Below are 144,179 nucleotides of genomic sequence, written 5' to 3'. Positions count from 1 at the left end.
GCAGGGGGAATAGTATTACATTCTGGGGGGTAGAGCAGGTGGAATAGTATTACATTCTGGGGAGAGCAGGTGGAATGGTATTACATTCTGGGTAGAGCAGGTGGAATAGTATTACATTCTGGGTAGAGCAGGTGGAATAGTATTACATTCTGGGGGTAGAGCAGGGTGAATAGTATTACATTCTGGGGGTAGAGCAGGGGGAATAGTATTGCATTCTGGGGGGAGAGCAGGGGGAATAGTATTATATTCTGGGGGGAGAGCAGGGGGAATAGTATTACATTCTGGGGGGAGAGCAGGTGGAATAGTATTACATTCTGGGGGGAGAGCAGGGGGAATAGTATTACATTCTGGGTAGAGCAGGTGGAATAGTATTACATTCTGGGGGTAGAGCAGGGGGAATAGTATTGCATTCTGGGTAGAGCAGGTGGAATAGTATTACATTCTGGGGGAAGAGCAGGTGGAATAGTATTACATTCTGGGGGTAGAGCAGGGGGAATAGTATTGCATTCTGGGTAGAGCAGGTGGAATAGTATTACATTCTGGGGGGAGAGCAGGTGGAATAGTATTACATTCTGGGGGGAGAGCAGGTGGAATAGTATTACATTCTGGGGGGAGAGCAGGGGGAATAGTATTACATTCTGGGTAGAGCAGGTGGAATAGTATTACATTCTGGGTAGAGCAGGTGGAATAGTATTACATTCTGGGGGTAGAGCAGGGGGAATAGTATTACATTCTGGGTAGAGCAGGTGGAATAGTATTACATTCTGGGTAGAGCAGGTGGAATAGTATTACATTCTGGGGGTAGAGCAGGGGGAATAGTATTACATTCTGGGGGTAGAGCAGGGGGAATAGTATTACATTCTGGGTAGAGCAGGGGGAATAGTATTACATTCTGGGTAGAGCAGGTGGAATAGTATTACATTCTGGGGGTAGAGCAGGGGGAATAGTATTACATTCTGGGGGGAGAGCAGGGGGAATAGTATTACATTCTGGGGGGAGAGCAGGGGGAATAGTATTACATTCTGGGGGTAGAGCAGGGGGAATAGTATTACATTCTGGGGGTAGAGCAGGGGGAATAGTATTACATTCTGGGTAGAGCAGGTGGAATAGTATTACATTCTGGGTAGAGCAGGTGGAATAGTATTACATTCTGGGGGTAGAGCAGGGGGAATAGTATTACATTCTGGGGGTAGAGCAGGGGGAATAGTATTACATTCTGGGTAGAGCAGGTGGAATAGTATTACATTCTGGGGGTAGAGCAGGGGGAATAGTATTACATTCTGGGGGGAGAGCAGGGGGAATAGTATTACATTCTGGGGGGAGAGCAGGGGGAATAGTATTACATTCTGGGGGGAGAGCAGGGGGAATAGTATTACATTCTGGGGGGAGAGCAGGGGGAATAGTATTACATTCTGGGGAGAGCAGGGGGAATAGTATTACATTCTGGGTAGAGCAGGTGGAATAGTATTACATTCTGGGGGTAGAGCAGGGGGAATAGTATCACATTCTGGGGGGAGAGCAGGGGGAATAGTATTACATTCTGGGGGGAGAGCAGGGGGAATAGTATTACATTCTGGGGGTAGAGCAGGTGGAATAGTATTACATTCTGGTGGTAGAGCAGGGGGAATAGTATTACATTCTGGGGGTAGAGCAGGGGGAATAGTATTACATTCTGGGTAGAGCAGGTGGAATAGTATTGCATTCTGGGGGGAGAGCAGGGGGAATAGTATTGCATTCTGGGGGGAGAGCAGGTGGAATAGTATTACATTCTGGGGGTAGAGCAGGTGGAATAGTATTACATTCTGGGTAGAGCAGGTGGAATAGTATTACATTCTGGGGGGAGAGCAGGGGGAATAGTATTACATTCTGGGGGTAGAGCAGGGGGAATAGTATTACATTCTGGGTAGAGCAGGTGGAATAGAATTACATTCTGGGGGTAGAGCAGGTGGAATAGTATTACATTCTGGGTAGAGCAGGTGGAATAGTATTACATTCTGGGGGTAGAGCAGGGGGAATAGTATTACATTCTGGGTAGAGCAGGTGGAATAGTATTACATTCAGGGTAGAGCAGGTGGAATAGTATTACATTCTGGGGGTAGAGCAGGTGGAATAGTATTACATTCTGGGGGTAGAGCAGGGGGAATAGTATTACATTCTGGGGGTAGAGCAGGGGGAATAGTATTACATTCTGGGGGTAGAGCAGGTGGAATAGTATTACATTCTGGGTAGAGCAGGTGGAATAGTATTACATTCTGGGGGGAGAGCAGGTGGAATAGTATTGCATTCTGGGGGGAGAGCAGGGGGAATAGTATTGCATTCTGGGGGGAGAGCAGGGGAATAGTATTGCATTCTGGGGGGAGAGCAGGTGGAATAGTATTACATTCTGGGGGGAGAGCAGGGGGAATAGTATTGCATTCTGGGGGGAGAGCAGGTGGAATAGTATTACATTCTGGGGGGAGAGCAGGGGGAATAGTATTACATTCTGGGGGTAGAGCAGGGGGAATAGTATTACATTCTGGGTAGAGCAGGTGGAATAGAATTACATTCTGGGGGTAGAGCAGGTGGAATAGTATTACATTCTGGGTAGAGAAGGTGGAATAGTATTACATTCTGGGGGTAGAGCAGGGGGAATAGTATTACATTCTGGGTAGAGCAGGTGGAATAGTATTACATTCTGGGTAGAGCAGGTGGAATAGTATTACATTCTGGGGGTAGAGCAGGGGGAATAGTATTACATTCTGGGTAGAGCAGGTGGAATAGTATTACATTCTGGGGGTAGAGCAGGTGGAATAGTATTACATTCTGGGGGGAGAGCAGGTGGAATAGTATTACATTCTGGGTAGAGCAGGTGGAATAGTATTACATTCTGGGGGTAGAGCAGGTGGAATAGTATTGCATTCTGGGGGTAGAGCAGGTGGAATAGTATTACATTCTGGGGAGAGCAGGCGGAATAGTATTACATTCTGGGGGTAGAGCAGGTGGAATAGTATTACATTCTGGGGGAGAGCAGGTGGAATAGTATTACATTCTGGGTGTAGAGCAGGGGGAATAGTATTACATTCTGGGGGGAGAGCAGGGGGAATAGTATTACATTCTGGGGGGAGAGCAGGGGGAATAGTATTACATTCTGGGGGGAGAGCAGGTGGAATAGTATTACATTCTGGGGGGAGAGCAGGTGGAATAGTATTACATTCTGGGGGGAGAGCAGGTGGAATAGTATTACATTCTGGGGGTAGAGCAGGTGGAATAGTATTACATTCTGGGGGTAGAGCAGGTGGAATAGTATTACATTCTGGGGGTAGAGCAGGGGGAATAGTATTACATTCTGGGTAGAGCAGGGGGAATAGTATTACATTCTGGGGGGAGAGCAGGGGGAATAGTATTGCATTCTGGGGGTAGAGCAGGGGGAATAGTATTGCATTCTGGGGGTAGAGCAGGTGGAATAGTATTACATTCTGGGTAGAGCAGGTGGAATAGTATTACATTCTGGGTAGAGCAGGTGGAATAGTATTACATTCTGGGTAGAGCAGGTGGAATAGTATTACATTCTGGGTAGAGCAGGGGGAATAGTATTGCATTCTGGGGGGAGCAGGGGGAATAGTATTACATTCTGGGGGGAGAGCAGGTGGAATAGTATTACATTCTGGGTAGAGCAGGGGGAATAGTATTGCATTCTGGGGGGAGAGCAGGTGGAATAGTATTACATTCTGGGGGGAGAGCAGGTGGAATAGTATTACATTCTGGGTAGAGCAGGTTTAAACCAATTTAGATGTTATGTTCCTACACTGTTGTAGGTGATAAAACGGAGATCTGTCTATATTTACGAGATGCTCATGCCTCTGCTCTACCAATGGGACTCGTTGTTACAAAGGCGACAAGCTTAGGTCCAATATAAGCCAATAGAAACTTACTGGGCTTTTTTTTTTTTGATAGATTTTGTGAAGAGTTTGTTTGTTCTGTTTGTTCCTCTCTGGATAAAATCAATGACCTTTCCATCCGCTGGATCAGCCAATCTGTGCGTGGCAGTAATAAGTGGTTTCATTGGAGGTGCAGAAAAGGTGGATTTGATGCTTTATTTTGACATTATTAAGTTGGACAAGCTGTTAAATGGCTGCTTCTTGGACTTAAAATAGAATCACTGTATTCAACGTTTCCTGTAAGCCCAGATTGTTGTTCAGTTTAGATTGTTGACAACATGTAAACTATATTTCATCTGTTTTTTGAAAATATATTAAAGGTCGACCAATTATGATTTTTCAACGCCGATACCGATTATTGGAGGACCAAAAAAGCCAATACCGATTAATCGGCCGATTTTCATACCGAATTTTTTTTAAATTTTTTTATTTATTTTTTAATGTATTTGTAATAATGACAATTACAACAATACTGAATTAACACTTATTTTAACCTAATAAAATAAAAATCAATTTTGCCTCAAGTAAATAATGAAACATGTTCAATTTGGTTTAAATAATGCAAAAACAAAGTGTCGGAGAAGAAAGTAAAAGTGCAATATGTGCCATGTAAGAAAGCTAACGTTTCAGTTCCTTGCTCAGAACATGAGAACATATGAAAGCTGGTGGTTCCTTTTAACATGAGTCTTCAATATTCCCAGGTAAGAAGTTTTAGGTTGTAGTTATTATAGGAATTATAGGACTGTTTCCCTCTATACCATTTGTATTTCATTAACCTTTGACTATTGGATGTTCTTATAGGCACTTTAGTATTGCCAGTGTAACAGTATAGCTTCCGTCCCTCTCCTCGCTCCTCCCTGGGCTCGAACCAGCAACACAACGACAACAGCCGCCACATCAGCAGCGTTACATATGCAGAGCAAGGGGAACAACCAACCACCCCAAGGCTCAGAGCGAGTGAAGTTTGAAACGCTATTAGCGCGCGCTAACTAGCCAGCCATTTCACTTCGGTCACACCAGCCTCATCTCGGGAGTTGATAGGCTTGAAGTCATAAACAGCGCCATGCTTGAAGCACAATGAAGAGCTGCTGGCAAAAAGCACAAAAGTGCTGTTTGAATGAATGTTTACGTGCCTGCTTCTGCCTACCACCGCTCAGTCAGATACTTGTATGCTTGTATGCTCAGTCAGATTATATGCAACACAGGACACGCTAGATAATGTCTAGTAATATCATCAACAATGTGTAGTTATCTAGTGATTATGATTGATTGTTTTTTATAAGATAAGTTTAATGCTAGCTAGCAACTTACCTTGGCTTACTGCATTTGCGTAACAGGCAGTCTCCTTGTGGAGTGCAACGAGAGAGAGGCAGGTCGTTATTGCGTTGGACTAGTTAACTGTACGGTTGCAAGATTGGATCCCCCGAGCTGACAAGGTGAAAACCTGTCTTTCTGCCCCTGAACGAGGCAGTTAACCCACCGTTCCTAGGCCGTCATTGAAAATAATGTGTTCTTAACTGACTTGCCTAGTTAAATTTAAGATTAAATAAAGAAATCGGCGCACAAAAATATCGATTTCCGATTGTTATGAAAACTTGAAATCGGCCCTAATTAATCGGCCATTCCGATTTAATCGGTCTACCTCTAAAATATGTACATCTGCACAATGAGCACTTGTTGTGTCAAATACATGATTACCGTTGTTGGCAAGGTAGCGTGCACATTTTAGCCATATTAGCATAGACCAGGCATCAGTCAAAACAAGACATGGTATGAAGAACGAGCTGAAACGAGCCACCTACGATTCCCTACGTGCCAGCTTCTTGTCATTGTTGCTAGCTATCTGACCATCCAGAATCACCAAACAGACTTCTGCCCCATTTGAGCGCTCGCGTCATTTTGTTTTTGTGACTGTTTTTGTCAGCTAACCCGTCTATAGAAGTTATTTTTTATTTTTTGGGGGTGACGTTAAAAAAAAAAAAAAAATTTTTTTTTTTTTAAATTACGCATTCCTGCGCCTGTCTCCCGATCCTTTATACTGACATCAGCAAACCCGTCTATAGAAGTAAAAAAAATTTTTAGGACATATTTGACCGATGTTTGCTGCTTCTCTTTCCTCTTGTCTTTCAGCGAGCTATGGCCAGCCTGTCCAACTACGCCGTACGTATGGCGCGTCTCAGTGCACGTATCTTTGGGGATGTGGCGCGTCCTACGGACAACAAGTCCATGAAGGTGGTCCAGCTGTTCAAGGAGCCGCCCATGGCCCAGAAAAAGGAGGTGTACGACTGGTACCCTCAACACAAGATCTACTATGCCCTTACGCAGAAGCTACGATACATGGGACTCTTCAGGTAGTACATGACGTGGTGATGGGCTTAATAGATCCATAGGCCTATTCATGAGAAAGGGATCTGGGTTGTTTTGGCATGTCTGTGTTTGGCAGTGTGCAGTAATGTATACAGCCCTACTCTAGCCAGAACCACTGCTAGAGGCTTTAGAAGGTTCTTCTGGCTAACCACAGACAGGGAAATTAGTGTTCTAGACCCTGTTTGTCTCTGTGTTCTAACCAGACAGTATTCTAGACCCTGTTTGTCTCTGTGTTCTAACCAGACAGTGTTCTAGACCCTTTTTGTCTCTGTGTTCTAACCAGACAGTATTCTAGACCCTGTTTGTCTCTGTGTTCTAACCAGACAGTGTTCTAGACCCTGTTTGTCTCTGTGTTCTAACCAGACAGTATTCTAGACCCTGTTTGTCTCTGTGTTCTAGACCCTGTTTGTCTCTGTGTTCTAGACCCTGTTTGTCTCTGTGTTCTAGACCCTGTTTGTCTCTGTTCTTCTGTACACCTCCTTCAGTGTAGTATTAATTTAGCTCACATCAGTAATACCATTTCCTCCCTGTTTCCCCACCAGAGATGAACACGAGGACTTCAAGGAGGAGATGCGTCGGCTGAGGAAACTGAGAGGCAAGGGGAAACCCAAGAAGGGTGAGGGAAAGAGAGCCACCAAGAAGAAATGAGCTCTTCCTTTCCCTGTCATATAGGACCTGTGGATAAACCCAGCCTTGCCCTGTCATATAGGACCTGTGGATAAACCCAGCCTTGCCCTGTCATATAGGACCTGTGGATAAACACAGCCTTGCCCTGTCATATAGGACCTGTGGATAAACCCAGCCTTGCCCTGTCATATAGGACCTATGGGGGAATCACAACAGTCCTCGTTTGCTTTGGGACACCAGAGGAATGGCCTCCCTAACTGTATTCACAACGGTAACATGTGACCCCACTCAGGATGTTCATAATGAATGGATCCTTGGAACAGCTGATGATGTGTGTTGAGAGGATCCTTTCATGACCCCATCACAGGAGATCCTGTCTGACAAGTGACCAGTCTTTGACCGCTGTGTGTTTGGTACATAAAGCCTTTCTGTTCATTGCTTGACGAGAGGTTTCACTTGTGTCCACGTTGTTATCAGCTTTCTGTTCTCATAGTCTCTGTACAGTGAACGGGTGAAGGAGATCTGGAGGGCATCAGTACATAGAACTGTGATGCTGGTATGTTCCTATTGACTGAGACAAAGTCATGAATAAAATCCTGAAAACAAATCTGCTGAAATGTGACTCTCCAGTTTGTGACTGGTTTATTGCCATGCAAATACTGTGTTACACCATGTTGTTACTAGGGACTTGGTGTAACTACAGGAAACCCGTTAAAAACCTGATCTGTTCTCTTTATGAATTGATGGCCAGTTTTTCAAAAGTGATCTGTATTTCTCCTATCGGATAAACTGGATAGATGCCGGTTCTATTCATTATATTTATAATCATTTATTCTGTTTATCTGACAGGAGATATGAATGGAGAGTCCGGTTCTATTCATTATATTTCTAATCATTTAGTCTGTTTATCTGACAGGAGATATGAATGGAGAGTCCGGTTCTATTCATTATATTTATAATCATTTAGTCTGTTTATCTGACAGGAGATATGAATGGAGAGTCCGGTTCTATTCATTATATTTCTAATCATTTAGTCTGTTTATCTGACAGGAGATATGAATGGAGAGTCCGGTTCTATTCATTATATTTCTAATCATTTAGTCTGTTTATCTGACAGGAGATATGAATGGAGAGTCCGGTTCTATTCGTTATATTTATAATCATTTAGTCTGTTTATCTGACAGGAGATATGAATGGAGAGTCCGGTTCTATTCATTATATTTATAATCATTTAGTCTGTTTATCTGACAGGAGATATGAATGGAGAGTCCGGTTCTATTCATTATATTTATAATCATTTAGTCTGTTTATCTGACAGGAGATATGAATGGAGAGTCCGGTTCTATTCATTATATTTATAATCATTTAGTCTGTTTATCTGACAGGAGATATGAATATGAATGAGATACACATGGGTACTGGTGTTGTACAGAGACTGACTGGGTACGTCCACCCTATTCCCTATGTAGTGCACTACTTTAGACCAGAGCCCTATTCCCTATATAGTGCACTACTATAGACCAGTGCCCTATTCCCTATATAGTGCACTACTTTAGACCAGAGCCCTATTCCCTATATAGTACACTACTTTAGACCAGAGCCCTATTCCCTATATAGTGCACTACTATAGACCAGAGTCCTATTCCCTATATAGTGCACTACTATAGACCAGAGCCCTATTCCCTATGTAGTGCACTACTATAGACCAGAGCCCTATTCCCTATGTAGTGTGCTACTTTAGACCAGAGCCCTATTCCCTATATAGTACACTACTTTAGACCAGAGCCCTATTCCCTATATAGTGCACTACTTTAGACCGGAGCCATATTCCCTATATAGTGCACTACTTTAGATCAGAGCCCTATTCCCTATATAGTGCACTACTTTAGACCAGAGCCCTATTCCCTATATAGTGCACTACTATAGACCAGAGCCCTATTCCCTATATAGTGCACTACTATAGACCCTATTCCCTATGTAGTGCACCTTTCTATAAAAGGAACAGATATATTACTGGGCTCCTCTCTCTCTCTCTCTCTTGCTGCCTCTCTCTCTCGCGCTCTCTCTCGCTGTCTCTCTCTCTCTCGCTGTCTCTCTCGCTGCCTCTCTCTCTCTCTCTGCCTCTCTCTCTCTCTCTCTCTCTCTCTCTCGCTGCCTCTCTCTCTCTCTCTCTCGCTGCCTCTCTCTCTCTCTCTCTCGCTGCCTCTCTCTCTCTCACTGCCTCTCTCTCTCTCTCTCTCCCTGCCTCTCTCTCTCTCTCTCTCTCTCGCTGCCTCGCTCTCTCGCTGCCTCTCTCGCTGCCTCGCTCTCTCGCTGCCTCTCTCGCTGCCTCTCTCTCTCGCTGCCTCTCTCTCTCGCTGCCTCGCTCTCTCGCTGCCTCTCCCTCGCTGTCTCTCTCTCGCTGTCTCTTTCTCTCTCTCGCTGTCTCTTTCTCTCTCTCGCTGCCTCTCTCTCGCTGCCTCTCTCTCTCTCTCGCTGCCTCTCTCTCTCTCTCTCTCTCTGCCTCTCTCTCTCTCTCTCTCTCTCGCTGCCTCTCTCTCTCTCTCTCTCTCTCTCTCGCTGCCTCTCTCTCTCGCTGCCTCTCTCTCTCGCTGCCTCTCTCGCTGCCTCTCTCTCTCTCTCTCGCTGCCTCGCTCTCTCGCTGCCTCTCTCTCTCGCTGCCTCTCTCTCCCTCGCTGCCTCTCTCTCTCTCTCGCTGTCTCTCTCTCTGTGTAATATCCTCTGTCCCAGAGAGCTGGTCCTTTCTCGTTGCTCATCATGAGACCAGAACACTCATTCAACTCCATGGCAGTTAAACCATCATAATCTGGTTGCTCATCATGAGACCAGAACACTCATTCAACTCCATGGCAGTTAAACCATCATAATCTGGTTGCTCATCATGAGACCAGAACACTCATTCAACTCCATGGCAGTTAAACCATCATAATCTGGTTGCTCATCATGAGACCAGAACACTCATTCAACTCCATGGCAGTTAAACCATCATAATCTGGTTGCTCATCATGAGACCAGAACACTCATTCAACTCCATGGCAGTTAAACCATCATAATCTGGAGTAATTTGTTCAGCTGCCCTATTATTACGTCCACGATAATACATTTAACATAATGATAACCCCAATGATAGGTTTCAGTACGTGAAGGTAGGATTTGTAAGATGTGTTTTTCACTCTGCCCCCCCCCCCCCCCCCCCCCCCCCCAGTGTGCACTCAGAATGGTGTGTTCCAGGGTCAAAGGAGGGATGAGGAGATGCAGCCCTTCTACACTGAACAAAAATATAAACACAATATGTAATGTTTTGGTTCCATGAGCTGAAATAAAAGATCCCAGAAATGTTCCAGACGCACAAAAAGCTGATTTCTTTCCAATGTTAGACTCAAATGTGTTTACATCCCTGTTAGTGAGCAGTTCTCCTTTACTGAGAACACATCCACCTGACAGGAGTGGCATATCAAGAAGCTGATTAAACAGAATGATCGTTACACAGGTGCACCTTGTGCTGGGGACAATTAAAGGTCACTCTAAAATGTGCAGTTTTTTTACACAACACATTGCCACAGATGTCTCATGTTTTGAGGGAGCGTGCAATTGGCATGTTGACTGCAGGAATGTCCACCAGAGCTGTTGCCAGAGAATTTAATGTCTATTTCTCTACCATAAGCCACCTCCAATGTCGTTTTAGAGAATTTGGCAGTACATCCAACTGGCCTCGCTACCTCACAACCACGTGTATGGTGTTGTATGTGCAAGCGGTTTGCTGATGTCATTGTTGTGAACAAAGTGCCTCAAGGTGGTGGTTGGGTTATGGTATGGGTAGGCATAATCTACGGACAATTTAAAAAATGGCATTTTATCGAAGGCAATTTAAACGAACAGAGATTCCGTGACAAGATCCTGAGGCCAATTGTCGTGCTATTCGTCCTCCATTACCTCATGTTTCAGCATGATAATGCACAGCCCCATGTCGCTAGGATCTGTACACAATTCCTGGAACCTGAAAATGTCCCAGTTCTTCCATGGCCTGCAGACTCACCAGACATGTCACCCCATTGAGCATGTTTGGGATGCTCTGGATGGACGTGTACGACAGCGTGTTCCAGTTCCCGCCAATATCCAGCAACTTCGCAACAGCCGTTGAAGAGGAGTGGGACAACATTCCACAGGCCACAATCAACGGCCTGATCAATTCTATGTGAAGGAGATGTGTCACGCTGCATGAGGCAAATGGAGGTCACACCAGATACTGACCGGTTTTCTGATCCACACCCCTCCTACCTTTTATTTACGGTTTCTGTGACCAACAGATGCATGTCTTTATTCCTAGTCATGAAATTGATAGATTAGTGCCTAATTTATTTATTTAAATTGACTGATTTCCTTACATAAACTGCAACTCGGTAAAATCATTTAAATTGTTTCATGTTGTGTTTATATTTTTGTTCAGTATGATTGGCAGGGTTGACTTGCCTACAGATTAAACCTGCAGTTTGATTTACCCAGAGATTCAGATAAAATGAAGAGATGCCTACTGGATGTCTCCACCCTGACAATGGAAACTGTTGTCCATAGAGCGGTGGAAGACTGCCTGTCACGCTCCCTCCTCTCTTCGGATTGGTGGATACATCTAGTTTATTTGAATATTTTGTTGAATATTCGATGAGGGGTTCCTGACGTCACCTGTCTGTAATTACGTGGAGAGTGAGACGCCTCATGAACAGGACTGTCAAGAACCGGGATAAACTGATATGAAGTGTTTTTTTTTCTCAAAGTTGCCGGGATGTCACGTGTTCTACTTATATCAGCGCGCTCGTAACAACCTAAACATGACAAATGTTCTATTCAATCAAATAAGCCTCACGAAGCAAATGAGCCATTACACTTTTTTGTTGACCAAAAGTCGACACTCATTCTCATTATTTTACGTTAGGTTACTCAAATCAAATTCAAATCCAAGCTGCTTTATTGGCATGAAAAACATTGCGTCAATATTGCCCAGGCAACAATGTATACAATATAAATTGTAATAAAATAATGCAGAATAATAATATCAAATGGTAATAAATAATACAAATAATTAAATGGTAACAGTTAATAGTAGAAAAATAATAAAAAATAGTAATGAAAAAAAGCTAAAAATGGAAAATGAAACTATAACGAACTCACCATTACATCAGTACTACCACTAGCATCACCACGACTAATACAATACTATACCACCACTACCACTAGCATCACCATGACTAATACAATACTATACCACCACTACCACTAGCATCACCATGACTAATACAATACTATACCAACCCTACCACTAGCATCACCATGACTAATACAATACTATACCACCACTACCACTAGCATCACCATGACTAATACAATACTATACCACCACTACCACTAGCATCACCATGACTAATACAATACTATACCACCACTACCACTAGCATCACCATGACTAATACAATACTATACCACCACTACCACTAGCATCACCATGACTAATACAATACTATACCACCACTACCACTAGCATCACCATGACTAATACAATACTATACCACCACTACCACTAGCATCACCATGACTAATACAATACTATACCACCACTACCACTAGCATCACCATGACTAATACAATACTATACCACCACTACCACTAGCATCCCCATGACTAATACAATACTATACCACCACTACCACTAGCATCACCATGACTAATACAATACTATACCACCACTACCACTAGCATCACCATGACTAATACAATACTATACCACCACTACCACTAGCATCACCATGACTAATACAATACTATACCACCACTACCACTAGCATCACCATGACTAATACAATACTATACCACCACTACCACTAGCATCACCATGACTAATACAATACTATACCACCACTACCACTAGCATCACCATGACTACTACAATACTATACCACCACTACCACTAGCATCACCATGACTAATACAATACTATACCACCACTACCACTAGCATCACCATGACTAATACAATACTATACCACCACTACCACTAGCATCACCATGACTAATACAATACTATACCACCACTACCACTAGCATCACCATGACTAATACAATACTATACCACAACTACCACTAGCATCACCATGACTAATACAATACTATACCACCACTACCACTAGCATCACCATGACTAATACAATACTATACCACCACTACCACTAGCATCACCATGACTAATACAATACTATACCACCACTACCACTAGCATCACCATGACTAATACAATACTATACCACCACTACCACTAGCATCACCATGACTAATACAATACTATACCACCACTACCACTAGCATCACCATGACTAATACAATACTATACCACCACTACCACTAGCATCACCATGACTAATACAATACTATACCACCACTACCACTAGCATCACCATGACTAATACAATACTATACCACCACTACCACTAGCATCACCATGACTAATACAATACTATACCACCACTGCCACTAGCATCACCATGACTAATACAATACTATACCAACCCTACCACTAGCATCACCATGACTAATACAATACTATACCACCACTACCACTAGCATCACCATGACTAATACAATACTATACCACCACTACCACTAGCATCACCATGACTAATACAATACTATACCACCACTACCACTAGCATCCCCATGACTAATACAATACTATACCACCACTACCACTAGCATCACCATGACTAATACAATACTATACCACCACTACCACTAGCATCACCATGACTAATACAATACTATACCACCACTACCACTAGCATCACCATGACTAATACAATACTATACCACCACTACCACTAGCATCACCATGACTAATACAATACTATACCACCACTACCACTAGCATCACCATGACTAATACAATACTATACCACCACTACCACTAGCATCACCATGACTACTACAATACTATACCACCACTACCACTAGCATCACCATGACTAATACAATACTATACCACCACTACCACTAGCATCACCATGACTAATACAATACTATACCACCACTACCACTAGCATCACCATGACTAATACAATACTATACCACCACTACCACTAGCATCACCATGACTAATACAATACTATACCACAACTACCACTAGCATCACCATGACTAATACAATACTATACCACCACTACCACTAGCATCACCATGACTAATACAATACTATACCACCACTACCACTAGCATCACCATGACTAATACAATACTATACCACCACTACCACTAGCATCACCATGACTAATACAATACTATACCACCACTACCACTAGCATCACCATGACTAATACAATACTATACCACCACTACCACTAGCATCACCATGACTAATACAATACTATACCACCACTACCACTAGCATCACCATGACTAATACAATACTATACCACCACCACCACTACCACAACCATCATTAATTATCAACAATACTATACCACCACTACCACTAGCATCACCATGACTAATACAATACTATACCACCACTACCACTAGCATCACCATGACTAATACAATACTAAACCACCACTACCACTAGCATCACCATGACTAATACAATACTATACCACCACTACCACTAGCATCACCATGACTAATACAATACTATACCACCACTACCACTAGCATCACCATGACTAATACAATACTATACCACCACTGCCACTAGCATCACCATGACTAATACAATACTATACCAACCCTACCACTAGCATCACCATGACTAATACAATACTATACCACCACTACCACTAGCATCACCATGACTAATACAATACTATACCACCACTACCACTAGCATCACCATGACTAATACAATACTATACCACCACTACCACTAGCATCCCCATGACTAATACAATACTATACCACCACTACCACTAGCATCACCATGACTAATACAATACTATACCACCACTACCACTAGCATCACCATGACTAATACAATACTATACCACCACTACCACTAGCATCACCATGACTAATACAATACTATACCACCACTACCACTAGCATCACCATGACTAATACAATACTATACCACCACTACCACTAGCATCACCATGACTAATACAATACTATACCACCACTACCACTAGCATCACCATGACTACTACAATACTATACCACCACTACCACTAGCATCACCATGACTAATACAATACTATACCACCACTACCACTAGCATCACCATGACTAATACAATACTATACCACCACTACCACTAGCATCACCATGACTAATACAATACTATACCACCACTACCACTAGCATCACCATGACTAATACAATACTATACCACAACTACCACTAGCATCACCATGACTAATACAATACTATACCACCACTACCACTAGCATCACCATGACTAATACAATACTATACCACCACTACCACTAGCATCACCATGACTAATACAATACTATACCACCACTACCACTAGCATCACCATGACTAATACAATACTATACCACCACTACCACTAGCATCACCATGACTAATACAATACTATACCACCACTACCACTAGCATCACCATGACTAATACAATACTATACCACCACTACCACTAGCATCACCATGACTAATACAATACTATACCACCACTACCACTAGCATCACCATGACTAATACAATACTATACCACCACTACCACTAGCATCACCATGACTAATACAATACTATACCACCACTACCACTAGCATCACCATGACTAATACAATACTATACCACCACTACCACTAGCATCACCATGACTAATACAATACTATACCACCACTACCACTAGCATCACCATGACTAATACAATACTATACCACCACTACCACTAGCATCACCATGACTAATACAATACTATACCACCACTACCACTAGCATCACCATGACTAATACAATACTATACCACCACTACCACTAGCATCACCATGACTAATACAATACTATACCACCACTACCACTAGCATCACCATGACTAATACAATACTATACCACCACCACCACTACCACAACCATCATTAATTATCAACAATACTATACCACCACTACCACTAGCATCACCATGACTAATACAATACTATACCACCACTACCACTAGCATCACCATGACTAATACAATACTATACCACCACTACCACTAGCATCACCATGACTAATACAATACTATACCACCACTACCACTAGCATCACCATGACTAATACAATACTATACCACCACCACCACTACCACAACCATCATTAATTATCAACAATACTATACCACCACTACCACTAGCATCACCATGACTAATACAATACTATACCACCACTACCACTAGCATCACCATGACTAATACAATACTATACCACCACTACCACTAGCATCACCATGACTAATACAATACTATACCACCACTACCACTAGCATCACCATGACTAATACAATACTATACCACCACTACCACTAGCATCACCATGACTAATACAATACTATACCACCACCACCACTACCACAACCATCATTAATTATCAACAATACTATACCACCACTACCACTAGCATCACCATGACTAATACAATACTATACCACCACTACCACTAGCATCACCATGACTAATACAATACTAAACCACCACTACCACTAGCATCACCATGACTAATACAATACTATACCACCACTACCACTAGCATCACCATGACTAATACAATACTATACCACCACTACCACTAGCATCACCATGACTAATACAATACTATACCACCACTGCCACTAGCATCACCATGACTAATACAATACTATACCAACCCTACCACTAGCATCACCATGACTAATACAATACTATACCACCACTACCACTAGCATCACCATGACTAATACAATACTATACCACCACTACCACTAGCATCACCATGACTAATACAATACTATACCACCACTACCACAACCATCATTAATTATCAACAATATTATACCACCACTACCACTAGCATCACCATGACTAATACAATACTATACCACCACTACCACTAGCATCACCATGACTAATACAATACTATACCACCACTACCACTAGCATCACCATGACTAATACAATACTATACCACCACTACCACTAGCATCACCATGACTAATACAATACTATACCACCACTACCACTAGCATCACCATGACTAATACAATACTATACCACCACCACCACTAGCATCACCATGACTAATACAATACTATACCACCACTACCACTAGCATCACCATGACTAATACAATACTATACCACCACTACCACTAGCATCACCATGACTAATACAATACTATACCACCACTACCACTAGCATCACCATGACTAATACAATACTATACCACCACTACCACTAGCATCACCATGACTAATACAATACTATACCACCACTACCACTAGCATCACCATGACTAATACAATACTATACCACCATTACCACTAGCATCACCATGACTAATACAATACTATACCACCACTACCACTAGCATCACCATGACTAATACAATACTATACCACCACTACCATCACCATGACTGATACAATACTATACCACCACTACCACTAGCATCACCATGACTAATACAATACTATACCACCACTACCACTAGCATCACCATGACTAATACAATACTACACCACCACTACCACTAGCATCACCATGACTAATACAATACTATACCACCACTACCACTAGCATCACCATGACTAATACAATACTATACCACCACTACCACTAGCATCACCATGACTAATACAATACTATACCACCACTACCACTAGCATCACCATGACTAATACAATACTATACCACCACTACCACTAGCATCACCATGACTAATACAATACTATACCACCACTACCACTAGCATCACCATGACTAATACAATACTATACCACCACTACCACTAGCATCACCATGACTAATACAATACTATACCACCACTACCACTAGCATCACCATGACTAATACAATACTATACCACCACTACCACTAGCATCACCATGACTAATACAATACTATACCACCACTACCACTAGCATCATTAATTATCAACAATACTATACCACCACCACCACTACCACAACCATCATTCATTATCAACAATACTATACCACCACTACCACAACCATCATTCATTATCAACAATACTATACCACCACTACCACAACCATCATTAATTATCAACAATACTATACCACCACCACCACTACCACAACCATCATTAATTATCAACAATACTATACCACCACCACCACTATCACAACCATCATTAATTATCAACAATACTATACCACCGCTACCACAACCATCATTAATTATCAACAATACTATTGTCACACCCTGGTCGAAGTATTTTGTGTTTATCTTTATTTATTTGGTCAGGCCAGGGTGTGGCATGGGTTTTTGTATGTGGTGTGCATGTATGGGGATTGTAGCTAGTAGGGTGTTCTAGCTAAGTCTATGGCTGTCTGAAGTGGTTCTCAATCAGAGGCAGGTGTTTATCGTTGTCTCTGATTGGGAACCAGATTTAGGCAGCCATATTCTTTGAGTTTGTCGTGGGTGATTGTCCTTAGTGTTAGTTTGCACCAGTTTAGGCTGTTTCGGTTTTCATTACGTTTATTATTTTGTAGTGTTTGTATTTTGATTCGTGTTTTACGTTTGTTTAATAAACATGGATCGCAATCTACACGCCGCATTTTGGTCCGACTCTCCTTCTCATACAGAATACCGTTACAGAATCACCCACCACAAAGGGACCAAGCAGCGTGTCAACAGGCAGGAACAGCCCAAAGTGGAGTACAGTATGGACTATACTTCTTGGGAGGAGATAGACAGGTGGGCGGTCGACCCAGGGAGAGTGCCGGAGCCCGCCTGGGATTCGATGGAGCAGTGCGCGGAAGGATATAGGAGAATGGAGTTTGCGAAGCAAGCAAGGCGGCGCGGACGGAGGCCCCAGAGTCAGCCCCAAAAATTTCTTGGGGGGGGGCTCAGGGAGAGTGTGGCAGAGTCAGGAGCCAGACCTGAGCCAACTCTCCCTGTTTATCGTGAGGAGCCAAGGAGGAGACCAGAACCAGAGCCGGTGTTGGACGTGAGCGAAACAGAGACTGTGAAGGAGTTAATGGGGAAATTGGAGGAGAGAGAAATGAGGGAGTTGCTGTGTTGGTGTTTTAAACATGGAATTCGCCCGACGGAGCGTGTCGGGGATTTGATGGCACCTGGGTCAGCGCTCCATACTCGTCCTGAGGTGCGTGTTAGTCGGCTGGTGAAGATGGTGCCAGTCTCACGTACCAGGCCTCCTGTGCACCTCCCTAGCCTTGCACGTCCTGTGCCAGCACCGCTCTCAAGATCTCCAGTACGCCTTCACGGTCTAACCCATCCTGTGCCACCTCCACACCCCAGCCCTCCGGTAGCAGCTCCCCGCACCAGGCTTCCCGTGCGTGTCCTCGGCCCAGTACCACCAGTGCCAGCACCACGCATCAGGCCTACAGTGCGCCTCGCCTGTCCAGCGCTGTCGGAGCCCTCCTCCTCTCCAGCGCTGTCGGAGTCTCCCGCCTGTTTAGCGCTGTTAGAGCCTTCCTTCTCTACAGCGCTGCCGGAGTCTCCCGCCTGTTCAGAACTGCCAGTTTGCAAGGAGCTGCCAGTTAGCATAGAGCTGCCAGTTAGCATAGAGCTGCCAGTCTGCATAGAGCTGCCAGTCTGCAAGGAGCTGCCAGTCTGCAAGGAGCTGCCAGTCTGCAAGGAGCTGCCAGTCTGCAAGGAGCTGCCAGTCTGCATAGAGCTGCCAGTCTGCAAGGAGCTGCCAGTCTGCAAGGAACCGCCAGAGCTGCCTGTCTGCAGGATGCCGCCAAAGCTGCCAGTCTGCAAGGAGCCGCCAGAGCTGCCAGTCTGCAAGGAGCCGCCAGAGCTGCCAGTCTGCAAGGAGCCGCCAGAGCTGCCAGTCTGCAAGGAGCCGCCAGAGCTGCCAGTCTGCATGGAGCAGCCAGGGCCGCCAGTCAGCATGGAGCAGCCAGGGCCGCCAGTCAGCATGGAGCAGTCAGGGCCGCCAGTCAGCATGGAGCAGCCAGGGCCGCCAGTCAGCATGGAGCAGCCAGGGCCGCCAGTCAGCATGGAGCAGCCAGTCAGCATGGAGCAGCCAGTCAGCATGGAGCAGCCAGAGCAGCCAGTCAGCATGGAGCAGCCAGAGCTGCCAGTCAGCATGGAGCAGCCAGTCAGCATGGAGCAGCCAGAGCTGCCAGTCAGCATGGAGCAGCCAGTCAGCATGGAGCAGCCAGAGCTGCCAGTCAGCATGGAGCAGCCAGTCAGCATGGAGCAGCCAGAGCTGCCAGTCATCATGGAGCAGCCAGTCAGCATGGAGCAGCCAGAGCTGCCAGCCGACCAGACTCTCCCAGATCTGCCAGTCGACCAGACTCTCCCAGATCTGCCAGTCGACCAGACTCTCCCAGATCTGCCAGTCGACCAGACTCTCCCAGATCTGCCAGTCGACCAGACTCTCCCAGATCTGCCAGTCGACCAGACTCTTCCAGATATGCCAGTCGACCAGACTCTTCCAGATCTGCCAGTCGACCAGACTCTTCCAGATCTGCCAGTCGACCAGACTCTTCCAGATCTGCCAGTCGACCAGACTCTTCCAGATCTGCCAGTCAGCCAGGATCTGCCAGTCAGCCAGGATCTGCCAGCCAGCCAGGATCTGGTAGATTCATCAACCTGCCTGAGCTTCCTCTCACTCCTGAGCTTCCTCTCACTCCTGAGCTTCCCCTCAGTCCCGAGCTGCCTCAGTCCCGAGCTGCCCCTCAGTCCCGAGCTGCTCCTCAGTCCAGTGGGGTTCTGGGTGAGGACTACTAGGCCATGGTCGGCGGCGAGGGTGGACTATCCAGGGACGCGAGGAGAGGGGACTAAGACATTGATTGAGTGGAGTCCACGTCCCGCGCCGGAGCCGCCACCATGGACAGACGCCCACCCGGACCCTCCCTATTGTTTTGAGGTGCGTTCGGGAGTCCGCACCTTAGGGGGGGGGTTCTGTCACACCCTGGTCGAAGTATTTTGTGTTTATCTTTATTTATTTGGTCAGGCCAGGGTGTGGCATGGGTTTTTGTATGTGGTGTGCATGTATGGGGATTGTAGCTAGTAGGGTGTTCTAGCTAAGTCTATGGCTGTCTGAAGTGGTTCTCAATCAGAGGCAGGTGTTTATCGTTGTCTCTGATTGGGAACCATATTTAGGCAGCCATATTCTTTGAGTTTGTCGTGGGTGATTGTCCTTAGTGTTAGTTTGCACCAGTTTAGGCTGTTTCGGTTTTCATTACGTTTATTATTTTGTAGTGTTTGTATTTTGATTCGTGTTTTACGTTTGTTTAATAAACATGGATCGCAATCTACACGCCGCATTTTGGTCCGACTCTCCTTCTCATACAGAATACCGTTACAACTATACCACCACTACCACAACCATCATTAATTATCAACAATACTATACCACCACCACCACTACCACAACCATCATTCATTATCAACAATACTATACCACCACTACCACAACCATCATTAATTATCAACAATACTATACCACCACTACCACAACCATCATTAATTATCAACAATACTATACCACCACCACCACTACCACAACCATCATTCATTATCAACAATACTATACCACCACCACCACAACCATCATTAATTATCAACAATACTATACCACCACTACCACAACCATCATTAATTATCAACAATACTATACCACCACTACCACAACCATCATTCATTATCAACAATACTATACCACCACTACCACAACCATCATTCATTATCAACAATACTATACCACCACCACCACTACCACAACCATCATTCATTATCAACAATACTATACCACCACTACCACAACCATCATTAATTATCAACAATACTATACCACCACCACCACTACCACAACCATCATTAATTATCAACAATACTATACCACCACTACCACAACCATCATTCATTATCAACAATACTATACCACCACTACCACAACCATCATTAATTATCAACAATACTATACCACCACCACCACTACCACAACCATCATTCATTATCAACAATACTATACCACCACCACCACAACCATCATTAATTATCAACAATACTATACCACCACTACCACAACCATCATTAATTATCAACAATACTATACCACCACTACCACAACCATCATTAATTATCAACAATACTATACCACCACCACCACTACCACAACCATCATTAATTATCAACAATACTATACCACCACTACCACAACCATCATTAATTATCAACAATACTATACCACCACTACCACAACCATCATTAATTATCAACAATACTATACCACCACTACCACAACCATCATTAATTATCAACAATACTATACCACCACCACCACTACCACAACCATCATTCATTATCAACAATACTATACCACCACCACCACAACCATCATTAATTATCAACAATACTATACCACCACCACCACTACCACAACCATCATTCATTATCAACAATACTATACCACCACTACCACAACCATCATTAATTATCAACAATACTATACCACCACCACCACTACCACAACCATCATTAATTATCAACAATACTATACCACCACTACCACAACCATCATTCATTATCAACAATACTATACCACCACTACCACAACCATCATTAATTATCAACAATACTATACCACCACCACCACTACCACAACCATCATTCATTATCAACAATACTATACCACCACCACCACAACCATCATTAATTATCAACAATACTATACCACCACTATCACAACCATCATTAATTATCAACAATACTATACCACCACTACCACAACCATCATTAATTATCAACAATACTATACCACCACCACCACTACCACAACCATCATTAATTATCAACAATACTATACCACCACTACCACAACCATCATTAATTATCAACAATACTATACCACCACTACCACAACCATCATTAATTATCAACAATACTATACCACCACTACCACAACCATCATTAATTATCAACAATACTATACCACCACCACCACCACCACAACCATCATTCATTATCAACAATACTATACCACCACCACCACAACCATCATTAATTATCAACAATACTATACCACCACCACCACTACCACAACCATCATTCATTATCAACAATACTATACCACCACTACCACAACCATCATTAATTATCAACAATACTATACCACCACTACCACAACCATCATTAATTATCAACAATACTATACCACCACTACCACAACCATCATTCATTATCAACAATACTATACCACCACCACCACAACCATCATTAATTATCAACAATACTATACCACCACTACCACAACCATCATTCATTATCAACAATACTATACCACCACCACCACTACCACAACCATCATTCATTATCAACAATACTATACCACCACTACCACAACCATCATTAATTATCAACAATACTATACCACCACCACCACTACCACAACCATCATTCATTATCAACAATACTATACCACCACCACCACTACCACAACCATCATTAATTATCAACAATACTATACCACCACTACCACAACCATCATTAATTATCAACAATACTATACCACCACTACCACAACCATCATTAATTATCAACAATACTATACCACCACTACCACAACCATCATTAATTATCAACAATACTATACCACCACCACCACCACCACAACCATCATTCATTATCAACAATACTATACCACCACCACCACAACCATCATTAATTATCAACAATACTATACCACCACCACCACTACCACAACCATCATTCATTATCAACAATACTATACCACCACTACCACAACCATCATTAATTATCAACAATACTATACCACCACTACCACAACCATCATTAATTATCAACAATACTATACCACCACTACCACAACCATCATTCATTATCAACAATACTATACCACCACCACCACAACCATCATTAATTATCAACAATACTATACCACCACTACCACAACCATCATTCATTATCAACAATACTATACCACCACCACCACTACCACAACCATCATTCATTATCAACAATACTATACCACCACTACCACAACCATCATTAATTATCAACAATACTATACCACCACCACCACTACCACAACCATCATTCATTATCAACAATACTATACCACCACCACCACTACCACAACCATCATTAATTATCAACAATACTATACCACCACTACCACAACCATCATTAATTATCAACAATACTATACCACCACCACCACTACCACAACCATCATTCATTATCAACAATACTATACCACCACCACCACAACCATCATTAATTATCAACAATACTATACCACCACTACCACAACCATCATTAATTATCAACAATACTATACCACCACTACCACAACCATCATCAATTATCAACAATACTATACCACCACTACCACAACCACAACCATCATTCATTATCAACAATACTATACCACCACTACCACAACCATCATTCATTATCAACAATACTATACCACCACCACCACTACCACAACCATCATTCATTATCAACAATACTATACCACCACTACCACAACCATCATTAATTATCAACAATACTATACCACCACTACCACAACCATCATTAATTATCAACAATACTATACCACCACTACCACAACCATCATTAATTATCAACAATACTATACCACCACTACCACAACCACCATTCATTATCAACAATACTATACCACCACCACCACTACCACAACCATCATTCATTATCAACAATACTATACCACCACCACCACTACCACAACCATCATTAATTATCAACAATACTATACCACCACCACCACTACCACAACCATCATTCATTATCAACAATACTATACCACCACTACCACAACCATCATTAATTATCAACAATACTATACCACCACCACCACAACCATCATTAATTATCAACAATACTATACCACCACTACCACAACCATCATTAATTATCAACAATACTATACCACCACTACCACAACCATCATTAATTATCAACAATACTATACCACAACTACCACAACCATCATTCATTATCAACAATACTATACCACCACTACCACAGCCATCATTAATTATCAACAATACTATACCACCACCACCACAACCATCAATAATTATCAACAATACTATACCACCACTACCACAACCATCATTAATTAAACTGATATCATTACCATCACCCCTACTACTCGTACCACTACTATTAGGAATAATAATCACAACCGTAATAATAATTAAGTTAATTATTCAATGTCTCCCAGGCTTTGGGAGGCAAATACATATTTGTCTGCAAGAGGAGTCGTTGCTCCTTCACCTATGAGTATTTGTTGTTTTTCCTTTTAATAAGATCAAATGTGGAATAAAGGTAGTAATTTCTACGAATAATGAATCTCTTGGCGAGGATTATATTTCTCACAATAAAGGAGAAAGTGCATCTCTGTTTCTACCTCCCCTGTCGTGCAGTGACCACATACACGCTCGTCTTTGGGTAGCCATGTCTTTACATCTCTGTTTCTACCTCCCCTGTCGTGCAGTGACCACATACACGCTCCTCTTTGGGTCGCCATGTCTTTTAATGTCTGCCCAGATTCTATGTCAATCGGAGGTCACTCAGCCTGTACTTGTTAAGGATCTGTCTCTGCTTCGTATCTCTGACAGAGTAGAGATAATCAATTTCAATTTAAGGAGCTTTATTGGCATGGGAAACATGTGTTTACATTGCCAAAGCAAGTGAAGTAGATAATAAACAAAAGTGAAATAAACAATAAAAATGAACAGTAAACATTACACTCACAACAGTTCCAAACTAATAAATACATTTCAAATGTCATATTATGAATATATATACGGTGTTGTAACGATGTATAAAAGTACAAAAATGGACAATAAATCAACATAAATATGGGTTGTATTTACAATGGTGTTTGTTCTTCACTGGTTCCCCTTTTCTTGTGGCTACGTTGATCTCCATTATAAATACTCCTCGCCTGGCGGACGAAACAATTTTGGGCCAAATTACCCCTCTCTGTTCGCCTTTTTACCTCTCTGGTCTAGCTGAGATTTTAACTACTGGAGTTAAAATCTCAGCTCGAGTTTGGTTTGCCTGTCAGTGTATGGTGGTAGACCTACAAAGGTTGGTGCTATATGCTTTTCATTTTGCAGGTGCACTTGATGCAGTTGTAATTGGACCAGCTACTAATCAGTAAGCAAAATCAAATGCGGTCACTGAAACAAATTAAATACTCGTTATTGACATAATAAAACAATAGAAATAGTCACTGACACAGAAAGGAGGAAAGTGGTACCCTGATTTCCTCCTGTACCCCAAAACCATCACATCCCGGTGCTTTACTAGGCAGCTACATTTCTTGAATCTGTCTCCCCCTCCTGTCTCTTCTCCTCGATTATTTTCCACTCAGCTGATCGCAGTTTAAAATGGCGGCGTTGAGTAACGCCGAGTCCCCACCGCCCGTCTTCAACGGTGACACGATGGACCGAGACCCGGAGCGGGAGCGGGGACTGGAGGAGCTGGGAGCCTGCCTGGACCCCGCCTGTTCGGTGGGGATCCCGGAATGTCCGCAGGACGAGGAGGTATGGACCGGGGAGACGGGGGTGAAGCTGGGCATGGCGAGACGGGGGTACCGAGTGGAGGTTGCTGGATGGGGATCTTTAGGAAACACCGGCTGTAATATGGATCGTGGGGATGCATTGCAGGGGGCGAGATGATGCACTAAAATGGAAATGATTTCCATCACTAACGTGTCCTTCGTCCTCTTTGTATTTGCCGTTATTCCTTAAGGTACATTTTGCGTTAGACTACATCGATCACGTTAGATTTGTGTAATAGTACGCTGACGGCAGTGTTTATTTCAGGCCTGCCTATATTTCATTTGGTTTTCGAGTTTTTTTTTTCTCTCTCCAGCAGGTCTCTCTCTCTCTCTCTCTCTCTCTCTCTCTGCGGCGGCTGCATCCCAGCTCTCTGTTCGCTACCTGGCACCGTTTGACTTCAACGATCTACCGCGTACGGCTTGATAATACATCGTTTTATATCGATATAGCTAACGGACAAACTTGTATTGATATTTATGAACAATTCATCAGGGATTTTCGTAAATTCGATGCAGAGAACCCCATCGTGGGCTGTCGACGGGAGCTGATATGTCTGTGCAAAGATCGGCTTTGTTTTGGTTGATAAAATGTACATTATTTTACATTATAGATCCAATGTTACGGAGGTTCATGCAGAATTATTAGCGCACGAATATTAATAGCTATACACTAAGCTAGGCCTCTTCCATCATCATGGCTCAAATGATATGCTCCTAGCTAACGTTACATTTATGTAAAGTTAAACCATATTTTTCAACAGCTATTTAAAAACATATTTTTGCTTTCAATGCAAGAAGGCCTGTATCGAAGACATGACATTAAAATAAAGAACCTGATGCAACAGTCAAAAGGTATTTTGTTAGTGACATATCAAGCTTATCCAATTGACCGTAATATAACATAATGCCAAAATCACAATTGCATCATTAGTCAAATAGAAAAAGCTGTAAGTTGTGCAATGAGCCAAACCAAAATCCTCAATCAATTCCCTGTCAGCTTAACTTTGGGACCTTGAGTAACCTGCTGTTGATACTAGTGGTTTCTCTGGTTACAGTAGAACTCATAAACCAATTCACCTGGGATCCAGGTAATTACATCAATTAGTAGGCCAAATTAGTCAGATTTTTTTTAAAGGTATACTCAGGTAGCTAAACTTTCTCCTTCCCAAAAGTGCTTGACTGATGTTATTGTATGCCTTCTCAATAAATACAATATCTTTATTGTCTGTTGAAATTTTGTCCGCGCGGGATATCTGCAAATATTCAGGATATCTTCCAAGCTTAGTGAATAACATTGGCCCCCATTCAGCAGTCAACAGAATCCAAATAGAATCAAACAGAACTCAAATAGAATGCACATAGAATCAAACAGAATTCAAATAGAATGCACATAGAATCAAACAGAATTCAAATAGAATGCACATAGAATCAAACAGAATTCAAATAGAATGCACATAGAATCAAACAGAATTCAAATAGAACAGTTAGACAGGCTCCAGAACTTTGGCTACTAGTAAGTCTTTTTGAAACCTCCAGCTTTGGGCAGGATGTGTCAATGTGTAGTTCATACATGCATAATCTATGCGCAAGAATTAGTCTTACCTCAATTAGCCACGGAATCCCGAGTTTGAAAGGAACAGTATTTCTGGACGCTGTGCTGCTCCACCCCCCCCCCCCCCCCCCCCTCCACCCCTCCTCCCACATGGGCTAGCCCCCTAGCAATTTCATTTCTAGCCAATGAGCTTCAGCCCCTCGCCATTTTGAGTGACAACGAATCAAGATGCAGAGTGGAGAGAGTAATGACATATCTGTTCCGATGTGACGTAGTCCGCCATTTTATCGAGAACCACTATTGGCTAGTGAGCGTTTACCTTCAGAACTACTGGCTAAAAAGTACAGGAGAATCTCTTTTAATGGTCAGAGAATCAGAGAATGTCATTGAATTTGAATTCTATAATTTTTGATCACAAGTCATATTGCCCCAAAACAGTAAAACATGGTCCAGACTGAGGCCAATTAGAGTCCAGAGGTGTCACAGCCACCTGCCCCAGATATGCACATGATGTGCGCATTTGGAGTAATTTTCATGAAACGGTACTCGCCGGCCTCACGTTTCTATCCACAGTTTTTATGCAAGTAGTCATACCGTATTAAAAGTGGGACTTTCTCCCATTCCTCTCTGCAGATCCTCTCTGTCAGGTTGGATGGGGAGCGTCGCTGCACAGCTGTTTTCAGGTCTCTCCAGAGATGTTTGATCGGGTTCAAGTCTGGGCTCCGGCTGGGCCACTCAAGGACATTCAGAGACTTGTCCCGAAGCCACTCCTGCGTTGTCTTATCTGTGTGCTTAGGGTCGTTGTCCTGTTGGAAGGTGAACCTTCGCCCTAGTCTGAGCGTCCTGAGCACTCTGGAGCAGGTTTTCATCAAGGATCTCTCTGTACTTTGCTCCGTTCATCTTTCCCTCAATCTTGACTAGTCTCCCAGTCCCTGCCGCTGAAAAACATCCCCACAGCATGATGCTGCCACCACCATGCTTCACCGTAGGGATGGTGCCAGGTTTCCACCAGACGTTACGCTTGGCCTTCAGACCAAACAGTTCAATCTTGCTTTCATCAGACCAGAGAATCTTGTTTCTCATGGTCTGAGAATCTTTAGGTGCCTTTTGGCAAACTCCAAACGGGCTGTCATGTGCCTTTTTACTGAGGAGTGGCTTCCGTCTGGCCACTCTACCATAAAGGCCTGATTGGTGGAGTGCGGCAGAGATAGGAGAAACTTTCAGAAGGACAACTATCTCCACAGAGGAACTCTGGAGCTCTGTCAGAGTGACCATCGGGTTCTTGGTCACCTCCCAGACCAAGGCCCTTCTACCCTGATTGCTCAGTTTGGCGGGGTTGCCAGCTCTATGAAGAGTCTTGGTGGTTCCAAACTTCTTCCATTTTAAGAATGATGGGAGGGCACTTGGGGACCTTCAGTGCTGCTGACATTTTTTGCTACCCTTCCCCAGACCTGTGCCTCAACACAATCCTGTCTCGGAGGTTTACGGACAATTTCATCGACCTCATGGCTTGGTTTTTGCTCTGACATGCCCTGGCAACTGTGGGTCCTTTTTTTATAGACAGTTATGTGCCTTTCCACATCATGTCCAATCAATTGAATTTACCACAGCTGGACTCCAAGTTGTAGAAACATCTCAAGGATGATCCATGGAAACAGGATGCACCTGAGCTAATTTTCGAGCCTCATAGCAAAGGCCCTGAATACTTAAGTTAATAAGCTATTTCTGTTTTGTTTTTAATACATTTCTAAAAACTTGTTTTGGCTTTGTCATTATGGGGTATTGTGATGTCATTATGGGGTATTGTGATGTCATTATGGGGTATTGTGATGTCATTATGGGGTATTGTGATGTCATTATGGGGTGTTGTGTGTAGATTGCGGAGTATTTAAAAAAATTTTTTAATCAATTTTAGAATAAGGCTGTAACGTAACAAAATGTGGAGAAAGTCAAGGGGTCTGAATACTTTCCGAAGTCACTTTACATATATTTATAAATTAATTTGTGCTCATAAAGAATGTGTACGGTACTCAAACCACTCAAGATTGATCAGAATATCAAACTCTTATGTAGCTTACGATCATTTCAATGAGACCCCTAAAATGCTAGAAACGATTTGGTTGGGCTTTTCAAGACAGCCCTATTATCAAATCATGTTCTGAGTATCTGAGGGCAACAGGGGGGCGGGGTTTGTCTTAGTTCTAGGCCTACTCTCTGGATGTACAGACGCTTCCATGCATTTAACCAGTGACGGGGAAGGTTTGTGTGACTGGTTATTTTAGGATCCATGGCCCACGGTAGAAACACTGGTGTATCAAGCATTTTGTCACATAGAACATGTTCTTTCTAACTGAAGCCCCTGAAGAGGAATTGGTTTGTTATGGTGGGATACTGTCTATACATAGACGAGTGATGCAGGGTTATGGTGGGATACTGTCTATACATAGACGAGTGATGCAGGGTTATGGTGGGATACTGTCTATACATAGACGAGTGATGCATGGTTATGGTGGGATACTGTCTATACATAGACGAGTGATGCATGGTTATGGTGGGATACTGTCTATACATAGACGAGTGATGCATGGTTATGGTGGGATACTGTCTATACATAGACGAGTGATGCAGGGTTATGGTGGGATACTGTCTATACATAGACGAGCGATGCATGGTTATGGTGGGATACTGTCTATACATAGACGAGTGATGCATGGTTATGGTGGGATACTGTCTACATAGACGAGTGATGCAGGGTTATGGTGGTATACTGTCTATACATAGACGAGTGATGCAGGGTTATGGTGGGATACTGTCTATACATAGACGAGCGATGCATGGTTATGGTGGGATACTGTCTATACATAGACGAGTGATGCATGGTTATGGTGGGATACTGTCTATACATAGACGAGTGATGCATGGTTATGGTGGGATACTGTCTATACATAGACGAGTGATGCATGGTTATGGTGGGATACTGTCTATACATAGACGAGCGATGCATGGTTATGGTGGGATACTGTCTATACATAGACGAGTGATGCATGGTTATGGTGGGATACTGTCTACATAGACGAGTGATGCATGGTTATGGTGGGATACTGTCTATACATAGACGAGTGATGCATGGTTATGGTGGGATACTGTCTATACATAGACGAGCGATGCATGGTTATGGTGGGATACTGTCTATACATAGACGAGTGATGCATGGTTATGGTGGGATACTGTCTATACATAGACGAGCGATGCAGTGTTATGGTGGGATACTGTCTATACATAGACGAGTGATGCAGGGTTATGGTGGGATACTGTCTATACATAGACGAGTGATGCAGGGTTATGGTGGGATACTGTGTATACATAGACGAGTGATGCAGGGTTATGTTGGGATACTGTCTATACATAGACGAGTGATGCAGGGTTATGGTGGGATACTGTCTATACATAGACGAGTGATGCAGGGTTATGGTGGGATACTGTGTATACATAGACGAGTGATGCATGGTTATGGTGGGATACTGTCTATACATAGACGAGTGATGCAGGGTTATGGTGGGATACTGTCTATACATAGACGAGTGATGCAGGGTTATGGTGGGATACTGTCTATACATAGACGAGTGATGCATGGTTATGGTGGGATACTGTCTATACATAGACGAGTGATGCAGGGTTATGGTGGGATACTGTCTATACATAGACGAGTGATGCATGGTTATGGTGGGATACTGTCTATACATAGACGAGTGATGCATGGTTATGGTGGGATACTGTCTATACATAGACGAGTGATGCATGGTTATGGTGGGATACTGTCTATACATAGACGAGTGATGCATGGTTATGGTGGGATACTGTCTATACATAGACGAGTGATGCGTGGTTATGGTGGGATACTGTCTATACATAGACGAGTGATGCATGGTTATGGTGGGATACTGTCTATACATAGACGAGTGATGCAGGGTTATGGTGGGATACTGTCTATACATAGACGAGTGTTGCAGGGTTATGGTGGGATACTGTCTACATAGACGAGTGATGCATGGTTATGGTGGGATACTGTCTATACATAGACGAGTGATGCATGGTTATGGTGGGATACTGTCTATACATAGACGAGTGATGCATGGTTATGGTGGGATACTGTCTATACATAGACGAGTGATGCATGGTTATGGTGGGATACTGTCTATACATAGACGAGTGATGCATGGTTATGGTGGGATACTGTCTATACATAGACGAGTGATGCAGGGTTATGGTGGGATACTGTCTATACATAGACGAGTGATGCATGGTTATGGTGGGATACTGTCTATACATAGACGAGTGATGCATGGTTATGGTGGGATACTGTCTATACATAGACGAGTGATGCATGGTTATGGTGGGATACTGTCTATACATAGACGAGTGATGCATGGTTATGGTGGGATACTGTCTATACATAGACGAGTGTTGCATGGTTATGGTGGGATACTGTCTATACATAGACGAGTGATGCATGGTTATGGTGGGATACTGTCTATACATAGACGAGTGATGCATGGTTATGGTGGGATACTGTCTATACATAGACGAGTGATGCAGGGTTATGGTGGGATACTGTCTATACATAGACGAGTGATGCATGGTTATGGTGGGATACTGTCTATACATAGACGAGTGTTGCAGGGTTATGGTGGGATACTGTCTATACATAGACGAGTGATGCATGGTTATGGTGGGATACTGTCTATACATAGACGAGTGTTGCAGGGTTATGGTGGGATACTGTCTATACATAGACGAGTGTTGCATGGTTATGGTGGGATGCTGTCTATACATAGACGAGTGATGCATGGTTATGGTGGGATACTGTCTATACATAGACGAGTGATGCATGGTTATGGTGGGATACTGTCTATACATAGACGAGTGTTGCAGGGTTATGGTGGGATACTGTCTATACATAGACGAGTGATGCAGGGTTATGGTGGGATACTGTCTATACATAGACGAGTGATGCAGGGTTATGGTGGGATACTGTCTATACATAGACGAGTGTTGCAGGGTTATGGTGGGATACTGTCTATACATAGACGAGTGATGCATGGTTATGGTGGGATACTGTCTATACATAGACGAGTGATGCAGGGTTATGGTGGGATACTGTCTATACATAGACGAGTGATGCATGGTTATGGTGGGATACTGTCTATACATAGACGAGTGATGCAGGGTTATGGTGGGATACTGTCTATACATAGACGAGTGATGCAGGGTTATGGTGGGATACTGTCTATACATAGACGAGTGATGCAGGGTTATGGTGGGATACTGTCTATACATAGACGAGTGATGCAGGGTTATGGTGGGATACTGTCTATACATAGACGAGTGATGCATGGTTATGGTGGGATACTGTCTATACATAGACGAGTGATGCAGGGTTATGGTGGGATACTGTCTATACATAGACGAGTGATGCAGGGTTATGGTGGGATACTGTCTATACATAGACGAGTGATGCAGGGTTATGGTGGGATACTGTCTATACATAGACGAGTGATGCATGGTTATGGTGGGATACTGTCTATACATAGACGAGTGATGCATGGTTATGGTGGGATACTGTCTATACATAGACGAGTGTTGCATGGTTATGGTGGGATACTGTCTATACATAGACGAGTGATGCATGGTTATGGTGGGATACTGTCTATACATAGACGAGTGATGCATGGTTATTCATTTTGTCTGGTTGTTGTGTGGAAGACATGGCTGAGGGTGGAGAGGAGACTGACCCCCCCGCTTTCCCAGGGTGGAGAGGAGACTGACCCCCCCACTCTCCCAGGGTGGAGAGGAGACTGACCCCCCCTCCCCCCCCGCTCTCCCAGGGTGGAGAGGAGACTGACCCCCCCACTCTCCCAGGGTGGAGAGGAGACTGACCCCCCCCTCTCCCAGGGTGGAGAGGAGACTGACCCCCCCTTCTCCCAGGGTGGAGAGGAGACTGACCCCCCCCCCTCTCCCAGGGTGGAGAGGAGACTGACCCCCCCACTCTCCCAGGGTGGAGAGGAGACTGACCCCCCCACTCTCCCAGGGTGGAGAGGAGACTGACCCCCCCACTCTCCCAGGGTGGAGAGGAGACTGACCCCCCCACTCTCCCAGGGTGGAGAGGAGACTGACCCCCTGCTCTCCCAGGGTGGAGAGGAGACTGACCCCCCCACTCTCCCAGGGTGGAGAGGAGACTGACCCCCCCCTCTCCCAGGGTGGAGAGGAGACTGACCCCCCCCCCCTGCTCTCTCAGGGTGGAGAGGAGACTGCCCCCCCCCCCCTCTCCCAGGGTGGAGAGGAGACTGACCCCCCCCCCCCCCCCCCCCCCTCTCCCAGGGTGGAGAGGAGACTGACCCCTGCCCATTACCCCACTCTTTTGACAGTCGGTTGTGTAATGATGTGTATTTTAATGTTGACAGTCGGTTGTGTATTTTAATGTTGACAGTCGGTTGTGTAATGATGTGTATTTTAATGTTGACAGTCAGATGTGTATTTTAATGTTGACAGTCGGTTGTGTATTTTAATGTTGACAGTCGGTTGTGTAATGATGTGTATTTTAATGTTGACAGTCAGATGTGTATTTTAATGTTGACAGTCGGTTGTGTATTTTAATGTTGACAGTCGGTTGTGTATTTTAATGTTGACAGTCGGTTGTGAAGTTGGGGACGCAGCAAAGAGAAAGAACAACCAGTAACTTAGTCTTCCACGACTAGTGTCTAATGGCTGCTTCCAAAACGCCACCCTAGTCCCTTTGTTTAGCCTAGTGCTCTACTTTTGACCACGACAGATAGGGACCCATAGTGCACTATGTAGGGAATAGGGCTCTGGTCTAAAGTAGTGGACTATATAGGGAATAGGGCTCTGGTCTAAAGTAGTGGACTATATAGGGAATAGGGCTCTGGTCTAAAGTAGTGGACTATATAGGGAATAGGGCTCTGATCTAAAGTAGTGCACTATATAGGGAATAGGGCTCTGGTCTATAGTAGTGGACTATATAGGGAATAGGGTTCTGGTCTATAGTAGTGCACTATGTAGGGAATAGGGCTCTGGTCTAAAGTAGTGCACTATGTAGGGAATAGGGCTCTGGTCTATAGTAGTGCACTATATAGGGAATAGGGCTCTGGTCTATAGTAGTGTACTATATGTGGAATAGGGCTCTGGTCTAAAGTAGTGTACTATATGTGGAATAGGGCTCTGGTCTATAGTAGTGTACTATATAGGGAATAGGGCTCTGGTCTATAGTAGTGTACTATATAGGGAATAGGGCTCTGGTCTATAGTAGTGTACTATATAGGGAATAGGGCTCTGGTCTATAGTAGTGTACTATATAGGGAATAGGGCTCTGGTCTAAAGTAGTGTACTATATGTGGAATAGGGCTCTGGTCTATAGTAGTGTACTATATAGGGAATAGGGCTCTGGTCTATAGTAGTGTACTATATAGGGAATAGGGCTCTGGTCTATAGTAGTGTACTATATAGGGAATAGGGTTCTGGTCTAAAGTAGTGTACTATATAGGGAATAGGGCTCTGATCTAAAATAGTGCACTATATAGGGAATAGGGACACTTCGAGGACCAATGTCTATAGTCACCATCTCTGTCAATGTAATTAGGCTATATAACGATATGAGGTGACGTTCATAATTAAGGTGTGTGTGTGTGTGTGTGTGTGTGTGTGTGTGTGTGTGTTGTGTGTTGTGTGGTGTGTGGTGTGTGGTGTGTGTGTGTCCTCTTAGATCTGGAATATCAAACAGATGATCAAGCTGACCCAAGAGCACTTAGAGGCACTACTGGACAAGTTTGGAGGAGAATGTAACCCCCCGTCCATATACCTGGAGGTGAGTTACCCTGTGAGGAGGAGGATGTACCCCTCTGTCCATATACCTGGAGGTGAGTTACCCTGTGAGGAGGAGGATGTAACCCTCTGTCCATATACCTGGAGGTGAGTTACCCTGTGAGGAGGAGGATGTACCCCTCTGTCCATATACCTGGAGGTGAGTTACCCTGTGAGGAGGAGGATGTACCCCTCCGTCCATATACCTGGAGGTGAGTTACCCTGTGAGGAGGAGGATGTACCCCTCTGTCCATATACCTGGAGGTGAGTTACCCTGTGAGGAGGAGGATGTAACCCTCTGTCCATATACCTGGAGGTGAGTTACCCTGTGAGGAGGAGGATGTAACCCTCTGTCCATATACCTGGAGGTGAGTTACCCTGTGAGGAGGAGGATGTACCCCTCTGTCCATATACCTGGAGGTGAGTTACCCTGTGAGAAGGAGGGAAACTCCTTTTTATGTTTGAGGTTCTTGAAAGTAGCCACCCTGTGCCTTGAAGACAGCTTTGCACACTCTTGGCATTCTCTCAACCAGCTTCATGAGGTAGTCACTTGGAATGAATTTCAATTATCTTGTGTGCCTTGTTAAGTTAGTTTGTGGAATTTTTTCCCTTAATGCGTTTGTGCCAATCAGTTGTGTTGTGACAAGGCAAGGTAGGGGTGGTATACAAAAGATAGCCCTATTTGGTAAAATACCAAGTCCATATTATGGTAAGAACAGCTCAAATATGCAAAGAGAAACAACAGTCCATCATTACTGTAAGACATGAAGGACAGTCCATCATTACTTTAAGACATGAAGGACAGTCCATCATTACTGTAAGACATGAAGGACAGTCCATCATTACTTTAAGACATGAAGGTCAGTCCATCATTACTTTAAGACATGAAGGACAGTCCATCATTACTTTAAGACATGAAGGACAGTCCATCATTACTATAAGACATGAAGGTCAGTCCATCATTACTTTAAGACATGAAGGTCAGTCCATCATTACTTTAAGACATGAAGGTCAGTCCATCATTACTTTAAGACATGAAGGTCAGTCCATCATTACTTTAAGACATGAAGGTCAGTCAATACGGAACATTTCAAGAACTTTGAAAGTTTCTTCAAGTGCAGTCGCAAAAACCATCAAGCGCTATGATGAAACTGGCTCTCATGAGGACCGCCACAGGAATGGAAGACCCAGAGTTCCCTCTGCTGCAGAGGATAGGTTCATTAGAGTTACCTGGCTCTCATGAGGACCGCCACAGGAATGGAAGTCCCAGAGTTACCTCTGCTGCAGAGGATAAGTTCATTAGAGTTAACTGGCTCTCATGAGGACCGCCACAGGAAAGGAAGACCCAGAGTTACCTCTGCTGCAGAGGATACGTTCATTAGAGTGAACTGCATCTCAGATTGCAGCCCAAATAAATGCTTCACAGAGTTCAAGTAACAGACACATCTCAACATCAACTGTTCAGAGGAGACTGTGTGAATCAGGACTTCATGGTCGAATTGCTGCAAAGAAACCACTATTAAAGGACAACAATAATAAGAAGAGACTTGCTTGGGCCAAGAAACACAATGGACATTAGATTGTTGGAAATGTGTCCTTTGGTCTGATGAGTCCAAATTTCAGAATTTTGGTTCCAACCGCCGGGTCTTTATGAGACCAGAGTAGGTGAACGGATGATCTCTGCATGTGTGGTTCCCACCGTGAAGCATGGAGGAGGAGGTGTGATTGTGTGGGGGTGCTTTGCTGGCGCCACTGTCTGATTTATTTCGATTTCAAGGTGTCTTAACCAGCATGGCTACCACAGCATTCTTCAGCGATACACTATCCCATCTGGTTTGGGCTTAGTGGGACTATCATTTGTTTTTCAACAGGACAATGACCCAACAGACCTCCAGGCTGTGTAAGGGCTATTTGACCAAGAAGGAGAGTGATGGAGTGCCGCATCAGATGACCTGGCCTCCACAATTACCCGACCTCAACCCAATTGAGATAGTTTGGGATGAGTTGGACCGCAGAGTGAAGGAATACAAGTGCTCAGCATATGTGGGAACTCCTTCAAGACTGTTGAAAAAGCATTCCAGGTGAAGCTGGTTGAGAGAATGCCAAGAGTGTGCAAAGCTGTCATCATGGCAAAAGGTGGCTACTTTGAAGAATCTAAAATATATTTTGATTTTGTTTAACACTTTTTTTGGTTACTACATGATTCCATACGTGTTATTTCATAGTTTTGATGTCTTCACTATTATTCTACCATCTAGAAAATAGTAAAACCTGGAATGAGTAGGTGTGTCCAAACCTTTGACTGGTTATGGATGGATGGATGTTTAAAAAATGTGTGTGTTGTCTCTGTAGGCCTATGAGGAGTACCCCAGTAAGCTGTGTGTGTGTTGTCTCTGTAGGCCTATGAGGAGTACCCCAGTAAGCTGTGTGTGTGTGGTCTCTGTAGGCCTATGAGGAGTACACCAGTAAGCTGTGTGTGTGTGGTCTCTGTAGGCCTATGAGGAGTACACCAGTAAGCTGTGTGTGTGTTGTCTCTGTCGGCCTATGAGGAGTACACCAGTAAGCTGTGTGTGTTGTCTCTGTAGGCCTATGAGGAGTACACCAGTAAGCTGTGTGTGTGTGTTGTCTCTGTAGGCCTATGAGGAGTACACCAGTAAGGTGTGTGTGTGTGTGTGTGTGTGTGTGTGTGTGTGTGTGTGTGTGTGTGTGTGTGTGTGTGTGTGTGTGTGTGTGTGTGTGTGTGTGTGTGTGTGTGTGTGTGTGTGTGTGTGTGTGTGTGTGTGTGTGTGTGTGTGTGTGTGTGTGTGTGTGTGTGTGTGTGTGTGTGCCTATGAGGAGTACATCAGTAAGCTGTGTGTGTGTTGTCTCTGTAGGCCTATGAGGAGTACCCCAGTAAGCTGTGTGTGTGTTGTCTCTGTAGGCCTATGAGGAGTACACCAGTAAACTGGACGCTCTGCAGCAGAGGGAGCAGCAGCTCCTGGAGGCCATGGGGAACGGGACTGACTTCTACTCCTCCTCCCCTACGCCTCCTTCCCTCCTGGATGGGGGTTTGAGCTGTTCTGGGGGATCCGGGGGCACCCAGTTCCTTCTCCCCTCCGCCCCCAACACCCTGGCTGTCCTCCAGACCCCTACAGACGGACGGGCCAATCCCCGCTCCCCTCAGAAACCCATCGTCAGGGTGTTCCTGCCCAATAAACAGCGGACCGTGGTGAGTAAGGGGTGGTTATAATACATATACCTCCTGGTCTAGAAGGTGGGAGGGGTTAGGGTGGCCGTGGGAGGGGTTGGTGTAGGCTGTGGGAGGGGTTGGTGTAGGCTGTGGGAGGGGTTGGTGTAGGCTGTAGGAGGGGTTAGGGTGGGAGGGGTTGGTGTAGGCTGTGGGAGGGGTTGGTGTAGGCTGTGGGAGGGGTTGGTGTAGGCTCTGGGAGGGGTTAGGGTGGCTGTGGGAGGGGTTAGGGTGTTCCTGCCCAATAAACAGCGGACCGTGGTGAGTAAGGGGTGGTTATAATACATATAGCTCCTGGTGTAGAAGGTGGGAGGGGTTAGGGTGGCTGTGGGAGGGGTTAGGGTGGCTGTGGGAGGGGTTAGGGTGGCTATGGGAGGGGTTGGTGTAGGCTGTGGGAGGGGTTAGGTAGGCTGTGGGAGGGGTTGGTGTAGGCTGTGGGAGGGGTTCGGGTGGCTGTGGGAGGGGTTGGTGTAGGCTGTGGGAGGGGTTCGGGTGGCTGTGGGAGGGGTTATGGTGGCTATGGGAGGGGTTGGTGTAGGCTGTGGGAGGGGTTAGGTGTAGGCTGTGGGAGGGGTTGGTGTAGGCTATGGAAGGGGTTAGGGAGAGTTGGCCTGGATTGGTGATATTAGACAATAGTTGGGGAGAAATGGCCTGTATTGATGATATTAGACAGTAGTTAGGGAGAGATGGCCTGTATTGGTGATATTAGACAGTAGTTAGGGAGAGATGGCCTGTATTGGTGATATTAGACAGTAGTTAGGGAGAGATGGCCTGTATTGGTGATATTAGACAGTAGTTAGGGAGAGATGGACTGTATTGGTGATATTAGACAGTAGTTAGGGAGAGATGGCCTGTATTGGTGATATTAGACGGTAGTTAGGGAGAGATGGCCTGTATTGGTGATATTAGACGGTAGTTGGGGAGAGATGGCCTGTATTGGTGATATTAGACGGTAGTTAGGGCGAGATGGCCTGTATTGGTGACATTAGACAGTAGTTAGGGAGAGACGGCCTGTATTGGTGACATTAGACAATGGTTGGGGAGAGATGGCCTGTATTGGTGATATTAGACAGTAGTTAGGGAGAGATGGCCTGTATTGGTGACACTAGACAGTAGTTAGGGAGAGATGGCCTGTGTTGGTGATATTAGACAGTAGTTAGGGAGAGATGGCCTGTATTGATGACACTAGACAGTAGTTGGGGAGAGATGGCCTGTATTGGTGATATTAGACAGTAGTTGGGGAGAGATGGCCTGTATTGATGACACTAGACAGTAGTTGGGGAGAGATGGCCTGTATTGATGACACTAGACAGTAGTTAGGGAGAGATGGCCTGTGTTGGTGACAGTAGTTAGGGAGAGATGGCCTGTATTGGTGACACTAGACAATAGTTAGGGAGAGATGGCCTGTATTGATGACAGTAATTAGGGAGAGATGGCCTGGGCCTCTGCTGTGCAGGTGGCAGCATACTCTCATTAGACAGTAGTTAGGGAGAGATGGCCTGGGCCTCTGCTGTGCAGGTGGCAGCATACTCTCATTAGACAGTAGTTAGGGAGAGATGTCCTGGGCCTCTGCTGTGCAGGTGGCAGCGTACTCTCATTAGACAGTAGTTAGGGAGAGATGGCCTGTATTGGTGAAATTAGACAGTAGTTAGGGAGAGATGGCCTGTATTGATGACATTAGACAGTAGTTAAGGAGAGATGACCTGTATTGATGACAGAAGTTAGGGAGAGATGTCCTGGGCCTCTGCTGTGCAGGTGGCAGCGTACTCTCATTAGACAGTAGTTAGGGAGAGATGGCCTGTATTGGTGATATTAGACAGTAGTTGGGGAGAGATGTCCTGTATTGATGACATTAGACAGTAGTTAGGGAGAGATGGCCTGTATTGATGACAGTAGTTAGGGAGAGATGTCCTGGGCCTCTGCTGTGCAGGTGGCAGCGTACTCTCATTAGACAGTAGTTGGGGAGAGATGTCCTGGGCCTCTGCTGTGCAGGTGGCAGCATACTCTCATTAGACAGTAGTTGGGGAGAGATGTCCTGGGCCTCTGCTGTGCAGGTGGCAGCGTACTCTCGATCTCTGTAATTGTTTCGCTCCTTTATTGCGTTGATGCATTTCTTCATCGTATGTTACGTCAGTTTTAAAAACCACAGCCTTTTGCCATAATTACAACACCAACCTCCTCGGCGTTGTTTTTACATGTAGTTTCCTGTTTTCTTCACTGGAAGGTCAAGTCTTCATTAGAAGTGTCATGCTACATAAAGGGGAGGATGTGGCCTAAAGTACAGATGACTTAAACTACAGGATTTAGGGTTGTGATGCTAGGCTATTAGCTCGTTGACGATAATAAGCGCACAGTTCTGTTGACGTCAGTGTGATTGGAGCCCAGTCTGTGTCTTGGTAGATGTACTCTTGGTTCTCTACTGTAATGCTGTCATGCTACATAAAGGTGAGGATGTGGCCTAAAGTACAGATGACTTAAGCTACAGGATTTAGGGTTGTGATGCTAGGCTATTAGCTCGTTGACGATAATAAGCGCACAGTTCTGTTGACGTCCGTGTGATTGGAGCCCAGTCTGTGTCTTGGTAGATGTACTCTTGGTTCTCTACTGTAATGCTGTGACCTACTCCTCCCATTCTATACTTCAACATGACATAGAACCAATGCGGAGGAGTGTTGTCACCGTATCAGAATGTTGTTTTTGAACGGTAAATCTTTATTGATTTTTTTTTAAAAATGTTTTATTAAAAACTGGGTAGATCAAGATGTATACTAGGTCTTTATTCTCAGTTTCTGGTGAATGCCTATTCAATAGGAGTGTGACATGCATTGAGTTATTCAGCTTGTTTTTAGCTGATTTCATACACAGATAACCAACAAACCCTTCCGTTTGGGACTAAGTGGTATCTTCTTGCATTGTAAAGTGCCTGTCTGGACGGTTTCAACATCTCTACACCGTTTTAAAATATACTTTCCACCGGCTCAGAAATTAGCCAGATCACATCGCACGGAGCGAAGACGTCAGTTCAACGTCTAGTTTTGATTTACTTTTGGTTGAGTTGTCAACTGATGTGAATTCAACATGACATTTTAAAAATTACAAAAAATGTATATCATTTTAATATAAAAGTTAGGTGGTCCACAGTAAAAACGAGTCCTATATCGACATTACCTGAAAGGCCACTCAGCAAGGAAGAAGGCACTGCTCCAAAACCGCCATAAAAAAGCCAGACTGCACATGGGGACAAAGATCGTACTTTTTGGAGAAATGTCCTCTGGTCTGATGAAACAAAAATAGAACTGTTTGGCCATAATGACCATCGTTATGTTTGGAGGAAAAAGGGGGGGGGGGGCTTGCAAGCCAATGAACACCATCCCAACCACGGGGGTGGCAGCATCATATTGTGGGGGTGCTTTGCTGCAGTAGGGACTGGTGCACTTCACAAAATAGATGGCATCATGAGGAGAGAAAATTATGTGGATATATTGAAGCAACATCTCAAGACATCAGTCAGGCAGGAAGTTAAAGCTTCGTCACAAATGGGTCTTCCAAATGGACAATGACCCCAAGCCTACTTCCAAAGTTGTGGCAAAATGGCTTAAGGACAACAAAGTCAAGGTATTGGAGTGGCCATCACAAAGCCCTGACCTCAATCCTATAGAAAATATGTGAACAGAACTGAAAAAGCGTGTGCGAGCAAGGAGGCCTACAAACCTGCCTCAGTTACACCAGCTCTGTCAGGAGGAATGGGCCACAATTCACCCAACTTATTGTGGTAAGCTTGTGGAAGGCTACCTGAAACGTTTGACCCAAGTTAAACAATTTAAAGGAAATGCTACCAAATACTAATTGAGTGTATGTAAACTTCTGACCCACTGGGAATGTGATGAAAGAAATAAAAGCTGAAATAAATCATTCTCTCTACTATTATTCTGACATTTCACATTCTTAAAATAAAGTGTCCTAACTGACATAAGTTTTTTTTTACTAGGATTAAATGTCAGGAATTGTGGAAAAACAGAGTTTGATATATTTGGCTAAGGTGTATGTAAACTTCTGACTTCAGCTGTATATAGTGATCTTGTTATGTAGTTCTAGTTGTGTGTGGTCTATACCTGCTGTTCAGTCTCTGAAACTAACTGTATATAGTGATCTTGTTATGTAGTTCTAGTTGTGTGTGGTCTATACCTGCTGTTCAGTCTCTGAAACTAACTGTATATAGTGATCTTGTTATGTAGTTCTAGTTGTGTGTGGTCTATACCTGCTGTTCAGTCTCTGAAACTAACTGTATATAGTGATCTTGTTATGTAGTTCTAGTTGTGTGTGGTCTATACCTGCTGTTCAGTCTCTGAAACTAACTGTATATAGTGATCTTGTTATGTAGTTCTAGTTGTGTGTGGTCTATACCTGCTGTTCAGTCTCTGAAACTAACTGTATATAGTGATCTTGTTATGTAGTTCTAGTTGTGTGTGGTCTATACCTGCTGTTCAGTCTCTGAAACTAACTGTATATAGTGATCTTGTTATGTAGTTCTAGTTGTGTGTGGTCTATACCTGCTGTTCAGTCTCTGAAACTAACTGTATATAGTGATCTTGTTATGTAGTTCTAGTTGTGTGTGGTCTATACCTGCTGTTCAGTCTCTGAAACTAACTGTATATAGTGATCTTGTTATGTAGTTCTAGTTGTGTGTGGTCTATACCTGCTGTTCAGTCTCTGAAACTAACTGTATATAGTGATCTTGTTATGTAGTTCTAGTTGTGTGTGGTCTATACCTGCTGTTCAGTCTCTGAAACTAACTGTATATAGTGATCTTGTTATGTAGTTCTAGTTGTGTGTGGTCTATACCTGCTGTTCAGTCTCTGAAACTAACTGTATATAGTGATCTTGTTATGTAGTTCTAGTTGTGTGTGGTCTATACCTGCTGTTCAGTCTCTGAAACTAACTGTATATAGTGATCTTGTTATGTAGTTCTAGTTGTGTGTGGTCTATACCTGCTGTTCAGTCTCTGAAACTAACTGTATATAGTGATCTTGTTATGTAGTTCTAGTTGTGTGTGGTCTATACCTGCTGTTCAGTCTCTGAAACTAACTGTATATAGTGATCTTGTTATGTAGTTCTAGTTGTGTGTGGTCTATACCTGCTGTTCAGTCTCTGAAACTAACTGTATATAGTGATCTTGTTATGTAGTTCTAGTTGTGTGTGGTCTATACCTGCTGTTCAGTCTCTGAAACTAACTGTATATAGTGATCTTGTTATGTAGTTCTAGTTGTGTGTGGTCTATACCTGCTGTTCAGTCTCTGAAACTAACTGTATATAGTGATCTTGTTATGTAGTTCTAGTTGTGTGTGGTCTATACCTGCTGTTCAGTCTCTGAAACTAACTGTATATAGTGATCTTGTTACAGTGCCTTGCGAAAGTATTCGGCCCCCTTGAACTTTGCGACCTTTTGCCACATTTCAGGCTTCAAACATAAAGATATAAAACTGTATTTTTTTGTGAAGAATCAACAACAAGTGGGACACAATCATGAAGTGGAACGACATTTATTGGATATTTCAAACTTTTTTAACAAATCAAAAACTGAAAAATTGGGCGTGCAAAATTATTCAGCCCCTTTACTTTCAGTGCAGCAAACTCTCTCCAGAAGTTCAATGAGGATCTCTGAATGATCCAATGTTGACCTAAATGACTAATGATGATAAATACAATCCACCTGTGTGTAATCAAGTCTCCGTATAAATGCACCTGCACTGTGATAGTCTCAGAGGTCCGTCAAAAGCGCAGAGAGCATCATGAAGAACAAGGAACACACCAGGCAGGTCCGAGATACTGTTGTGAAGAAGTTTAAAGCCGGATTTGGGTACAAAAAGATTTCCCAAGCTTTAAACATCCCAAGGAGCACTGTGCAAGCGATAATATTGAAATGGAAGGAGTATCAGACCACTGCAAATCTACCAAGACCTGGCCGTCCCTCTAAACTTTCCGCTCATACAAGGAGAAGACTGATCAGAGATGCAGCCAAGAGGCCCATGATCACTCTGGATGAACTGCAGAGATCTACAGCTGAGGTGGGAGACTCTGTCCATAGGACAACAATCAGTCGTATATTGCACAAATCTGGCCTTTATGGAAGAGTGGCAAGAAAGCCATTTCTTAAAGATATCCATAAAAAGTGTAGTTTAAAGTTTGCCACAAGCCACCTGGGAGACACACCAAACATGTGGAAGAAGGTGCTCTGGTCAGATGAAACCAAAATTGAACTTTGGCAACAATGCAAAACGTTATGTTTGGCGTAAAAGCAACACAGCTGAACACACCATCCCCACTGTCAAACATGGTGGTGGCAGCATCATGGTTTGGGCCTGCTTTTCTTCAGCAGGGACAGGGAAGATGGTTAAAATTGATGGGAAGATGGATGGAGCCAAATACAGGACCATTCTGGAAGAAAACCTGATGGAGTCTGCAAAAGACCTGAGACTGGGACGGAGATTTGTCTTCCAACAAGACAATGATCCAAAACATAAAGCAAAATCTACAATGGAATGGTTCAAAAATTAACATATCCAGGTGTTAGAATGGTCAAGTCAAAGTCCAGACCTGAATCCAATCGAGAATCTGTGGAAAGAACTGAAAACTGCTGTTCACAAATGCTCTCCATCCAACCTCACTGAGCTCGAGCTGTTTTGCAAGGAGGAATGGGAAAAAATTTCAGTCTCTCGATGTGCAAAACTTAAGGGGGTTGAATAATTTTGCACGCCCAATTTTTCAGTCTTTGATTTGTTAAAAAAGTTTGAAATATCCAATAAATGTCGTTCCACTTCATGATTGTGTCCCACTTGTTGTTGATTCTTCACAAAAAAATACAGTTTTATATCTTTATGTTTGAAGCCTGAAATGTGGCAAAAGGTCGCAAAGTTCAAGGGGGCCGAATACTTTCGCAAGGCACTGTATGTAGTTCTAGTTGTGTGTGGTCTATACCTGCTGTTCAGTCTCTGAAACTAACTGTATGGTTCCTCTCGGTCTGTCCAGTCTCTGAAACTAACTGTATGGTTCCTCTCGGTCTGTCCAGTCTCTGAAACTAACTGTATGGTTCCTCTCGGTCTGTCCCAGGTCCCAGCCCGCTGTGGCATGACGGTCAGAGACTCTCTGAAGAAGGCTTTAATGATGAGGGGACTAATCCCTGAATGCTGTGCTGTCTACAGGATACAGGATGGGTAAGATATATACACATATACATACACACACACACACACACACACACACACACACACACACACACACACACACACACACACGTGTCTTTTACATTTCACATTCTGTCAATTGAAGCTCCTGTACAACTTTGTAATCATTTCAGAACAGTGGAGATCAGTAAGGGGTCAATGTACAGTCCCACCGTAAGGGGTCAATGTACAGTCCCACTGTTAAGGGGTCAATGTACAGTCCCACTGTAAGGGGTCAATGTACAGTCCCACTGTTAAGGGGTCAATGTACAGTCCCACTGTTAAGGGGTCAATGTACAGTCCCACCGTAAGGGGTCAATGTACAGTCCCACTGTTAAGGGGTCAATGTACAGTCCCACTGTAAGGGGTCAATGTACAGTCCCACTGTTAAGGGGTCAATGTACAGTCCCACCGTAAGGGGTCAATGTACAGTCCCACCGTAAGGGGTCAATGTACAGTCCCACCGTAAGGGGTCAATGTACAGTCCCACCGTAAGGGGTCAATGTACAGTCCCACTGTTAAGGGGTCAATGTGCAGTCCCACTGTAAGGGGTCAATGTGCAGTCCCACTGTAAGGGGTCAATGTACAGTCCCACTGTAAGGGGTCAATGTACAGTCCCACGGTAAGGGGTCAATGTACAGTCCCACGGTAAGGGGTCAATGTACAGTCCCACGGTAAGGGGTCAATGTGCAGTCCCACGGTAAGGGGTCAATGTACAGTCCCACGGTAAGGGGTCAATGTACAGTCCCACGGTAAGGGGTCAATGTACAGTCCCACGGCAAGGGGTCAATGTACAGTCCCACGGTAAGGGGTCAATGTACAGTCCCACGGTAAGGGGTCAATGTACAGTCCCACTGTAAGGGGTCAATGTACAGTCCCACTGTAAGGGGTCAATGTACAGTCCCACTGTAAGGGGTCAATGTACAGTCCCACGGTAAGGGGTCAATGTACAGTCCCACGGTAAGGGGTCAATGTACAGTCCCACGGTAAGGGGTCAATGTACAGTCCCACGGTAAGGGGTCAATGTACAGTCCCACGGTAAGGGGTCAATGTACAGTCCCACTGTAAGGGGTCAATGTACAGTCCCACTGTAAGGGGTCAATGTACAGTCCCACTGTAAGGGGTCAATGTACAGTCCCACGGTAAGGGGTCAATGTACAGTCCCACGGTAAGGGGTCAATGTACAGTCCCACTGTAAGGGGTCAATGTACAGTCCCACTGTAAGGGGTCAATGTGCAGTCCCACTGTAAGGGGTCAATGTACAGTCCCACTGTAAGGGGTCAATGTACAGTCTCACGGTAAGGGGTCAATGTACAGTCCCACGGTAAGGGGTCAATGTACAGTCCCACACTTGCACAATTCAGTTTATTTTATTGTACTTTGTTGTACAAGGTAAATCATTGAACACATTCTCTTTCACAACAACAACCCACACATGTGTACTAAACTCGACCACAACCCAGTAAACTCCTCTTCCTGTCACCTGTCTCAGAGAGAAGAAGCCTCTTGGCTGGGACACAGACATCTCCTGGCTGACAGGGGAGGAGCTACACGTGGAAGTGCTGGAGAACGTTCCTCTGACCACACACAACTTTGTGAGTATGACTTGAAACTATGGAATTGGTACTAGAATTTCATATGACTGGGCAGGGGTGCAGCCTGGGAGGGCATGGGCCCACCTACTTGGCAGCCAGGCCCACACACTTGGGAGTCAGGCCCAGCCAATCAGAATGAGTTTTTCCCCACAAAAGAGCTTTATTACAGACAAAACTACCCCTCGGGCTTATGGTAGAGAAAGCAACATTACATTTTCTGTCAACAGTTCTGGTGGACAATCCTGCAGTTAGAATGTCAATTGCACACTCCAAAACTTGAGACATCTGTGTCATTGTGCTGTGTGACAAAACTGCAAAACAAATTAAGTGGCCTTTTACACAGATGAGTGGTCTTTCCATCTCCATGGACAGAAGGTACCCGTCACTAGTTACTGACGTTCCCGATCTATTTTCTAACCGTCTCTGTCTCTCTCTCTCTCTCTCTCTCTGTTTCTGTCTGTTCGCCCAGGTGAGGAAGACGTTTTTTACGTTGGCCTTCTGCGATTTTTGCCGGAAGCTTCTGTTCCAGGGGTTCCGATGTCAGACGTGTGGCTATAAGTTCCACCAGCGTTGCAGCACGGAGGTGCCGCTCATGTGTGTCAACTACGACCAGCTAGAGTGAGTTATCCATCGCTTTGATCAAATCAATCAGTTCAACTCGTTGAGGAAAGGGGGTGGGACTCGATGCGTGATGTTATTCTGTTGGTTTGCACGCAAGTGTTGTTGTTCCTTGTTTGAGACGGACGTTAGCTTGACCTGTCCCCGAGACGGACGTTAGCTTGACCTGTCCTCGGAGACGGACGTTAGCTTGACCTGTCCCCGAGACGGACGTTAGCTTGACCTGTCCCCGGAGACGGACGTTAGCTTGACCTGTCCCCGAGACGGACGTTAGCTTGACCTGTCCCCGAGACGGACGTTAGCTTGACCTGTCCCCGAGACGGACGTTAGCTTGACCTGTCCCCGAGATGGACGTTAGCTTGACCTGTCCCCGAGACGGACGTTAGCTTGACCTGTCCCCGAGACGGACGTTAGCTTGACCTGTCCCCGAGACGGACGTTAGCTTGACCTGTCCCCGAGACGGACGTTAGCTTGACCTGCTTATTGCTAGTGTCCCAGTTCTATCCTGTATGTTGGGTCTCTGCTAGTGTCCCAGTTCTATCCTGTATGTTGGGTCTCTGCTGCAGTTTGCTGCTGGTGTCGAAGTTCTTTGAGCACCACCCCATCACCCAGGAGGAGGTGTCGTCAGAGGGCACCACCCCCGTGTCCGAGGCCTACCCGTCACTGCCCCCGTCCGACTCCACCGGGTGAGTCTCACAGCTGTCCTGATCCCATTCTCACCTCGGCACAGTTGACGGAAAGGAGACGAGGAGAGGAAGCCATTTTTGAAGACTATTGAAACAGACTTGATAATCTTATATCAAATCAAAATCAAATCAATGATGTTTTGATTGATTATATCTCCTTGCTAGATTCAATGTAGACTGGAATCTCTGCTAAGGCTTTGCCACATGTCCCCAGTGAGATGACCCTCATGTCCCCAGGGAGATGATCCTCCCCTCTTAACCGCTCTCTGAACCCAGGTTCCTGTCCCCGTCTAAGTCCATCTCCATCCCCCCCAGAGTTTCAACCCCCATCCTCCCTGACCACTGACCCCTCTCTCTCTCTCTGACCCCCAGGTCCCTGTGCCACGCCAGTGTGTCCCCGTCCAAGTCCATCCCTATCCCCCCAGAGTTTCAACCCCCATCCTCCCTGACCACTGATCTCTCTCTCTCTCTCTCTGACCCCCAGGTCCCTGTACCACACCAGTGTGTCCCCGTCCAAGTCCATCCCTATCCCCCCAGAGTTTCAACCCCCATCCTCCCTGACCACTGACCTCTCTCTGACCCCCAGGTCCCTGTGCCACGCCAGCGTGTCCCCGTCCAAGTCCATCCCTATCCCCCCAGAGTTTCAACCCCCATCCTCCCTGACCACTGACCTCTCTCTGACCCCCCAGGTCCCTGTGCCACGCCAGCGTGTCCCCGTCCAAGTCCATCCCTATCCCCCCAGAGTTTCAACCCCCATCCTCCCTGACCACTGACCTCTCTCTGACCCCCAGGTCCCTGTGCCACGCCAGCGTGTCCCCGTCCAAGTCCATCCCTATCCCCCCAGAGTTTCAACCCCCATCCTCCCTGACCACTGACCTCTCTCTGACCCCCAGGTCCCTGTGTCACGCCAGTGTGTCCCCGTCCAAGTCCATCCCTATCCCCCCAGAGTTTCAACCCCCATCCTCCCTGACCACTGACCTCTCTCTCTCTCTCTCCCTCTCTCTGACCCCCAGGTCCCTGTGCCACGCCAGTGTGTCCCCGTCCAAGTCCATCCCTATCCCCCAGAGTTTCAACCCCCATCCTCCCAGACCACTGACCTCTCTCTCTCTCTCTCTCTCTGACCCCCAGGTCCCTGTGCCACGCCAGCGTGTCCCCGTCCAAGTCCATCCCTATCCCCCCAGAGTTTCAACCCCCATCCTCCCTGACCACTGACCTCTCTCTCTCTCTCTCTCTGACCCCCAGGTCCCTGTGCCACGCCAGCGTGTCCCCGTCCAAGTCCATCCCTATCCCCCCAGAGTTTCAACCCCCATCCTCCCTGACCACTGACCTCTCTCTGACCCCCAGGTCCCTGTGCCACGCCAGCGTGTCCCCGTCCAAGTCCATCCCTATCCCCCCAGAGTTTCAACCCCCATCCTCCCTGACCACTGACCTCTCTCTCTCTCTCTCTGACCCCCAGGTCCCTGTGCTACGCCAGCGTGTCCCCGTCCAAGTCCATCCCCATCCCCCAGAACTTCAGGCCCGGAGAAGAGGACCACAGGAACCAGTTTGGACAGAGAGACCGCTCGTCCTCCGCTCCCAACGTCCACATCAACACCATCGAACCCGTCAACATAGACGTGAGTCCAATATCCCCTTTTGTCTGTGTGTCCGATGGCTCAGACACTCCCCCTGCTGGAGACAAGTAGAACTGTGTTTACAGGAAGTAGGGCCTGTCATCATTCACTTTGAACTGGACTGTGTGTTTACAGGAAGTAGGGCCTGTCATCATTCACTTTGAACTGGACTGTGTGTTTACAGGAAGTAGGGCCTGTCATCATTCACTTTGAACTGGACTGTGTGTTTACAGGAAGTAGGGCCTGTCATCATTCACTTTGAACTGGACTGTGTGTTTACAGGAAGTAGGGCCTGTCATCATTCACTTTGAACTGGACTGTGTGTTTACAGGAAGTAGGGCCTGTCGTCATTCACTTTGGACTGGACTGTGTGTTTACAGGCAGTAGCTTGCAGCACGACTAGATCAAGAGAACACATTCACCAAAATACACCTGAATGGATTTCTGTAAATATGTAAATATCAGGGAATCCTCTTTATATTTGTGAACTTTACAGTCCTGTTGATCAAACAACCATGAAAAGGCAGTATCTCTCTCCCTCAGTTGTACACATCAACAAGATCAACAGCTAATGCTAGCCAGAGTAAGATGAGCTAACATCTAACGAAGTAACATTAAATAAACCCTCTAAAACCTTTTCACCTAATTTGGCTGTCAAAATTGCACTGATAAACGATGGGGAATTGTAGCCTCCTCGTCTTTCTGCAGTTTGCCTGCCAACAATGCAAGGCTTGTCCCCAACCAAGCACACAAGCCAACTGGCTAAAGTTGGCTAGCTAGCTAGATACTTCCAGACACAGCAGAGCTGTTTACATGTTACCGAGAGCGTTCTTAACTAAACTATTACTTTATTTGCCTACGTTTACTGACCCCGGGTTAAACTCAGCAGGTGTTTCACGTTGGTAAATTCATCAGTTATTCTGCTCTCTGAATTTACAAATGCGAGAGATATGCTAACTGGATTAGCCGTTCTTGCTAGCTTTACCCAATGACACCTGCATCTCTAGCCGCGTGTATAGCCACCGAAAAACAAGATGACGGAAGAGTCAGTCACTCACCCACTCTTCCAATGACATGGTATCCTCCTAGCAGCTAGCTCGCTAGCTAACGTTAGGCTCCGTGTTTTTAGCTCGCTAGCTAACGTTAGGCTCCGTGTTTTTAGCTCGCTACATAACTAGATACGCCAGCCTATCAGCCATGTTATTGCTGACTTGTGATCATTTGGCCTTGCTAGTTTGATTTATATTGTCATTCTCAACCTTAGTTAAATTCGTCTTTTTTTTTTTTGTCCATAATATTGAGCCATTGAAACTGAGACAGTGCATTCCTTATGGTATCAGGCCCGCTGTGATTTACAACCCGATACCAATATGTTTTGGGACTACCAAGAAATGTATTAGTTTATTATATTAATCATACATTGAACTACATCCACCTGTTCTGCCATCAATGCCTTTTAGTGTACATCATAACATTTAGAGTCAAATATTATTATTATTATTATTATTATTATTATTATTATTACCTATTTTTAAAACCTTTTTAATAAAGTTGGTTTTGTATACATAAACTGGGAATTTTATATTTTTTGACTAATATATATATAATTTTATGAAAACAGTGTTGACTGTTTTCATATCTGCAAAAGTAGTCCGTTCCACTAAGTGTTATACAAGCTACCAAGATATAACCCAATCTGTAGCGTTTATCTGGAATCTGAGATGACTAGCAGTCTTCACAGTATTGTGATTCTCTGTTATTTCCTCTCTCTCTCTCGCTCTCGCGCTCTCTCTCGCGCTCTCTCTCTCTCTCTGTCTCTGTCTGTCTCTCTCTCTGTCTCTGTCTGTCTCTCTCTCTCTGTCTCTTTCTTTCTTTCAGGACTTGATTCGAGATCAAGGTTTACAGAGATCAGAAGGAGGTAAGGAAGCTATCATCATCACTAATTCAATCAACAAGTCCCCCCACCACCACCACCACCCCCATATCCTGCATCTGTGTTCTCTTTCTCTCTTGTTTTACAAGGTTCTCAACTCATTTTGTCCAGTCAGATTTCTAATTCTACTAGTCTTGTTGATGCATATTTAGAATATTTGTCCTTAGACTGTAAAACTCTGTCCCTTTTTAAGGAGACTTCCCCTTTAAGAGAGCCATCTACCCTTTTTATTCCCCTAACATTCTCTGATTTCTACTGCCCATCCATGCTCCCTCTGAAAGAGTGTAGACTACTTACTATAGGGCCAGTCTCAAATGGTACCCTATTCCCTATCTAGTGCACTACTTTTCGCCAGTGATAATGTGTGGAAAAACTCCCTAACTTTCTACTGGTCCATGGAGACAGATTCATGCATTCTCCTCATTGGCACTCATTGGGCTCTGGCCAGAAGTAGAGCACAGTACAGTGACTAGGCGTCCATTTTGGATCGGGCCTACAGTAGGTACCATAGAGAAGTGGGCCCAGTAGCTGGTCTTCAGGGCCAGTGATCCTGCTGTGTCTGTCTCTCTTTCCCCCCCTCCTGCAGCCCCCCCCTTGCAGACCCACCCACCCGCCCGCTGCTTGAGGAAGCACCGAACACGGATCTCAAGCCCCCTCCTATACTCCTACCCCAATGACATAGTCTTTGATTTTGAGTCCGAGCCTGTGTTCCGAGGTAGCTAGGCCTCTGTGGCGTGCCTCTGTGTGTGTATTGTGGTGTGTGTGTGTATTGTGGTGATGTGTGTGTTACCTCACCTCCCACCTGTGTTTTGGCCCTCCACTGTCTGTCTGTGTTTCGCTCTTCACTCTCTTTCCTTATGTTTTCTCTCACTACCATAATCCCTCACACTGTCACTACCGACCCCCCCCCCCCCCCCCCCCCCCCTCTGCTTCCAAAACTCTCATATGGGAGGGTTTTTGTGTTTCAGGGCCTGTGTCCACAAAGCATCTCTGAGTAGGGCTGAGGCTGTAGGATCTGCTCGTATATTCTGATTCATTATGATCTAGAAGGGAACGCCAATCCTACCCTGAGATCCTTTGGATCCAGGCTCTGATCAGGGAATAGGAAAATACACTATAGATGTATAGGACATTATATAAATGTCCTCAGAACTGACATATCATGTAACAGTGTACTGTGTTGACTGACTGTAGTTGACGGTGTAATGTGTTGACTGACTGTAGTTGACTGACTGTAGTTGACAGTGTACTGTGTTGACTGACTGTAGTTGACCATGTAATGTGTTGACTGACTGTAGTTGACTGACTGTAGTTGACAGTGTACTGTGTTGATGGTGTACTGTGTTGACTGACTGTAGTTGACCATGTAATGTGTTGACTGACTGTAGTTGACAGTGTACTGTGTTGATGGTGTAATGTGTTGACTGACTGTAGTTGACGGTGTAATGCGTTGACTGACTGTAGTTGACTGACTGTAGTTGACAGTGTACTGTGTGGATGGTGTACTGTGTTGACTGACTGTAGTTGACAAAGTACTGTGTTGACTGACTGTAGTTGACAATGTACTGTGTTGACTGACTGTAGTTGACCGTGTACTGTGTTGACCGTGTACTGTGTTGACTGACTGTAGTTGACAATGTACTGTTGACTGACTGTAGTTGACCGTGTACTGTGTTGACTGACTGTAGTTGACGGTGTAATGTGTTGACTGACTGTAGTTGACAGTGTAATGTGTTGACTGACTGTAGTTGACAGTGTTGACTGACTGTAGTTGACAGTGTAATGTGTTGACTGACTGTAGTTGACAGTTTAATATTTTCACTACCTTCCAGTGTGAGTAGGTTGTTGTCTTTTTAATGTAATGTTGGAAGCCACATTGAGATGTATTGGTTATAAAGTAGAGGACGCCGTTAAAGTACTACATTACCCAGAGTTCCCTACTGCACCAGGCACCTCCCCCCATCTCAGCAACACCCTCTCCTTCACACACCGGTGGCACTGATGGTTTCCTCTGAACTGACGGCTTCTACGGTTGTGGCTAGATGGAGGATTTGACAGGTTAGGGAGAAGGTGACAGGTTAGGGAGAAGGTGACAGGTTAGGGAGAAGGTGACAGGTTAGGGAGAAGGTGACAGGTTAGGGAGAAGGTGACAGGTTAGGGAGAAGTTGACAGGTTAGGGAGAAGGTGACGTGGTGGGTTAGGGAGAAGTTGACAGGTTAGGGAGAAGGTGACAGGTTAGGGAGAAGGTGACAGGTTAGGGAGAAGGTGACAGGTTAGGGAGGATTTGACAGGTTAGGGAGAAGTTGACAGGTTAGGGAGAAGTTGACGAGTTAGGGAGAAGTTGACGATTTAGGGAGAAGTTGACGATTTAGGGAGAAGTTGACGATTTAGGGAGAAGTTGACGATTTAGGGAGAAGTTGACGATTTAGGGAGAAGTTGACAGGTTAGGGAGAAGGTGACAGGTTAGGGAGAAGGTGACAGGTTAGGGAGAAGGTGACAGGTTAGGGAGAAGTTGACGTGGTAGGTTAGGGAGAAGTTGGCGTGGTAGGTTAGGGAGAAGTTGACAGGTTAATGAGAAGTTGACAGGTTAAAGAGAAGTTGACAGGTTAGGGAGAAGTTGACAGGTTAGGGAGAATTTGAGGTGGTGGGTTAGGGAGAATTTGACAGGTTAGGAGAATCAGGTTCAGGTTAGGGCGAAGACTGCTGTGCTCTAGCCACAAGCGTAGAAGCCATCAGTTCTGTTAAACCATCAGTACCACCTCCCATTGTGACATCACCCCTCACCTCCCACTGTGACATCACCCCTCACCTCCCACTGTGACATCACCCCTCACCTCCCACTGTGACATCACCCCTCACCTCCAACACCACCAGGACACAACACTCCGACTCCCCTCAACCCTCCTGTTCTCTGAAACCCACTATATGGTCCAATTCCAAATAGACCCCTAGACCCTACGCCAAGGATCCCTAATTACATTCAGCCGTGTGTAAAATAGTTTTCTTCATCCTTAAGCGGATGGTAAGGGGTTGCTGGAGCATAGTTATTAATCATTTGTATCGCTGCAAATTGACCGCAAGTATCCCAAATAGATATATATATATTATATTATATTAGAGGGAAAATCATTTCAAACCTTGATTACATGTCAGTCTCTATTTATGCGTTGGAATAGTTGGACAGTTTTCCTAAATTTAAAATCACAGAGCTCATTTTCTGATGGTTTTACAGTCTCTTTTTGTTTCATTAATGAAAAATTATTTCTTAATAAAATATATGCAAAATATTTTTGATCTGAACATTTTGGGAGCCAAATTAAATCGCCCATTGGGGAACCCTGCCCTATGATCGACCCCTAGAGCCTGTGATCGACCCCATGATCGACCCCTAGAGCCTGTGATCGCACCCCTAGACCCTATGATCGACCCCTAGAGCCTATGATCGACCCCTAGAGCCTGTGATCGACCCCTAGACCCTATGATCGACCCCTAGACCCTATGATCGACCCCTAGACCCTATGATCGACCCCTAGACCCTATGATCGACCCCTAGACCCTATGATCGGACCCCTTGACCCTATGATCGGACCCCTTGACCCTATGATCGACCCCTAGAGCCTGTGATCGACCCCTAGACCCTATGATCGACCCCTAGAGCCTATGATCGACCCCTAGAGCCTATGATCGGACCCCTAGAGCCTGTGATCGCACCCCTAGAGCCTGTGATCGCACCCCTAGAGCCTGTGATCGCACCCCTAGAGCCTATGATCGCACCCCTAGAGCCTATGATCGCACCCCTAGACCCTATGATCGGACCCCTAGACCCTATGATCGACCCCTAGAGCCTGTGATCGGACCCCTAGACCCTATGATCGGACCCCTAGACCCTATGATCGACCCCTAGAGCCTGTGATCGACCCCTAGAGCCTGTGATCGACCCCTAGAGCCTGTGATCGACCCCTAGAGCCTGTGATCGACCCCTAGAGCCTGTGATCGACCCCTAGAGCCTGTGATCGACCCTATGATCGACCCCTAGACCCTATGATCGACCCCTAGAGCCTGTGATCGACCCTATGATCGACCCCTAGACCCTATGATCGACCCCTAGAGCCTGTGATCGACCCTATGATCGACCCCTAGACCCTATGATCGACCCCTAGAGCCTGTGATCGACCCTATGATCGACCCCTAGACCCTATGATCGACCCCTAGAGCCTGTGATCGACCCCTAGAGCCTGTGATCGACCCCTAGAGCCTATGATCGACCCCTAGAGCCTGTGATCGACCCCTAGAGCCTGTGATCGACCCCTAGAGCCTGTGATCGACCCCTAGACCCTATGATCGACCCCTAGACCCTATGATCGACCCCATGATCGACCCCTAGACCCTATGATCGACCCCTAGACCCTATGATCGACCCCTAGACCCTGTGATCGACCCCTAGAGCCTGTGATCGACCCCTAGAGCCTGTGATCGACCCCTAGAGCCTGTGATCGACCCCTAGACCCTATGATCGACCCCTAGAGCCTGTGATCGCACCCCTAGACCCTATGATCGACCCCTAGACCCTATGATCGACCCCTAGACCCTATGATCGACCCCTAGACCCTGTGATCGACCCCTAGACCCTGTGATCGACCCCTAGAGCCTATGATCGACCCCTAGAGCCTGTGATCGACCCCTAGAGCCTGTGATCGACCCCTAGAGCCTGTGATCGACCCCTAGAGCCTGTGATCGACCCCTAGAGCCTGTGATCGACCCCTAGAGCCTGTGATCGACCCCTAGAGCCTGTGATCGACCCCTAGACCCTATGATCGACCCCTAGACCCTATGATCGGACCCCATGATCGACCCCTAGACCCTATGATCGACCCCTAGACCCTATGATCGACCCCTAGAGCCTGTGATCGACCCCTAGACCCTATGATCGACCCCTAGACCCTATGATCGACCCCTAGAGCCTGTGATCGCACCCCTAGACCCTATGATCGACCCCTAGACCCTATGATCGACCCCTAGACCCTATGATCGACCCCTAGAGCCTATGATCGACCCCTAGAGCCTGTGATCGACCCCTAGAGCCTGTGATCGACCCCTAGAGCCTGTGATCGACCCCTAGAGCCTGTGATCGACCCCTAGAGCCTGTGATCGACCCCTAGAGCCTGTGATCGACCCCTAGAGCCTGTGTTCGACCCCTAGAGCCTGTGATCGACCCCTAGACCCTATGATCGACCCCTAGACCCTATGATCGGACCCTATGATCGACCCCTAGACCCTATGATCGACCCCTAGACCCTATGATCGACCCCTAGAGCCTGTGATCGACCCCTAGAGCCTGTGATCGACCCCTAGAGCCTGTGATCGACCCCTAGAGCCTGTGATCGACCCCTAGAGCCTATGATCGACCCCTAGAGCCTGTGATCGACCCCTAGACCCTATGATCGACCCCTAGACCCTATGATCGACCCCTAGACCCTATGATCGGACCCCTTGACCCTATGATCGGACCCCTTGACCCTATGATCGGACCCCTTGACCCTATGATCGACCCCTAGAGCCTGTGATCGACCCCTAGACCCTATGATCGACCCTAGAGCCTATGATCGACCCCTAGAGCCTATGATCGACCCCTAGAGCCTGTGATCACACCCCTAGAGCCTGTGATCGGACCCCTAGAGCCTGTGATCGCACCCCTAGAGCCTATGATCGCACCCCTAGAGCCTATGATCGCACCCCTAGAGCCTATGATCGCACCCCTAGACCCTATGATCGGACCCCTAGACCCTATGATCGACCCCTAGACCCTGTGATCGACCCCTAGAGCCTGTGATCGGACCCCTAGACCCTATGATCGGACCCCTAGACCCTGTGATCGACCCCTAGAGCCTGTGATCGACCCCTAGAGCCTGTGATCGACCCCTAGAGCCTGTGATCGACCCCTAGAGCCTGTGATCGACCCCTAGAGCCTGTGATCGACCCTATGATCGACCCCTAGAACCTATGATCGACCCCTAGAGCCTGTGATCGACCGTATGATCGACCCCTAGACCCTATGATCGACCCCTAGAGCCTGTGATCGACCCTATGATCGACCCCTAGACCCTATGATCGACCCCTAGAGCCTGTGATCGACCCTATGATCGACCCCTAGACCCTATGATCGACCCCTAGACCCTGTGATCGACCCCTAGAGCCTGTGATCGACCCCTAGAGCCTATGATCGACCCCTAGAGCCTGTGATCGACCCCTAGAGCCTGTGATCGACCCCTAGAGCCTGTGATCGACCCCTAGAGCCTGTGATCGACCCCTAGACCCTATGATCGGACCCTATGATCGACCCCTAGACCCTATGATCGACCCCTAGACCCTATGATCGACCCCTAGAGCCTGTGATCGACCCCCTAGAGCCTGTGATCGACCCCTAGAGCCTGTGATCGACCCCTAGACCCTATGATCGACCCCTAGACCCTATGATCGACCCCTAGACCCTATGATCGACCCCTAGACCCTATGATCGACCCCTAGAGCCTGTGATCGCACCCCTAGACCCTATGATCGACCCCTAGACCCTATGATCGACCCCTAGACCCTATGATCGACCCCTAGAGCCTATGATCGACCCCTAGAGCCTGTGATCGACCCCTAGACCCTATGATCGACCCCTAGAGCCTGTGATCGACCCCTAGAGCCTGTGATCGACCGCTAGAGCCTGTGATCGACCCCTAGAGCCTGTGATCGACCCCTAGAGCCTGTGATCGACCCCTAGAGCCTGTGATCGACCCCTAGAGCCTGTGATCGACCCCTAGAGCCTGTGATCGACCCCTAGACCCTATGATCGACCCCTAGACCCTATGATCGGACCCCATGATCGACCCCTAGACCCTATGATCGACCCCTAGACCCTATGATCGACCCCTAGACCCTATGATCGACCCCTAGAGCCTGTGATCGACCCCTAGAGCCTGTGATCGACCCCTAGAGCCTGTGATCGACCCCTAGACCCTATGATCGACCCCTAGACCCTATGATCGACCCCTAGACCCTATGATCGACCCCTAGACCCTATGATCGACCCCTAGACCCTGTGATCGACCCCTAGACCCTGTGATCGACCCCTAGACCCTGTGATCGACCCCTAGACCCTGTGATCGACCCCTAGAGCCTGTGATCGCACCCCTAGACCCTATGATCGCACCCCTAGACCCTATGATCGACCCCTAGACCCTATGATCGACCCCTAGAGCCTATGATCGACCCCTAGAGCCTGTGATCGACCCCTAGAGCCTGTGATCGACCCCTAGAGCCTATGATCGACCCCTAGAGCCTGTGATCGACCCCTAGAGCCTGTGATCGACCCCTAGAGCCTGTGATCGACCCCTAGACCCTATGATCGACCCCTAGACCCTATGATCGACCCCTAGACCCTATGATCGACCCCTAGACCCTATGATCGACCCCTAGACCCTATGATCGACCCCTAGACCCTATGATCGACCCCTAGACCCTGTGATCGACCCCTAGAGCCTGTGATCGACCCCTAGACCCTGTGATCGACCCCTAGACCCTATGATCGGACCCCTAGACCCTATGATCGACCCCTAGAGCCTGTGATCGACCCCTAGAGCCTGTGATCGACCCCTAGACCCTGTGATCGACCCCTAGAGCCTGTGATCGACCCCTAGACCCTATGATCGACCCCTAGAGCCTATGATCGACCCCTAGAGCCTGTGATCGACCCCTAGACCCTATGATCGACCCCTAGAGCCTGTGATCGACCCCTAGAGCCTGTGATCGACCCCTAGAGCCTGTGATCGACCCCTAGAGCCTGTGATCGACCCCTAGACCCTATGATCGACCCTATGATCGACCCCTAGACCCTATGATCGACCCCTAGACCCTATGATCGACCCCTAGACCCTGTGATCGACCCCTAGACCCTGCGATCGACCCCTAGAGCCTGCGATCGACCCCTAGACCCTATGATCAACCCCTAGACCCTATGATCGACCCCTAGAGCCTGTGATCGACCCCTAGACCCTATGATCGACCCCTAGACCCTATGATCGACCCCTAGAGCCTATGATCGACCCCTAGACCCTATGATCGGACCCCTAGACCCTATGATCGACCCCTAGAGCCTGTGATCGACCCCTAGACCCTAAGATCGACCCCTAGACCCTATGATCGACCCCTAGAGCCTGTGATCGACCCCTAGACCCTATGATCGGACCCCTTGACCCTATGATCGACCCCTAGACCCTATGATCGACCCCTAGACCCTATGATCGGACCCCTAGACCCTATGATCGACCCTATGATCGACCCTATGATCGACCCTATGATCGACCCTATGATCGACCCCTAGAGCCTATGATCGACCCCTAGAGCCTATGATCGACCCCTAGAGCCTATGATCGACCCCTAGACCCTATGATCGACCCCTAGACCCTATGATCGACCCCTAGACCCTATGATCGGACCCCTAGACCCTATGATCGACCCCTAGACCCTATGATCGGACCCCTAGAGCCTATGATCGCACCCCTTGACCCTATGATCGACCCCTAGACCCTATGATCGGACCCCTAGACCCTATGATCGGACCCCTAGACCCTATGATCGGACCCCTAGACCCTATGATCGGACCACTAGACCCTATGATCGCACCCCTAGAGCCTATGATCGCACCCCTAGAGCCTATGATCGCACCCCTAGACCCTATGATCGCACCCCTAGACCCTATGATCGCACCCCTAGAGCCTATGATTGACCCCTAGACCCTATGATCGGACCCCTAGACCCTATGATCGGACCCCTAGACCCTATGATCGGACCCCTAGAGCCTATGATCGACCCCTAGAGCCTATGATCGACCCCTAGAGCATATGATCGACCCCTAGAGCCTATGATCGACCCCTAGAGCCTATGATCGCACCCCTAGAGCCTATGATCGCACCCCTAGAGCCTATGATCGCACCCCTAGAGCCTATGATCGCACCCCTAGAGCCTGTGATCGACCCCTAGACCCTATGATCGACCCCTAGACCCTATGATCGACCCCTAGAGCCTGTGATCGACCCCTAGAGCCTGTGATCGACCCCTAGACCCTATGATCGACCCCTAGAGCCTATGATCGACCCCTAGAGCCTGTGATCGACCCCTAGACCCTGTGATCGACCCCTAGAGCCTGTGATCGACCCCTAGAGCCTGTGATCGACCCCTAGAGCCTGTGATCGACCCCTAGAGCCTGTGATCGACCCCTAGAGCCTGTGATCGACCCCTAGAGCCTGTGATCGACCCCTAGAGCCTGTGATTGACCCCTAGACCCTATGATCGACCCCTAGACCCTATGATCGACCCTATGATCGACCCCTAGACCCTATGATCGACCCCTAGACCCTATGATCGACCCCTAGACCCTATGATCGACCCCTAGAGCCTGTGATCGACCCCTAGACCCTATGATCGACCCCTAGAGCCTGTGATCGACCCCTAGACCCTATGATCGACCCCTAGACCCTATGATCGACCCCTAGAGCCTATGATCGACCCCTAGACCCTATGATCGGACCCCTAGACCCTGTGATCGACCCCTAGAGCCTGTGATCGACCCCTAGACCCTATGATCGACCCCTAGACCCTATGATCGACCCCTAGAGCCTGTGATCGACCCCTAGACCCTATGATCGGACCCCTTGACCCTATGATCGACCCCTAGACCCTATGATCGACCCCTAGACCCTATGATCGGACCCCTAGACCCTATGATCGACCCTATGATCGACCCTATGATCGACCCTATGATCGACCCCTAGAGCCTATGATCGACCCCTAGAGCCTATGATCGACCCCTAGAGCCTATGATCGACCCCTAGAGCCTATGATCGACCCCTAGAGCCTATGATCGACCCCTAGAGCCTATGATCGACCCCTAGAGCCTATGATCGACCCCTAGACCCTATGATCGACCCCCTAAACCCTATGATCGACCCCTAGACCCTATGATCGACCCCTAGAGCCTATGATCGACCCCTAGAGCCTATGATCGACCCCTAGAGCCTATGATCGCACCCCTAGAGCCTATGATCGCACCCCTAGAGCCTATGATCGCACACCTAGAGCCTATGATCGCACCCCTAGAGCCTGTGATCGACCCCTAGACCCTATGATCGACCCCTAGAGCCTGTGATCGACCCCTAGACCCTGTGATCGACCCCTAGAGCCTGTGATCGACCCCTAGACCCTATGATCGACCCCTAGAGCCTGTGATCGACCCCTAGAGCCTGTGATCGACCCTGTGATCGACCCCTAGAGCCTGTGATCGACCCCTAGAGCCTGTGATCGACCCCTAGAGCCTGTGATCGACCCCTAGAGCCTGTGATCGACCCCTAGAGCCTGTGATCGACCCCTAGACCCTATGATCGACCCCTAGACCCTATGATCGACCCTATGATCGACCCCTAGACCCTATGATCGACCCCTAGACCCTATGATCGACCCCTAGACCCTATGATCGACCCCTAGAGCCTGTGATCGACCCCTAGACCCTATGATCAACCCCTAGACCCTATGATCAACCCCTAGAGCCTGTGATCGACCCCTAGACCCTATGATCGACCCCTAGACCCTATGATCGACCCCTAGACCCTATGATCGACCCCTAGACCCTATGATCGACCCCTAGACCCTATGATCGGACCCCTAGACCCTATGATCGACCCCTAGAGCCTGTGATCGACCCCTAGACCCTATGATCGACCCCTAGACCCTATGATCGACCCCTAGAGCCTGTGATCGACCCCTAGACCCTATGATCGGACCCCTTGACCCTATGATCGACCCCTAGACCCTATGATCGACCCCTAGACCCTATGATCGACCCCTAGACCCTATGATCGACCCCTAGACCCTATGATCGGACCCCTAGACCCTATGATCGACCCTATGATCGACCCTATGATCGACCCCTAGAGCCTATGATCGACCCCTAGAGCCTATGATCGACCCCTAGAGCCTATGATCGACCCCTAGAGCCTATGATCGACCCCTAGACCCTATGATCGACCCCTAGACCCTATGATCGACCCCCTAGACCCTATGATCGACCCCCTAGACCCTATGATCGACCCCTAGACCCTATGATCGGACCCCTAGACCCTATGATCGACCCCTAGACCCTATGATCGGACCCCTAGACCCTCTGATCGGACCCCTAGACCCTATGATCGACCCCTAGACCCTATGATCGGACCCCTTGACCCTATGATCGCACCCCTTGACCCTATGATCGACCCCTAGACCCTATGATCGGACCCCTAGACCCTATGATCGGACCCCTAGACCCTATGATCGGACCCCTAGACCCTATGATCGACCCCTAGAGCCTATGATCGCACCCCTAGAGCCTATGATCGCACCCCTAGAGCCTATGATCGCACCCCTAGAGCCTATGATCGCACCCCTAGAGCCTATGATCGCACCCCTAGACCCTATGATCGACCCCTAGACCCTATGATCGACCCCTAGACCCTATGATCGGACCCCTAGACCCTATGATCGGACCCCTAGACCCTATGATCGGACCCCTAGACCCTATGATCGGACCCCTAGACCCTATGATCGGACCCCTAGACCCTATGATCGACCCCTAGACCCTATGATCGACCCCTAGAGCCTATGATCGCACCCCTAGAGCCTATGATCGCACCCCTAGAGCCTATGATCGCACCCCTAGAGCCTATGATCGCACCCCTAGAGCCTATGATCGCACCCCTAGAGCCTATGATCGCACCCCTAGACCCTATGATCGCACCCCTAGACCCTATGATCGCACCCCTAGACCCTATGATCGAACCCCTAGACCCTATGATCGACCCCTAGACCCTATGCCCTAGGATCGACCCCTAGACCCTATGACCGGACCCTTGACCCTATGATCGAACCCCTTGACCCTATGATCGGACCCCTAGACCCTATGATCGGACCCCTAGACCCTATGATCGGATCCCTAGACCCTATGATCGGACCCCTAGAGCCTATGACCGGACCCTAGACCCTATGATCGGACCCCATGCACTTGTGGAGATCAGAGATGTTTTTGACAGGTGTAAGCAATATGGTAATTGTTTCAACTTGCCCTCTGATAGGCTAGGTGGAAGATTCACTGTTTTGTTTTATACCCGTCATTTCATAGGTCTAGGGGTCGATCCTAGGGCATAGGGTCTAGGGGTCGATCCTAGGGCATAGGGTCTAGGGGTCGATCCTAGGGCATAGGGTCTAGGGGTCGATCCTAGGGCATAGGGTCTAGGGGTCGATCCTAGGGCATAGGGTCTAGGGGTCGATCCTAGGGCATAGGGTCTAGGGGTCGATCCTAGGGCATAGGGTCTAGGGGTCGGTCCCAGGGCATAGGGTCTAGGGGTCGGTCCCAGGGCATAGGGTCTAGGGGTCGGTCCCAGGGCATAGGGTCTAGGGGTCGGTCCCAGGGCATAGGGTCTAGGGGTCGGTCCCAGGGCATAGGGTCTAGGGGTCGGTCCCAGGGCATAGGGTCTAGGGGTCGATCCCAGGGCGTAGGGTCTAGGGGTCGATCCCAGGGCGTAGGGTCTAGGGGTCGATCCCAGGGCGTAGGGTCTAGGGGTCGATCCCAGGGCATAGGGTCTAGGGGTCGATCCCAGGGCATAGGGTCTAGGGGTCGGTCCCAGGGCATAGGGTCTAGGGGTCGGTCCCAAGGCATAGGGTCTAGGGGTCGATCCCAGGGCGTAGGGTCTAGGGGTCGATCCCAGGGCATAGGGTCTAGGGGTCAATCCCAGGGCATAGGGTCTAGGGGTCGATCCCAGGGCATAGGGTCTAGGGGTCGATCCCAGGGCATAGGGTCTAGGGGTCGATCCCAGGGCATAGGGTCTAGGGGTCGATCCCAGGGCATAGGGTCTAGGGGTCGATCCCAGGGCATAGGGTCTAGGGGTCGATCCCAGGGCATAGGGTCTAGGGGTCGATCCCAGGGCATAGGGTCTAGGGGTCAATCCCAGGGCATAGGGTCTAGGGGTCAATCCCAGGGCATAGGGTCTAGGGGTCGATCCCAGGGCATAGGGTCTAGGGGTCGATCCCAGGGCATAGGGTCTAGGTGTCAGTTTGGGACTGGACATATCCCTTCTCTCTGTCACTCAAGCCCTGTCTTCCTCCTCTTCCTCCTCTTCCTTCTCCTACCGCCTTCTGTTTGCCCTCCGTTTCTTCTCATCCTCATCTTTCCTTTTCTTTTGTTTTCCTCCTCCACCCCCCCCCCCCCTCCCTTCCCTCCCTCCCCCCCTAACCCCCTCCCTCCCTCTCCTACTTCCAATTAGGGTCGACTGCAGGGCTGTCGGCCACGCCCCCGGCCTCGCTGCCTGGCTCATTGACCAATGTGAAGGCTCCTCAGAAGTCTCCGTGTCCACAGAGAGAGAGGAAGTCATCGTCCTCGTCTGACGACCGCAATAAGATGGTGAGACACAACCGCTACAAAACACAGACCTTCCTAGAGCTGATTGGTGTATAAGGAACACAGACCTTCCTAGAGCTGATTGGTGTATAAGGAACACAGACCTCAGAGCTGATTGGTGTATAAGGAACACAGACCTCAGAGCTGATTGGTGTATAAGGAACACAGACCTCAGAGCTGATTGGTGTATAAGGAACACAGACCTCAGAGCTGATTGGTGTATAAGGAACACAGACCTCAGAGCTGATTGGTGTATAAGGAACACAGACCTCAGAGCTGATTGGTGTATAAGGAACACAGACCTCAGAGCTGATTGGTGTATAAGGAACACAGACCTTCCTAGAGCTGATTGGTGTATAAGGAACACAGACCTCAGAGCTGATTGGTGTATAAGGAACACAGACCTCAGAGCTGATTGGTGTATAAGGAACACAGACCTCAGAGCTGATTGGTGTATAAGGAACACAGACCTTCCTAGAGCTGATTGGTGTATAAGGAACACAGACCTTCCTAGAGCTGATTGGTGTATAAGGAACACAGACCTTAGAGCTGATTGGTGTAAAAGGAACACAGACCTCAGAGCTGATTGGTGTATAAGGAACACAGACCTTCCTAGAGCTGATTGGTGTATAAGGAACACAGACCTCAGAGCTGATTGGTGTATAAGGAACACAGACCTTCCTAGAGCTGATTGGTGTATAAGGAACACAGACCTTCCTAGAGCTGATTGGTGTATAAGGAACACAGACCTTCCTAGAGCTGATTGGTGTATAAGGAACACAGACCTCAGAGCTGATTGGTGTATAAGGAACACAGACCTCAGAGCTGATTGGTGTATAAGGAACACAGACCTCAGAGCTGATTGGTGTATAAGGAACACAGACCTTCCTAGAGCTGATTGGTGTAAAAGGAACACAGACCTCAGAGCTGATTGGTGTATAAGGAACACAGACCTCAGAGCTGATTGGTGTATAAGGAACACAGACCTTCCTAGAGCTGATTGGTGTATAAGGAACACAGACCTCAGAGCTGATTGGTGTATAAGGAACACAGACCTTCCTAGAGCTGATTGGTGTATAAGGAACACAGACCTCAGAGCTGATTGGTGTATAAGGAACACAGACCTCAGAGCTGATTGGTGTATAAGGAACACAGACCTTCCTAGAGCTGATTGGTGTATAAGGAACACAGACCTTAGAGCTGATTGGTGTATAAGGAACACAGACCTCAGAGCTGATTGGTGTATAAGGAACACAGACCTTCCTAGAGCTGATTGGTGTATAAGGAACACAGACCTCAGAGCTGATTGGTGTATAAGGAACACAGACCTTCCTAGAGCTGATTGGTGTATAAGGAACACAGACCTCAGAGCTGATTGGTGTATAAGGAACACAGACCTCAGAGCTGATTGGTGTATAAGGAACACAGACCTTCCTAGAGCTGATTGGTGTATAAGGAACACAGACCTTCCTAGAGCTGATTGGTGTATAAGGAACACAGACCTTAGAGCTGATTGGTGTATAAGGAACACAGACCTCAGAGCTGATTGGTGTATAAGGAACACAGACCTTCCTAGAGCTGATTGGTGTATAAGGAACACAGACCTCAGAGCTGATTGGTGTATAAGGAACACAGACCTTCCTAGAGCTGATTGGTGTATAAGGAACACAGACCTTCCTAGAGCTGATTGGTGTATAAGGAACACAGACCTTAGAGCTGATTGGTGTATAAGGAACACAGACCTCAGAGCTGATTGGTGTATAAGGAACACAGACCTTCCTAGAGCTGATTGGTGTATAAGGAACACAGACCTCAGAGCTGATTGGTGTATAAGGAACACAGACCTTCCTAGAGCTGATTGGTGTATAAGGAACACAGACCTTCCTAGAGCTGATTGGTGTATAAGGAACACAGACCTTAGAGCTGATTGGTGTATAAGGAACACAGACCTCAGAGCTGATTGGTGTATAAGGAACACAGACCTTCCTAGAGCTGATTGGTGTATAAGGAACACAGACCTTAGAGCTGATTGGTGTATAAGGAACACAGACCTCAGAGCTGATTGGTGTATAAGGAACACAGACCTCAGAGCTGATTGGTGTATCACAAAGCAGGATCAATAAGTTTACAATATGACTGAGATGCCAACCAATGACTATAGGAGTTGTCAAGATGGCTAGAAAATGACCAGGTATTCAGTTGGAGAAAGACCTAGTAAAAACACACAGTGTGGTGACACGCACAGAGCCTGTCACCGTGCGCTGCCACTTTAAGACCGGCTCTGTTGTAAAAGCAGGAAGTAAAACCATCTGTGTGTGCCTCCCCTCCCCCCCATGTAGAAAACCCTGGGCAGACGGGACTCGAGTGACGACTGGGAGATCCCAGAAGGTCAGATCACCCTGGGTCAGAGGATAGGCTCCGGATCCTTTGGGACCGTCTTCAAGGGCAAGTGGCACGGAGACGTGGCGGTGAAGATGTTGAACGTGACAGCTCCCACCCCACAGCAGCTACAGGCCTTTAAGAACGAAGTGGGAGTCCTCCGGTAAGACACGTTTTTAACGGTTAAGTCATGAAAAGCTTGGCATGTACACAGCGGTGGAATACTAGTTTTACCTGCAGATGTTGAGGTGATTAACTGCTACCTTCCAGGTCTTAAGTGTGTTGGGATATACAGTATAACGGGCAAGTATAGTGTAAACAGGGCTTCTGTTTTGTCATGAAATAGCAGGGCTTCTGTTTTGTCATGAAATAACAGGGCTTCTGTTTTGTCATGAAATAACAGGGCTTCTGTTTTGTCATGAAATAGCAGGGCTTCTGTTTTGTCATGAAATAGCAGGGCTTCTGTTTTGTCATGAAATAGCAGGGCTTCTGTTTTGTCATGAAATAGCAGGGCTTCTGTTTTGTCATGAAATAGCAGGGCTTCTGTTTTGTCATGAAATAGCAGGGCTTCTGTTTTGTCATGAAATAGCAGGGCTTCTGTTTTGTCATGAAATAGCAGGGCTTCTGTTTTGTCATGAAATAGCAGGGCTTCTGTTTTGTCATGAAATAGCAGGGCTTCTGTTTTGTCATGAAATAGCAGGGCTTCTGTTTTGTCATGAAATAACAGGGCTTCTGTTCCGTCATGAAATAGCAGGGCTTCTGTTCCGTCATGAAATAGCAGGGCTTCTGTTTTGTCATGAAATAACAGGGCTTCTGTTTTGTCATGAAATAGCAGGGCTTCTGTTTTGTCATGAAATAGCAGGGCTTCTGTTTTGTCATGAAACAACAGGGCTTCTGTTTTGTCATGAAATAGCAGGGCTTCTGTTTTGTCATGAAACAGCAGGGCTTCTGTTTTGTCATGAAATAGCAGGGCTTCTGTTTTGTCATGAAATAGCAGGGCTTCTGTTTTGTCATGAAATAACAGGGCTTCTGTTTTGTCATGAAATAGCAGGGCTTCTGTTTTGTCATGAAATAGCAGGGCTTCTGTTTTGTCATGAAATAGCAGGGCTTCTGTTTTGTCATGAAATAACAGGGCTTCTGTTCCGTCATGAAATAGCAGGGCTTCTGTTTTGTCATGAAAAAGCAGGGCTTCTGTTCCGTCATGAAATAGCAGGGCTTCTGTTTTGTCATGAAATAACAGGGCTTCTGTTCCGTCGTGAAATAGCAGGGCTTCTCTGTTCTGTTGTGAAATAGCAGGGCTTATGTGTTTAGTCGTGAAATAGCAGGGCTTATGTGTTTAGTCATGAAACAGCAGGGCTTATGTGTTTAGTCATGAAACAGCAGGGCTTATGTGTTTAGTCATGAAATAGCAGGGCTTCTGTTTTGTCATGAAATAGCAGGGCTTCTGTTTTGTCATGAAATAGCAGGGCTTCTGTTTTGTCATGAAATAGCAGGGCTTCTGTTTTGTCATGAAATAGTAGGGCTTCTGTTTTGTCATGAAACAGCAGGGCTTATGTGTTTAGTCATGAAACAGCAGGGCTTATGTGTTTAGTCATGAAATAGCAGGGCTTCTGTTCCGTCATGAAATAGCAGGGCTTCTGTTCCGTCATGAAATAGCAGGGCTTCTGTTCTGTTATGAAATAGCAGGGCTTCTGTGTTTAGTCATGAAACAGCAGGGCTTATGTGTTTAGTCATGAAACAGCAGGGCTTATGTGTTTAGTCATGAAACAGCAGGGCTTATGTGTTTAGTCATGAAATAGCAGGGCTTATGTTCCGTCATGAAATAGCAGGGCTTCTGTTTTGTCATGAAATAGCAGGGCTTCTGTTTTGTCATGAAATAGCAGGGCTTCTGTTTTGTCATGAAATAGCAGGGCTTCTGTTTTGTCATGAAATAGCAGGGCTTCTGTTTTGTCATGAAATAGCAGGGCTTCTGTTTTGTCATGAAATAGCAGGGCTTCTGTTTTGTCATGAAATAGCAGGGCTTCTGTTTTGTCATGAAATAACAGGGCTTCTGTTCCGTCATGAAATAGCAGGGCTTCTGTTCCGTCATGAAATAGCAGGGCTTCTGTTTTGTCATGAAATAACAGGGCTTCTGTTTTGTCATGAAATAGCAGGGCTTCTGTTTTGTCATGAAATAGCAGGGCTTCTGTTTTGTCATGAAACAACAGGGCTTCTGTTTTGTCATGAAATAGCAGGGCTTCTGTTTTGTCATGAAACAGCAGGGCTTCTGTTTTGTCATGAAATAGCAGGGCTTCTGTTTTGTCATGAAATAGCAGGGCTTCTGTTTTGTCATGAAATAGCAGGGCTTCTGTTTTGTCATGAAATAACAGGGCTTCTGTTTTGTCATGAAATAGCAGGGCTTCTGTTTTGTCATGAAATAGCAGGGCTTCTGTTTTGTCATGAAATAACAGGGCTTCTGTTCCGTCATGAAATAGCAGGGCTTCTGTTTTGTCATGAAATAACAGGGCTTCTGTTTTGTCATGAAATAACAGGGCTTCTGTTTTGTCATGAAATAACAGGGCTTCTGTTTTGTCGTGAAATAACAGGGCTTCTGTTTTGTCGTGAAATAACAGGGCTTCTGTTTTGTCGTGAAATAACAGGGCTTCTGTTTTGTCGTGAAATAACAGGGCTTCTGTTTTGTCGTGAAATAACAGGGCTTCTGTTTTGTCGTGAAATAACAGGGCTTCTGTTTTGTCGTGAAATAACAGGGCTTCTGTTTTGTCGTGAAATAACAGGGCTTCTGTTTTGTCGTGAAATAACAGGGCTTCTGTTCCGTCGTGAAATAGCAGGGCTTCTCTGTTCTGTTATGAAATAGCAGGGCTTATGTGTTTAGTCATGAAATAGCAGGGCTTATGTGTTTAGTCATGAAACAGCAGGGCTTATGTGTTTAGTCATGAAACAGCAGGGCTTATGTGTTTAGTCATGAAATAGCAGGGCTTATGTGTTTAGTCATGAAATAGCAGGGCTTCTGTTTTGTCATGAAATAGCAGGGCTTCTGTTTTGTCATGAAATAGCAGGGCTTCTGTTTTGTCATGAAATAGCAGGGCTTCTGTTTTGTCATGAAACAGCAGGGCTTATGTGTTTAGTCATGAAACAGCAGGGCTTATGTGTTTAGTCATGAAACAGCAGGGCTTATGTGTTTAGTCATGAAATAGCAGGGCTTCTGTTCCGTCATGAAATAGCAGGGCTTCTGTTCCGTCATGAAATAGCAGGGCTTCTGTTCTGTTATGAAATAGCAGGGCTTCTGTGTTTAGTCATGAAACAGCAGGGCTTATGTGTTTAGTCATGAAACAGCAGGGCTTATGTGTTTAGTCATGAAACAGCAGGGCTTATGTGTTTAGTCATGAAATAGCAGGGCTTATGTGTTTAGTCATGAAATAGCAGGGCTTCTGTTCCGTCATGAAATAACAGGGCTTCTGTTTTGTCGTGAAATAGCAGGGCTTCTGTTTTGTCATGAAACAACAGGGCTTCTGTTTTGTCATGAAACAACAGGGCTTCTGTTTTGTCATGAAATAACAGGGCTTCTGTTTTGTCATGAAATAACAGGGCTTCTGTTTTGTCATGAAATAACAGGGCTTCTGTTTTGTCATGAAATAGCAGGGCTTCTGTTTTGTCATGAAATAGCAGGGCTTCTGTTTTGTCATGAAATAGCAGGGCTTCTGTTTTGTCGTGAAATAGCAGGGCTTCTGTTTTGTCGTGAAATAGCAGGGCTTCTGTTTTGTCGTGAAATAGCAGGGCTTCTGTTTTGTCATGAAATAGCAGGGCTTCTGTTTTGTCATGAAACAGCAGGGCTTATGTGTTTAGTCATGAAACAGCAGGGCTTATGTGTTTAGTCATGAAACAGCAGGGCTTATGTGTTTAGTCATGAAATAGCAGGGCTTCTGTTCCGTCATGAAATAGCAGGGCTTCTGTTCCGTCATGAAATAGCAGGGCTTCTGTTCTGTTATGAAATAGCAGGGCTTCTGTGTTTAGTCATGAAACAGCAGGGCTTATGTGTTTAGTCATGAAACAGCAGGGCTTATGTGTTTAGTCATGAAACAGCAGGGCTTATGTGTTTAGTCATGAAATAGCAGGGCTTATGTGTTTAGTCATGAAATAGCAGGGCTTCTGTTCCGTCATGAAATAACAGGGCTTCTGTTTTGTCGTGAAATAGCAGGGCTTCTGTTTTGTCATGAAACAACAGGGCTTCTGTTTTGTCATGAAACAACAGGGCTTCTGTTTTGTCATGAAATAACAGGGCTTCTGTTTTGTCATGAAATAACAGGGCTTCTGTTTTGTCATGAAATAACAGGGCTTCTGTTTTGTCATGAAATAGCAGGGCTTCTGTTTTGTCATGAAATAGCAGGGCTTCTGTTTTGTCATGAAATAGCAGGGCTTCTGTTTTGTCGTGAAATAGCAGGGCTTCTGTTTTGTCGTGAAATAGCAGGGCTTCTGTTTTGTCGTGAAATAGCAGGGCTTCTGTTTTGTCGTGAAATAGCAGGGCTTCTGTTTTGTCATGAAATAGCAGGGCTTCTGTTTTGTCGTGAAATAACAGGGCTTCTGTTTTGTCGTGAAATAGCAGGGCTTCTGTTTTGTCGTGAAACAACAGGGCTTCTGTTTTGTCATGAAATAGCAGGGCTTCTGTTTTGTCATGAAACAACAGGGCTTCTGTTTTGTCATGAAATAGCAGGGCTTCTGTTTTGTCATGAAATAACAGGGCTTCTGTTTTGTCATGAAATAACAGGGCTTCTGTTTTGTCATGAAATAGCAGGGCTTCTGTTTTGTCATGAAATAGCAGGGCTTCTGTTTTGTCATGAAATAGCAGGGCTTCTGTTTTGTCGTGAAATAGCAGGGCTTCTGTTTTGTCGTGAAATAGCAGGGCTTCTGTTTTGTCGTGAAATAGCAGGGCTTCTGTTTTGTCATGAAATAGCAGGGCTTCTGTTTTGTCGTGAAATAACAGGGCTTCTGTTTTGTCGTGAAATAGCAGGGCTTCTGTTTTGTCGTGAAACAACAGGGCTTCTGTTTTGTCATGAAATAGCAGGGCTTCTGTTTTGTCATGAAACAACAGGGCTTCTGTTTTGTCATGAAATAGCAGGGCTTCTGTTTTGTCATGAAACAACAGGGCTTCTGTTTTGTCATGAAATAGCATGGCTTCTGTTTTGTCATGAAATAGCAGGGCTTCTGTTTTGTCATGAAATAGCAGGGCTTCTGTTTTGTCATGAAATAGCATGCTGGGTGGATAACTAAAAGCTCATTCTCAGTGGTTTTGATATCCTCTCCCTGCTTCCTAACAGGAAGACTCGTCACGTCAACATCCTGCTGTTCATGGGTTACACCACCAAGCCTCAGCTGGCCATCGTGACCCAGTGGTGTGAGGGCTCCTCCCTCTACCACCATCTACACATCATAGAGACCAAGTTTGAGATGATCAAGCTCATAGACATCGCCCGGCAGACCGCGCAGGGCATGGAGTGAGTTAGTCTACAACACACGGGATGTACCCCGACTAGCACCCTGTTCCCAGAACTAGTCCCAGACATAGGGAATAGGCTGCTATTTGGGATGCATCCCCTGGTTCACGCCCTCGTCCCCTACGCTGACTCTCCTGGTTCACACACTCGTCCACTACGCTGACTCTCCTGGTTGACACGCTCGTCCCCTACGCTGACTCTCCTGGTTGACACCCTCGTCCCCTACGCTGCCTCTCCTGGTTCACGCCCTCGTCCCCTACGCTGACTCTCCTGGTTCACGCCCTCGTCCCCTACGCTGACTCTCCTGGTTGACACGCTCGTCCCCTACGCTGACTCTCCTGGTTGACGCCCTCGTCCCCTACGCTGACTCTCCTGGTTGACACGCTCGTCCCCTACGCTGACTCTCCTGGTTCACGCCCTCGTCCCCTACGCTGACTCTCCTGGTTGACACGCTCGTCCCCTACGCTGACTCTCCAGGTTCACACGCTCGTCCCCTACGCTGACTCTCCTGGTTGACACACGCGTCCCCTACGCTGACTCTCCTGGTTGACACCCTCGTCCCCTACGCTGACTCTCCTGGTTCACACGCTCGTCCCCTACGCTGACTCTCCTGGTTGACACACTCGTCCCCTACGCTGACTCTCCTGGTTGACACCCTCGTCCCCTACGCTGACTCTCCTGGTTGACACCCTCGTCCCCTACGCTGACTCTCCTGGTTGACACCCTCGTCCCCTACGCTGACTCTCCTGGTTGACACCCTCGTCCCCTACGCTGACTCTCCTGGTTCACGCCCTCGTCCCCTACGCTGACTCTCCTGGTTGACACGCTCGTCCCCTACGCTGACTCTCCTGGTTGACACGCTCGTCCCCTACGCTGACTCTCCTGGTTGACACGCTCGTCCCCTACGCTGACTCTCCTGGTTGACACGCTCGTCCCCTACGCTGACTCTCCTGGTTCACGCCCTCGTCCCCTACGCTGACTCTCCTGGTTCACGCCCTCGTCCCCTACGCTGACTCTCCTGGTTCACGCCCTCGTCCCCTACGCTGACTCTCCTGGTTCACGCCCTCGTCCCCTACGCTGACTCTCCTGGTTGACGCCCTCGTCCCCTACGCTGACTCTCCTGGTTGACACGCTCGTCCCCTACGCTGACTCTCCTGGTTCACGCCCTCGTCCCCTACGCTGACTCTCCTGGTTGACACGCTCGTCCCCTACGCTGACTCTCCAGGTTCACACGCTCGTCCCCTACGCTGACTCTCCTGGTTGACACACGCGTCCCCTACGCTGACTCTCCTGGTTGACACCCTCGTCCCCTACGCTGACTCTCCTGGTTCACACGCTCGTCCCCTACGCTGACTCTCCTGGTTGACACACTCGTCCCCTACGCTGACTCTCCTGGTTGACACCCTCGTCCCCTACGCTGACTCTCCTGGTTGACACCCTCGTCCCCTACGCTGACTCTCCTGGTTGACACCCTCGTCCCCTACGCTGACTCTCCTGGTTGACACCCTCGTCCCCTACGCTGACTCTCCTGGTTCACGCCCTCGTCCCCTACGCTGACTCTCCAGGTTCACACGCTCGTCCCCTACGCTGACTCTCCTGGTTGACACGCTCGTCCCCTACGCTGACTCTCCTGGTTGACACGCTCGTCCCCTACGCTGACTCTCCTGGTTCACGCCCTCGTCCCCTACGCTGACTCTCCAGGTTCACACGCTCGTCCCCTATGCTGACTCTCCTGGTTGACACACTTGTCCCCTACGCTGACTCTCCTGGTTGACACGCTCGTCCCCTACGCTGACTCTCCTGGTTGACACCCTCGTCCCCTACGCTGACTATGTCTAGTGTACCAGTGTTTATTGATTACTAACATGGGACTGTAAATATGTCTAGTGTACCAGTGTTTATTGATTACTAACTAACATGGGATTGTTGTGGTTTTCCTCCCTAGTTATCTGCATGCCAAATCCATCATCCACAGAGACCTGAAGAGCAACAGTATCCTCTCTGACCTCTGACCTTTCACCTTTTTTCCAACAAGCACCTTTCACAGTCTGTCTGACCTTTGACCCATTCTATAAGGAAGGCAGTCATAATCACCCCTCTCCGCTGTGTCACCTAATCCACATGTCATCGATAGGACATAGTCTTTGTGTTCAGATCTGTTTTTACATGGTAGTCATTTAGCTGGACGCTGTTATTCAGAGGGACCTACAGTTAGTGCCTCCATCTTCAGGTGAACTAGGTGAGACCGAGACCAGTGTCGGTGCAAGAAAGGCAAGGGTGTTAGTTGATGAATTGGCAAGGACAGCTATCAGCAGACACATCCATGGTTCTCTGTTTTTTAAAGCTGTTTGGTCCTACAGGAGTCTCCCCAGACAGAGCTCCCCCTCTCCCCAGACAGAGCTCCCCCTCTCCCCAGACAGAGCTCCCCCTCTCCCCAGACAGAGCTCCCCCTCTCCCCAACCAGACGGAGCTCCCCCTCTCCCCCCCAGACGGAGCTCCCCTTCTCCCCCCCCAGACGGAGCTCCCCTTCTCCTCCCCAGACTGAGCTCCCCCTCTCCCCAGACAGCGGTCCCTTAGCTTTCTGTTCCTTAACCCCTCTCCTCCCAGACATCTTCCTACACGAGGACCTGACCGTGAAGATAGGAGACTTCGGCCTGGCCACAGTGAAGTCACGCTGGAGCGGCTCCCACCAGTTTGAACAGCTCTCTGGCTCCATCCTGTGGATGGTGAGTGATACTGCAGGGATTAAGAGGAGAACCTGAACAGACTGAACAACCAGCAAGAGAATTCAATCTACATTATTCTACATTATTAGAATTCAATCTACATTATTCTACATTATTATAATTCAATCTACATTATTAGAATTCAAACTACATTATTATAATTCAAACTACATTATTATAATTCAATCTAGGGAAAGGGGGATACCTAGTCAGTTGTCCATTTGAAGTGTGTCTTCCTCATTTAACCCACAAACCCCTCTGAATCAGAGAGGGGCGGGGGGGCTGCCTTAGTCAACATCCATGTCTTCAGCGCCTGGGGAACAGTGGGTTAACTGTCTTGTTCAGGGCCCGGGGAACAGTGGGTTAACTGTCTTGTTCAGGGCCCGGGGAACAGTGGGTTAACTGCCTTGCTCAAGGCCCGGGGAACAGTGGGTTAACTGCCTTGCTCAGGGCCTGGGGAACAGTGGGTTAACTGCCTTGCTCAGGGCCTGGGGAACAGTGGGTTAACTGCCTTGCTCAGGGCCTGGGGAACAGTGGGTTAACTGCCTTGCTCAGGGCCTGGGGAACAGTGGGTTAACTGCCTTGCTCAGGGCCTGGGGAACAGTGGGTTAACTGCCTTGCTCAGGGCCTGGGGAACAGTGGGTTAACTGCCTTGCTCAGGGCCTGGGGAACAGTGGGTTAACTGCCTTGCTCAGGGCCCGGGGAACAGTGGGTTAACTGCCTTGCTCAGGGGCAGAACGTCAGGTTTCTTTACCTTGTCAGCTCGGGGGATTCGATCCAGCAACCTTCCGGTTACTGGCCCAACCCTCTAACCACATTAATCTACGTTATTAGAATGTAATCTACGTTATCAGAATGTAATCTACGTTATCAGAATGTAATCTACTTTATGAGAATGTGTAATCTACGTTATGAGAATGTGTAATCTACGTTATCAGAGTGTGTAATCTACGTTATGAGAATGTGTAATCTACGTTATCAGAATGTGTAATCTACGTTATCAGAGTGTAATCTACGTTATCAGAATGTAATCTACGTTATCAGAATGTAATCTACTTTATGAGAATGTGTAATCTACGTTATGAGAATGTGTAATCTACGTTATCAGAGTGTGTAATCTACGTTATCAGAATGTGTAATCTACGTTATCAGAATGTGTAATCTACGTTATCAGAATGTGTAATCTACGTTGTCAGAATGTAATCTACGTTGTCAGAATGTAATCTACGTTGTCAGAATGTAATCTACGTTGTCAGAATGTAATCTACGTTGTCAGAATGTAATCCACGTTATTAGAATGTAATCTACGTTATCAGAATGTAATCTACGTTAGAATTCAATTGACATTATTCAACCGAAATGATTCAACATTATCAGAATGTAATCTATGTTATCAGAATGTAATCTACAATGTCAGAATGTAATCTACGTTGTCAGAATGTAATCTACGTTATTAGAATGTAATCTACGTTGTCAGAATGTAATCTACGTTTTTAGAATGTAATCTACGTTGTCAGAATGTAATCTACGTTGTCAGGATGTAATCTACGTTGTCAGAATGTAATCTACGTTGTCAGAATGTAATCTACGTTATCAGAATGTAATCTACGTTATTAGAATGTAATCTACGTTGTCAGAATGTAATCTACGTTGTTAGAATGTAATCTACATTATCAGAATGTAATCTACGTTGTCAGAATGTAATCCATGTTATTAGAATGTAATCTACGTTATCAGAATGTAATCTACGTTAGAATTCAATTGACATTATTCAACCGACATTATTCAACATTATCAGAATGTAATCTATGTTATCAGAATGTAATCTACGTTGTCAGAATGTAATCTACGTTATCAGAATGTAATCTACGTTGTCAGAATGTAATCTACGTTGTTAGAATGTAATCTACGTTGTCAGAATGTAATCTACGTTGTCAGAATGTAATCTACGTTATCAGAATGTAATCTACGTTATCAGAATGTAACCTACGTTATCAGAGCTGCTCTGAAAGGATCAGATATCGGTTGGTTTGGTTAGAATGTGTAACCTACGTTATCAGAGCTGCTCTGAAAGGATCAGATATCTGTTGGTTTGGTTAGAATGTGTAATCTACGTTATCAGAGCTGCTCTGAAAGGATCAGATATCTGTTGGTTTGGTTAGAATGTGTAACCTACGTTATCAGAATGTAATCTACGTTGTCAGAATGTAATCTATGTTGTCAGAATGTAATCTACGTTGTCAGAATGTAATCTACGTTGTCAGAATGTAATCTACGTTGTCAGAATGTAATCTACGTTGTCAGAATGTAATCTACGTTGTCAGAATGTAATCTACGTTGTCAGAATGTAATCTACGTTGTCAGAATGTAATCTACGTTATCAGAGCTGCTCTGAAAGGATCAGATATCTGTTGGTTTGGTTAGAATGTGTAATCTACGTTGTCAGAATGTAATCTACGTTGTCAGAATGTAATCTACGTTGTCAGAATGTAATCTACGTTATCAGAATGTAATCTACGTTATCAGAGCTGCTCTGAAAGGATCAGATATCTGTTGGTTTGGTTAGAATGTGTAACCTACGTTATCAGAGCTGCTCTGAAAGGATCAGATATCTGTTGGTAAATGCATCAGTTTGAATGTGACATGAGCTCGGGACGCAATTAGTCTTTCCTCAATTCCTTACCCTCCTCTCTTCTGGCCTCCATCTCAAAGCTCATTGGTGGAGAGAGGGTCTGGGGGGGGGCGGTACTTCAAATCTTCTCCTCCAGTGCGGTTTGAGGAGGAGGCGAGGATGGAAGGCGCAAGGACAGTACTTTTGAGACCCAGTGTACAGGGTGAAAGGTCAATTCCAATCAATTCAGGAAGTAAACCCAAAAATTCTAATTCCAAATGTTCCTCCATTTGAAGAGAATTGTAATTGTCAGTGTACTTCTTGACTTGACTGTAATTGATCCCGATCCTGCCCAATGTGGCTGTATATCTTGGTAAACTGTGTGACTCTGCTGTCCCCCCCGTCTGCCTGTAGGCCCCAGAGGTCATCCGCCTGCAGGATAAGAACCCCTACAGCTTCCAGTCTGACGTCTACGCCTTCGGGATAGTTCTCTACGAGTTGATGTCTGGGGCCTTGCCCTACTCCAACATCAATAACAGAGACCAGGTAGATATCTCTCCTGTTTTATATACATTTATAATGTTCTCTATGAGTTGATGTCTGGGGTCCTGTCCTACCTGAGCAAGGTCTCCTACCCCTGACCTCTGACCCTGTACCTCTCTCCTCTAGATAATCTGCATGGTGGGTCAGGATACCTGTCTCCTGACCTCTGACCCTCCACCTCTCTCCTCTAGATAATCTGCATGGTGGGCCGGGGATACCTGTCTCCTGACCTCTGACCCTCCACCTCTCTCCTCTAGATAATCTGCATGGTGGGTCGGGGATACCTGTCTCTTAACCTCTGACCTCTAACCCTCCACCTCTCTCCTCTAGATAATCTGCATGGTGGATCGGGGATACCTGTCTCCTAACCTCTGACCTCTAACCCTCCACCTCTCTCCTCTAGATAATCTGCATGGTGGGTCGGGGATACCTGTCTCCTGACCTCTGACCCTCCACCTCTCTCCTCTAGATAATCTGCATGGTGGGTCGGGGATACCTGTCTCCTGACCTCTGACCTCTAATCCTCTACCTCTCCCCTCTAGATAATCTTCATGGTGGGTCGGGGATACCTGTCTCCTGACCTCAGTAAGGTGCGCTCCAACTGTCCTAAAGCCATGAGGAGGCTGATGGCTGACTGTATGAAGAAGAAGAGAGAGGAACGACCCCTATTCCCTCAGGTAACTATGGAGACGGGACCCCTATTCCCTCAGGTAACGACAGAGATGGGACCACTATTCCCTCAGGTAACTATGGAGACGGGACCCCTATTCCCTCAGGTAACGATGGAGACGGGACCCTATTCCCTCAGGTAACGATGGAGGACGGGACCCCTATTCCCTCAGGTAACGATGGAGGACGGGACCCCTATTCCCTCAGGTAACTATGGAGACGAGACCCCTATTCCCTCAGGTAACTATGGAGGACGGGACCCCTATTCCCTCAGGTAACTATGGAGGACGGGATCCCTATTCCCTCAGGTAACGATGGAGGACAGGACCCCTATTCCCTCAGGTAACGATGGAGGACGGGACCCCTATTCCCTCAGGTAACGATGGAGGACGGGACCCCTATTCCCTCAGGTAACGATGGAGGACGGGACCCCTATTCCCTCAGGTAACGATGGAGGACGGGACCCCTATTCCCTCAGGTAACGATGGAGGACGGGACCCCTATTCCCTCAGGTAACGATGGAGGACGGGACCCCTATTCCCTCAGGTAACGATGGAGGACGGGACCCCTATTCCCTCAGGTAACGATGGAGGACGGGACCCCTATTCCCTCAGGTAACGATGGAGGACGGGACCCCTATTCCCTCAGGTAACGATGGAGGACGGGACCCCTATTCCCTCAGGTAACGATGGAGGACGGGACCCCTATTCCCTCAGGTAACGATGGAGGACGGGACCCCTATTCCCTCAGGTAACGATGGAGACGGGACCCCTATTCCCTCAGGTAACGATGGAGGACGGGGCCCCTATTCCCTCAGGTAACGATGGAGGACGGGACCCCTATTCCCTCAGGTAACGATGGAGGACGGGACTCCTATTCCCTCAGGTAACAACGGAGACCACTTCACTCTACATGCCAGGGGTTGAGCTGAATGTTTTAAAATTACCAAGACTATTCACCTCACCAGAAACCTCTTCCTGCTCATGAGGTTAAGGCTGGTAACCTGTGTGGGGACCGAGCCAGCCCTCCTTGGCGTTGTTTAACTTGTATGTATGAAGGAGAATGTGTTATTTCCACCACCAGGTGTCCTCTGAGTACTAGAAATACATTCACACTAACGTCTCACTGTGTTTTTAAAAGCTGCTGGAAAGCCCAGCTGAGGTTCTGCTGACAGCCTCAATCTAAGATTCTCTGACTTGGCTGTCAGCTTTGTCCCTATTTGAGACGAGTGATTCGAGAGAGGTGATTGGCTAGGGATGACCTATTAACCTCCTGTGTTTTTTTATTTTTTACCTCTGACCTCCTCTGTCAGATCCTGGCGTCCATTGAGCTGCTGGCGCGTTCTTTACCCAAGATCCACCGCTCCGCGTCGGAACCCTCACTGAACCGAGCCGGGTTCCAAACGGAGGACTTCAGCCTGTACGCCTGCTCCTCCCCCAAAACCCCGATACAGGGGGGATACGGTGAGGGGCCACACACGCGCTGGGGGTCCTGTAGTTTCTCCATGTACAGAGTGTTACTGCCATTTTAAATGCTGTCTCTCTCCTCTCTCCCTCTTCCATGCTGTACTGCTGTCTCTCTCCTCTCTCTCTCTCTTCCACGCTGTACTGCTGTCTCTCTCCTCTCTCTCTCTTCCACGCTGTACTGCTGTCTCTCTCCTCTCTCTCTCTTCCACGCTGTACTGCTCTCTCCTCTCTCTCTTCCACTCTGTACTGCTGTCTCTCTCCTCTCTCTCTTCCACGCTGTACTGCTGTCTCTCTCCTCTCTCTCTCTTCCACGCTGTACTGCTGTCTCTCTCCTCTCTCTCTCTTCCACGCTGTACTGCTGTCTCTCTCCTCTCTCTCTTCCACGCTGTACTGCTGTCTCTCTCCTCTCTCTCTTTCACGCTGTACTGCTCTCTCCTCTCTCTCTTCCACTCTGTACTGCTGTCTCTCTCCTCTACCTCTTCCACTCTACTGCTGCCTCTCTCCTCTACCTCTTCCACTCTGTACTGCTGTCTCTCTCCTCTCTCTCTTTTCCACGCTGTACTGCTGTCTCTCTCCTCTCTCTCTCTTCCACGCTGTACTGCTGTCTCTCTCCTCTCTCTCTCTTCCACGCTGTACTGCTGTCTCTCTCCTCTCTCTCTCTTCCACGCTGTACTGCTGTCTCTCTCCTCTCTCTCTTCCACGCTGTACTGCTCTCTCCTCTCTCTCTTCCACTCTGTACTGCTGTCTCTCTCCTCTCTCTCTCTTCCACTCTGTACTGCTGTCTCTCTCCTCTCTCCCTCTTCCACTCTACTGCTGTCTCTCTCCTCTCTCCTCTACCTCTTACACTCTGTACTGCTGTCTCTCTCCTCTCTCTTCCACTCTGTACTGCTGTCTCTCCTCTCTCTCTTCCACTCTGTACTGCTGTCTCTCTCCTCTCTCTCTTCCACGCTGTACTGCTGTCTCTCTCCTCTCTCTCTCTTCCACGCTGTACTGCTGTCTCTCTCCTCTCTCTCTTCCACTCTACTGCTGTCTCTCTCCTCTCTCTCTCTTCCACGCTGTACTGCTGTCTCTCTCCTCTCTCTCTCTTCCACGCTGTACTGCTGTCTCTCTCCTCTCTCTCTCTTCCATGCTGTACTGCTGTCTCTCTCCTCTCTCTCTCTTCCACGCTGTACTGCTGTCTCTCTCCTCTCTCTCTTCCACTCTGTACTGCTGTCTCTCTCCTCTCTCTCTTCCACGCTGTACTGCTGTCTCTCTCCTCTTTCTCTTCCACTCTACTGCTGTCTCTCTCCTCTCTCTCTCTCTTCCACTCTACTGCTGTCTCTCTCCTCTCTCTCTCTTCCACGCTGTACTGCTGTCTCTCTCCTCTCTCTCTCTTCCACGCTGTACTGCTGTCTCTCTCCTCTCTCTCTCTTCCACGCTGTACTGCTGTCTCTCTCCTCTCTCTCTCTTCCACGCTGTACTGCTGTCTCTCTCCTCTCTCTCTTCCACTCTACTGCTGTCTCTCTCCTCTCTCTCTCTTCCACGCTGTACTGCTGTCTCTCTCCTCTCTCTCTCTTCCATGCTGTACTGCTGTCTCTCTCCTCTCTCTCTCTTCCACGCTGTACTGCTGTCTCTCTCCTCTCTCTCTTCCACTCTGTACTGCTGTCTCTCTCCTCTCTCTCTTCCACGCTGTACTGCTGTCTCTCTCCTCTCTCTCTTCCACTCTACTGCTGTCTCTCTCCTCTCTCTCTCTTCCACTCTACTGCTGTCTCTCTCCTCTCTCTCTCTTCCACGCTGTACTGCTGTCTCTCTCCTCTCTCTCTTCCACTCTGTACTGCTGTCTCTCTCCTCTCTCTCTTCCACTCTGTACTGCTGTCTCTCTCTCCTCTCTTCCAACCTGATCTTCTCTCTCTTCTCTTCATTCCAGGGGAGTTTTCAGCATTTAAATAAGATGCTGATCCAGATTCCACCAGTTCAGCCAGTCCATCCCTCGTCACTCTTCAACAAGTCTTGTGTTCCTGCGGTGGATTACTTCATCCATGTAACCAAAAACCAACATCCTAGTCTCAAAAGAACGTGCTGTTTTCTACTTTCCACACCTGAAGAGACAGACAGGACAGCCTCTTCCTCTCGCCGCTCCACGTCTCAGGAGCTCTACAGATGAGATCTCCGCTGGGGAATCACCACATCGGGGGGGAAAAACTACAACGTCTGATTTTAGAAACAAGGAAAAAAGAAAAGTTGAATGACACACAGACACACTGAAGAAACCAAACCAGAGGAAGAAGAGAAAACTGTAAAAGGAGAGAACAGCACTTATTGATTGTAGGACTGATGAAGGAGGAATATAACTGTTGAGAGCACAAGGACAGGATTGGGGTTAGGGGTCGAGAGGTTAGAGGTCGAGGGTTTGGGCAGCACACGCCTTCTCACTCCCCTCCGTGACGAAGAGGGCGGAGCTACAGGCACAGGAAACCACACTTCTTTCCTGGCTGCTCATTGGTTACCCGAGATGAATGGGCCAGGTCTGAGCCAATCGCTGATAAGCTGGATTTCCCGGGGGGGGTGGAGTCGACCCTGTGGGAAGAGGACTTGAAAGAATTAATTTATTTGAAGAAAATGAAAAAAACAGTTCTTGTTTGTTTTTGGGATTTTAAGCTTTTTGTTCTTTTTGTTTTTGTTGACGAGATTGTTGATGTTTTTACTGTCACCACAAGGCATTCCTACCCGGTGATAGGTCACACACAAGCTTCACTGAAAGGACAGCGACTCTGAGACTGTCCCCCTCAGCGCTCTCTCTCTCACAGATCTGTCCCTTTTCCAATGAAGGATGCTTTCACACATTTTTTTGCCAGACTCCGGGATCTTGTGTCTGATTTTATGTCTATCTGCCCTACCTCTGGGATCTTGTCTTTGTCATTTCGCTCACAGCAGAACTCCATGTTAACCCCTTGTTTGGATCATTTTGATTCGTTTATGTGGAGTCGACTGGAAAAACGCCAACATCCGCTTTTTTTTCAGGGACACACAGTGTGGTTCAACCTAACTTCCCTTTCCCCTGAAAACCAGAAGTGGGGAACTCCGCTCGCTACGTTAGCGTCACAAAGAGCCTTTTTGAAATCAGCCGAGGACCGTTGTTTCGGAAGGGACAACAACAGGTCTGTTAGAAAAAGAAACGGTGTGAATCTAAGATGGCTGCCAGTGCCTCTTCAGACTTGGTGTTTTGAGTAGGGGAAAAAGAGCCGGATCACAATCCTCTAGTACCGAGTTTACAGGGGTGTGGAGGACGGAGAGTTTCTCTGACCGTTTTATTTTGGAGGAGGAGGGGGGACGGACTTTTTTTCTAGTGAGTTTGTACGAGGAAGGATGGAAGCTTACGAGAACGCCGTACAATGGTTCTCCCTCTAGCTGAAGGTCAGAGTGAAGTCTAAAGGACGGAAGAAGCAGGACTGCGTCCCGATATTCCCGGCCAGAAGGGAATGATTGAATAGGGGTTCTGCTCTAGTCTATATGTTGGATAGCAGCTGCTGTCGTCAGAGGTTTTACATTTGCGTTGTGCTGTTACAAGTTTGACTGCTCTCCTTCAACGAGACACGGCTCCTCCTCTCAGCTTGGTTACATTCCCAGAACACTATCCAATCAAACCCCACCCCCCCCCACTCATCCAATCAAACCCCCCCACCCCCCCAACATCTCTGATTCTGTTGGTGAATAGCTATCTGGGCAGTGCATGTGATAACCTACCAATGAGACTTTCTCTTCTTGTCGTGGACTTTAATATTGCTTTTATCACAGACAGAGGAAGCAGAAGCTCCATTCACCTGTTGCACCTGTGAACAAGATGGCTGCTGTCACCTACCTGCCTGCTGAAAGACTAGTGTGATTAATGTTTTTTTGGGGGGGGGGGTAAAGTCGGTGTTCTTGGGTCACTTTTGAATTTCCCTCCCCATTGGTTAAGGTTCTGATTGGGGGGTGGGGGGGGGGTAAAGTCGGTGGTCTTGGGTCACCATTGGTTAAGGTTCTGATTGGTGGGGGGAAGCTGATCCTAGACCTGTACCAAGGGGGAAATGTATTCCCCAAGCTGTGTTTTTGAGTGGGGATTGAAATGGAACCTGTGCCAGGTATAAAATCAGCCTATCTATCCTTTCTACCTATCTGTCCTTTCTACCTATCTATCCTATCTGTCCTTTCTACCTATCTATCCTATCTGTCCTTTCTATCTATCTATCCGTTCTGCCTATCTATCTGTCCTTTCTGCCTATCTATCCTTTCTGCCTATCTGTCCTTTCTGCCTATCTATCTGTCCTTTCTGCCTATCTATCTGTCCTTTCTGCCTATCTATCTGTCCTTTCTGCCTATCTATCCTTTCTGCCTATCTGTCCTTTCTGCCTATCTGTCCTTTCTGCCTATCTGTCCTTTCTGCCTATCTATCCTTTCTGCCTATCTATCCGTTCTGCCTGCCTATCTATCTGTCCTTTCTGCCTATCTATCTGTCCTTTCTGCCTATCTGTCCTTTCTGCCTATCTGTCCTTTCTGCCTATCTATCCTATCTGTCCCTTCTATAGTCATGCAGCGGTCATTCCAGGGTGTTGAAGGAGCTGTTTTTGTACTTCTCTTTTGTCGATGCCGTTTTGCCTTTTTATTTTGTAGACAGGCAGGCCTGTAAAACTATTGAGTCATTTGTTAATGACATTTTCTGAATTGTGGTTATTGAGACCGGGAGAGCCATCTAGTGTTGTTTTAACTTCTTCTGTCTCTTTGGGAGGAGGTGTATCGAAGAAGCAAAAACAGCAACTTCCCTTTTTTTTAAATTTATTTTAATGTTTTATTAAGAAATAAATCCCGTCACAACATGAATTTTTAAGTTGTTGACTAACACCCCTAAACTCAATATCCAAAACGCATCATGTTCCGTCTGTAAAGGGAACACGGTTGATGTTCTGTTGGGGAAGCCCCAAAAAAAGCTGTGCAAGATGGGGTATTGGCTACGTCCCCAGACGGTTCCCCATTCCCTTTACGGTGCACTCGGTTGGCTCAGGTAGTGTTCCCTTGGAGAAGGAATATAGGGGCTCCATTTGGGACGAAGACACCGGTCGTCACGTGAAGAATTAAACACCCGACGAGGACCTCCTATGAACCCGCTGAACGGATATGGCTGGTTTCTCCGCTGTAGAAGAACAGTCAATGGAGAATCTACCATTTTACATGATCAGTTTTAGGACTGTGCTTAAACTGTGTCTGGGGAAACTGGCCCATAGATTAGGCCCAGGAGGAGCAAATCATAATACTGGAGGTTTAACCAGAATAGAGATGTGGACTTCTGCCATGAGATGTATAATGTTATGGATTTTTCTGAAGGACATCGTTTCCATTACACTGGGTCTTCAGTTCACTGTGACCCAACCCAAGATATGACCCCCGAGGGACTAACAGCAGGATATGACCCCCGAGGGACTAACAGTGGATATGACCCCCGAGGGACTAACAGCAGGATATGACCCCCGAGGGACTAACAGTGGATATGACCCCCGAGGGACTAACAGCAGGATATGACCCCCGAGGGACTAACAGCAGGATATGACCCCCGAGGGACTAACAGCAGGAATCTGTCAAATAAAGGGGTTTTCCGAGTGGCGCAGCAGTCCCAGGCTAGAGGCATCACTACAGACTCTGGTTCGATTCCGGGCTGTATCACAACCGGCCGTGATTGGGAGTCCCATAGGGGCGGCGCACAGTTGGCCCAGCGTCGTCCGGGTTTGGCCCGGTGCTAGGGCATCATTGTAAATATGAATTTGTCCTTAACTGACTTGCCTAGTTAAATAAAGGATCAGATAAATAGGACCCCGGGGGGAGCTAACGGCAGGAAGGAGTTGTTACGAGTGCTCTTATTATTTTACAGATCGACAGGCATCCCAAATGGCACCTTATTCCCTTTATAGTGCCCCCCTTTTGACCAGGGCCCATAGGGCTCTATGTAGGGAATAGGGATCCATTTGATAGGGTTCCATTTGATAGGGTTCCATTTGAAAGGGTTCCATTTGAAAGGGTTCCATTTGATAGGGTTCCATTTGATAGGGTTCCATTTGATAGGGTTCCATTTGATAGGGTTCCATTTGATAGGGTTCCATTTGATAGGGTTCCATTTGATAGGGTTCCATTTGAAAGGGTTCCATTTGAAAGGGTTCCATTTGAAAGGGTTCCATTTGATAGGGTTCCATTTGAAAGGGTTCCATTTGATAGGGTTCCATTTAGGATGCATACAGCCATGTTCTTTATGTTATGATATATATGCTGTTGCAGCAGACTGTGGATGTCTTCACAAGCATTGGTCTATCAAAAGCTATCAGACTCTACTGATAACCTGTTGAGTTGTCCTCCTCTCTCCATCAAAGCTATGAGACTCTACTGACAACCTGTTGAGTTGTCCTCCTCTCTCCATCAAAGCTATGAGACTCTACTGACAACCTGTTGAGTTGTCCTCCTCTCTCCATCAAAGCTATGAGACTCTACTGACAACCTGTTGAGTTGTCCTCCTCTCTCCATCAAAGCGATGAGACTCTACTGACAACCTGTTGAGTTGTCCTCCTCTCATCAAAGCTATGAGACTGACAACCTGTTGAGTTGTCCTCCTCTCCATCAAAGCTATGAGACTCTACTGACAACCTGTTGAGTTGTCGTCCTCTCCATCAAAGCTATGAGACTCTACTGACAACCTGTTGAGTTGTCCTCCTCTCCATCAAAGCTATGAGACTCTACTGACAACCTGTTGAGTTGTCGTCCTCTCCATCAAAGCTATGAGACTCTACTGACAACCTGTTGAGTTGTCGTCCTCTCCATCAAAGCTATGAGACTCTACTGACAACCTGTTGAGTTGTCGTCCTCTCCATCAAAGCTATGAGACTCTACTGACAACCTGTTGAGTTGTCCTCCTCTCCATCAAAGCTATGAGACTCTACTGACAACCTGTTGAGTTGTCGTCCTCTCCATCAAAGCTATGAGACTCTACTGACAACCTGTTGAGTTGTCCTCCTCTCCATCAAAGCTATGAGACTCTACTGACAACCTGTTGAGTTGTCCTCCTCTCTCCATCAAAGCTATGAGACTCTACTGACAACCTGTTGAGTTGTCCTCCTCTCCATCAAAGCTATGAGACTCTACTGACAACCTGTTGAGTTGTCGTCCTCTCCATCAAAGCTATGAGACTCTACTGACAACCTGTTGAGTTGTCCTCCTCTCTCCATCAAAGCTATGAGACTCTACTGACAACCTGTTGAGTTGTCCTCCTCTCATCAAAGCTATGAGACTGACAACCTGTTGAGTTGTCCTCCTCTCCATCAAAGCTATGAGACTCTACTGACAACCTGTTGAGTTGTCGTCCTCTCCATCAAAGCTATGAGACTCTACTGACAACCTGTTGAGTTGTCCTCCTCTCCATCAAAGCTATGAGACTCTACTGACAACCTGTTGAGTTGTCGTCCTCTCCATCAAAGCTATGAGACTCTACTGACAACCTGTTGAGTTGTCGTCCTCTCCATCAAAGCTATGAGACTCTACTGACAACCTGTTGAGTTGTCGTCCTCTCCATCAAAGCTATGAGACTCTACTGACAACCTGTTGAGTTGTCCTCCTCTCCATCAAAGCTATGAGACTCTACTGACAACCTGTTGAGTTGTCGTCCTCTCCATCAAAGCTATGAGACTCTACTGACAACCTGTTGAGTTGTCCTCCTCTCCATCAAAGCTATGAGACTCTACTGACAACCTGTTGAGTTGTCCTCCTCTCTCCATCAAAGCTATGAGACTCTACTGACAACCTGTTGAGTTGTCCTCCTCTCCATCAAAGCTATGAGACTCTACTGACAACCTGTTGAGTTGTCGTCCTCTCCATCAAAGCTATGAGACTCTACTGACAACCTGTTGAGTTGTCCTCCTCTCCATCAAAGCTATGAGACTGACAACCTGTTGAGTTGTCGTCCTCTCCATCAAAGCTATGAGACTCTACTGACAACCTGTTGAGTTGTCGTCCTCTCCATCAAAGCTATGAGACTCTACTGACAACCTGTTGAGTTGTCCTCCTCTCCATCAAAGCTATGAGACTCTACTGACAACCTGTTGAGTTGTCCTCCTCTCCATCAAAGCTATGAGACTCTACTGACAACCTGTTGAGTTGTCCTCCTCTCCATCAAAGCTATGAGACTCTACTGATAACCTGTTGAGTTGTCCTCCTCTCCATCAAAGCTAATAGACTCTACTGACAACCTGTTGAGTTGTCGTCCTCTCCATCAAAGCTATGAGACTCTACTGACAACCTGTTGAGTTGTCCTCCTCTCCATCAAAGCTATGAGACTCTACTGACAACCTGTTGAGTTGTCGTCCTCTCCATCAAAGCGTTGTTGCCTGTTATGGTTTACTTCTATTTGTATTACTTTACTGTAAGCCGTTTCGAACCCCGTATCTGTCCTTGCCCGAAGCCGACGTATTCCACAAGCCACCTCCCAAACGACACCTTCATCCTCCTGGGAGATGATCGTCGTCCTCTGTATATAGCTGTATAAAGGAGATACTGGCCGTTTTTGAAATAGGAGGCATGGTGACTCTCAACATGGAATGAGATATATATAAAATGAAGAAATTAAAGGATTGAGAAAGACGTTTTGATAGAATGACATTCTGAGAGAAAACAATGTTGTGTAAAAATAAAGTTAATTTAAGAACTGTATTATATAAGGAGATGAAAGAGCTTAATGTATTTGTTGTGAATATTTAAAAACAGATCTATTAAAGAAGTGCATGAAAACGGTTCTGTTTGTGTGTGTCTTTCATTGGTAATATAATGGCTGTTCAGCATCATATTGGATCACTCTCAAATGGGGGATGGGGGGGGTGTTCTACTAAGGTAACATGTGGAATTGTTTCAAGAGTGTCATACCAGGGATCAAAACGAGGTTTATTTGTCACGGGCGCTGAATACAACAGGTGTATCGACCTTACAGTGAAATGCCGAATACAACAGGTGTAGTAGACCTTACAGTGAAATGCTGAATACAACAGGTGTAGTAGACCTTACAGTGAAATGCTGAATACAACAGGTGTAGTAGACCTTACAGTGAAATGCTGAATACAACAGGTGTATCGACCTTACAGTGAAATGCTGAATACAACAGGTGTAGTAGACCTCACAGTGAAATGCTGAATACAACAGGTGTAGTAGACCTCACAGTGAAATGCTGAATACAACAGGTGTAGTAGACCTCACAGTGAAATGCTGAATACAACAGGTGTAGTAGACCTTACAGTGAAATGCTGAATACGACAGATGTAGTAGACCTCACAGTGAAATGCTGAATACGACAGGTGTAGTAGACCTCACAGTGAAATGCTGAATACGACAGGTGTAGTAGACCTCACAGTGAAATGCTGACTTACAGGCTCTAACCAACTGTGCAAAAAAAGGTATCAGGTGAACAATAGAAATAAAGAAATGAAAAGTAACAGTAGAGAGACTATATACAGTAGAGAGGCTCTATACAGTAGAGAGGCTCTATACAGTAGAGAGGCTATATACAGTAGAGAGGCTATAGACAGTAGAGAGGCTATATACAGTAGAGAGACTATATACAGTAGAGAGACTATATACAGTAGAGAGGCTCTATACAGTAGAGAGGCTATATACAGTAGAGAGACTATATACAGTAGAGAGACTATATACAGTAGAGAGGCTCTATACAGTAGAGAGGCTCTATACAGTAGAGAGGCTATATACAGTAGAGAGGCTATAGACAGTAGAGAGGCTATATACAGTAGAGAGGTTATATACAGTAGAGAGGCTCTATACAGTAGAGAGGCTATATACAGTAGAGAGGCTATATACAGTAGAGGCTCTATACAGTAGAGAGGCTATATACAGTAGAGGCTATATACAGTAGAGAGGTTATATACAGTAGAGAGGCTATATACAGTAGAGAGGTTATATACAGTAGAGAGGCTATATACAGTAGAGAGGCTATATACAGTAGAGAGGCTATATACAGTAGAGAGGCTATAGACAGTAGAGAGGCTATATACAGTAGAGAGGTTATATACAGTAGAGAGGCTATATACAGTAGAGAGGTTATATACAGTAGAGAGGCTCTATACAGTAGAGAGGCTCTATACAGTAGAGAGGCTATATACAGTAGAGAGGCTATAGACAGTAGAGAGGCTATATACAGTAGAGAGGTTATATACAGTAGAGAGGCTCTATACAGTAGAGATGCTATATACAGTAGAGAGGCTATATACAGTAGAGGCTCTATACAGTAGAGAGGCTATATACAGTAGAGGCTATATACAGTAGAGAGGTTATATACAGTAGAGAGGCTATATACAGTAGAGAGGTTATATACAGTAGAGAGGCTATATACAGTAGAGAGGCTATATACAGTAGTGAGGCTATATACAGTAGTGAGGCTATATACAGTAGTGAGGCTATATACAGTAGTGAGGCTATATACAGTAGTGAGGCTATATACAGTAGAGGTTATATACAGTAGAGAGGCTATATACAGTAGTGAGGCTATATACAGTAGAGAGGCTATATACAGTAGAGAGGCTATATACAGTAGAGAGGCTATATACAGTAGAGGTTATATACAGTAGAGAGGCTATATACAGTAGAGAGGCTATATACAGTAGAGAGGCTATATACAGTAGAGAGGCTATATACAGTAGAGGCTATATACAGTAGAGAGGTTATATAAAGTAGAGAGTCAACATACAGTAGAGAGGCTATATACAGTAGAGGCTATATACAGTAGAGAGGCTATAGACAGTAGAGAGGCTACATACAGTAGAGAGGCTATATACAGTAGAGAGGCTACATACAGTAGAGAGGCTATATACAGTAGAGAGGCTATATACAGTAGAGAGGCTATATACAGTAGAGAGGCTATATACAGTAGAGGCTATATACAGTAGAGGCTATATACACTATAGAGGCTATATACAGTAGAGAGGCTACATACAGTAGAGAGGCTATATACAGTAGGGAGGCTATATACAGTAGAGAGGCTATATACAGTAGAGAGGCTATATACAGTAGGGAGGCTATATACAGTAGAGAGGCTATATACAGTAGAGAGGCTATATACAGTAGAGAGGTTATATACAGTAGAGAGGCTATATACAGTAGAGAGACTATATACAGCAGAGAGGCTCTATACAGTAGAGAGGCTATATACAGTAGAGAGGCTCTATACAGTAGAGAGGCTCTATACAGTAGAGAGGCTATATACAGTAGAGAGGCTATAGACAGTAGAGAGGCTATATACAGTAGAGAGACTATATACAGTAGAGAGACTATATACAGTAGAGAGGCTCTATACAGTAGAGAGGCTATATACAGTAGAGAGACTATATACAGTAGAGAGACTATATACAGTAGAGAGGCTCTATACAGTAGAGGCTCTATACAGTAGAGAGGCTATATACAGTAGAGAGGCTATAGACAGTAGAGAGGCTATATACAGTAGAGAGGTTATATACAGTAGAGAGGCTCTATACAGTAGAGAGGCTATATACAGTAGAGAGGCTATATACAGTAGAGGCTCTATACAGTAGAGAGGCTATATACAGTAGAGGCTATATACAGTAGAGAGGTTATATACAGTAGAGAGGCTATATACAGTAGAGAGGTTATATACAGTAGAGAGGCTATATACAGTAGAGAGGCTATATACAGTAGAGAGGCTATATACAGTAGAGAGGCTATATACAGTAGAGAGGCTATATACAGTAGAGAGGCTATAGACAGTAGAGAGGCTATATACAGTAGAGAGGTTATATACAGTAGAGAGGCTATATACAGTAGAGAGGTTATATACAGTAGAGAGGCTCTATACAGTAGAGAGGCTCTATACAGTAGAGAGGCTATATACAGTAGAGAGGCTATAGACAGTAGAGAGGCTATATACAGTAGAGAGGTTATATACAGTAGAGAGGCTCTATACAGTAGAGAGGCTATATACAGTAGAGAGGCTATATACAGTAGAGGCTCTATACAGTAGAGAGGCTATATACAGTAGAGGCTATATACAGTAGAGAGGTTATATACAGTAGAGAGGCTATATACAGTAGAGAGGTTATATACAGTAGAGAGGCTATATACAGTAGAGAGGCTATATACAGTAGTGAGGCTATATACAGTAGTGAGGCTATATACAGTAGTGAGGCTATATACAGTAGAGGTTATATACAGTAGAGAGGCTATATACAGTAGTGAGGCTATATACAGTAGAGAGGCTATATACAGTAGAGAGGCTATATACAGTAGAGAGGCTATATACAGTAGAGGTTATATACAGTAGAGAGGCTATATACAGTAGAGAGGCTATATACAGTAGAGAGGCTATATACAGTAGAGAGGCTATATACAGTAGAGGCTATATACAGTAGAGAGGTTATATAAAGTAGAGAGTCAACATACAGTAGAGAGGCTATATACAGTAGAGGCTATATACAGTAGAGAGGCTATAGACAGTAGAGAGGCTACATACAGTAGAGAGGCTATATACAGTAGAGAGGCTACATACAGTAGAGAGGCTATATACAGTAGAGAGGCTATATACAGTAGAGAGGCTATATACAGTAGAGAGGCTATATACAGTAGAGGCTATATACAGTAGAGGCTATATACACTATAGAGGCTATATACAGTAGAGAGGCTACATACAGTAGAGAGGCTATATACAGTAGGGAGGCTATATACAGTAGAGAGGCTATATACAGTAGAGAGGCTATATACAGTAGGGAGGCTATATACAGTAGAGAGGCTATATACAGTAGAGAGGCTATATACAGTAGAGAGGTTATATACAGTAGAGAGGCTATATACAGTAGAGAGGCTATAGACAGTAGAGAGGTTATATACAGTAGAGAGGCTCTATACAGTAGAGAGGCTATAGACAGTAGAGAGGTTATATACAGTAGAGAGGCTCTATACAGTAGAGAGGCTATATACAGTAGAGAGGCTATAGACAGTAGAGAGGTTATATACAGTAGAGAGGCTCTATACAGTAGAGAGGCTATATACAGTAGAGAGGCTATATACAGTAGAGGCTCTATACAGTAGAGAGGCTATATACAGTAGAGGCTATATACAGTAGAGAGGTTATATACAGTAGAGAGGCTATATACAGTAGAGAGGTTATATACAGTAGAGAGGCTATATACAGTAGAGAGGCTATATACAGTAGTGAGGCTATATACAGTAGTGAGGCTATATACAGTAGTGAGGCTATATACAGTAGAGGTTATATACAGTAGAGAGGCTATATACAGTAGTGAGGCTATATACAGTAGAGAGGCTATATACAGTAGAGAGGCTATATACAGTAGAGAGGCTATATACAGTAGAGGTTATATACAGTAGAGAGGCTATATACAGTAGAGAGGCTATATACAGTAGAGAGGCTATATACAGTAGAGGCTATATACAGTAGAGAGGTTATATAAAGTAGAGAGTCAACATACAGTAGAGAGGCTATATACAGTAGAGGCTATATACAGTAGAGAGGCTATAGACAGTAGAGAGGCTACATACAGTAGAGAGGCTATATACAGTAGAGAGGCTACATACAGTAGAGAGGCTATATACAGTAGAGAGGCTATATACAGTAGAGAGGCTATATACAGTAGAGAGGCTATATACAGTAGAGGCTATATACAGTAGAGGCTATATACACTATAGAGGCTACATACAGTAGAGAGGCTACATACAGTAGAGAGGCTATATACAGTAGGGAGGCTATATACAGTAGAGAGGCTATATACAGTAGAGAGGCTATATACAGTAGGGAGGCTATATACAGTAGAGAGGCTATATACAGTAGAGAGGCTATATACAGTAGAGAGGTTATATACAGTAGAGAGGCTATATACAGTAGAGAGGCTATATACAGTAGAGAGGTTATATACAGTAGAGAGGCGATATACAGTAGAGAGGCTATATACAGTAGAGAGGCTCTATACAGTAGAGAGGCTCTATACAGTAGAGAGGCTATATACAGTAGAGGTTATATACAGTAGAGAGGCTATATACAGTAGAGAGGCTACATACAGTAGAGAGGCTATATACAGTAGAGAGGTTATATACAGTAGAGAGGCTATATACAGTAGAGAGGCTATATACAGTAGAGAGGTTATATACAGTATAGGCTATATACAGTATAGGCTATATACAGTAGAGAGGCTCTATACAGTAGAGAGGCTATATACAGTAGAGAGGCTATATACAGTAGAGAGGCTATATACAGTAGAGAGGCTATAGAGAGGCTATATACAGTAGAGAGGCTATAGAGAGGCTATATACAGTAGAGAGGCTATATACAGTAGAGAGGCTATATACAGTAGAGGCTATATACAGTAGAGAGACTATATACAGTAGAGGGGCTATATACAGTAGAGGCTATATACAGTAGAGAGGCTATATACAGTAGAGGCTATATACAGTAGAGAGGCTATATACATTAGAGAGGCTATATACAGTAGAGAGGCTATATACAGTAGAGAGGCTATATACAGTAGAGAGGCTCTATACAGTAGAGAGGCTATATACAGTAGAGAGGCTATATACAGTAGAGAGACTATATACAGTAGAGAGGCTATATACAGTAGAGAGGCTATAGAGAGGCTATAGAGAGGCTATATACAGTAGAGAGGCTCCATACAGTAGAGAGGCTATATACAGTAGAGAGGCTATATACAGTAGAGAGGCTATATACAGTAGAGAGGCTATAGACAGTAGAGAGGCTATATACAGTAGAGAGGTTATATACAGTAGAGAGGCTATATACAGTAGAGAGGTTATATACAGTAGAGAGGCTCTATACAGTAGAGAGGCTCTATACAGTAGAGAGGCTATATACAGTAGAGAGGCTATAGACAGTAGAGAGGCTATATACAGTAGAGAGGTTATATACAGTAGAGAGGCTCTATACAGTAGAGAGGCTATATACAGTAGAGAGGCTATATACAGTAGAGGCTCTATACAGTAGAGAGGCTATATACAGTAGAGGCTATATACAGTAGAGAGGTTATATACAGTAGAGAGGCTATATACAGTAGAGAGGTTATATACAGTAGAGAGGCTATATACAGTAGAGAGGCTATATACAGTAGTGAGGCTATATACAGTAGTGAGGCTATATACAGTAGTGAGGCTATATACAGTAGAGGTTATATACAGTAGAGAGGCTATATACAGTAGTGAGGCTATATACAGTAGAGAGGCTATATACAGTAGAGAGGCTATATACAGTAGAGAGGCTATATACAGTAGAGGTTATATACAGTAGAGAGGCTATATACAGTAGAGAGGCTATATACAGTAGAGAGGCTATATACAGTAGAGAGGCTATATACAGTAGAGGCTATATACAGTAGAGAGGTTATATAAAGTAGAGAGTCAACATACAGTAGAGAGGCTATATACAGTAGAGGCTATATACAGTAGAGAGGCTATAGACAGTAGAGAGGCTACATACAGTAGAGAGGCTATATACAGTAGAGAGGCTACATACAGTAGAGAGGCTATATACAGTAGAGAGGCTATATACAGTAGAGAGGCTATATACAGTAGAGAGGCTATATACAGTAGAGGCTATATACAGTAGAGGCTATATACACTATAGAGGCTATATACAGTAGAGAGGCTACATACAGTAGAGAGGCTATATACAGTAGGGAGGCTATATACAGTAGAGAGGCTATATACAGTAGAGAGGCTATATACAGTAGGGAGGCTATATACAGTAGAGAGGCTATATACAGTAGAGAGGCTATATACAGTAGAGAGGTTATATACAGTAGAGAGGCTATATACAGTAGAGAGGCTATAGACAGTAGAGAGGTTATATACAGTAGAGAGGCTCTATACAGTAGAGAGGCTATAGACAGTAGAGAGGTTATATACAGTAGAGAGGCTCTATACAGTAGAGAGGCTATATACAGTAGAGAGGCTATAGACAGTAGAGAGGTTATATACAGTAGAGAGGCTCTATACAGTAGAGAGGCTATATACAGTAGAGAGGCTATATACAGTAGAGGCTCTATACAGTAGAGAGGCTATATACAGTAGAGGCTATATACAGTAGAGAGGTTATATACAGTAGAGAGGCTATATACAGTAGAGAGGTTATATACAGTAGAGAGGCTATATACAGTAGAGAGGCTATATACAGTAGTGAGGCTATATACAGTAGTGAGGCTATATACAGTAGTGAGGCTATATACAGTAGAGGTTATATACAGTAGAGAGGCTATATACAGTAGTGAGGCTATATACAGTAGAGAGGCTATATACAGTAGAGAGGCTATATACAGTAGAGAGGCTATATACAGTAGAGGTTATATACAGTAGAGAGGCTATATACAGTAGAGAGGCTATATACAGTAGAGAGGCTATATACAGTAGAGAGGCTATATACAGTAGAGGCTATATACAGTAGAGAGGTTATATAAAGTAGAGAGTCAACATACAGTAGAGAGGCTATATACAGTAGAGGCTATATACAGTAGAGAGGCTATAGACAGTAGAGAGGCTACATACAGTAGAGAGGCTATATACAGTAGAGAGGCTACATACAGTAGAGAGGCTATATACAGTAGAGAGGCTATATACAGTAGAGAGGCTATATACAGTAGAGAGGCTATATACAGTAGAGGCTATATACAGTAGAGGCTATATACACTATAGAGGCTATATACAGTAGAGAGGCTACATACAGTAGAGAGGCTATATACAGTAGGGAGGCTATATACAGTAGAGAGGCTATATACAGTAGAGAGGCTATATACAGTAGGGAGGCTATATACAGTAGAGAGGCTATATACAGTAGAGAGGCTATATACAGTAGAGAGGTTATATACAGTAGAGAGGCTATATACAGTAGAGAGGCTATATACAGTAGAGAGGTTATATACAGTAGAGAGGCGATATACAGTAGAGAGGCTATATACAGTAGAGAGGCTCTATACAGTAGAGAGGCTCTATACAGTAGAGAGGCTATATACAGTAGAGGTTATATACAGTAGAGAGGCTATATACAGTAGAGAGGCTACATACAGTAGAGAGGCTATATACAGTAGAGAGGTTATATACAGTAGAGAGGCTATATACAGTAGAGAGGCTATATACAGTAGAGAGGTTATATACAGTATAGGCTATATACAGTATAGGCTATATACAGTAGAGAGGCTCTATACAGTAGAGAGGCTATATACAGTAGAGAGGCTATATACAGTAGAGAGGCTATATACAGTAGAGAGGCTATAGAGAGGCTATATACAGTAGAGAGGCTATAGAGAGGCTATATACAGTAGAGAGGCTATATACAGTAGAGAGGCTATATACAGTAGAGGCTATATACAGTAGAGAGACTATATACAGTAGAGGGGCTATATACAGTAGAGGCTATATACAGTAGAGAGGCTATATACAGTAGAGGCTATATACAGTAGAGAGGCTATATACATTAGAGAGGCTATATACAGTAGAGAGGCTATATACAGTAGAGAGGCTATATACAGTAGAGAGGCTCTATACAGTAGAGAGGCTATATACAGTAGAGAGGCTATATACAGTAGAGAGACTATATACAGTAGAGAGGCTATATACAGTAGAGAGGCTATAGAGAGGCTATAGAGAGGCTATATACAGTAGAGAGGCTCCATACAGTAGAGAGGCTATATACAGTAGAGAGGCTCTATACAGTAGAGGCTATATACAGTAGAGAGGCTCTATACAGTAGAGAGGCTATATACAGTAGAGAGGTTATATACATTAGAGAGGCTCTATACAGTAGAGAGGCTATATACAGTAGAGAGGCTATATACAGTAGAGAGGCTATAAAAGTAGCGAGGCAACATACAGACACCGGTTAGTCAGGCTGATTGAGGTAGTACGTACATGTAGATATGGTTAAAGTGACTATGCATATATGATGAACAGAGAGTAGCAGTAGTGTAAAAGAGGGGTTGGTGGGTGGTGAGTGGCAGGACACAATGCAGATAGCCTGGTTAGCCAATGTGCGGGAGCACTGGTTGGTCGGGCCAATTGAGGTAGTATGTACATTAATGTATAGTTAAAGTGACTATGCAAATATGATCAACAGAGAGTAACAGCAGCGTAAAAAGAGGGGTTGGGTGGGGGCACACAATGCAAATAGTCCGGGTAACCATTTGGTTACCTGTTCAGGAGTCTTATGGCTTGGGGCTAAAAACTGTTGAGAAACCTTTTTGTCCTAGTCTTGGCACTCCGGTACCACTTGCCATGCGGTAGTAGAGAGAACAGTCTATGGCTGGGGTCTTTGACAATTTTTAGGGCCTTCCTCTGACACCGCCTGGTGTAGAGGTCCTGGATGGCAGGAAGCTTGGCCCCAGTGAAGTACTGGGCCGTACGCACTACCCTCTGTAGTGCCTTGCTGTCGGGGGCTGAGCAATTGCTGTACCAGGCAGTGATGCAACCGGTCAGGATGGTCTCGATGTTGCAGCTGTAGAACCTTTTGAGGATCACAGGACCCATGCCAAATCTTTTTAGTTTCCTGACAGGGAATAGGCTTTGTCGTGCCCTCTTCACGACTGTCTTGGTGTGTTTGGACCATTATAGTTTGTTGGTGATGTGGACGCCAAGGAACTTGAAACTCTCAACCTGCTCCACTACAGCCCCGTCGATGAGAATGGGGGCTTGCTCAGTCCTCCTTTTCCTGTAGTCCACAATCATCTCCTTAGTCTTGATCACGCAAGGTCTCTGACCTCCTCCCTATATGCTGTCTCGTCGTCGTCGGTGATCAGGCCTACCACTGTTGTACCGTCTGCAAACTTAATGATGGTGTTGGAGTCGTGCCTGGCCATGCAGCCGTGGGTGAACAGGGAGGACAGGAGGGGACTGAGCACGCACCCCTGGGGGGCTCCAGTGTTGAGGATCAGCGTGGCAGATGTGTTGCTACATACCCTCACCACCTGGGGGGCGGCCCGTCAGGATCCAGTTGCAGAGGGAGGTGTTTAGTCCCAGGATCCTTAGCTTAGTGATGAGCTTTGAGGGCACTATGGTGTTGAACGCTGAGCTGTAGTCAACGAATAGCATTCTCACAGAAGTGTTCCTTTGTCCAGGTGGGAAAGGGCAGTGTGGAGTGCAATGGAGATTGCATCATCTGTGGATCTGTTTGGGCGGTATGCAAATTGGCTTCCGGGTTAGAGTCCCGCACCTTGAAAGCGGCAGCTCTACCCTTTAGCTCTGTGCAAATGTTGCCCGTAATCCATGGCTTCTGGTTGGGGTATGTACGTACAGTCACTGTGGGGACGACGTCCTCAATGCACTTATTGATAAAGCCAGTGACTGATGTGGTGTACTCCTCAATGCCATCGTAAGAATCCCGGAACATATTCCAGTCTGTGCTAGCAAAACAGTCCTGTAGCTCAGCATCTGCTTCAACTGACCACTTTTTTATAGACCGAGTCAATTGCTTTAATTTTTGCTTTTAAGCATAAATCAGGAGGATATAATTATGGTCAGATTTGCCAAATGGAGGGAGAGGGAGAACTTTGTATGCATCTCTGTGTATGGAGTAAAGGCGGTCTGGAGTCCCCCCCCCCCCCCCCCCCCCGAGTCCCCCCCCCCCCCCCCTCTGGTTGCCCATGTGACATGCTGGTAGAAATGAGATAAAACACATTTAAGTTTGCCTGCATTTGCTATGGAGCTTGTCAGCAGAAAGGCTTGTGTCTCCCAACTTCCCTCCTCCCCCTGCACCCACCTGCCATGACCCTGTCACTGAGAGACAGACAGAGGGGTTAACTGAACGTGCCCCCTCAGAGAGTAGAGCCTGCCCACCAGTATTAGCTGGCTAGCAGCAGTAGACCTGTCTGTCTGTCCAGTGAGCCCCGACTTGTCTATCTCAGGGATGCAAACTAGTCAGCTTTCTGCGAAATTCACCTGTTTTGAATCCAAAATAGGTGGCCTACGTGATTTGTGTAGATCCTATGAGAAAAGTTTGGACGGGGTGGGTGGGGGGGCTTTGGATCATGATGCGCATTTGGACCAATCCTGTCTGTATCCAAGGCTCAGCCAATCGTTCCCATAACAACAGAACGCAGCACAATACTGTCTGTATCCAAGGCTCAGCCAATCGTTCCCATAACAACAGAACGCAGCACGATACTGTCTGTATCTAAGGCTCAGCCAATCGTTCCCATAACAACAGGACGCAGCACGATACTGTCTGTATCCAAGGCTCAGCCAATCGTTCCCATAACAACAGAACGCAGCACGATACTTTCTGTATCCAAGGCTCAGCCAATCGTTCCCATAACAACAGAACGCAGCACGATACTTTCTGTATCCAAGGCTCAGCCAATCGTTCCCATAACAACAGAACGCAGCACAATACTGTCTGTATCCAAGGCTCAGCCAATCGTTCACATGACAACAGAACGCAGAACAATACTGTCTGTATCCAAGGTTCAGCCAATCGTTCCCATAACAACAGAACGCCGCACGCGACAGAAGAGAGAACCAATGTTCTAGTTACAGCATCAGCGCGCGCCCTGGAAAGAGCGGGAGAATGGAAAGGCAGTTTACCAGTTAACTTACAGCAGAACGTCCCCTGAACGGTAACGGAGAGGTAGGTGAGAAGCCTGACCACAGAGACCGGGGGTGAGAAGGTGATGAAACGTGAACTATAACCAAAAACAACTGGCATTTCGAAAGTTTGAGGTGAGGGAGAAAGTGTGGTGGGAAAAGTATTGTTAAGTATCTTGCTAGCTGAATCGAATTCACCGTTAGCTAGCCAGTGAAATGTTGAGCAACATTAGTCAGATTATTTAATTTTTTATGTTAAAATTAGCTGATTAATAAAGCCAGATGCGCTAATGTTACAACATCAGGTAAGCTAACATTAGTAACCTAACCAATTCGCTATAGTATTAACTGGTACACAACTCCTTCACGTTCCTCAAGTTATAACGCCTTAGTTGCTTACTGGAGCCAGGCAATCTGTGAAATGTTAACTAGCTAACTACTATCTGTGTGAAATGTTAACTAGTTAACTACCTAACTAACTATATGTGTGAAATGTTAACTAGCTAACTACTATCTGTGTGAAATGTTAACTAGCTAACTACTATCTGTGTGAAATGTTAACTAGTTAACTAGCTAACTAACTATCTGTGTGAAATGTTTACTAGTTAACTAGCTAACTACTATCTGTGTGAAATGTTAACTAGTTAACTAGCTAACTACTATCTGTGAACTGATGTTTTCCCTCTGTAGTACCTATGTGGTTGATTTTCAGAATGAGAGAATTAGGTGAAAATGAGGCGTTGCTTGTTAAACAAGTGGATTCAGGGATCAGGTGTAGCTGGAGCTGAGCCTGGTTTTAGCTGGATGCCACTATAGAGGTGAATGGAACAACACACACTTTCCCTCTTTCTCACGTTTTCAATACAGTGGATTAAAAGGGGTATGACAGGTGTTACTCTCTGCCTGAAAGAGATAAATTATGCCAACAAAGGGTATCCTGGTCTGCTGGCACATTGTAGAACAGACGTCCACAGGAACAAAGTGTACAATGTGATAATGTGTAGCCCAAAGATAATGCTTTTTGTTGTGTTGAACTTGACAGCAACACACGTGTAGCCATGTGCAACGCATCACCGGGGGCAAACTACCTGCCCTCCAGGACACCTACACCACCCGATGTCACAGGAAGGCCATAAAGATCATCAGGGACAACAACCACCCGAGCCACTGCCTGTTCACCCCGCTATCATCCAGAAGGCGAGGTCAGTACAGGTGCATCAAAGCTGGGACAGAGAGACTGAAAAACAGCTTCTATCTCAAGGCCATCAGACTGTTAAACAGCCATCACTAACATTGAGTGGCTGCTGCCAACAAACTGACTCATCTCTAGCCACTTTAATAATAAAAAATTGGATGTAATAAATGTATCACTAGTCACCTTAAACAATGCCACTTTATATAATGTTTACATACCCTACATTACTCATCTCATATGTATATACTGTACTCTACACCATCTACTGCATCTTGCCTATGCCGCTCGGCCATCACTCATTCATATATTTATATGTACATATTCTTATTCATTCCTTTACACTTGTGTGTATAAGGTAGTTGTGAAATTGTTAGATAACTTGTTAGATATTACTGCACGGTCGGAACTAGAAGCACAAGCATTTCACTGCTCTCGCATTAACATCTGCTGACCATGTGTATGTGACCAATAACATCTGCTGACCATGTGTCCATTAACATCTGCTGACCATGTGTCCATTAACATCTGCTGACCATGTGTCCATTGACATCTGCTGACCATGTGTCCATTAACATCTGCTGACCATGTGACCATTAACATCTGCTGACCATGTGACCATTAACATCTGCTGACCATGTGTCCATTAACATCTGCTGACCATGTGTCCATTAACATCTGCTGACCATGTGACCATTAACATCTGCTGACCATGTGTCCATTAACATCTGCTGACCATGTGACCATTAACATCTGCTGACCATGTGACCATTAACATCTGCTGACCATGTGTCCATTAACATCTGCTGACCATGTGACCATTAACATCTGCTGACCATGTGTCCATTAACATCTGCTGACCATGTGACCATTAACATCTGCTGACCATGTGTATGTGACCATTAACATCTGCTGACCATGTGACCAATCACATCTGCTGACCATGTGTATGTGACCAATCAAATTAGATTTTGTTTTATTTGACTTGATAATGTTTGGTATAGTGGCTACTATAATAGAGCAAAAATAGAATTCCTGTTTGTTTCATTCTATTTCTACTTTTTAAGATGTTTTTTCTCCCAAGTGCAATATTTAGGTGTGTGGTCACAAGCGTTCTATTATAAAGGCTGTCATGGTAACAAACATTCTATTATAAAAGCTGTCATGGTAACAAGCGTTCTATTGTAAAGGCTGTCATGGTAACAAGAGTTCTATTGTAAAGGCTGTCATGGTAACAAGCGTTCTATTGTAAAGGCTGTCGTGGTAACAAGAGTTCTATTGTAAAGGCTGTCATGGTAACAAGAGTTCTATTATAAAGGCTGTCATGGTAACAAGCGTTCTATTATATAGGCTGTCGTGGTAACAAGCGTTCTATTATAACGGCTGTCGTGGTAACAAGCGTTCTATTATAAAGGCTGTCATGGTAACAAACATTCTAACATAAAGGCTGTCATGGTAACAAGCATTCTAACATAAAGGCTGTCATGGTAACAAGCATTCTAACATAAAGGCTGTCGTGGTAACAAGCGTTCTATTATAAAGGCTGTCGTGTTAACAAGCTTTCTATTATAATGGCTGTCGTGGTAACAAGCATTCTATTATAAAGGCTGTCATGGTAACAAGCGTTCTATTATAAAGGCTGTCGTGGTAACAAGCATTCTAACATAAAGGCTGTCGTGGTAACAAGCGTTCTGTAATAAAGGCTGTCATGGTAACAAGCGTTCTATTATAAAGGCTGTCGTGGTAACAAGCATTCTATTTTAAAGGCTGTCGTGGTAACAAGCGTTCTATTATAAAGGCTGTCATGGTAACAAGCGTTCTATTATAAATGTTGTCGTGGTAACAAGCGTTCTATTATAAAGGCTGTCGTGGTAACAAGCGTTCTATTATAAAGGCTGTCGTGGTAACAAGCGTTCTATTATAAATGTTGTCGTGGTAACAAGCGTTCTATTATAAATGTTGTCGTGGTAACAAGCGTTCTATTATAAAGGCTGTCGTGGTAACAAGCGTTCTATTATAAAGGCTGTCGTGGTAACAAGCGTTCTATTATAAAGGCTGTCGTGGTAACAAGCGTTCTGTAATAAAGGCTGTCATGGTAACAAGCGTTCTGTAATAAAGGCTGTCATGGTAACAAGCGTTATATTATAAAGGCTGTCGTGGTAACAAGCGTTCTATTATAAATGTTGTCGTGGTAACAAGCGTTCTATTATAAATGTTGTCGTGGTAACAAGCGTTCTATTATAAAGGCTGTCGTGGTAACAAGCGTTCTATTATAAAGGCTGTCGTGGTAACAAGCGTTCTATTATAAAGGCTGTCGTGGTAACAAGCGTTCTGTAATAAAGGCTGTCATGGTAACAAGCGTTCTGTAATAAAGGCTGTCATGGTAACTGTAATATCAGTGTATTGTTTTTAGCCTTGAGTGTCATTTACTGTAAAGTCTAGACAACAAATATCATTGGATTCCTTTCTTTACATTTTTTTTTAGCTGGGAATTAGGTTTACATTATCCACTTTTTAGTTTTACAGACAAGAGACTGATCATATAGATCATATTCTTTGTTGTTTAATTAGTTACTCCTGTATATATAGTGGATGAAGGGGTGTCCTGTATATATAGTGGATGAAGAGGTGTCCACATACTGCTGTATATATAGTGGATGAAGGGGTGTCCTCATACTGCTGTATATATAGTGGATGAAGGGGTGTCCACATACTGCTGTATATATAGTGGATGAAGGGGTGTCCTGTATATATAGTGGATGAAGGGGTGTCCTCATACTGCTGTATATATAGTGGATGAAGGGGTGTCCTGTATATATAGTGGATGAAGGGGTGTCCACATACTGCTGTATATATAGTGTATGAATGATTGTCTTCATCCACCTATTGATTTATCAAGTTGTTTTGCTTTGAGGCGCAGTGTTGTCATCACAACAGACACACACACGCAGACCCACACACACACATACACACAAACACACATACACACAAATAGTGGATGAAGGGGTGTCCTCATACTGCTGTATATATAGTGGATGAAGGGGTGTCATATATAGTGGATGAAGGGGTGTCCTCATACTGCTGTATATATAGTGGATGAAGGGGTGTCCTGTATATATAGTGGATGAAGGGGTGTCCTGTATATATAGTGGATGAAGGGGTGTCCTGTATATATAGTGGATGAAGGGGTGTCCTGTATATATAGTGGATGAAGGGGTGTCCTGTATATATAGTGGATGAAGGGGTGTCCTCATACTGCTGTATATATAGTGGATGAAGGGGTGTCCTGTATATATAGTGGATGAAGGGGTGTCCTGTATATATAGTGGATGAAGGGGTGATTGTCACACATTGATTTATCACACACACAACAGACACACACACAGACAACACACACATACACACACACACACACACACACAAATATAGACACACATACACACGCAGACAGACACAAACAGACACACACACACATGACACACACATACAGATACACACACACACACACACACACAGATGCACACATACACACGCAGACAGACACACACACACACATGACACACACATACAGATACACACACACACACGCGCGCACAGAGAGAGACAAATACACCAAATGAAAGCGACTCTGAAACCGCAGTGGATTCACGGGAGCCAAAGATTAAATGAAGTAATCAATGTGTGGATTGAAAACTGTGCTGCAGGGCGGCTAACGCAACACTGTCAATATCCTCCGTTGTTATTTTAATGAGGAAATTAAGGAGAGAGGATTGGAGCTCCACTCTGTCTGACACAAACGTTTCCCTCGGTTGGCAGATTAAAGAACGTTTAGCTTCCAAATGGCATTCCCTGTAGGTCTAAAGTAGTGCACTATATAGGGAATAGGGCTCTGGTCTAAAGTAGTGCACTACATAGGGAATAGGGCTCTGGTCTAAAGTAGTGCACTATATAGGGAATAGGGCTCTGGTCTATAGTAGTGCACTATATAGGGAATAGGGCTCTGGTCTAAAGTAGTGCACTATATAGGGAATAGGGCTCTGGTCTAAAGTAGTGCACTATGTAGGGAATAGGGCTCTGGTCTAAAGTAGTGCACTATATAGGGAATAGGGCTCTGGTCTAAAGTAGTGCACTATGTAGGGAATAGGGCTCTGGTCTAAAGTAGTGCACTATATAGGGAATAGGGCTCTGGTCTAAAGTAGTGCACTATGTAGGGAATAGGGCTCTGGTTTAAAGTAGTGCACTATATAGAGAATAGGGCTCTGGTCTATAGTAGTGCACTATATAAGGAATAGGGCCCAGGTCTAAAGTAGTGCACTATATAGGGAATAGGGCTCTGGTCTAAAGTAGTGCACTATTTAGGGAATAGGCTTCTGGTCTAAAGTAGTGCACTATATAGGGAATAGGGCTCTGGTCTAAAGTAGTGCACTATGTAGGGAATAGGGCTCTGGTCTAAAGTAGTGCACTATATAGGGAATAGGGCTCTGGTCTAAAGTAGTGCACTATATAGGGAATAGGGCCCTGGTCTATAGTAGTGCACTATATAGGGAATAGGGCTCTGGTCTAAAGTAGTGCACTATATAGGGAATAGGGTTCTGGTCTAAAGTAGTGCACTACATAGGGAATAGGGCTCTGGTCTAAAGTAGTGACTATATAGGGAATAGGGCTCTGGTCTAAAGTAGTGCACTAATTAGGGAATAGGGCTCTGGTCTAAAGTAGTGCACTATATAGGGAATAGGGCTCTGGTCTAAAGTAGTGCACTATATAGGGAATAGGGCTCTGGTCTAAAGTAGTGCACTATGTAGGGAATAGGGCTCTGGTTTAAAGTAGTGCACTATATAGAGAATAGGGCTCTGGTCTATAGTAGTGCACTATATAAGGAATAGGGCCCAGGTCTAAAGTAGTGCACTATATAGGGAATAGGGCTCTGGTCTAAAGTAGTGCACTATTTAGGGAATAGGCTTCTGGTCTAAAGTAGTGGACTATATAGGGAATAGGGCTCTGGTCTAAAGTAGTGCACTATATAGGGAATAGGGCTCTGGTCTAAAGTAGTGCACTATGTAGGGAATAGGGCTCTGGTCTAAAGTAGTGCACTATATAGGGAATAGGGCTCTGGTCTAAAGTAGTGCACTTTAGGGAATAGGGCTCTGGTCTAAAGTAGTGCACTATATAGGGAATAGGGCCCTGGTCTAAAGTAGTGCACTATATAGGGAATAGGGTCCTGGTCTAAAGTAGTGCACTATATAGGGAATAGAGCTGGGTTTAGACTTATAATTGGAGTCACGGCGTGGAAAGACTGACTGCCTCTCTAATGGCACTCCGCCTGTCCTCTATCGGCAGAGTTTCCTAAACTTGGCCTGTGAATAAGTCAGTGTGTATATTTCTGTGGTTTCTGTCAGGTATCTGAGACTGAGGGAAGTCTGACCGAGGCTGTCCTAATATGGATACTGTTACCACGTGGGTTTTTTGTTTTTTTACTTTAATCAACACCCCAGGTGTATCACTGCATCATATATAAGGCTACCAGCTAGTCTTTTTTGATTCATTTTTTATTTTTATTTTAACTTTATTTTAACAAGGCAAGTCAGTTAAGAACAAATTCTTATTTACAATGGCCTACCAGAAGGCAAAAGGTCTCCTGTGGAGACGGGGATTTAAAAATACAAATACATTTAAATATAAATAAAGGACAAAACACACATCATGACAAGAGAGACAACACTACACTACATAGAGAGAGACCTAAGACAACAACATAGCATGACAAGAGAGACACCACTACATAGAGAGAAACCTAAGACAACAACATAGCATGACAAGAGAGACACCACTACACTACATAAAGAGAGAAACCTAAGACAACAACATAGCATGACAAGAGAGACACCACTACATAGAGAGAAACCTAAGACAACAACATAGCATGACAAGAGAGACAACACTACACTACATAGAGAGAAACCTAAGACAACAACATAGCATGACAAGAGAGACACCACTACATAAAGAGAGACCTAAAGACAACAACATAGCATGACAAGAGAGACACCACTACATAGAGAGAGACCTAAGACAACAACATAGCATGACAAGAGAGACACCACTACACTACATAAAGAGAGACCTAAGACAACAACATAGCATGACAAGAGAGACACCACTACATAAAGAGAGACCTAAGACAACAACATAGCATGACAAGAGAGACACCACTACACTACATAAAGAGAGACCTAAGACGACAACATAGCATGACAAGAGAGACAACACTACACTACATAAAGAGAGACCTAAGACAACAACATAGCATGACAAGAGAGACACCACTACATAGAGAGAGACCTAAGACAACAACATAGCATGACAAGGGAGACAACACTACATAAAGAGAGACCTAAGACAACAACATAGCATGACAAGAGAGACACCACTACATAAATAGAGACCTAAGACAACAACATAGCATGACAAGAGAGACACCACTACATAGAGAGAGACCTAAGACAACAACATAGCATGACAAGAGAGACAACACTACATAGAGAGAGACCGAAGACAACAACATAGCATGACAAGAGAGACACCACTACATAAAGAGAGACCTAAAGACAACAACATAGCATGACAAGAGAGACACCACTACACTACATAAAGAGAGACCTAAGACAACAACATAGCATGACAAGAGAGACAACACTACACTACATAAAAAGAGACCTAAGACAACAACATAGCATGACAAGAGAGACACCACTACATAAAGAGAGACCTAAGACAACAACATAGCATGACATCTTATTGTCATTGTTTTTGACTGTAGTCAAATCCCCAGGTATTTCACTGCATATACTGTATTGGCCCTACCAGCTAGTCCTTCATATTATAATTACATTGTTTTTGACTTTCTGAGTTCAAAGTCCCCCGTGCTGCTAATGCTAGCCGCGGTTAGCATTATAATAATAGACAGACTATCTCTCTCTTGAGACACTAGCCAGCATGTTGCTAACAGGCATATCACGTACATTTCTGTACAATTTTTTTTTACCGATGTGGGTTGATGAGCAAAGTGTTCCAACGTGTGACAAAGAACACATCCCAGGTCGGAGTCGGCACTGGGAATTTCTGTATTGAGCATCTCTGAGGTTGGTCCCAAATGGCAACTTATTACCTTCTTAGTCCACTACTGTTGACCAGAGCCCGATAGGCCCTGAGCCCTTATAAAGGGAACAGAGGGCTATTTGTGATGCATTCTGAGTCTCCATGTTCCTCCGTGGTTATAGGCGTCTCTCTGGTGTCTTGTTGTTGGTACCATACCGCTCCTCTCCTAATTGGGTTGTTATGAGACAAAATCTGCAAAAAATACGATTTTAATTGAACATGACTAAAAGGAATGTTGAATGTTATGTCCTGTTTATCTTCCAGTAACTCTCAAACTGTACTGCTGTCTGTCTCACTGGAAGTTCTCCTCTTCTCTCAAACTGTGTAATGATGTCAATCTCTGTGGAAGTTCTCCTCTCAAACTGTACTGTTGTCTGTCTCAGTGGAAGTTCTCCTCTCAAACTGTACTGCTGTCTGTCTCAGTGGAAGTTCTCCTCTCAAACTGTACTGTTGTCTGTCTCAGTGGAAGTTCTCCTCTCAAACTGTACTGTTGTCTGTCTCAGTGGAAGTTCTCCTCTCAAACTGTACTGTTGTCTGTCTCACTAGAAGTTCTCCTCTCAAACTGTACTGCTGTCTGTCCCAGTGGAAGTTCTCCTCTCAAACTGTACTGCTGTCTGTCTCTGTGGAAGTTCTCCTCTCAAACTGTGTAATGCTGTCTGTCTCTGTGGAAGTTCTCCTCTCAAACTGTACTGCTGTCTGTCTCGGTGGAAGTTCTCCTCTCAAACTGTACTGCTGTCTGTCTCTGTGGAAGTTCTCCTCTCAAACTGTACTGCTGTCTGTCTCAGTGGAAGTTCTCCTCTCAAACTGTACTGCTGTCTGTCTCAGTGGAAGTTCTCCTCTCAAACTGTGTAATGCTGTCTGTCTCAGTGGAAGTTCTCCTCTCAAACTGTGTACTGTTGTCTGTCTCACTAGAAGTTCTCCTCTCAAACTGTAATAATGTCTGTCTCACTGGAAGTTCTCCTCTCAAACTGTGTACTGCTGCCTGTCCCGCTGGAAGTTCTCCTCTCACATTAATCAGCAGGAGGAGGGTGTGAGTTGGGACAGGACTGCAGAGAGAGCAGAAGCAGCCTTGAAAGACAATTAATCACTCAAGAGAGGCAACGCCTAGGGCAGTACCAGCAAACAGAGCGCTACGTGTACGGAATAGGGGATGAGGAGGAGAGAGGGAGAGACAGAAATCGAAATTGAGAGGAGAGAGAGAGAGGGAGAGGGAATGAGAGAGTGACGGGTAGAGGAAGAGAGAGAAAAGGGGAGAGATATTTATAGATGGAGAGAGAGAGAAAAGGGGAGAGATATTTATAGATGGAGAGAGAGAGATAAAGAGATCGACGGAGAGATGACGAGAGAAAAAACTAATTAGTATCAGATGAAGTCACAAAGTCAACATGTCAGCTGAACTTTACTTCACTACGACCTGAAGTTTTTACCACGTTTATATCAGGCTCCCATCAGGCTCCGATCATCACTACCCCAGTAGTACATCAGACACCCACTCAGACACCCACTCAGACAGCCACTCAGACAGCCACCCACTCAGACAGCCACCCACTCAGACACCCACACACTCAAACAGCCACCCACTCAGACACCCACACACTCAGACACCCACACACTCAGACACCCACACACTCAGACACCCACACACTCAGACAGCCACTCAGACAGCCACTCAGACAGCCACCCACTCAGACACTCAGACACCCACCCACTCAGACACCCACCCACTCAGACAGCCACTCAGACAGCCACTCACTCAGACACCCACCCACTCAGACACCCACCCACTCACTCAGACAGCCACCCACTCAGACACCCACTCAGACAGCCACTCAGACACCCACTCAGACACCCACTTACTCAGACACCCACCCACTCAGACAGCCACTCAGACACCCACTTACTCAGACACCCACCCACTCAGACAGCCACTCAGACACCAACCCACTCAGACACCCACTCAGACAGCCACCCACCCACTCAGACACCCACCCACCCACTCAAACAGCCACCCACTCAGGCAGCCACTCAGACACCCACCCACTCAGACACCCACCCACTCAGACAGTCACCCACTCAGACAGCCACTCAGACAGCCACTTAGACAGCCACTCAGACAGCCACTCAGACACCAACCCACTCAGACACCCACTCAGACAGCCACCCACCCACTCAGACACACACCCACTCAGACAGCCACCCACTCAGGCAGCCACTCAGAAAGCCACTCACTCAGACAGCCACTCAGACACCCACCCACTCAGACAGCCACTCAGACACCCACCCCCTCACTCAGACACTCACCCACTCAGACACCCACTCACTCAGACACCCACCCACTCAGACACCCACCCACTCAGACAGCAGCATAGACTAGGACGGACAAGGAGAAGATCCTCTGTCATCACGAGTCTTGGGTGACACTTTAATAGTTCTTGTAATCCAGGGATAGACAACTCTCTGCTCCTTGCAGGCCTGCGTGTCTACTATTGCCTAACACTTAATTGCACACAAGTTCACACACATAGGAAGAAGATTAGCTGGGCTGTAAGTGGGTCATACTTCAGCAGAGAGAGAGGTGATAGAGAGAGAGAAAGAGACAGAGAGAGAGAGACAGAGAGAGACAGAGAGCGAGAGAGAGGTGGGATGAAAGAGAAAGTGAGGGAGGATGGAGAGAGAGAGCGAGAGAGAGGTGGGATGAAAGAGAAATAAGTGGGAGGATGGAGAGAGAGAGCGAGAGAGAGGTGGGATGAAAGAGAAAGTGAGGGAGGATGGAGAGAGAGAGCGAGAGAGAGGTGGGATGAAAGAGAAATAAGTGGGAGGATGGAGAGAGAGAGAGAGAGAGAGGTGGGATGAAAGAGAAATTTAGGGATGAGATGATAGAGAAGGTATGGGGGTCCTGTGAGATTTATGAACCCCCAGTGTCGATACATGGAGACCTGGGACCTGGGACCTGGATTCCCCCTCCACCCTCTCACAGTTTATAGGTGGACCCCTCATCATATTTCACCCAACGCCATTTTAATTACAGAGGCTCGGTGTGCCTGTTCGCCCTCACAGGTTCCTCCTCTGTCTCCAGGCCGACGCCCCCACTAACAATGTGATGTATTGGTCTGTAATGGGGGGGGGGGCGTTGAACCTGAGAGCAGCGTGCTATAGATCAATGTGCTGTGGAAGACCGATGATATCGACTGATGCTATAGATCACCTCGCAGACTAACAGCACCTGGCTCAATGACTTGACTCGTCCCAGTATAGTATAATAGCGTATAGGGGGTTTTCTCCAGCTGTGTGATATGTCGTTTCAGGGGAACTACCATCTTAGAGTAAAAAGGGGCGTGTGGAACTAAGGTACTCAATTACCCCCAGAGCTCAATACTCTCCTAAGACAGATCTGATTCATTTGGAGTTGTATCTCCTATCTACAGGGTGGCATTAAAGGGTAAGGAGATTAATCGTTGTTCCCCCGCCACTGGTAATGTATTCGGAGGTGGATGTTTTTGGGATGAGTCTTGTCCCGAAGGCAGAACTGACAGATTTCCGCTAAGATGGGTCAGCTTGCAAAGTCAAAATGGGCCTCTATTGTAAAAATTCACGAAAACAAAAAATAGCTTTTTGGTCTTAATTTAAGGTTAAGGTTAGGCATTAGGGTTAGCAGTGTGGTTAAGGTTAGGCATTAGGGTTAGCAGTGTGGATAAGGTTAGGCATTAGGGTTAGCAGTGTGGTTAAGGTTAGGCATTAGGGTTAGCAGTGTGGTTAAGGTTAGGCATTAGGGTTAGCAGTGTGGATAAGGTTAGGCATTAGGGTTAGCAGTGTGGTTAAGGTTAGGCATTAGGGTTAGCAGTGTGGTTAAGGTTAGGCATTAGGGTTAGCAGTGTGGTTAAGGTTAGGCATTAGGGTTAGCAGTGTGGATAAGGTTAGGCATTAGGGTTAGCAGTGTGGTTAAGGTTAAGGTTGGGCATTAGGGTTAGCAGTGTGGATAAGGTTAAGGTTAGGCATTAGGGTTAGCAGTGTGGATAAGGTTAGGCATTAGGGTTAGCAGTGTGGTTAAGGTTAGGCATTAGGGTTAGCAGTGTGGTTAAGGTTAGGCATTAGGTTTAGCAGTGTGGATAAGGTTAGGCATTAGGGTTAGCAGTGTGGTTAAGGTTAGGCATTAGGTTTAGCAGTGTGGATAAGGTTAGGCATTAGGGTTAGCAGTGTGGTTAAGGTTAAGGTTAGGCATTAGGGTTAGCAGTGTGGTTAAGGTTAAGGTTAGGCATTAGGGTTAGCAGTGTGGTTAAGGTTAGGCATTAGGGTTAGCAGTGTGGTTAAGGTTAGGCATTAGGGTTAGCAGTGTGGTTAAGGTTAGGTATTAGGGATAGCAGTATGGTTAGGGTTAGGATTAGTGTGGTTAGGGTTAGCAGTGTGGATAAGGTTAAGGTTGGGCATTAGGTTTAGCAGTGTGGTTAAGGTTAGGCATTAGGGTTAGCAGTGTGGTTAGGGTTAGGATTAGTGTGGTTAGGGTTAGCAGTGTGGATAAGGTTAAGGTTGGGCATTAGGTTTAGCAGTTTGGTTAAGGTTAGGCATTAGGTTTAGCAGTGTGGTTAAGGTTAGGCATTAGGGTTAGCAGTGTGGTTAAGGTTAAGGTTAGGCATTAGGGTTAGCAGTGTGGTTAAGGTTAGGCATTAGGGTTAGCAGTGTGGATAAGGTTAAGGTTAGGCATTAGGGTTAGTGTGGTTAGGGTTAGGCATTAGGGTTAGCAGTGTGGTTAAGGTTAAGGTTAGGCATTAGGGTTAGTGTGGTTAGGGTTAGGCATTAGGGTTAGCAGTGTGGTTAAGGTTAAGGTTAGGCATTAGGGTTAGTGTGGTTAGGGTTAGGCATTAGGTTTAGCAGTGTGGTTAAGGTTAAGGTTAGGCATTAGGGTTAGTGTGGTTAGGGTTAGGCATTAGGGTTAGCAGTGTGGTTAAGGTTATGGTTAAAACCAGCTAGTGACCACTCTGCAGAGATGCCTCCAGAACCATATTCATGACCAAAAAACGCTAACCTGCAATGTATTCACTGATTCTGAAGGTCAGAACTATAGTGTAGTGCGTGCGTGGGTGTGTGTGGGTGAGTGCGTTTGTGCGAGTGTAAGTGTGTAATCATTCATCTGTATCAGCAGCACCAGAACACTGGATGGGGGGGGAAGAGGAGGGGGAAGGAGATGAGGAAGGAGGGAGAAGTGGAGGGGCAGGGGGAGGCGAGGAGCGGGGGAAGGAGGGAGAAGAGGGGGGGGGGAGGGAGAATGGAGGGAGAAGATGAGGGAGAACGGAGGGAGAAGATGAGAGGCAGGAGAGGAGAGCGGGAAGGAGAGAAGGGAGGAGGGGCAGAGGCTGGAGGAGGAGAGGAGAGGGAGAAGAGGAGGGGGAGGAGAAGAGGAGAGGCAGGAGAGGAGAGGAGGAAGGAGCTAGAAGAGGAATGGGTGAGGAGAGGAGGAAGGAGGGAGAAGAGGAGAGGGAGAAGAGGAGAGGCAGGAGTGGAGAGGAGGAAGGAGCTAGAAGAGGAATGGGTGAGGAGAGGAGGAAGGAGGGAGAAGAGGAGGGGGAGGAGAGTAGAGGCAGAAGAGGAGGAAGGAGCTAGAAGAGGAATGGGTGAGGAGAGAAGGGAGAAGAGTAGAGGAGAGGAGAGGAGAGGAGAGGAGGATGGAGCTAGAAGAGGAATGGGTGAGGAGAGGAGGAAGGAGGGAGAAGAGGAGAGGAGAGGAGGATGGAGCTAGAAGAGGAATGGGTGAGGAAGGAGCTAGAAGAGGAATGGGTGAGAGAGGGGGGGAGAAGAGTAGAGGCAGGAGAGGAGAGGAGGAAGGAGCTAGAAGAGGAATGGGTGCGGAGAGGAGGAAGGAGGGAGAAGAGGAATGGGTGAGGAGGAGGAGAGGAGAGGAGGAAGGAGCTAGAAGAGGAATGGGTGCGGAGAGGAGGAATGGGTGAGGAGAGGAGGAAGGAGTGGGAGGAGGAGAGGAGAGGAGGAAGGAGCTAGAAGTGGAATGGGTGAGGAGAGGAGGATGGAGCTAGAAGAGGAATGGGTGAGGAGAGGAGGAAGGAGGGAGAAGAGGAGAGGAGAGTAGGATGGAGCTAGAAGAGGAATGGGTGAGGAAGGAGCTAGAAGAGGAATGGGTGAGAGAAGGGGGGAGAAGAGTAGAGGCAGGAGAGGAGAGGAGGAAGGAGCTAGAAGAGGAATGGGTGCGGAGAGGAGGAAGGAGGGAGAAGAGGAATGGGTGAGGAGAGGAGGAAGGAGTGGGAGGAGGAGAGGAGAGGAGGAAGGAGCTAGAAGAGGAATGGGTGCGGAGAGGAGGAATGGGTGAGGAGAGGAGGAAGGAGTGGGAGGAAGGAGCTAGAAGTGGAATGGGTGAGGAGAGGAGGATGGAGCTAGAAGAGGAATGGGTGAGGAGAGGAGGAAGGAGGGAGAAGAGGAGAGGAGAGGAGGATGGAGCTAGAAGAGGAATGGGTGAGGAAGGAGCTAGAAGAGGAATGGGTGAGAGAAGGGGGGAGAAGAGTAGAGGCAGGAGAGGAGAGGAGGAAGGAGCTAGAAGAGGAATGGGTGCGGAGAGGAGGAAGGAGGGAGAAGAGGAATGGGTGAGGAGAGGAGGAAGGAGTGGGAGGAGGAGAGGAGAGGAGAGGAGGAAGGAGCTAGAAGAGGAATGGGTGCGGAGAGGAGGAATGGGTGAGGAGAGGAGGAAGGAGTGGGAGGAGGAGAGGAGAGGAGGAAGGAGCTAGAAGTGGAATGGGTGAGGAGAGGAGGAAGGAGCTAGAAGAGGAATGGGTGAGGAGAGGAGGAAGGAGGGGGAGGAGAAACAGACACATTTAGAAGACTACTGATGGAAAGAGAGTTATCTGATAGACTCTGAGAGAGCTCGCTATTGTATCAAGCCAAACTGTTAATGTGTCAACTAGCTCAGTTTCTCAGTATCAGCAGTCTCATCCAGAGACATTATTATTCAGGAAACAGTGTCTATACGCTGCAGAAAGTAAACATCAGGTCCGTCTCTGCTCTGTCAGGGAGTCTGTTAGAGACAAGCCGTCGTCTGGTGATGTGATGACCAAACTATGGGGATTAGACTCACTGACTGCAGGGAGAGGACCATGTCTCCATTTCAATCTGTCTGACGGTGGATGGAGCTGGATGGAGCTGTCTGACAGTGGATGGAGCTGTCTGACAGTGGATGGAGCTGGATGGAGCTGTCTGACAGTGGATGGAGCTGTCTGACTGTGGATGGAGCTGCCTGACAGTGGATGGAGCTGTCTGACTGTGGATGGAGCTGTCTGACAGTGGATGGAGCTGTCTGACAGTGGATGGAGCTGTCTGACAGTGGATGGAGCTGTCTGACAGTGGATGGAGCTGTCTGACAGTGGATGGAGCTGTCTGACAGCGGATGGAGCTGTCTGACTGTGGATGGAGCTGTCTGACAGTGGATGGAGCTGTCTGACAGTGGATGGAGCTGTCTGACAGCGGATGGAGCTGCCTGACAGTGGATGGAGTTGTCTGACAGTGGATGGAGCTGTCTGACAGTGGATGGAGCTGCCTGACAGTGGATGGAGCTGCCTGACAGTGGATGGAGCTGTCTGGACATGACCACTTTGGTTCTGTAGAACAGCAAACTGTCTATCCGGAGAGAGATTGCAGGCCCTTTAATGTCTCTTTCTCAGTGGCTTGACACTTGGATCAGAATCACAGCGAAAAGAAGAGCCTTGGAGAGCAGCTGGAAGTGTTGTCCTACAAACACTAGGCTGAATCACTGGAGTGGTTTGTGCTGTTGGACTCTAGACAGGATCAGTCAGGTGCCACTGCCAAGAGAGAGGAGAGGAGGCAGAGAGGAGAGAGAGAGAGGAGACGGAGAGGAAACAGAGGGCTCAATAACACACTGCTCTGAAGACACTTGTCCTCTGATTTACAGAGCAGGCTCAATGGCCCTTTTGCACAACGTAGCAACGCCCACTTCCGCATAACTTCCTACCCGATACATAGAAATATGATTATATTAATATACTGAGTTAATGATAAACACTAATCCCTCTGATACAGAGCAGGCTCTATAACACACCACTCTAAAGACTCTAATCCCTCTGATTTACAGAGCAGGCTCTATAACACACCACTCTTAAGACTCTAATCCCTCTGATTTACAGAGCAGGCTCAATAACACACTGCTCTAAAGACTCATTCTCTGATACAGAGCAGGCTCTATAACACACCACTCTAAAGACTCTAATTCCTCTGATTTACAGAGCAGGCTCTATAACACACTGCTCTCAAGACTCGTTCCCTCTGATTTACAGAGCAGGCTCTATAACACACTGCTCTTAAGACTCGAATTCCTCTGATTTACAGAGCAGGCTCTATAACACACTGCTCTCAAGACTCTAATCCCTCTGATTTACAGAGCAGGCTCAATAACACACTGCTCTAAATACTCTAATTCCTCTGATTTACAGAGCAGGCTCAATAACACACTGCTCTAAAGACTCATTCTCTGATACAGAGCAGGCTCAATAACACACTGCTCTAAAGACTCTAATCCCTCTGATTTACAGAACGGGCTCAATAACACACTTCATTTAAGCTTTGATTGATTTTTAAGGGCTCACGCGATGAATAGCTTATATTTTAAGGCAGGGAGCTTTTCAGACAGTGATGAAACTACACATGAACAAAAAAAAAAAGTTTTTGTGTCTACCTTGATAAGACTTTACGTGATATCTTTGGGTATATGTCACTGCGAAGGAGATGTTGATTTACAATGTGGCCTTATTAATGACAGTGGGTTCATGATTACACATAGTGTATTGATCCTCTCCTTCACCTTGTATAATAGTGCCTCTGTGTCCCAAATGGAACACTGTCAACTATATAGTGCACTACTTTTGACCAGGCCGCATAGTGCACTATATAGGGAACAGGGTGCCATTTCAGACAAATCCTTAGCCCGTTAGTTGAGGTCGCAGGGTGTCTTTAGTTCCATTAGTAGTAGTCTCAGGGTGTCTTTAGTTCCATTAGGAGTAGTCTCAGGGTGTCTTTAGTTCCATTAGTAGTAGTCTCAGGGTGTCTTTAGTTCTATTAGTAGTAGTCTCAGGGTGTCTTTAGTTCTATTAGCAGTAGTCTCAGGGTGTCTTTAGTTCTATTAGTAGTAGTCTCAGGGTGTCTTTAGTTCCATTAGTAATAGTCTCAGGGTGTCTTTTGTTCCATTAGTAGTAGTCTCAGGGTGTCTCCATTAGTAGTAGTCTCAGGGTGTCTTTAGTTCTATTAGTAGTAGTCTCAGGGTGTCTTTAGTTCTATTAGTAGTAGTCTCAGGGTGTCTTTAGTTCCATTAGTAATAGTCTCAGGGTGTCTTTTGTTCCATTAGTAGTAGTCTCAGGGTGTCTCCATTAGTAGTAGTCTCAGGGTGTCTTTAGTTCCATTAGTAGTAGTCTCAGGGTGTCTTTAGTTCCATTAGTAGTAGTCTCAGGGTGTCTTTAGTTCCATTAGTAGTAGTCTCAGGGTGTCTCCATTAGTAGTAGTCTTAGGGTGTCTTTAGTTCCATTAGTAGTAGTCTCAGGGTGTCTTTAGTTCCATTACTAGTAGTCTCAGGGTGTCTTTAGTTCCATTAGTAGTAGTCTCAGGGTGTCTCCATTAGTAGTAGTCTCAGGGTGTCTTTAGTTCTATTAGTAGTAGTCTCAGGGTGTCTTTAGTTCCATTAGTAGTAGTCTCAGGGTGTCTTTAGTTCCATTAGTAGTAGTCTCAGGGTGTCTTTAGTTCTATTAGTAGTAGTCTCAGGGTGTCTTTAGTTCTATTAGTAGTAGTCTCAGGGTGTCTTTAGTTCCATTAGTAGTAGTCTCAGGGTGTCTTTAGTTCCATTAGTAGTAGTCTCAGGGTGTCTTTAGTTCTATTAGTAGTAGTCTCAGGGTGTCTTTAGTTCCATTAGTAGTAGTCTCAGGGTGTCTTTAGTTCCATTAGTAGTAGTCTCAGGGTGTCTTTAGTTCCATTTATAGTAGTCTCAGGGTGTCTTTAGTTCCATTTATAGTAGTCTCAGGGTGTCTTTAGTTCCATTAGTAGTAGTCTCAGGGTGTCTTTAGTTCCATTAGTAGTAGTCTCAGGGTGTCTTTAGTTCCATTAGTAGTAGTCTCAGGGTGTCTTTAGTTCCATTAGTAGTAGTCTCAGGGTGTCTCTATAATAATATAATATGACAGACCAGTTGGATCTACTGTCTCTATTATATTATGACAGACCAGCTAGATCTACTGTCTCTATTATATTACGACAGACCAGCTAGATCTACTGTCTCTATTATATTATGACAGACCAGCTAGATCTACTGTCTAAATTATATTATGACAGACCAGCAAGATCTACTGTCTCAATTATTTTATGACAGACCAGAAAGATCTACTGTCTCTATTATATTATGACAGAGCAGCTAGATCTACTGTCTATATTATATTATGTCAGACCAGCTAGATCTACTGTCTCTATTACAATATGACAGAGCAGCTAGATCTACTGTCTCTATTATATTATGACAGACCAGCAAGCTCTACTGTCTCTATTATATTATGACAGACCAGCTAGATCTACTGTCTCTATAATATTATGACAGACCAGCTAGATCTACTGTCTCTATAATATTATGACAGACCAGATAGATCTACCGTCTCTATTATATTAAGACAGACCAGCTATATCTACTGTCTCTATTAGATTATGACAGACCAGCTAGATCTACTGTCTCTATTATATTATGACAGACCAGCTGGCTCTACCCTCTCTATTGTAATATGATAGACGAGCTAGATCTACTGTCTCTATATTATTAAGACAGACAAGCTAGATCTACTGTCTCTATTATATTATAACAGACCAGCTACATTTACTGTCTCTATTATTTTATGACAGATCAGCTAGATCTACTGTCTCTATTATATTATGACAGACCAGCTAGAACTATTGACTCTATTATAATATGACAGACCAGTTGGATCTACTGTCTCTATTATATTATGACAGACCAGCTAGATCTTCCCTCTCCATTGTAATATGATAGACCAGCTAGATCTACTGTCTCTATTATATTATGACAGACCAGCTAGATCTACTGTCTCTATTACAATATGACAGAGCAGCTAAATCTACTGTCACTATTATATTATGACAGACCAGCTAGATCTACTGTCTCTATTATATTATGACAGAAAATATATATCTACTGTCTCTATTATATTATGACAGACCAGCAAGATCTACTGTCTCTATTATATTAAGACAGACCAGCTATATCTACTGTCTCTATTAGATTGTGACAGACCAGCTATATCTACTGTCTCTATTAGATTGTGACAGACCAGCTAGATCTACTGTCTCTATTATATTATGACAGACCAGCTAGATCTACTGTCTCTATATTATTAAGACAGACAAGCTAGATCTACTGTCTCTATTATATTATAACAGACCAGCTACATTTACTGTCTCTATTATATTATGACAGACCAGCTAGAACTACTGCCTCTATTATAATATGACAGACCAGTTGGATCTACTGTCTCTATTATATTATGACAGACCAGCTAGATCTACTGTCTCTATTATATTATGACAGACCAGCTAGATCTACTGTCTCTATTATAATATGACAGACCAGCTAGATCTACTGTCTAAATTATATTATGACAGACCAGCAAGATCTACTGTCTCAATTATTTTATGACAGACCAGAAATATCTACTGTCTCTATTATATTATGACAGAGCAGCTAGATCTACTGTCTCTATTATATTATGTCAGACCAGCTAGATCTACTGTCTCTATTACAAATCAAATCAAATCAAATCAAATTTTATTTGTCACATACATACGGTTAGCAGATGTTAATGCGAGTGTAGCGAAATGCTTGTGCTTCTAGTTCCGACAATGCAGTAATAACCAACAAGTAATCTAACTAACAATTCCAAAACTACTGTCTTGTACACAGTGTGAAGGGATAAAGAATATGTACATAAGGATATATGAATGAGTGATGGTACAGAGCAGCATAGGCAGATACAGTAGATTGTATCGAGTACAGTATATACATATGAGATGAGTATGTAAACAAAGTGGCATAGTTAAAGTGGCTAGTGATACATGTATTACATAAGGATACAGTCGATGATATAGAGTACAGTATATACGTATGCCTATGAGATGAATAATGTAGGGTAAGTAACATTATATAAGGTAGCATTGTTTAAAGTGGCTAGTGATATATTTACATCATTTCCCATCAATTCCCATTATTAAAGTGGCTGGAGTTGAGTCAGTGTCAGTGTGTTGGCAGCAGCCACTCAATGTTAGTGGTGGCTGTTTAACAGTCTGATAGCCTTGAGATAGAAGCTGTTTTTCAGTCTCTCGGTCCCAGCTTTGATGCACCTGTACTGACCTCGCCTTCTGGATGATAGCGGGGTGAACAGGCAGTGGCTCGGGTGGTTGATGTCCTTGATGATCTTTATGGCCTTCCTGTGACATCGGGTGGTGTAGGTGTCCTGGAGGGCAGGTAGTTTGCCCCCGGTGATGCGTTGTGCAGACCTCACTACCCTCTGGAGAGCCTTACGGTTGAGGGCGGAGCAGTTGCCATACCAGGCGGTGATACAGCCCGCCAGGATGCTCTCGATTGTGCATCTGTAGAAGTTTGTGAGTGCTTTTGGTGACAAGCCGAATTTCTTCAGCCTCCTGAGGTTGAAGAGGCGCTGCTGCGCCTTCTTCACAATGCTGTCTGTGTGAGTGGACCAATTCAGTTTGTCTGTGATGTGTATGCCAAGGAACTTAAAACTTGCTACCCTCTCCACTACTGTTCCATCGATGTGGATAGGGGGGTGTTCCCTCTGCTGTTTCCTGAAGTCCACAATCATCTCCTTAGTTTTGTTGACGTTGAGTGTGAGGTTATTTTCCTGACACCACACTCCGAGGGCCCTCACCTCCTCCCTGTAGGCCGTCTCGTCGTTGTTGGTAATCAAGCCTACCACTGTTGTGTCGTCCGCAAACTTGATGATTGAGTTGGAGGCGTGCGTGGCCACGCAGTCGTGGGTGAACAGGGAGTACAGGAGAGGGCTCAGAACGCACCCTTGTGGGGCCCCAGTGTTGAGGATCAGCGGGGAGGAGATGTTGTTGCCTACCCTCACCACCTGGGGGCGGCCCGTCAGGAAGTCCAGTACCCAGTTGCACAGGGCGGGGTCGAGGCCCAGGGTCTCGAGCTTGATGACGAGCTTGGAGGGTACTATGGTGTTAAATGCCGAGCTGTAGTCAATGAACAGCATTCTCACATAGGTATTCCTCTTGTCCAGATGGGTTACGGCAGTGTGCAGTGTGGTTGAGATTGCATCGTCTGTGGACCTATTTGGGCGGTAAGCAAATTGGAGTGGGTCTAGGGTGTCAGGTAGGGTGGAGGTGATATGGTCCTTGACTAGTCTCTCAAAGCACTTCATGATGACGGATGTGAGTGCTACGGGGCGGTAGTCGTTTAGCTCAGTTACCTTAGCTTTCTTGGGAACAGGAACAATGGTGGCCCTCTTGAAGCATGTGGGAACAGCAGACTGGTATAGGGATTGATTGAATATGTCCGTAAACACACCGGCCAGCTGGTCTGCGCATGCTCTGAGGGCGCGGCTGGGGATGCCGTCTGGGCCTGCAGCCTTGCGAGGGTTAACACGTTTAAATGTCTTACTCACCTCGGCTGCAGTGAAGGAGAGACCGCAAGTTTTCGTTGCAGGCCGTGTCAGTGGCACTGTATTGTCCTCAAAGCGGGCAAAAAAGTTATTTAGTCTGCCTGGGAGCAGGACATCCTGGTCCGTGACTGGGCTGGATTTCTTCCTGTAGTCCGTGATTGACTGTAGACCCTGCCACATGCCTCTTGTGTCTGAGCCGTTGAATTGAGATTCTACTTTGTCTCTGTACTGACGCTTAGCTTGTGTCTTTAGTTCCATTAGTAGTAGTCTCAGGGTGTCTTTAGTTCCATTAGTAGTAGTCTCAGGGTGTCTCCATTAGTAGTAGTCTCAGGGTGTCTTTAGTTCTATTAGTAGTAGTTTCAGGGTGTCTTTAGTTCCATTAGTAGTAGTCTCAGGGTGTCTTTAGTTCCATTAGTAGTAGTCTCAGGGTGTCTCCATTAGTAGTAGTCTCAGGGTGTCTTTAGTTCTATTAGTAGTAGTTTCAGGGTGTCTTTAGTTCCATTAGTAGTAGTCTCAGGGTGTCTTTAGTTCTATTAGTAGTAGTCTCAGGGTGTCTTTAGTTCCATTAGTAGTAGTCTCAGGGTGTCTTTAGTTCCATTAGTAGTAGTCTCAGGGTGTCTTTAGTTCTATTAGTAGTAGTCTCAGGGTGTCTTTAGTTCCATTAGTAGTAGTCTCAGGGTGTCTTTAGTTCCATTAGTAGTAGTCTCAGGGTGTCTTTAGTTCCTTTTATAGTAGTCTCAGGGTGTCTTTAGTTCCATTTATAGTAGTCTCAGGGTGTCTTTAGTTCTATTAGTAGTAGTTTCAGGGTGTCTTTAGTTCTATTAGTAGTAGTTTCAGGGTGTCTTTAGTTCTATTAGTAGTAGTATCAGGGTGTCTTTAGTTCCATTAGTAGTAGTCTCAGGGTGTCTTTAGTTCCATTAGTAGTAGTCTCAGGGTGTCTTTAGTTCCATTAGTAGTAGTCTCAGGGTGTCTTTAGTTCCATTAGTAGTAGTCTCAGGGTGTCTTTAGTTCCATTAGTAGTAGTCTCAGGGTGTCTTTAGTTCCATTAGTAGTAGTCTCAGGGTGTCTCCATTAGTAGTAGTCTCAGGGTGTCTTTAGTTCTATTAGTAGTAGTTTCAGGGTGTCTTTAGTTCCATTAGTAGTAGTCTCAGGGTGTCTTTAGTTCCATTAGTAGTAGTCTCAGGGTGTCTTTAGTTCCATTAGTAGTAGTCTCAGGGTGTCTCCATTAGTAGTAGTCTCAGGGTGTCTTTAGTTCTATTAGTAGTAGTTTCAGGGTGTCTTTAGTTCCATTAGTAGTAGTCTCAGGGTGTCTTTAGTTCTATTAGTAGTAGTCTCAATGTGTCTTTAGTTCTATTAGTAGTAGTCTCAGGGTGTCTTTAGTTCCATTAGTAGTAGTCTCAGGGTGTCTTTAGTTCCATTAGTAGTAGTCTCAGGGTGTCTTTAGTTCCATTAGTAGTAGTCTCAGGGTGTCTCCATTAGTAGTAGTCTTAGGGTGTCTTTAGTTCCATTAGTAGTAGTCTCAGGGTGTCTTTAGTTCTATTAGTAGTAGTCTCAGGGTGTCTTTAGTTCCATTAGTAGTAGTCTCAGGGTGTCTTTAGTTCCATTAGTAGTAGTCTCAGGGTGTCTTTAGTTCCATTAGTAGTAGTCTCAGGGTGTCTTTAGTTCTATTAGTAGTAGTTTCAGGGTGTCTTTAGTTCCATTAGTAGTAGTCTCAGGGTGTCTTTAGTTCCATTAGTAGTAGTCTCAGGGTGTCTTTAGTTCTATTAGTAGTAGTCTCAGGGTGTCTTTAGTTCCATTAGTAGTAGTTTCAGGGTGTCTTTAGTTCCATTAGTAGTAGTCTCAGGGTGTCTTTAGTTCTATTAGTAGTAGTCTCAGGGTGTCTTTAGTTCCATTAGTAATAGTCTCAGGGTGTCTTTTGTTCCATTAGTAGTAGTCTCAGGGTGTCTCCATTAGTAGTAGTCTCAGGGTGTCTTTAGTTCTATTAGTAGTAGTCTCAGGGTGTCTTTAGTTCCATTAGTAGTAGTCTCAGGGTGTCTTTAGTTCCATTAGTAGTAGTCTCAGGGTGTCTCCATTAGTAGTAGTCTTAGGGTGTCTTTAGTTCCATTAGTAGTAGTCTCAGGGTGTCTTTAGTTCCATTACTAGTAGTCTCAGGGTGTCTTTAGTTCCATTAGTAGTAGTCTCAGGGTGTCTCCATTAGTAGTAGTCTCAGGGTGTCTTTAGTTCTATTAGTAGTAGTCTCAGGGTGTCTTTAGTTCCATTAGTAGTAGTCTCAGGGTGTCTTTAGTTCCATTAGTAGTAGTCTCAGGGTGTCTTTAGTTCTATTAGTAGTAGTCTCAGGGTGTCTTTAGTTCTATTAGTAGTAGTCTCAGGGTGTCTTTAGTTCCATTAGTAGTAGTCTCAGGGTGTCTTTAGTTCCATTAGTAGTAGTCTCAGGGTGTCTTTAGTTCTATTAGTAGTAGTCTCAGGGTGTCTTTAGTTCCATTAGTAGTAGTCTCAGGGTGTCTTTAGTTCCATTAGTAGTAGTCTCAGGGTGTCTTTAGTTCCATTTATAGTAGTCTCAGGGTGTCTTTAGTTCCATTTATAGTAGTCTCAGGGTGTCTTTAGTTCCATTAGTAGTAGTCTCAGGGTGTCTTTAGTTCCATTAGTAGTAGTCTCAGGGTGTCTTTAGTTCCATTAGTAGTAGTCTCAGGGTGTCTTTAGTTCCATTAGTAGTAGTCTCAGGGTGTCTTTAGTTCCATTAGTAGTAGTCTCAGGGTGTCTCCATTAGTAGTAGTCTCAGGGTGTCTTTAGTTCTATTAGTAGTAGTTTCAGGGTGTCTTTAGTTCCATTAGTAGTAGTCTCAGGGTGTCTTTAGTTCCATTAGTAGTAGTCTCAGGGTGTCTCCATTAGTAGTAGTCTCAGGGTGTCTTTAGTTCTATTAGTAGTAGTTTCAGGGTGTCTTTAGTTCCATTAGTAGTAGTCTCAGGGTGTCTTTAGTTCTATTAGTAGTAGTCTCAGGGTGTCTTTAGTTCCATTAGTAGTAGTCTCAGGGTGTCTTTAGTTCCATTAGTAGTAGTCTCAGGGTGTCTTTAGTTCTATTAGTAGTAGTCTCAGGGTGTCTTTAGTTCCATTAGTAGTAGTCTCAGGGTGTCTTTAGTTCCATTAGTAGTAGTCTCAGGGTGTCTTTAGTTCCTTTTATAATAGTCTCAGGGTGTCTTTAGTTCCATTTATAGTAGTCTCAGGGTGTCTTTAGTTCTATTAGTAGTAGTATCAGGGTGTCTTTAGTTCCATTAGTAGTAGTCTCAGGGTGTCTTTAGTTCCATTAGTAGTAGTCTCAGGGTGTCTTTAGTTCCATTAGTAGTAGTCTCAGGGTGTCTTTAGTTCCATTAGTAGTAGTCTCAGGGTGTCTTTAGTTCCATTAGTAGTAGTCTCAGGGTGTCTTTAGTTCCATTAGTAGTAGTCTCAGGGTGTCTCCATTAGTAGTAGTCTCAGGGTGTCTTTAGTTCTATTAGTAGTAGTTTCAGGGTGTCTTTAGTTCCATTAGTAGTAGTCTCAGGGTGTCTTTAGTTCCATTAGTAGTAGTCTCAGGGTGTCTTTAGTTCCATTAGTAGTAGTCTCGGGGTGTCTCCATTAGTAGTAGTCTCAGGGTGTCTTTAGTTCTATTAGTAGTAGTTTCAGGGTGTCTTTAGTTCCATTAGTAGTAGTCTCAGGGTGTCTTTAGTTCTATTAGTAGTAGTCTCAATGTGTCTTTAGTTCTATTAGTAGTAGTCTCAGGGTGTCTTTAGTTCCATTAGTAGTAGTCTCAGGGTGTCTTTAGTTCCATTAGTAGTAGTCTCAGGGTGTCTTTAGTTCCATTAGTAGTAGTCTCAGGGTGTCTCCATTAGTAGTAGTCTTAGGGTGTATTTAGTTCCATTAGTAGTAGTCTCAGGGTGTCTTTAGTTCTATTAGTAGTAGTCTCAGGGTGTCTTTAGTTCCATTAGTAGTAGTCTCAGGGTGTCTTTAGTTCCATTAGTAGTAGTCTCAGGGTGTCTTTAGTTCCATTAGTAGTAGTCTCAGGGTGTCTTTAGTTCTATTAGTAGTAGTTTCAGGGTGTCTTTAGTTCCATTAGTAGTAGTCTCAGGGTGTCTTTAGTTCCATTAGTAGTAGTCTCAGGGTGTCTTTAGTTCTATTAGTAGTAGTCTCAGGGTGTCTTTAGTTCCATTAGTAGTAGTTTCAGGGTGTCTTTAGTTCCATTAGTAGTAGTCTCAGGGTGTCTTTAGTTCTATTAGTAGTAGTCTCAGGGTGTCTTTAGTTCCATTAGTAGTAGTCTCAGGGTGTCTTTAGTTCCATTAGTAGTAGTCTCAGGGTGTCTTTAGTTCTATTAGTAGTTGTCTCAGGGTGTCTTTAGTTCCATTAGTAGTAGTCTCAGGGTGTATTTAGTTCTATTAGTAGTAGTCTCAGGATGTCTTTAGTTATATTAGTAGTAGTCTCAGGATGTCTTTAGTTCTATTAGTAGTAGTCTCAGGGTGTCTTTAGTTCTATTAGTAGTAGTCTCAGGGTGTCTTTAGTTCCATTAGTAGTAGTCTCAGGGTGTCTCCATTAGTAGTAGTCTCAGGGTGTCTTTAGTTCCATTAGTAGTAGTCTCAGGGTGTCTCCATTAGTAGTAGTCTCAGGGTGTATTTAGTTCCATTAGTAGTAGTCTCAGGGTGTCTCCATTAGTAGTAGTCTCAGGGTGTCTCCATTAGTAGTAGTCTCAGGGTGTCTTTAGTTCCATTAGTAGTAGTCTCAGGGTGTCTTTAGTTCCATTAGTAGTAGTCTCAGGGTGTCTCCATTAGTAGTAGTCTCAGGGTGTCTTTAGTTCCATTAGTAGTAGTCTCAGGGTGTCTCCATTAGTAGTAGTCTCAGGGTGTCTCCATTAGTAGTAGTCTCAGGGTGTCTTTAGTTCCATTAGTAGTAGTCTCAGGGTGTCTCCATTAGTAGTAGTCTCAGGGTGTCTTTAGTTCTATTAGTAGTAGTTTCAGGGTGTCTTTAGTTCCATTAGTAGTAGTCTCAGGGTGTCTTTAGTTCCATTAGTAGTAGTCTCAGGGTGTCTCCATTAGTTGTGGTCTCAGGGTGTCTTTAGTTCTATTAGTAGTAGTTTCAGGGTGTCTTTAGTTCCATTAGTAGTAGTCTCAGGGTGTCTTTAGTTCTATTAGTAGTAGTCTCAATGTGTCTTTAGTTCTATTAGTAGTAGTCTCAGGGTGTCTTTAGTTCCATTAGTAGTAGTCTCAGGGTGTCTTTAGTTCCATTAGTAGTAGTCTCAGGGTGTCTTTAGTTCCATTAGTAGTAGTCTCAGGGTGTCTCCATTAGTAGTAGTCTTAGGGTGTCTTTAGTTCCATTAGTAGTAGTCTCAGGGTGTCTTTAGTTCTATTAGTAGTAGTCTCAGGGTGTCTTTAGTTCCATTAGTAGTAGTCTCAGGGTGTCTTTAGTTCCATTAGTAGTAGTCTCAGGGTGTCTTTAGTTCCATTAGTAGTAGTCTCAGGGTGTCTTTAGTTCTATTAGTAGTAGTTTCAGGGTGTCTTTAGTTCCATTAGTAGTAGTCTCAGGGTGTCTTTAGTTCCATTAGTAGTAGTCTCAGGGTGTCTTTAGTTCTATTAGTAGTAGTCTCAGGGTGTCTTTAGTTCCATTAGTAGTAGTTTCAGGGTGTCTTTAGTTCCATTAGTAGTAGTCTCAGGGTGTCTTTAGTTCTATTAGTAGTAGTCTCAGGGTGTCTTTAGTTCCATTAGTAGTAGTCTCAGGGTGTCTTTAGTTCCATTAGTAGTAGTCTCAGGGTGTCTTTAGTTCTATTAGTAGTAGTCTCAGGGTGTCTTTAGTTCCATTAGTAGTAGTCTCAGGGTGTATTTAGTTCTATTAGTAGTAGTCTCAGGATGTCTTTAGTTATATTAGTAGTAGTCTCAGGATGTCTTTAGTTCCATTAGTAGTAGTCTCAGGGTGTCTTTAGTTCTATTAGTAGTAGTCTCAGGGTGTCTTTAGTTCCATTAGTAGTAGTCTCAGGGTGTCTCCATTAGTAGTAGTCTCAGGGTGTCTTTAGTTCCATTAGTAGTAGTCTCAGGGTGTCTTTAGTTCTATTAGTAGTTGTCTCAGGGTGTCTTTAGTTCCATTAGTAGTAGTCTCAGGGTGTATTTAGTTCTATTAGTAGTAGTCTCAGGATGTCTTTAGATATATTAGTAGTAGTCTCAGGATGTCTTTAGTTCTATTAGTAGTAGTCTCAGGGTGTCTTTAGTTCTATTAGTAGTAGTCTCAGGGTGTCTTTAGTTCCATTAGTAGTAGTCTCAGGGTGTCTCCATTAGTAGTAGTCTCAGGGTGTCTTTAGTTCCATTAGTAGTAGTCTCAGGGTGTCTCCATTAGTAGTAGTCTCAGGGTGTATTTAGTTCCATTAGTAGTAGTCTCAGGGTGTCTCCATTAGTAGTAGTCTCAGGGTGTCTCCATTAGTAGTAGTCTCAGGGTGTCTTTAGTTCCATTAGTAGTAGTCTCAGGGTGTCTTTAGTTCCATTAGTAGTAGTCTCAGGGTGTCTCCATTAGTAGTAGTCTCAGGGTGTCTTTAGTTCCATTAGTAGTAGTCTCAGGGTGTCTCCATTAGTAGTAGTCTCAGGGTGTCTCCATTAGTAGTAGTCTCAGGGTGTCTTTAGTTCCATTAGTAGTAGTCTCAGGGTGTCTCCATTAGTAGTAGTCTCAGGGTGTCTTTAGTTCTATTAGTAGTAGTTTCAGGGTGTCTTTAGTTCCATTAGTAGTAGTCTCAGGGTGTCTTTAGTTCCATTAGTAGTAGTCTCAGGGTGTCTCCATTAGTTGTGGTCTCAGGGTGTCTTTAGTTCTATTAGTAGTAGTTTCAGGGTGTCTTTAGTTCCATTAGTAGTAGTCTCAGGGTGTCTTTAGTTCTATTAGTAGTAGTCTCAATGTGTCTTTAGTTCTATTAGTAGTAGTCTCAGGGTGTCTTTAGTTCCATTAGTAGTAGTCTCAGGGTGTCTTTAGTTCCATTAGTAGTAGTCTCAGGGTGTCTTTAGTTCCATTAGTAGTAGTCTCAGGGTGTCTCCATTAGTAGTAGTCTTAGGGTGTCTTTAGTTCCATTAGTAGTAGTCTCAGGGTGTCTTTAGTTCTATTAGTAGTAGTCTCAGGGTGTCTTTAGTTCCATTAGTAGTAGTCTCAGGGTGTCTTTAGTTCCATTAGTAGTAGTCTCAGGGTGTCTTTAGTTCCATTAGTAGTAGTCTCAGGGTGTCTTTAGTTCTATTAGTAGTAGTTTCAGGGTGTCTTTAGTTCCATTAGTAGTAGTCTCAGGGTGTCTTTAGTTCCATTAGTAGTAGTCTCAGGGTGTCTTTAGTTCTATTAGTAGTAGTCTCAGGGTGTCTTTAGTTCCATTAGTAGTAGTTTCAGGGTGTCTTTAGTTCCATTAGTAGTAGTCTCAGGGTGTCTTTAGTTCTATTAGTAGTAGTCTCAGGGTGTCTTTAGTTCCATTAGTAGTAGTCTCAGGGTGTCTTTAGTTCCATTAGTAGTAGTCTCAGGGTGTCTTTAGTTCTATTAGTAGTAGTCTCAGGGTGTCTTTAGTTCCATTAGTAGTAGTCTCAGGGTGTATTTAGTTCTATTAGTAGTAGTCTCAGGATGTCTTTAGTTATATTAGTAGTAGTCTCAGGATGTCTTTAGTTCCATTAGTAGTAGTCTCAGGGTGTCTTTAGTTCTATTAGTAGTAGTCTCAGGGTGTCTTTAGTTCCATTAGTAGTAGTCTCAGGGTGTCTCCATTAGTAGTAGTCTCAGGGTGTCTTTAGTTCCATTAGTAGTAGTCTCAGGGTGTCTCCATTAGTAGTAGTCTCAGGGTGTATTTAGTTCCATTAGTAGTAGTCTCAGGGTGTCTCCATTAGTAGTAGTCTCAGGGTGTCTCCATTAGTAGTAGTCTCAGGGTGTCTTTAGTTCCATTAGTAGTAGTCTCAGGGTGTCTTTAGTTCCATTAGTAGTAGTCTCAGGGTGTCTCCATTAGTAGTAGTCTCAGGGTGTCTTTAGTTCCATTAGTAGTAGTCTCAGGGTGTCTCCATTAGTAGTAGTCTCAGGGTGTCTCCATTAGTAGTAGTCTCAGGGTGTCTTTAGTTCCATTAGTAGTAGTCTCAGGGTGTCTCCATTAGTAGTAGTCTCAGGGTGTCTCCATTAGTAGTAGTCTCAGGGTGTCTTTAGTTCCATTAGTAGTAGTCTCAGGGTGTCTCCATTAGTAGTAGTCTCAGGGTGTCTTTAGTTCCATTAGTAGTAGTCTCAGGGTGTCTTTAGTTCCATTAGTAGTAGTCTCAGGGTGTCTCCATTAGTAGTAGTCTCAGGGTGTCTTTAGTTCTATTAGTAGTAGTTTCAGGGTGTCTTTAGTTCCATTAGTAGTAGTCTCAGGGTGTCTCCATTAGTAGTAGTCTCAGGGTGTCTTTAGTTCTATTAGTAGTAGTCTCAGGGTGTCTTTAGTTCCATTAGTAGTAGTCTCAGGGTGTCTTTAGTTCCATTAGTAGTAGTCTCAGGGTGTCTTTAGTTCCATTAGTAGTAGTCTCAGGGTGTCTCCATTAGTAGTAGTCTCAGGGTGTCTTTATTTCCATTAGTAGTAGTCTCAGGGTGTCTTTAGTTCCATTAGTAGTAGTCTCAGGGTGTCTCCATTAGTAGTAGTCTCAGGGTGTCTCCATTAGTAGTAGTCTCAGGGTGTCTCCATTAGTAGTAGTCTCAGGGTGTCTTTAGTTCTATTAGTAGTAGTCTCAGGGTGTCTTTAGTTCCATTAATAGTAGTCCCAGGGTGTCTCCATTAGTAGTAGTCTCATGGTGTCTCCATTAGTAGTAGTCTCAGGGTGTCTTTAGTTCTATTAGTAGTAGTCTCAGGGTGTCTTTAGTTCCATTAGTAGTAGTCTCAGGGTGTCTTTAGTTCCATTAGTAGTAGTCTCAGGGTGTCTCCATTAGTAGTAGTCTCAGGGTGTCTTTAGTTCCATTAGTAGTAGTCTCAGGGTGTCTCCATTAGTAGTAGTCTCAGGGTGTCTTTAGTTCCATTAGTAGTAGTCTCAGGGTGTCTCCATTAGTAGTAGTCTCAGGGTGTCTCCATTAGTAGTAGTCTCAGGGTGTCTTTAGTTCCATTAGTAGTAGTCTCAGGGTGTCTCCATTAGTAGTAGTCTCAGGGTGTCTCCATTAGTAGTAGTCTCAGGGTGTCTCCATTAGTAGTAGTCTCAGGGTGTCTCCATTAGTAGTAGTCTCAGGGTGTCTTTAGTTCTATTAGTAGTAGTTTCAGGGTGTCTTTAGTTCCATTAGTAGTAGTCTCAGGGTGTCTCCATTAGTAGTAGTCTCAGGGTGTCTTTAGTTCTATTAGTAGTAGTCTCAGGGTGTCTTTAGTTCCATTAGTAGTAGTCTCAGGGTGTCTTTAGTTCCATTAGTAGTAGTCTCAGGGTGTCTTTAGTTCCATTAGTAGTAGTCTCAGGGTGTCTCCATTAGTAGTAGTCTCAGGGTGTCTTTATTTCCATTAGTAGTAGTCTCAGGGTGTCTTTAGTTCCATTAGTAGTAGTCTCAGGGTGTCTCCATTAGTAGTAGTATCAGGGTGTCTCCATTAGTAGTAGTCTCAGGGTGTCTCCATTAGTAGTAGTCTCAGGGTGTCTTTAGTTCTATTAGTAGTAGTCTCAGGGTGTCTTTAGTTCCATTAATAGTAGTCCCAGGGTGTCTCCATTAGTAGTAGTCTCATGGTGTCTCCATTAGTAGTAGTCTCAGGGTGTCTTTAGTTCTATTAGTAGTAGTCTCAGGGTGTCTTTAGTTCCATTAGTAGTAGTCTCAGGGTGTCTTTAGTTCCATTAGTAGTAGTCTCAGGGTGTCTTTAGTTCCATTAGTAGTAGTCTCAGGGTGTCTTTAGTTCCATTAGTAGTAGTCTCAGGGTGTCTTTAGTTCCATTTATAGTAGTCTCAGGGTGTCTTTAGTTCCATTTATAGTAGTCTCAGGGTGTCTTTAGTTCCATTAGTAGTAGTCTCAGGGTGTCTTTAGTTCCATTAGTAGTAGTCTCAGGGTGTCTTTAGTTCCATTAGTAGTAGTCTCAGGGTGTCTTTAGTTCCATTAGTAGTAGTCTCAGGGTGTCTTTAGTTCCATTAGTAGTAGTCTCAGGGTGTCTCCATTAGTAGTAGTCTCAGGGTGTCTTTAGTTCTATTAGTAGTAGTTTCAGGGTGTCTTTAGTTCCATTAGTAGTAGTCTCAGGGTGTCTTTAGTTCCATTAGTAGTAGTCTCAGGGTGTCTCCATTAGTAGTAGTCTCAGGGTGTCTTTAGTTCTATTAGTAGTAGTTTCAGGGTGTCTTTAGTTCCATTAGTAGTAGTCTCAGGGTGTCTTTAGTTCTATTAGTAGTAGTCTCAGGGTGTCTTTAGTTCCATTAGTAGTAGTCTCAGGGTGTCTTTAGTTCCATTAGTAGTAGTCTCAGGGTGTCTTTAGTTCTATTAGTAGTAGTCTCAGGGTGTCTTTAGTTCCATTAGTAGTAGTCTCAGGGTGTCTTTAGTTCCATTAGTAGTAGTCTCAGGGTGTCTTTAGTTCCTTTTATAGTAGTCTCAGGGTGTCTTTAGTTCCATTTATAGTAGTCTCAGGGTGTCTTTAGTTCTATTAGTAGTAGTATCAGGGTGTCTTTAGTTCCATTAGTAGTAGTCTCAGGGTGTCTTTAGTTCCATTAGTAGTAGTCTCAGGGTGTCTTTAGTTCCATTAGTAGTAGTCTCAGGGTGTCTTTAGTTCCATTAGTAGTAGTCTCAGGGTGTCTTTAGTTCCATTAGTAGTAGTCTCAGGGTGTCTTTAGTTCCATTAGTAGTAGTCTCAGGGTGTCTCCATTAGTAGTAGTCTCAGGGTGTCTTTAGTTCTATTAGTAGTAGTTTCAGGGTGTCTTTAGTTCCATTAGTAGTAGTCTCAGGGTGTCTTTAGTTCCATTAGTAGTAGTCTCAGGGTGTCTTTAGTTCCATTAGTAGTAGTCTCAGGGTGTCTCCATTAGTAGTAGTCTCAGGGGGTCTTTAGTTCTATTAGTAGTAGTTTCAGGGTGTCTTTAGTTCCATTAGTAGTAGTCTCAGGGTGTCTTTAGTTCTATTAGTAGTAGTCTCAATGTGTCTTTAGTTCTATTAGTAGTAGTCTCAGGGTGTCTTTAGTTCCATTAGTAGTAGTCTCAGGGTGTCTTTAGTTCCATTAGTAGTAGTCTCAGGGTGTCTTTAGTTCCATTAGTAGTAGTCTCAGGGTGTCTCCATTAGTAGTAGTCTTAGGGTGTCTTTAGTTCCATTAGTAGTAGTCTCAGGGTGTCTTTAGTTCTATTAGTAGTAGTCTCAGGGTGTCTTTAGTTCCATTAGTAGTAGTCTCAGGGTGTCTTTAGTTCCATTAGTAGTAGTCTCAGGGTGTCTTTAGTTCCATTAGTAGTAGTCTCAGGGTGTCTTTAGTTCTATTAGTAGTAGTTTCAGGGTGTCTTTAGTTCCATTAGTAGTAGTCTCAGGGTGTCTTTAGTTCCATTAGTAGTAGTCTCAGGGTGTCTTTAGTTCTATTAGTAGTAGTCTCAGGGTGTCTTTAGTTCCATTAGTAGTAGTTTCAGGGTGTCTTTAGTTCCATTAGTAGTAGTCTCAGGGTGTCTTTAGTTCTATTAGTAGTAGTCTCAGGGTTCTTTAGTAGTAGTAGTCTCAGGGTGTCTTTAGTTCCATTAGTAGTAGTCTCAGTGTCTTTAGTTCTATTAGTAGTAGTCTCAGGGTGTCTTTAGTTCCATTAGTAGTAGTCTCAGGGTGTATTTAGTTCTATTAGTAGTAGTCTCAGGATGTCTTTAGTTATATTAGTAGTAGTCTCAGGATGTCTTTAGTTCTATTAGTAGTAGTCTCAGGGTGTCTTTAGTTCTATTAGTAGTAGTCTCAGGGTGTCTTTAGTTCCATTAGTAGTAGTCTCAGGGTGTCTCCATTAGTAGTAGTCTCAGGGTGTCTTTAGTTCCATTAGTAGTAGTCTCAGGGTGTCTCCATTAGTAGTAGTCTCAGGGTGTATTTAGTTCCATTAGTAGTAGTCTCAGGGTGTCTCCATTAGTAGTAGTCTCAGGGTGTCTCCATTAGTAGTAGTCTCAGGGTGTCTTTAGTTCCATTAGTAGTAGTCTCAGGGTGTCTTTAGTTCCATTAGTAGTAGTCTCAGGGTGTCTCCATTAGTAGTAGTCTCAGGGTGTCTTTAGTTCCATTAGTAGTAGTCTCAGGGTGTCTCCATTAGTAGTAGTCTCAGGGTGTCTCCATTAGTAGTAGTCTCAGGGTGTCTTTAGTTCCATTAGTAGTAGTCTCAGGGTGTCTCCATTAGTAGTAGTCTCAGGGTGTCTTTAGTTCTATTAGTAGTAGTTTCAGGGTGTCTTTAGTTCCATTAGTAGTAGTCTCAGGGTGTCTTTAGTTCCATTAGTAGTAGTCTCAGGGTGTCTTTAGTTCCATTAGTAGTAGTCTCAGGGTGTCTCCATTAGTTGTGGTCTCAGGGTGTCTTTAGTTCTATTACTAGTAGTTTCAGGGTGTCTTTAGTTCCATTAGTAGTAGTCTCAGGGTGTCTTTAGTTCTATTAGTAGTAGTCTCAATGTGTCTTTAGTTCTATTAGTAGTAGTCTCAGGGTGTCTTTAGTTCCATTAGTAGTAGTCTCAGGGTGTCTTTAGTTCCAGTAGTAGTAGTCTCAGGGTGTCTTTAGTTCCATTAGTAGTAGTCTCAGGGTGTCTCCATTAGTAGTAGTCTTAGGGTGTCTTTAGTTCCATTAGTAGTAGTCTCAGGGTGTCTTTAGTTCTATTAGTAGTAGTCTCAGGGTGTCTTTAGTTCCATTAGTAGTAGTCTCAGGGTGTCTTTAGTTCCATTAGTAGTAGTCTCAGGGTGTCTTTAGTTCCATTAGTAGTAGTCTCAGGGTGTCTTTAGTTCTATTAGTAGTAGTTTCAGGGTGTCTTTAGTTCCATTAGTAGTAGTCTCAGGGTGTCTTTAGTTCCATTAGTAGTAGTCTCAGGGTGTCTTTAGTTCTATTAGTAGTAGTCTCAGGGTGTCTTTAGTTCCATTAGTAGTAGTTTCAGGGTGTCTTTAGTTCCATTAGTAGTAGTCTCAGGGTGTCTTTAGTTCTATTAGTAGTAGTCTCAGGGTGTCTTTAGTTCCATTAGTAGTAGTCTCAGGGTGTCTTTAGTTCCATTAGTAGTAGTCTCAGGGTGTCTTTAGTTCTATTAGTAGTAGTCTCAGGGTGTCTTTAGTTCCATTAGTAGTAGTCTCAGGGTGTATTTAGTTCTATTAGTAGTAGTCTCAGGATGTCTTTAGTTATATTAGTAGTAGTCTCAGGATGTCTTTAGTTCTATTAGTAGTAGTCTCAGGGTGTCTTTAGTTCTATTAGTAGTAGTCTCAGGGTGTCTTTAGTTCCATTAGTAGTAGTCTCAGGGTGTCTCCATTAGTAGTAGTCTCAGGGTGTCTTTAGTTCCATTAGTAGTAGTCTCAGGGTGTCTCCATTAGTAGTAGTCTCAGGGTGTATTTAGTTCCATTAGTAGTAGTCTCAGGGTGTCTCCATTAGTAGTAGTCTCAGGGTGTCTCCATTAGTAGTAGTCTCAGGGTGTCTTTAGTTCCATTAGTAGTAGTCTCAGGGTGTCTTTAGTTCCATTAGTAGTAGTCTCAGGGTGTCTCCATTAGTAGTAGTCTCAGGGTGTCTTTAGTTCCATTAGTAGTAGTCTCAGGGTGTCTCCATTAGTAGTAGTCTCAGGGTGTCTCCATTAGTAGTAGTCTCAGGGTGTCTTTAGTTCCATTAGTAGTAGTCTCAGGGTGTCTCCATTAGTAGTAGTCTCAGGGTGTCTCCATTAGTAGTAGTCTCAGGGTGTCTTTAGTTCCATTAGTAGTAGTCTCAGGGTGTCTCCATTAGTAGTAGTCTCAGGGTGTCTTTAGTTCCATTAGTAGTAGTCTCAGGGTGTCTTTAGTTCCATTAGTAGTAGTCTCAGGGTGTCTCCATTAGTAGTAGTCTCAGGGTGTCTTTAGTTCTATTAGTAGTAGTTTCAGGGTGTCTTTAGTTCCATTAGTAGTAGTCTCAGGGTGTCTCCATTAGTAGTAGTCTCAGGGTGTCTTTAGTTCTATTAGTAGTAGTCTCAGGGTGTCTTTAGTTCCATTAGTAGTAGTCTCAGGGTGTCTTTAGTTCCATTAGTAGTAGTCTCAGGGTGTCTTTAGTTCCATTAGTAGTAGTCTCAGGGTGTCTCCATTAGTAGTAGTCTCAGGGTGTCTTTATTTCCATTAGTAGTAGTCTCAGGGTGTCTTTAGTTCCATTAGTAGTAGTCTCAGGGTGTCTCCATTAGTAGTAGTCTCAGGGTGTCTCCATTAGTAGTAGTCTCAGGGTGTCTCCATTAGTAGTAGTCTCAGGGTGTCTTTAGTTCTATTAGTAGTAGTCTCAGGGTGTCTTTAGTTCCATTAATAGTAGTCCCAGGGTGTCTCCATTAGTAGTAGTCTCATGGTGTCTCCATTAGTAGTAGTCTCAGGGTGTCTTTAGTTCTATTAGTAGTAGTCTCAGGGTGTCTTTAGTTCCATTAGTAGTAGTCTCAGGGTGTCTTTAGTTCCATTAGTAGTAGTCTCAGGGTGTCTCCATTAGTAGTAGTCTCAGGGTGTCTTTAGTTCCATTAGTAGTAGTCTCAGGGTGTCTCCATTAGTAGTAGTCTCAGGGTGTCTTTAGTTCCATTAGTAGTAGTCTCAGGGTGTCTCCATTAGTAGTAGTCTCAGGGTGTCTCCATTAGTAGTAGTCTCAGGGTGTCTTTAGTTCCATTAGTAGTAGTCTCAGGGTGTCTCCATTAGTAGTAGTCTCAGGGTGTCTCCATTAGTAGTAGTCTCAGGGTGTCTCCATTAGTAGTAGTCTCAGGGTGTCTCCATTAGTAGTAGTCTCAGGGTGTCTTTAGTTCTATTAGTAGTAGTTTCAGGGTGTCTTTAGTTCCATTAGTAGTAGTCTCAGGGTGTCTCCATTAGTAGTAGTCTCAGGGTGTCTTTAGTTCTATTAGTAGTAGTCTCAGGGTGTCTTTAGTTCCATTAGTAGTAGTCTCAGGGTGTCTTTAGTTCCATTAGTAGTAGTCTCAGGGTGTCTTTAGTTCCATTAGTAGTAGTCTCAGGGTGTCTCCATTAGTAGTAGTCTCAGGGTGTCTTTAGTTCCATTAGTAGTAGTCTCAGGGTGTCTCCATTAGTAGTAGTCTCAGGGTGTCTCCATTAGTAGTAGTCTCAGGGTGTCTTTAGTTCTATTAGTAGTAGTCTCAGGGTGTCTTTAGTTCCATTAATAGTAGTCCCAGGGTGTCTCCATTAGTAGTAGTCTCATGGTGTCTCCATTAGTAGTAGTCTCAGGGTGTCTTTAGTTCTATTAGTAGTAGTCTCAGGGTGTCTTTAGTTCCATTAGTAGTAGTCTCAGGGTGTCTTTAGTTCCATTAGTAGTAGTCTCAGGGTGTCTCCATTAGTAGTAGTCTCAGGGTGTCTTTAGTTCCATTAGTAGTAGTCTCAGGGTGTCTCCATTAGTAGTAGTCTCAGTGTGTCTTTAGTTCCATTAGTAGTAGTCTCAGGGTGTCTCCATTAGTAGTAGTCTCAGGGTGTCTCCATTAGTAGTAGTCTCAGGGTGTCTCCATTAGTAGTAGTCTCAGGGTGTCTCCATTAGTAGTAGTCTCAGGGTGTCTCCATTAGTAGTAGTCTCAGGGTGTCTCCATTAGTAGTAGTCTCAGGGTGTCTCCATTAGTAGTAGTCTCAGGGTGTCTCCATTAGTAGTAGTCTCAGGGTGTCTCCATTAGTAGTAGTCTCAGGGTGTCTCCATTAGTAGTAGTCTCAGGGTGTCTTTAGTTCTATTAGTAGTAGTCCCAGGGTGTCTTTAGTTCCATTAGTAGTAGTATCAGGGTGTCTTTAGTTCCATTAGTAGTAGTCTCAGGGTGTCTTTAGTTCCATTAGTAGTAGTCTCAGGGTGTCTTTAGTTCCATTAGTAGTAGTCTCAGGGTGTCTGTCTGTCTGCTGCCCTTCATCCTTTTCTCCTCTGTCTGTCTGTCTGTCTGTCTGTTTGTCTGTCTGTCTCTCTCTCTCTCTCTCTCGCTCTCCCTGGATCCTCATCCGCTATGCTACATTACATTACATTACATTATGCACATAATCAATCTGTTTAACTTTCCTAAACCCCTCAGTTACCCTGGAGACTGATATGAATTACTTCCCATAACCTCTTCTACAGATAGATAGAGAGAACAGAACAGAGGGGGTTCAGAACCATACAGATAGAGAGAAGAGAGGGTGTTCAGAACCATACAGATAGAGAGAACAGAGGGGGTTCAGAACCATACAGATAGATAGAGAACAGAGGGGGTTCAGAACCATACAGATAGAGAGAACAGAGGGGGTTCAGAACCATACAGATAGAGAGAACAGAGGGGGTTCAGAACCATACAGATAGATAGAACAGAGGGGGTTCAGAACCATACAGATAGACAGAGAACAGAACAGAGGGGATTCAGAACCATACAGATAGAGAGAACAGAGGGGGTTCAGAGCCATACAGATAGAGAGAACAGAGGGGGTTCAGAACCATACAGATAGATAGAGAACAGAACAGAGGGGGTTCAGAACCATACAGATAGATAGAGAGAACAGAACAGAGGAGGTTCAGAACCATACAGATAGATAGAGAACAGAACAGAGGAGGTTCAGAACCATACAGATAGATAGAGAACAGAACAGAGGAGGTTCAGAACCATACAGATAGATAGAGAACAGAACAGAGGGGGTTCAGAATTATACAGATAGAGAGAACAGAGGGGGTTCAGAACCATATAGATAGATAGAGAACAGAACAGAGGGGGTTCAGAACCATATAGATAGATAGAGAACAGAACCATACAGATAGATAGAGAACAGAACAGAGGGGGTTCAGAACCATACAGATAGAGAGAACAGAGGGGGTTCAGAACCATATAGATAGATAGAGAACAGAACAGAGGAGGTTCAGAACCATACAGATAGATAGAGAACAGAACAGAGGGGGTTCAGAACCATACAGATAGATAGAGAACAGAACAGAGGGGGTTTAGAACCATACAGATAGAGAGAACAGAGGGGGTTCAGAACCATACAGATAGAGAGAACAGAGGGGGTTCAGAACCATACAGATAGAGAGAGAGAATAGAACAGAGGGGGTTCAGAACCATACAGATAGATAGAGAGAACAGAACAGAGGGGGTTCAGAGCCATACAGATAGAGAGAACAGAGGGGGTTCAGAACCATACAGATAGATAGAGAACAGAACAGAGGGGGTTCAGAACCATACAGATAGATAGAGAGAACAGAACAGAGGAGGTTCAGAACCATACAGATAGATAGAGAACAGAACAGAGGAGGTTCAGAACCATACAGATAGATAGAGAACAGAACAGAGGAGGTTCAGAACCATACAGATAGATTGAGAACAGAACAGAGGGGGTTCAGAACCATACAGATAGAGAGAACAGAGGGGGTTCAGAACCATATAGATAGATAGAGAACAGAACAGAGGGGGTTCAGAACCATATAGATAGATAGAGAACAGAACCATACAGATAGATAGAGAACAGAACAGAGGGGGTTCAGAACCATACAGATAGAGAGAACAGAGGGGGTTCAGAACCATATAGATAGATAGAGAACAGAACAGAGGAGGTTCAGAACCATACAGATAGATAGAGAACAGAACAGAGGGGGTTCAGAACCATACAGATAGATAGAGAACAGAACAGAGGGGGTTTAGAACCATACAGATAGAGAGAACAGAGGGGGTTCAGAACCATACAGATAGAGAGAACAGAGGGGGTTCAGAACCATACAGATAGAGAGAGAGAATAGAACAGAGGGGGTTCAGAACCATACAGATAGATAGAGAGAACAGAACAGAGGGGGTTCAGAACCATACAGATAGAGAGAACAGAACAAAGTGGGTTCAGAACCATACAGATAGATAGAGAACAGAACAGAGGGGGTTCAGAACCATACAGATAGATAGAGAGAACAGAACAGAGGGGGTTCAGAACCATACAGATAGATAGAGAGAACAGAACAGAGGGGATTCAGAACCATACAGATAGATAGAGAGAACAGAACAGAGGGGGTTCAGAACCATACAGAGAGATAGAGAGAACAGGACCACTCACTCTTCAGTCCTCCAGGTCCATCTAGGCAAGCGGTACCGGAGTGCCAAGTCTGTGACCAAAAGGCACCTGAACAGCTTCTACCCACAAGCCATTAGACTGCTGAACAGTTCATCACAGAGGTAGGACCAAGTCATTGTTTAACAAGTCACAAGTAAGTCTCAAGTCTTATCACTCAAGTCCCAAGTCAAGTTCCAAGTCAAGACAGGCAAGTCACAAGTCAAGACAGGCAAGTCCCAAGTCAATAAAGGTAGGTTATAAAGGTTATATCCTTCCTGTTTGGCCCTGTCCGGGGGTGTCCTGGAATGGGGCCACAGTGTCTCCTGACCCCTCCTGTCTCAGCCTCCAGTATTTATGCTGCAGTAGTTTATGTGTCGGGGGGCTAGGGTCAGTTTGTTATATCTGGAGTACTTCAACTGTCCTATTCGGTGTCCTGTGTGAATTTAAGTGTGCGTTCTCTAATTCTCTCTTTCTCTCTCTCGGAGGACCTGAGCCCTAGGACCATGCCCCAGGACTACCTGACATGATGACTCCTTGCTGTCCCCAGTCCACCTGACTGTGCTGCTGCTCCAGTTTCTTTCAACTGTTCTGCCTTATTATTATTCGACCATGCTGGTCATTTATGAACATTTGAACATCTTGACCATGTTCTGTTATAATCTCCACCCGGCACAGCCAGAAGAGGACTGGCCATCCCACATATGCTCTCTCTAATTCTCTCTTTCTTTCTCTCTCTCGGAGGACCTGAGCCCTAGGACCATGCCCCAGGAATACCTGACATGATGACTCCTTGCTGTCCCCAGTCCACCTGACTGTGCTGCTGCTCCAGTTTCAACTGTTCTGCCTTATTATTATTCGACCATGCTGGTCATTTATGAACATTTGAACATCTTGACCATGTTCTGTTATAATCTCCACCCGGCACAGCCAGAAGAGGACTGGCCACCCCACATAGCCTGGTTCCTCTCTAGGTTTCTTCCTAGGTTTTGGCCTTTCTAGGGAGTTTTTCCTAGCCACCGTGCTTCTACACCTGCATTGCTTGCTGTTTGGGGTTTTAGGCTGGGTTTCTGTATAGCACTTTGAGATATCAGCTGATGTACAGTGCCTTGCGAAAGTATTCGGCCCCCTTGAACTTTGCGACCTTTTGCCACATTTCAGGCTTCAAACATAAAGATATAAAACTG

The 144,179-nt window shown here is 45.2% G+C and overlaps 2 protein-coding genes across 3 annotated transcripts; both read left to right on the top strand.

Annotated features, from left to right (window-relative positions):
- The first annotated feature begins 6,016 nt into the window (after window positions 1-6,016).
- On the top strand, window positions 6,017-7,487 carry LOC139394698 (small ribosomal subunit protein mS33-like). Its single transcript, XM_071142792.1, has 2 exons — window positions 6,017-6,268; window positions 6,827-7,487. Exons 1-2 carry the CDS (start codon window positions 6,054-6,056, stop codon window positions 6,930-6,932), a joined length of 321 nt encoding a protein of 106 aa, XP_070998893.1. The 5' UTR covers window positions 6,017-6,053; the 3' UTR covers window positions 6,933-7,487.
- An 18,974-nt stretch (window positions 7,488-26,461) lies between these two features.
- LOC139394699 (serine/threonine-protein kinase B-raf-like) lies at window positions 26,462-84,534 on the top strand. 2 transcript variants are annotated; one of them, XM_071142793.1, is made up of 19 exons: window positions 26,462-26,629; window positions 35,976-36,077; window positions 38,994-39,281; window positions 46,407-46,510; window positions 48,012-48,114; window positions 48,584-48,732; window positions 49,299-49,418; window positions 50,875-51,034; window positions 52,910-52,949; window positions 53,551-53,679; window positions 66,299-66,435; window positions 68,772-68,974; window positions 74,124-74,300; window positions 76,246-76,292; window positions 76,908-77,026; window positions 80,052-80,183; window positions 80,723-80,857; window positions 82,162-82,312; window positions 84,222-84,534. In XM_071142793.1, exons 1-19 carry the CDS (start codon window positions 26,474-26,476, stop codon window positions 84,242-84,244), a joined length of 2,475 nt encoding a protein of 824 aa, XP_070998894.1. In that variant the 5' UTR covers window positions 26,462-26,473; the 3' UTR covers window positions 84,245-84,534. The 2 variants fall into 2 exon arrangements, with proteins under 2 accessions (XP_070998894.1, XP_070998895.1); XM_071142794.1 differs by lacking the exon at window positions 53,551-53,679 and having other exon boundaries at window positions 84,222-84,473.
- The last annotated feature ends 59,645 nt before the right edge of the window (window positions 84,535-144,179 follow it).

The sequence above is a fragment of the Oncorhynchus clarkii genome, unplaced genomic scaffold (assembly GCF_045791955.1).
Source record: "Oncorhynchus clarkii lewisi isolate Uvic-CL-2024 unplaced genomic scaffold, UVic_Ocla_1.0 unplaced_contig_2796_pilon_pilon, whole genome shotgun sequence".
Classification (NCBI taxonomy): Eukaryota; Metazoa; Chordata; class Actinopteri; order Salmoniformes; family Salmonidae; genus Oncorhynchus; species Oncorhynchus clarkii.
The sequence above is the reverse complement of the archived record's forward strand: the minus strand, read 5'-3'. Positions and strand labels throughout refer to the sequence as shown.

Coding starts and splice junctions, on each gene's coding strand:
- LOC139394698 (XM_071142792.1), top strand. CDS start 6,054: ATGGCCAGCCTGTCCAACTACGCCGTACGTATGGCGCGTCTCAGTGCA. Junction 6,269..6,826: donor CGATACATGGGACTCTTCAG/GTAGTACATGAC, acceptor TTTCCCCACCAG/AGATGAACACGAGGACTTCA.
- LOC139394699 (XM_071142793.1), top strand. CDS start 26,474: ATGGCGGCGTTGAGTAACGCCGAGTCCCCACCGCCCGTCTTCAACGGT. Junction 48,115..48,583: donor CTCTGACCACACACAACTTT/GTGAGTATGACT, acceptor CTGTTCGCCCAG/GTGAGGAAGACGTTTTTTAC. Junction 76,293..76,907: donor CAGAGACCTGAAGAGCAACA/GTATCCTCTCTG, acceptor CTCTCCTCCCAG/ACATCTTCCTACACGAGGAC.